This window comes from Carassius gibelio, chromosome B14, assembly GCF_023724105.1.
Source record: "Carassius gibelio isolate Cgi1373 ecotype wild population from Czech Republic chromosome B14, carGib1.2-hapl.c, whole genome shotgun sequence".
Classification (NCBI taxonomy): domain Eukaryota; kingdom Metazoa; phylum Chordata; class Actinopteri; order Cypriniformes; family Cyprinidae; genus Carassius; species Carassius gibelio.
This window is the reverse complement of record NC_068409.1, coordinates 23,807,277-23,951,455: the sequence shown is the minus strand read 5'-3', so window position 1 is coordinate 23,951,455 and position 144,179 is coordinate 23,807,277. Positions and strand designations below refer to the sequence as shown.

Genomic DNA, 144,179 nt, shown 5'->3' with positions numbered 1-144,179 from the left:
GATACGACATATTGCTGAATCAGATGAACATAAGATCAAATATAAATTGCATATAATTGCCTGTGGCGTTATCTTTTTATAGATTGTCAGTATTACAATAAATGTGTTTGTGTGACATCATACCTTAACATGTGGCTTTCTCAGTACTGTTTATCATAAACAGGAACTTCATATTCACATAAGGAAAGAACTATAAATGTGTGGAGAAAAACTGCAGACGAGGTATTTGGAAGCATTTAAAATAAATTAAAAATAATAATAACCTAAACATTCATGTATGTATGTATGTATGTATGTATGTTGACTGTATGTGTAAATCTCTGACATAATTGACTTACTTTCTCCATATACTGTACGTGTATTATGTTGCATTAGATAACAAAATATCCTCTCATTATGTTCAAACAAATGATGCTGGACCTCATTTTCTCCAAAGTAATGGCAGTGACAGTTACTATAACTTTATTTTCAGAACCTGCCTCTGTTTTGTATAGCACTGTTAAACTAGGCTGTAAAAACTTGGTCGTAACCAACGCTATCACTTGACTAATTCGTATGTATTTTATGAGGTGAAAACTCCTTAACATAAGTGTTAAACAAAATGACTAAAACTTTCAGTATAATAAGTCCAATGTAATAAGATGGCATGTAATAAGCAATTGGTGTCATGCATATCTTGGCCTGGGAGGGTACATAAGGCATCTTAATTTGTGTATATACAACATTCTATTTTGTATTGAATTATTTTTAATAAAAAGTCATTTTTACTTTTTTAATAATTTTCAGTTAAGTGTGTGTGGGTGTGTGTTGTATGTAAGTACAAGTGATAGTAATTTACCTTATTTTAATTTACATACCAACAGTAATTATCAATGATGACAGCAAATGAGAAATTCTGTTAAATTCATTAAATCATTTTGCCTACTTTGATTTGCATACATTTCAGGAACTCAGATTTGTTGAGTCATTAGTTGGACTCATTATATTGAACTCATTAGTTCAGTGATGAACTCACTGATAAGTCGGTGAGCCCATCTGTGACCTCATCAGACACTCAAAGCAGCTGTGCCCAAATTTTGAAGTGGTCTATCATGAACCAACTGTTTTAATCGTTAATTAGTTCACCCAAAAAAATGAACATTAAAAAATAACAAACACTAATTTGTCAAGTGGTAAAATTTCACAGATTTACACAAGATACTAAATTCATTTACTTAAGGGAATGACATTTGCATTCCCTATTGATAACAGTACTGGATCGCTTATATTTGTTGGGTACAGAACAAACAAAAATGTCTTTGGTAATTATTTTTTGCATGTAAACACAAACTATAAGACTGTTTTTGGACTCAAAGTTTCTACATTTAGTGACACACTGCACACTCATTTTCATGCACACTGTGAATATCTAACAAATGCTAATTCTTTTGCAAGCAAGTGGCAATATAATGAAATGTTTGTTTTATAGTCATAGGTCATAGCATAATGCACGTCTGTGTGAGATGTATGTCACATGTTCACTAAAACCACCTTCCATGCATCTTGCACATATTAATGGGAATGGAGGGAACCAGTTTGTTTAAGAGGTAATGTTTACACAATGCTAACTATGCTTAGTCATCTATGACTTGCTCTGTGAATGAGGGAATTAAGACCTTCTTTGGCAAAGGAATGATGCTTGCTGTAACTGTATTGAAATAATGCTACTTCGGCAAGTTTATATAAATGGCTGCACATGAGAATTTGTTTTAAATGTCAGAAAACGACATGCATTCCCATCACTTGTAAATTACCTCCCCATTGCCAACCATGGACAATTAAGTAATGAGAGTCTAGTTAATTAAAGGTAATAGAACTGGATGTGTAAAGTTGGTTAGAGCAAAGGTTAGAGGGAATATAGAATGCTTCCCTACATATAAACCAAATTAGCCAATAAACCTGATTCTAAATGTATTCTCAATTTTTACAAAGTGCAATCATGCAACAAAGGCTAGAATTTAATAGTTAAAAGTTTGCTTATTTGAATAATAATGACCAAATATTGCTCATAGACATTCTATAAAATGGTTATTTTCACTCTCAAATTGATTCACCACCCCTGCTGTGGAGTGCATTCTGTTATTAACAGTTAAAAATACATTTTTCACAGACACCGTATAGTCACTCAACTTGTCTGAGCCTCCCAAGCATTTAGCCTTTAATTAGACCCAGAGACCCTTTCAGAAAAATGCTTGTGTTTCAGTTGAGAGAGCCTGCCCTATGGTGGCCAAGATTTATCTGAGCAGCAGAATGTAAAGTAGCCTCCACAGAGACATTATGCCTCACCAACCACAGTTCAGTCTGGTCTCTGGATATAAGACAGCTGAGCTCTAACGGTTGACATCGAACCATATACTGTATAAATGTATATTTGTGTGGGCAAATCGATACAGTATCTGACTCATTGGGTGCCAAATAATACAGAATTTATTGCCAAATTTTAGAGAAAATTGAGATTATCATCACACTCAGTGGGAATTCTTCTCAAACTCATGTCCACAGTGATGCTGCCTTGAGATAAGTGTTACAGTGAAATGTCAAATTGTCATTTTAAAAGGTGTAATGGCCATAATTTACAGTTTTTCTCAAATAATTTTAAGTAAGGTTAATACTCTCAGAGCAAAAGTTTTCTAAACAAGTCCGTTGTTTTGATTTCAGATGCAGTCATTCTGATGTCTGCTGTGTCTGCTATAACTATCATTGTCTGCTATAACTATCATAATTTTGTTGTGCATAAAGGGGTGAGTCTGTCAGAAGCCAGGGCAAAGAAATAAAAAAGAATGAGGAATACAATAACAAATTAGATGTGGAGTGGATAGCGGAAGAGGGGCAAGAGATAAAGAGAGAAGGGGGAAAGAGTAAGAAAAGATGAAGAGGACAGATAATTGAAGCTTATAAATTAATCAATGCTGAGAAAGCAACGGACGGAGAAAGAGAATTTTGTCTGATTTTATGGATTTTCAATGAAGAATGATGTTATTAACAGTAAATATTTTTTATTTTTTTGGGTGTGGTGTATCCCTAAGGGCCATTATCTCTCCACAAATGATGAAGTCAAAAAAGAAGAAATTATTTTGTTTTAATTCAAATTTTCTAATTCTAACATTTTAAAGCAAGTATTGTTGGCTTATTGGCAGAGATATAATCACATAACATCTTTGTGCTGCCTTTGGACTTTCTGCCTTTAGTACTTTGGACTGCCTTTTCCTCTTTATACCTTAAGCACATTGTGTCTCCAGATTTTCAGGATAGGCCAAAGTTCTGCTGAATACCTCTAGATCCAAATTATTTTTGGTCCAGTACACTAATATGAGTTCCATAATGTGCATTGAGCTATTTAGCATCTCATAATAAAAAGAATGGCCTTTTGCATTCACGGGAGACTATAGGGACAGGAAAGTAAAAAAAGAGTGTGCTCAAATTTACATGCTGGGAGCTAAAAATGAGACACCATCTTATAAAAAAAAAAAACCCTTATATTCATGAAACAAGCATATTGGATTTATGTGTAAATTGTAAAACCATTCTTACATATAATGTCATGTTCAATTCAGTGCAGCAATTCACATGAAAATGGATTTATAAACTGTTTCATGAGAAAGGCCCAGAGACTTAAAAAAATTCTGCTTTAAAGACATGCACAGAGAACATTTCAGAAATGTTTCAGCACTGAGAAAATGGGGGGTTGTGGGGGGGGGGATTATGAGGTAAATTCATAATTTATAAGTAAATGAAGGCAGAACTCAGTTGCATGCTGCTGAGAGAGAATTTCAGTGTGTGTCCCCTGAGCATTAGACACGTGGAGAACTTCTTTTTCAAGCTTTTCCCATTATATGCTTGTAATTCATAATTTATGTGTCTCTACAGGTATGTGTTGATACTGTACGTGATTATGCATACAGCCCATGGAACAAAGTGTACATCTATCCCTCTCAACCTTATTTTCATCTATGAGAAATTAGATATGGCATCCACTCAGGTCCAAGCAGACACTTTTATAACTCTCTCTTGTCATTTAAAGACTCTGTATCCATGTTATGTTCATTATTCATGTCCTTCCAGAGACTTTTGGAAGCATGCAACAAGACAAGCCTCAACCACATACTCAAGATTGAGAGCAATCAAATATAAGTACTTAACATTAACTATTGAAAAGCCCATATTGGTTGACTTCTGAACTGTATATTTAGGGAGGAGAGAGGGAGGAGTAAGTTCAGAAAGTAACTCTCCCCACAGGAGATGGGAATACAGCACTCTCTGTGCTCCTAATTATGACAGACACATGTTGCATATTAATTAGCCTAGAGCAAGAGAAACCATACATACTCAAATCACTCTGTTTATAAGGGTCATGACAAGGTGAAATAAAACACATCTAGTATTCTGTCTCTTTTTGTCTGTCTGCAGCTCACACACAATTTGAGCACGGTGGCTGAGGACTTGATCTTCATGGCAGTGCTTTCCCATGCAGCTGCTATGCATGATTATGAAATGCACTTCTATTGAGAGCAGCATAAAGGTTTTCTTTCATCAAGAAATGCAAAGTATATATATATATATATATATATATATATATATATATATATATATATATATATTACTTATTTTAGTGATGTCAAACGATTAATCAAGTCCAAAATAAAGTTTTTGTTTGTATAATATATGTGTGTGTACTGTGTATATTTATTATGTGTATTTAAATATACACACATGCATGTATATATATATATATATATATATATATATATATATATATATATATATATATATATATATATATATATATATATATATATATATATAAACGTAAATACATGTAAATATTTTCTATATATATATATATATATATATATATATATATATATATATATATATATATATATATATATACTTTATGTGGGTGTATTTATATATATATATGAATATTAATATAGACGTAAATACATGTAAATATTTTCTAAATATATATATAAACACAGAACATACTCATATTATGCAAATACAAACTTTTATTATGGATGCGACTAATCACGATTAATCATTTGGAAGCACTATTTTTTTTCTTTTACATTCTGTATTTATACACTGTCGTTTACATTAGCAACTCTGAGCTGTAATTTGTCACTGTCTGCAAAACTGTAAAATAATGTTTCATAGTCTTGAGGATATTTTCTTTTCTCTTTTCCACAAGTAAATATTAGTTTTTCCCCCACTATAGTTTGCACCTGCAGTTTCTATATGTCAAATATTAAGGATAAATGATTAGAATATATATTGAAAACTTGAAAATTATGAGTTATCAATAAAGTGTATTAACACACATACACAAACAGGCACGGCGGAGGACATGGGCAGATAGCTCCTGGGTCTTCATGTTTGGCTCCCTGCTCAGTTCGCCACAGGCAATCCTTGCCCAGCAGAGCGAGTAATGGCCGCAATGATTGTATAGACCATCTAAGATCAAGAGCCCAGACAGACAGAGGGGTGTGTGGGGTTGTGCGGGGGTAAAAAAGAGAAGAGCAGGAACAAAACTCTAGAGATTTAACAGTACAGGAACTCAGCAGTGGAGGATGTTTTTGAACTGGCCCAGACAACAGTTAGCAGATAGTTCAGAATCTCCAGCTGTTCACCACTCCGGCAGTGATAACTACTTTGCTTCCTCACATTAAATTATGAACTCAGGTGAGAACAACAGAATCTTAAGTTTGTTAAATCTGTGTTAACTTTACTGTACTATTAGCATGTGTTCATATTTTTATAGGCAGCTCTTGTTCAGACATCATTCTGAATGGCCAAAATTTATGCATGCCATCTGTTGATAAGTGAAAGAAAGAAAGAAAGTATGTCTACCTTTGTGCTGTAGCAAAACAAATGCAAATTGCATATGGCACAAATACACATCTCTCTATGCCTCACTATAACACTGAAGTTGCGTGGTGACTCCGAAACAATGGAAACCTCAGCTTTTGATGGCCTGTTTTGTTTTTTTCCAGACAAAAGACTGCACAAACAAGTTTTTTGCACTTCATTATTATTACATTCTGCTCTGTTTTGGGCCCTAGGGGTCATTGTGCCTTTTTATTTCCGATCTCTGAGAAGCTTTGCAACCAGCACACACATGGATGTTGCTAACAGGCTCAGCAGTAGCTATCAATTCGACATCAGGATTAATAATGTGCCCGTCAACAAATGAGTAGCCAACTGTGAGAGGCGCCACATGTGGTGGCATGAGTGGGGCTGCAGTGAAGTTTGCCCTCCCCCTCAAAACACTCCTGCAGCTGCTCACATGACGTGCAGCAGCGACCTCTGAACGTCCTCATCTTAAGTTTCATGTGAAGGAATTGCATCAAATTTTAATGCTGGCTGAAATTCATGAGTCATTCACGGAGCATTTTGCCAATTTGAATAAATAATATGAGGCACCCCCTGTCCATACAGTTTTTGTAATGGTTGGGGGTGGGACAGCTGAAGAATAAATTAGACCTGCCATTGATCTTCCCCATGATTTGGGCTTTTTATTGTAACACTGATGAAATCTTCCTTCACACTGGCCAGAGAAAATGCCAAGCTGCTAGCAATGCCAAGCTGTACGAAACCCTCAGACTCAGTAATATCACTCTCTTGGTCTGGGTACAGTGCCTAATTCCCTGCCAGGGGACTGCCCTTCTGTTCTTCTTTGGCACCAAGTTCTCTCACCATGTCCACCATATGTCAAGTGTTACCCCGGGATGCTTTTCAGTGGCATCCTAGAGAGACTGTCAGAAAACTCAGATAGAATAGCGATCATAACCTCTTTCCTCTTTTGATTTAATTCTTGATGCTTTTAAATATACATGCATAATCTCTGGGCTGGGGCACAGGTGGATGGCACTAATGTAGTTTTTTAAAAAAATGAGCAAAGTAGAAAACCTATTGGATCAGGTGGCAATGTATGCAACCCAATGCATATAATCTGTGAACATTTAAATAATCAGGACATCTAGAAGCACAAATCAGATTTTTCCATTAGAGTGCAGAGCATTGATCTGGATGTGCCTATGAGGACATGTAAAACCCATCCTCCCATGGTCTCCTGCTGCATCTATGGTGGGTAGACCCAGAGGGTTAAGGATCATGGAAAATCTTTGAGGAGAAATTGAAAGAGGATTCCCACCTGCAGACATGATGCTCTTGTCGGTTCGCCAAGCTCATTTCCATTCAGTTGTTCAAAACCTTTCAGAATAATCTCACCTGGAATTGGTAAGGAAACATGCAATGATTGAAATATCAATGGCGTTTCCAGAAAAGGAGGTCTCGCTACTGAACTCTGATGTTTTGGTGTATACAGTAGATATAAAAAGTATCACTTAAAAAGTTCCTTGTGCAACATTACATTTTCTGCTTAAATGTTAAGCATGCCATCTGTTATCTGAGTGTAAAATAGTAATACAAAATGCCACTTTAAGTAGATTCTGTGTGGTTGAGTATTTTTGTCAGTAGCTTGTAGCCAACTACTTTATCTAAAGGGTAATTTGTAGTTTAAAGGTGATGTAAGCAATGTTGCTATAACAGCCTCCAGATTTAGCTACTAAATTAAACCCTACTTCTTCAATCATGCTGTTGTTACAAAACTCTGTCCTCCAAAGACAAATACAAAGTCAGCCAAACTGATGTTAGCAAACCATTTCTAGTATGTAAAAAAGCCTCAATTAGTTCAGTTTAAAGTGCCTATGTTGACTACAGAGATGTGATTTTTCAAGACACGTATTTAACAATAGCTAATATCTTGCAATAACTTTTTAAGTGTGATATTTCCAAACAATGCTTACATGGTCCTAATCCTTGTTTTTTAATGGACTACTGTTCAAAAGTTTGGGGTCAGTGTTTTATTATTTTTATTATTATTATTATTATTATTATTATTATTATTATTATTATTATTATTATTATTATTATTATTATTTTAATAAATAATACTTTTATTCAGCAAAGATGCATTTAAAGTGACAGGAAAACATTTTTAATGTTACAAAAGATTTCTGTTTCAAACAAATACTGTTCTATCATGAAAACCTGAGGACGATTTTAGCATGGTAGCGGATATGACAGTATTAATGTATTTGGTCTTGGCGGAATAGAACTGCTACGTTGCTGCTGCTGTTGGTTATTGCTGTTGTTGTAGATTATTGCTGCTGCAGCAAAGCAAGTTCAGGAAGAACTTGATTGTGTTCATGAGGTGCAGTGTAAAGTGGTCAAGGTTTTTTATTTATTTATTTTTTTATGCATTATTTTCACTATGGCTTCCCTCGACTAAAAAAAAATTCTGGTTGACTAGTATTTGTTTATTTGAAGCATGTCGACTAATCACACATTTATTAATAAATCATTAAAATCATAATAATGAGCCTTTAATTGCCTACAGTGCCTAATAAGCGCTCAAGTGCATGCGTAAAGCTTGCCACATTGTACTGCAGATGCAATGATTTCATAATATTACTGCTTTTACTGTATTTTTTATTTAATAAATGCAGCCTTGGTGAGTGTAAGAAACATTTAAAACAAATATTTTTTTTTTTAATCTTATTGACCCTGAATTTACAGTTATTTATATCATTTATATACTTTATTGTACAGTTGTCTGGAATACATAGTTTTAATTGATCTATGCATTCTCCAGTTAATGATACTTTGAAAGTCATATCAGTTCTGACTAAAGGCAGTACATGTTTATTCACACAGAGGGACAGAGAGAGAGACACCAGATGCAGAAAATGGGCTATGAAAAGATGTATGAAACAGAGGTCTTAGATCTCATACTGTATATCAACATCACACCTCACTCTGCCCTTGGCCTCATGTATTCTCATAATCAGAATTAAACAGAATTAGTGAGGTAATAACGACAAACAAGAGATTATGCAAGCAAAACACAATCACATGCACATGCATGCTTACTTTTTATGTTCCTAGATAAACACTCAAGAAGACCCATGAGGAAAATTACTGAATCACACTGATGCTTTCATTTACAGAATTATATATTTATTTATGTAATGTTAAGAAGCAGTGACTCATACACTCAGCCACTGCTTCAGTCATACAAGAGTCACATATCTCCCTTCTCAGAGAGACACATCATTTAACTTTACTGCTTTGGCTGTGAGGGGGTGTAAGTGAGCGTGAATAATGCGGGACATTAAAGTACTGGAGATCACCCACTCCCTTCTGCTGACTATTCAAAAGAGACTGTCTGACCATTTAATCCACTGTACTGCATTTGACTTAATAACAGTAACCCAATCACATTGACCCAGTCTGTTACATATAGATATGTTTTAGAGATCTGCAGCCATGCTTCGTTTTCAAGCACAAGCAATTAAGTAAGCATGACAAAGTGCCTTTTTCGGTCATTTTGAGAGTGCTGTATCAGTTTGTTCTTATGCTTAATTCTCTGTTATTCAAAAGAATATTTGTGGTTTCTGTCACAACATACTCAGTTATATAAAGCACATTAATACCCTTGCACAGCAGAGAATCTCTTATGGATGAGCTGAATAATCATGGCACGGAAGTGGTTGCCATAGAAACTCATGCCATGTAAGGCGGCAAAACACTAGTTGAACTTCAGCTCAAATTGGTGTGTTCCATGACGAGCTCAGCTGGTGACTCCACGGATTTAAGGTATAAAGATCACAGCAATCGGTAGTTGTAGACGTGTGTTCATGACTTGTAAAGGTAAAGAAGACACAAATCAATTACAACAGCATCTTCAGATCCCACATGCTAAACGTCATCCTGTTCCTCACACAGGAAAGAGCACAGCAGATGCTGTTTCCATGACAACTCAGCCAGGGGATAACAGGTTCTATTTTTTCCCTTCTGTGCTGAATCCCAACCCATTACCGCAAGATAAATTTTTTATTTATTTTTTGTTCATGTGTTGTCTGAAGATAGCCTTGAGAGGAGCAAAATTAAGATGAGCTTTGAGTGTCAGGTCTACAGAGAAGAGACTTCATATCACATGTCAAACGCAGATGCCGTCTGCATCTTTCAGACAATGTTCTGTGAAACCTTCTCCCAACTGAATTGTGGGTTAGGGACACATATATCACACCAACTTATCAAGTTTTATGGATGGAATCTGGTGAGATATCCAGCTCTCTTATATCTCAAATGCTGACAGTTCATCTTAAAGGAGACCTGTTATTTTTACAATAGTTTGTAATATGTCTCTGGTGTCCCTAGAAAGTGTCTGTGAAGTTTCAGCTCAAATAACCCAACAGATCGTTTACTACATCATTTTGAAAATGCCTATTTTGAGATGAAGCAGAAACACACTCCTGCTCCCCGTCCCCTTTTCAAGAATAGGACTCTGCCTTTACAGCTCGTACCTCAGATACTCTGCTAAAAACATTTGTTTGATTTTGATGACCGTGTCTATTGGACTGAAATCATGTGTTTTAAACCACATTAGTTTAAACTTTTGATATACAGCTTTCTGAGCACATGTATCTAAAGCATGCTCACAGAAAGCAGCTGTCATATGTGTGTACTAAACTAAGTTCTCTTTCATGTCTTATTGTGCATGAACTGTCAAAAACACAAGTTTATGTTAAAAACACATGAGTTACAAAAACAGTTGGTTATGTCTGTGAAAGTAAACAGCTGGTAAAGAAATTGGATGTTTCTATTAGTTGTGGGTGGTAGCAGCGATATATACAGTAAATAAATCAACAAATCCACTGCTCTGCTGTCTCCTCTGAGTCTGGGACTCAGAGTTTGTCCTGATTAATCACCTCTTTGGACTGAGGAAATGGAAATATTGTAGTGGATGAATACAAATGATTTGTAATGAGACTTTGGCCACTGACCCTAATATCAAAGTTTTCCTCCCTCGACTGGGTGACATGCAAAATTCATTGCTAGTGCAAAATTGTGAATTCAAATTAAATCCAATAGACTGTCACTCAAAACATTGCGAGAATATAGTCCTGCATTTCTCTTTTACTATTCTTGATGGAGATATTTAGGTCATGTTACATCGCCTGGTTAATGTGAAGTGATTTCTTCATAATTTTCTATTTTGGAAGGTAATATATATTCATCCTTTATGAATATGTACATTTACACGTCTTTTGACAAAGCTTGTAATATAAATTATGAAGTGAATTGGTGAATTTGGGATTATTGGGATTACCGCAGGAGATTTTCTTGCCCTAATTTTGTATCATGTAATTCCAATGATAATGTGTATGTTTTCATGAAATTGTAATTGTGTTCTTGCAGCCCACTCTCTAGTTCCTCTGCAGACCCCAGGCAATAGCTTTGGGCCTTCATTATGAGAGTGGCGAGAGGAAGGTGAGGCTGTATAAGGTATTGAGGTCTCCCCTGCACTGGCATACTCATGACAGTCTTGTTGTTCCTCCTGCTGTCATCTAGCTGTTCTGTGCTTGAGTTTATCAATGATGGCTTTGACTGAGTTGCAAAAAAGGGGTATCTGAAGCATAGATAGTCATCTTGGACATGGCAATGGATTTTGAAGTTTAGCTCACCAATCCCGTCTTATCATTGACCTAATGACTGGAGGTAACCCAAAGGTCGGTGTTTTCTGACTGACGTGGATTTAACCACAACTATATCCCTCCTTTTGTCTGTGTATCAGATGACACTGCCTTATTGTTAGCAATGCATCTTTGAAGGTCTTTTGAGGACATGTTGTAAATCTTATAGTAATTAATATAACTGGTAACCACCCTATTATTGATGGCCACTTTTAGCATCCATGCTACTAAGTGTCAAAATAAATGAAAGATGGCACAACATAAACCTTTTACATATTATCATTGGTCAAATATAAATATCAGCAGGGTGCTTTGTTTGGAAACCCAGTTGAGGAATGGAAACAGATCAGGAGGGACTCTGAGTCTCAAGCCAGATATGTGCTGTTTTTTTTTTTTTTTTTCATCAAACATCTTTTGAAATGCAGGAAATATATTTGAAGTGTCCCAAAACACAAAAGTTCAGATGATGAAATGTGGAATTAGATAAAGAGTCTGTTGCGCTTCTAAGTCAATACGCACCCTTGTGCAAAAGCCCAAAGAGCATTTAATATTTTGAGACTAGATGTTAGATGAAATGTTAAATGGACGTCTCCAGAAGTGTTAGGCACCATATGGACTGCAAATATGGAAGGGGGATTACGTAGGAAGAGCAGGGGAGGGTATCTGTCATTTCGGAATGTGTGACATTCATTAACACCAATGCAGAGACGTCACAGCATGATTATTTATCATCAAAAACACCTCTCCGTTCCTATCAGCTAGCAGACACATTTAAATCCATCCCAACCCAACAAGGAATGAGTGGAAATTACTTCATGAATTATCTATTTGGAAGAATGAAATGGATGATTGTGTGTTTGATTGAGACATTTTGTCTGTGTTTACTGAAAACACTTTTAAAAGAGTCATGCTAAAATTAATCTTTTACTTCAAAAATGATCAAAATGATAGACAAATATTTCTCAGAAGACTTGAAATGCTCTGTAAAATGGCGTTTAGATCTGCATCTGCAGAGTATATTTTGTTGCTTCCTGCTCAGAACTGAATTTGCTATAATCATATCGGTCAATGAAAACCGCAATCAAGCCATAAGACTATTAGTCAGCTTTTATTTAGAAAGGATCCCAAAAAATAAACAAGTTGGCACACATTCATTTACAAAATGGTAGAGAGAGCGGTCCTTAAAATAACATGGTCTTATTCAACTAATAGTAATTATATCAGGGAAAAAAAAACAAAAGTCTTAACTAGTCTCCCAGTCTATTATGGAAGGCTGAGAAGAGAAAGGCTGAAGTGAGAAGAGGGAAAAATCTTACAGAAATGTATATAACTGTGATAATTTTCTGAGTTTACATATGTTCTCTCACTTTTGGGGACATCTTTTTTTTTTTTAATCTCGGCTTATTGCAATATCAAGTGTTAACTCTTATAGTTGCCATTTCTTTTTTTAGGAAATAGTAATTTAACTGCGATATAATAAACTGTGGACTATTATCATTATCAAACAAACTATTCTCTTGTAGTAGGTTTCATAAATACTTAAGAATAAGCATAGATGTGTTGGCCTGTAATACAGCATTTCTTGCCTTTTATGAAAAATGTATGCATCCTGGAATCTTGAAAAAACTAATTCTAGATCCAGAGTGAAAATGTAAAAAAGCCATACTGTGGTCTAAATGCTAAATTTGCAATAAGGTAAAAACAAACCAGCAAAAATGTAAATAAAATCCTTGATAAATCACTGTGTATACCATCCAACTGTACATTTAGTAACAAAACTTACAGAATGTATTGACTACATTCACATTGAGGACAGGTTAATATATGACTATATTTATCAATAATTTTGGCACACTTAATTATTTGGCATTTTTAACAGAGCATTTTGTTGATGTGTATGCTTCTATTCATTTCACAGCAAAACATATGCAATAATAATACAATAGGTACTTTTTTTTTTTTACATTTTCCTTTTTAAGTTCATATTGTAAACACGTTTTCTTTTTTTAATATTATAACCGCTACCCTGATTTTCTTAATAAACAAAAAATACAAACAGATTCTTGAATCCAAACAAGTCGATGAAAGTAAGAGAACATAACTGCGGCACCCACTTTTCAAACAGATTTCAAATGTCAAGCATTGCTAGATATTTCATATTAACACCAAAATGTTAATGAATATATCAGAAGAGGACTAATAAATTACAAGATAAGCAACATATTTGGCATTAAAATGTGAAACTAGTAGCTAAGCTCTTAAAAGTATGTCAAGATTATGATTTACAGCTTTAATTAACTGGTATGCAAGCGGGTTTATTTAAAAGCCATTTCTGTGAAAATACATAAAAATACTTTTTCATAGAGATTTTTTTGTTCGTTTTATTAATAAAAAGACATTTCACATCCTGAAGCAGACGATGGTAAAGTGTGCTTGAGCCGAAATAGACATTGGAACGGCGTCAGCTACGAAAACAGACAGACTTTATTAACTTCTTTCTTTCCCACAAAGAGCTTCAATGAGTTTGTCGTCAAAATATCCGTTACGGGGGTAGATGTCATGAGCTCGCTATGCAAGTGTCTTTGTGTCAGTCGGCGTATTTCCAATAGAAGAGTGCATCTTTTGTTATAAAGGGCCAAGGAAGGATTATGTCTCTATGACATCAAATGAGGCCCCCGTCCTCCATTCAGGCGAGAGATAGGGGAGAGAGAGAATAGAACGCGCTCTATTGAAAACCATTGTGTAAGGCACTCGGCAGGTTCTTATCCATCAGGAGAGATCAGTCAGACTGACGTTCATTCCCACACCAGGTCTAACAAAGGGCACCGCATGTACTGCTTTGGGGAACTCAGGACTCATCACACGTCCATTCTCGCCAGTACTTCCAGTAATAGACAGTCTCGCTTTGCTCCTCATAGCGTCCGAAAAGGTCACCTGGAACACACGCACATAGATGCGAACAGAGAAACAAACATCCACGCACACACACCAAACAGAGAGATGAAGGAACGTTAGAGCGGGTTTCGCAAACTGGCTTCAAGCTTATTTTTAAAATGTTTAGTTGAAAATGCAGACATGAATTTTGATGTCGTGGAAAAACATCAAAAATGAGGAGCAAAGTCGCGAGCAATCACCATTTAAAAAATCATAACGCAAGCAGCAATGAGGGAGATGGGTATGGAGGCTTGTTTCTGTCAAATAAAATAAAAAAGGTAATTGCAAACAATTCTGACCAATTCTGAAATTAAGTATGTTTTTTATTTCATTTTCTTTCTGGTAATGTTCACAGTTTGGACTTTTTTTCTAGGTCTTAACTTCTCGAAATTCTAAGATTATATATTATTATATATTATGATTATATTATAAGTGTACATTTAACAAAAAATCTTTTTTTTTTTCTTGTAAATGCAAGTTTATGGTGGGAAGTCATGGCCTAATGGTTAGAGGGTTGGACTCCCAATCGAAGGGTCTCGGGCCGGATGGAATTGTGCGTGGGGGGTAGTGCATGTACAGTTCTCTCTCCACCTTCAATACCACGACTTAGGTGCCCTTGAGCAAGGCATCGAACCCCCAACTGCTCCCCGGGCGCCGCAGCATAAATGGCTGCCCACTGCTCCGGGTGTGTGCTCACAGTGTGTGTGTGTGTGTTCACTGCTCTGTGTGTGTGCATTTTGGATGGGTTAAATGCAGAGCACAAATTCTGAGTATGGGTCACCATACTTGGCTGAATGTCACTTCACTTTCACTTTATATTCTCGGAGTTGGGACTTTTCTTTCACTAGTTCTTATCATCTCACAATTATGACTTTTTTGGAGTTTTTATCTCATAATTCTGACATTTTGAAATTGCAGTTTCTAAACTCATAATTAGGATTTTACATGAATAATGATAGTACATCTCGCTTATATCTAATAAAATTGTATTAATATCTCAGAGTTTACATCTTGCAATTCAGGTTTTTTTTTTCAGTTAAAGCTTGATATTCTCACACTTCAGACATCTCGCAATTCAGACTTTTCACTTGCAAATCTCACAATTCTGACTACTGACATATAAAATCAGAAATGCAAGAAAAAGTCAGAATTGTGAGATAAATAGCCACAGTTACCTTTAAAAACTATATTTTATTATAACTATATTATATATATATAAAAAATTATTTGTCAAAAATAAGCTTCCATATGGATGGGTGATACAACAACAGTCATACATGACAATGGAGTTGACAGAACAAAATCACACGAGATGTACAAAAAACTTTTCTCTCCAATATGTGTGCAGTGGGCTGAGAGAAAGGAAGTTTTTTTTGTTTGTTTTTTTTCACTAGGAACACCAGTACATACGATCCAGCTTACGGTCCAAATCTCCTCATTCAATAGAACATTCAGGGAATGGAACAGATGGAAGCCAAAAGAAGCGTACACTGGGACAGACTGGAATGACGGCCGCGTATCCTACCCCCTTAAATTTTTACACTTTCGATCCCATATACGTTGTACCCTTCCTTATAAGTGGCAAAATTCTGTGAATTCTGCGAGGAAGTGGGATTAATATTCTGTGCATTCTTTGCCACCTTCATGCGCTTGGCCTCGGCTCTGGACTTGTAACAGAACTCGACCAAGGCCACCAGCATGGCCAGCCCCAGGCCGCCCACTAGGATGTAGAAGACACCAGCCACATTGCTCAGGCTGAGAGCGCTGGTCTTCTCCTGTAAATGCATACGAGACACGGGTCAGTGGTTGGGGAAAGTACAGGATCTCAGTTATAAGCATTCAAACTGTATGCATAAATAACAGTATATTTAAATGGCAGTTTTATGTCTATGTGGATACAAATGCACAGCTCAGGACAGTAATGCTAAGACAATAATTGTACTAAGTAGAATGCGCCGCGGGTTAATGTGCCCTTGAAGCGATGCAATGGGGGCATTCAACAATTCTGCTTGAATGGGATGGATTTACTAAAGCCTTTAACATTCGCTTGAAACTTACATACAAAACCAACATTGTGGTTTATAATCACAGCTCTTACATTCCTGTATGCTAATGGCTGTAGTAAACATTATTTCTTTGTTGAATTCACAGTTATAGCAGGGTTAATGTGCTATGCTTAGCTGTGATATGAATTACGCTTGTCTAAGAAAGCCTACAGGACCATTTAAAGGGATGCTCAAGAGAGAGGCATCTGGATGGAAGGCATAGCATTAGACACAGGGAAGCAGATGACAGGGATAGTAGGTTAAAGGCAGGAGTTTAACACAAATACACACCTACTAAAAAGGTCTTTGGGGAGAGGAGCTGTCATTAAGATATTATTTTCTAAATATTAGTGTTCTGTACTGTGCACAAAATGACCACACATAAAACACGACACATAGACAGATAAAGAGCTAACTTTTTTGAAAACTGACTTTTTTATGCAATGCAAAAAACCTTAAGGATATGCCAACCTGTTTTCAACCTGGAAATGTTATTTTAAAATAATGTATAAAGATATTGTATTGTTTAATTAATCATTTAACCACTTTAAAATAATAATAATGATTTAACCTTCGAAAATGTGTTTTGTTGATTTTTGTTTGTGTGACTGTATGCAGTTGGGTTGATTCAGTCATATTATTTTTTTTTTTTTTGACTTGAATAAAACCTGTTAATATAGGTTTTTAGTTCAGCAGAAGAAAATTTGTCCTATAATGGCAATACACGAAGTTAGAATTTGAAGAAATACCTAAATTGTTTAATCAATAATTTGAATATCCTGATCAATCTAAATAATCTGATCAGTCACTAATCTGAATATTGCCTATAGTGGTTGAGGTTGTGATTACTTTGATTACATGCCTATGAAAACCACCTAGACTACGTTGCAAAGAGCACTATTTTATATACCCATATTTTATTGTATTCTAAAAGTGCATACATGGCAAAGCATGATGTATCAGGTTTCACATACTGTACATATAAATATTTCTGTAAGCATCAGCACAAAGCACATCAACACATCAACACTATACGACAACTGACAAAACACAACCAAACAGCTTAACACACAATGAAACAAAGACATTTAAGAATCTTGGACACCCTTGTAGATGGTCCTACAAATGACCTGAGAGAAATCATGTTCGTACTTGAACAATTTGAAGTCTTTCTTTGTATGTGCTGGATATGAATGTCTGACAAACTGCTTTTCTAAGCTCAGGTCTGCAATTAATAGCAGGATCTGTGATTCTCAGATTGAGAAGCTGGAAGGAGACCACCGGTCGTGTTACAGATATTACAAAAAGTGCATATGTCTGAAGTGGCATGCATTACATTTGAATTATCAGTGGATGGTACCAGATATTAGTAGCTCTGCAGGCATTAGTCAAATAATCTCACCAAGGCATCTCATGCTTGTCTGTGCATTGTCTGTCTACATTTTTTTTTTTTTGTCATTATTATTTAAATATGGGTAATTCCCACTAATCAAAAGTGTGATTGATCACATAGAACCTGCAGCGACTAACCTTACTTCCAGAGTCCTTGGATCCACATTCACCTTTATCGTACCACCATTTGTTTTTCAGCTTGTCTAAGGTGCCTTGCTCACTGAGTTTCAATACTGCAAGGTTTACTGGCGTTCTTCACGTGGGAAATAACATAAATAACATTATCAATGTTATTTTATGTTATTATTACATCACACTGATTCAACTTTCTCTTAGAGTTGACCTTTTCTCTCCTCTTTTCTTTATTGCCGTAGCGATTATGACGTTGATGCGCCATTTGGCCTAAGCAAATGCAAGTTTTGCAGAGCCAAATGTGCATTAACGTATCGCCTGAAGTAAGCAGCAAGGGCAACAGCGATGTGTGCTGCACACGATGACCAATCGCAGAGTTTTGGTGGTTTTGTTTATGTGTGCGTCCTCTAGCAATGGTTTGCAATGCTTAACCTGTCAGAGTTGTGGAAAATGTCCGCCTTTGGACTTTTGGGTGCTGTGCTGTTTTGCTGCTTGCTTGAGTGTTGCATTGAGTTACCCATCACTTTGCTCTCTGGGGCTGACCTTGGAATCACCTCCCCCGCTGCCGCACTCTCCCTTGTCGTACCACCATTTGTTTTTCAATTTGTCCAACAGGCCTTGTTCATTCAGTTTTAGTACTGCGAGGTTAACCGCATTTCTTGAAACGATAAAACATAACTTGTAAGACAGGGTGAGCCAACTTAGCAATTGTCAATGGTCCTCTTTCAAACCTGAAGACTGCTTTCCTCTTTTTCAGCATTTTAACATACGTATAAGAAGAAATCATGATATCTCCTCCCTTTCAAAATATGAAGCTGTTAGAAGACTAATAGCACATATTAGGTGAGTTTAACTGACGAAAGTGGCTCAGAGTGCCGTGAATAGAGAATTTTAACGCAGTACTCACATCCATAACTAATAGCAGTGGCCTGCAAGTAACATTACCAGAAGAAGGACAGCAGAACAGCAATAAAAGTTGGTTATATCTTCATCATACATAATTCTATCTTCTCCTAAGGCCCACCCACCCACTTCATAAATCTGTTCAGATTGGTCTGATCACAGGAGGAGGAGAAATTGAATCCCACTAAATGTCTCTAATAAGGCAATATGAAATACATCTCAATCAAATATCAGTATCAATATCATTAACAGTGGTAAACCCAAGCAGTGCCACCTTTTACATGAAAATGGCTAAATTTGGTTCGATCGGCCAAATTGGAAGTTCAAAGCACATCTTTGTTAATGTTCTTTAACGAAAAATGTGTACTGCAAGGGTTTGGTAAAAACATTTCAGAAATCACATTATTACAATTAAGCAAAGACAGCAATAATTAATGAATATAGGAAAATGAGAGACATGATAGGAGAGGATATTAAGCAGAACCTTGAAACATTCAAAAGACAAAAAACAAGACACAACTTTTGAAAAAGACAAAATCTCAGATATGAATCTATATATTAGCCTTCTGTTAATCTTGAATTCAAAGCATGAATAAATGTACTAATATAATGTCAAATTTAGAGTAATGGGGAATTTGAATATAGAATGTATATAAAAATAAGCTTTTCATATATAATTATTAATGTAAGTGTAAATAAGATATAAATAATGAGTTTTTTTTTTTTTTTTTTTATGTGTAAAAAATCTGCATGATAAATATTTATTTACATTTTTGTATCCATTATTTATTTGGCTCTTATGTATCCACTATCACATTTATCTCTTTTATACAAACCAGGACACATGAGCACAGCTACATCAGGGTAGGTGGGATACTATAACAACATTGGACACATTGTTATACTATTCCACCCACCTTAATGAGGATCCTTTGGGGGTGGCGATGCCGTAGCCTTTGGAGTCCAGGTTTCCTCCGACCTTCATAGTGTCACAGGGTTTGCGCTGCTCGATGTACTCATTCATGGTGGACTCCAGCAGGTATGCATACTTCCCCTTGGACTTCCTCACCCGCATTACACCTTCTGCCGTCGTCTTAACAAATACAGAGGGCTCTGCACTTTTCATGTACGTCCACATTTTGTCAAAAAGAGCGATTTTGGATCGCTGGAAAGAAAAAAAAGATACATGGATTAATAAGAACTCTTTACAATCTCTCAAAATGGTTAAACCAAAGAGGTATTTTTTAGTTTCCTGTAACTACAATCAACAAAACTGCCTTAGATTTAGCATTTAGGTTCTCATTTTATATTAGCCTTTGAAACATTCAACAAAAGAGTGTTATTAATAGTAGTTAAAACCAAATTGCAAATGCAAAATTAAAGAAAAAAATAGGCATATGGATTATAGGGATTACCCTGAAAAACTCTTTTGTTGAACCAGAATCTAAAGTTCCATAAGCAATCTCTGTTTGCTTTGCTAAGTCTTCTGCACTTTCAATTGGAGACACCATCCTCTCCACTGTTAGGAAGGCAGCCAAGTTAGCCGTGTAGGATGAAATTATGATCAGAGTGAAAAACCACCAGACTCCTCCAACTATGCGACCAGAAAGAGACCTGATGAAAAATGCACAATGGGAAATATTAGGCATGACAGCATGATGACTGTTAAAAATCTCATTCTCAGCAAAAAGGCTTCAATAAAAGCTAAATATGTCAATTTAAATGCAACTCCACTGTATTTCTGAAACTGTTAAGTCCTGTATGATCTTGGGAAATATATTTATGAGTTGGTGACTAAGGACTTTGAAGTCAACATGAAGTCTGAACAGATGTTTCACTAATGGTATTTGTGAAAATGGCTGTTGGCAGAATTTGTTTCGCCTGCTTAGATGAGTCTTTCATGCATAATGAATAACCATCATCTAAATATGTAATGTTTTAGTGTAGTATATTTATTCATTCCAGCATGAATATAACTAATAATTAATATCTTTTGACCAAAAATTCAAGGCCAAGCAAGATCAAGAACAAACCTTGGTGAAATATCACAGCCCTGTCTCATAAAAGCTCCAAGAGAGAACCAAAGGCTGTTGAAAATCCCAAACTCATTGGTTGACTCGTTAGTCTGTATCTGGCCGTCCTCATACTCCTCTGTGTGCCACTCATATGGACTAAAGCGACTGACCAGGAAAAGCACCACGCTTACGCCGATGTAGGCAAACACGATACACATCCAGATCTCATAGGCCAGTGGGTCCAGGAATGAGAAAACACCAGGCTTGGATTTCTGAGGCTTCTTGATCATGATGGAGATGCCCAGACTCATGAATGGCTTTGAGAAGTCGATGACTTCTTCTCTGACTAAAGTGATAGTCAGTGGAGCCACTGCTATGTCAGCTTTCTAAAATCAAAGAGATTTAATATTCATTCATCATAGGAAACGCTGATTCAAACAGTTTAGAAACTTCTTACTGTATCAATTATGTCCATCTTTGAAGATTAAAAAAAATATATATATATATTTCTTACCCCATAAACCAACTCTCCAACCATTCCATTCCAGATCTTCGTCTCTGCATCTCTGGCTCCATATTTGCCATCTCCTACTATTTTCAGCTGATATTTAAATCCACAGTGTTTTGCTATTTCAGCTGCCAAGTCCACACAGTACCCCTCATATCTTTCATTATCCACAAAAAGGTCAGCATTCTTCTTTAGCATTACATAAGGTGCTTCCTGAAAAAGACAACAGGGAACACCTTGTCAAGGAGCACATATTTCAACAATACAGCTAAATAGTATGGAAAACCACAACTGAGACCTACTAGAATAGTGGTGACGATCACAGTCTTGTTTTCCAGCCCCATTGTATCATTTGGGAAGAGATCAGACTTTGTCACAACCATTTTGTCAACTTCATTCCAATAGCCAATCTGAAAAAGAGAGGCATTTGTGAGTAACTTTTTTTGACATTTATGATGTGAAATAACACATGCTGCTTTCCATTCTATATACTTTTCTTAGAACTAAGCCTTACCTTAACCGGTCCATTGCTTTTCAGTTCCATGACATTGACTGTGTAATTCACCCTTTTTCCGTATTGGTCAAACTGAATATTACCAGTGAGACCATCAACTCTCACCTGCATGAAAATTACATGACAGAAAAGGAATATCATTTTTGAGGGATTTTCTTTTCTTTTTGTAAAAAAAATGGCCTCTAAAAGTGACAATCAAGGTTCAAAATCATATTTAAGTTAAGATTTTATATTACAAATACTTTAACAACTCCATATAAACAATACAATTGTATATATTTTCTTGTGTTCATTGGGCAGATTCTGATAATGACTTGTCACCTGTTTTAGGGCACGCTCTATCTCCACCCCTTGTGCCCAAGGTACAGCAGGATTGGCCAGACAGTCTCCATTGTTAGCTCTACGCGAGATGTCAATTCGCTGTTTGTGCAGATAACGGAAGGCCTCAGTCATCACCTGAACGGCGTCATATGTCAGTGCTGAAGTGTACTGGATACAGAGAGAGAGATGTTAAGGAATTAGTTAACAGGGTTGGAGAAGAAAATCTGAAAAATACTTGTACTGTAGCAATTCTAGCATTGAATTCAATATACATTCACGAGTAGCACGCATGGTGCTGCTGACACAGGAGTAGGTGTTCTGACATAGAACCTGGATAAACTGCGGCTTGTTTAAAAGCAGAAAGATGCATGCATTGTGGTACTCTTGTGATGGTAGATAAAAATTGTTGGATAGAGTTATTTTAGTTTTCTTTGTGCTCAAAAAACTGTATTCTCAAAACTTCATAAAATTACGGTTGAACCACTGATGACACATTGACTATTTTAATGATGTCCTCACTGACATTCTGGGCCTTGAACGTGTTAGTTACTTTAGTTGCTGGTTTGCTGTTTATGCAGTGTCAGAAAGCTCTCGGATTTCATCAAAAAAATCTTGATTTGGGTTCCAACAATGAACTAAGGTCTTCGGAGTTTGGAAGGTGAGGGTGAGTTATTAATGTCAAAGTTTTAATTTTTGGGTGAACGGTTCCTTTATTGCATTTACTTGGTAAAGCTGTCTCAGGAAATAACAGGAGTTATATGAATTTCATTACATTTGAATTTGTTTGCTACCGCAATGCACAGTACATTCAATTCAGATCCATGAATGTACTGTAATTTAAAAGGCGTTCTCAATCCTACATTTTCAGAATCCATTGGTAATGTAAGAATGAAACACTTAATTTCAGTCCCAGGAAATTAAGCACCTACTTAGTCTTTGTAAATTGGTGAGAAGACAGATGAGACTACATTTTATCTAGAGTTAAAAATGACTAACAAGCTCGTCCTGCAAATTGCCTGAACTATACAGGCATTTAAATGAAGAGGTTTTATGTTCATGTAGCAATTACCTGAACATCTCTTTTCATCATATTTAGTGAAGCTGTCTGTAACATTAAAAGAGACTGTCTCACACACACACACACACACACACACACACACACAGATCTCACCCGTATCTTGTTGTCTGCTCCAGGATATTCTTTTTCCTCCAGGGCTTCCCAGCGCTGGTCAAATTTGGATACCAGAGGTTCATCGAAATCCACAATCTGAAAGCCTGAGACATTAGCTCCACCGTATTGGATTTTTGAAAGATCTCCATCCACAAAACCCTGAAAACATGACATGGTTTTCTCAGCATTTTTCACACATTTTCAATAAGACGTGTTGTTCTTTGGTAGTGTTTTATTTTATATAATTTACCAAGTTTGCTATGATGTAGTGATATCCTTTCACATGCCTGCCGATAGTTATGACCTGCAAAGAGAATAATGAAGCTCATGAAATCAATGAAATTAAACTACACTTCATAAATATATATTAAATAATTATAAGAAGTGTATACTGCTCCATGTTGAAATAAAAGCAGTCTGAGAGGTTTGTGTGCTGATGGCAAGGTACTTGTAATGTGTTTGCCCAATTGTGTGTGTAGATAAAGCTATATTATAGAGCCCAGATCAGCTGCATTGATTCTGGGGGTTGGTTAAACACACTTCTGCAGGCTTTAAATACAAATCAATAACTCTTCTCTCAGGGTGCAGAGAGTGTGAATGAAAAAACTCATCTCATGAGGACTTTTCTCCCCGCTAATGGTGTCTGTTTGTGCAGCCTAATTGAAGATTCATAGTTATGGTGCTCTTAAAATGTACTAAGTTGCTTTAATTGTTAGTTTTTATATTGTTATTTAAGTATTAAGTAGACTTGTGGTTTAAAGATGAAAACAATTCTTTTGGATTGCCTAGTTCTTTTTCTTTACATACATTACTGTTTAAAAGTCCCTTACACTCACCAATGGTACATTTATTTAATAATTTTTTTAAAGTAAATACTATAAAACTATAAATACTGTAAAAATAAAATACTATTAAATACTTGGAAATATCTAATTTAATATATTTAAAAATGTAATTTATTATGTCATTACTCCAGTCTTCAGTGTCGCATGATCCTTCAGAAATCATTCTAATATTCTGATTTAGTCCCCAAGACACAGTTATTATTATCCAGTAGTGCTGGTTTGTGTGTGTGTGAATTTCCCCCAGAAATGTTTTATGATTAGAAAGTTCAATAATTTACTAGATTGTTGGATAATAAATGTCAAAAAAAACAAAAAAAAACAACAACACTTGCTGACCCTGAACTTTTAAATGATAATGCATTTGTTTTGCTTTGATTAGATTGTTTATATGTCTGCATTATTTCATCACCCATACAAATGACAAAGACTTAAATTAAATACAGATGCAGCTAAACCAGCTCAAATTTTGAGCACATTTTTTGAGCTGAAATACTGTATGCTAAGATAACGTTGATTACATCAGAACTATTCAGTGCATCAGTTGATATGTATACCTGTTCCATGATATCTTTAACTTTGTCCTGTTCACAGTCAAGAATCACTCTGCGCTCCTTCTTGTTTTCTAGGTCCTGAAAGAGTGAGCGATATGCTTCATCCTTCCTGTCATCCTTCATGTTGCCCACATTGATGGCGGTCACCTGCCATTTCTTCTCTGCTGCTGTGTCCAGCACAACTTGGAGAGTGGTAAGTCCTGATTATGAAGATGAGGAACAGATTAGGTTTTTAGAAGATGCTAGGAAGCAATAAAAGCTACAAAGGTCAAACTAGGCTGCTTAAAAATTATTGAAATAAAGTCAACTCTGCAAAGAAATGTGCAACATTTTAGGCAACTTTTGGGCTTAGCTCTCATGATATGTTGTTTTCTTATGTAACTGTTTCAGTTTCTTTGCATGATTTACAGTACTTCAGACCATTTTGAATCATTGGTGGCCAGTTACATCCTTAATAATACTCCATGGAGGATTTGATAAAGAAAATAAGACTCTAAAATTGGCATTTTCAGTTCTTTTTTTGCTAGATATTGTATGCTAGATATGTGCATTTGATTTGCAAGAATATAAAAACAGTGTGTCAACAGAGTACATTAACCGTGGACAAAATCTAAGGGAGTGTGAGGCACAATGTGTTTAACCTTGGTTAAAGGTGTAGCTTAGAGACATGAGGATCAAGGCTTACAGCTATTCTTGGAGATAAGTGATTAAAAGCTCGTTAGTAAGGGCCATTAGTGCAAACAAATGAGATGTGAGCATTGAAATGCATTGTTACTCCAGCACACTCCAAAACCACTTCTCAATCTAGGAAATCCTGATGTGGGTCACTTAAAACCTAAGAAGCAAATGAGATGATAGCACTTCTGATCATTATTGTTCCAGCACACTCCAAAATCACTTCTGAATCTAAGAATGCCCGATGGGTGACATAGAAGCTGAAAATTGAACCATTTGCAGGCAAATCCTGACTCAATAGGAATTTGTTTAATTTGCTAGCTGATATGTAAAAAAAAATACAAAATAAATCAATAAATAAGAATTAGTCATTTGAAATGTAAAAAGATTTAGAATTGTAACACTTATTTGGGCAAAATAAAAATAACAACAGCAATAATAACGCATTTGACATTTACTCAACCATTCAAAAGTTATGGTCTGAAATATGTTTATGCTTTTTAATAGATAGATAGATGGGTGCCATATTTTAAACAATTGTTTATTTTTAGCATGTATTATATTATTTTATGTAGTGGTCTGTTACTGAACCACAACCATTATTGAACGTGATGTCGGCTGTATTCCATAATCTCATTGTCTTTCCATAAGCACTTCGCAGCTGGATCTTTTTTAGATATTCAGGGATGTTACACTGATTTAATTAGCCATCCCAATTATGCAGGGGTTATGGATGAGTCTCACATCACAGTGAGGGAAAATTAGTCTTTGTGCACAGTCAATCCTTCATTGATTATATAAGACACTATAAAACAAAGAAAATCACCAAGAGAAGATGAAGTAAAAGGAGATGGGGAGCAGTGACTGTCCTTCAAGATCAAACATTTAGCATTTTTCCATCTCAAAAATATATCTAAATTACGACCCATGCTCTCAATGTCAAATGTAGATGCATGTCTCATGTAGAGATATATTAATGGGTGCGTTCATGACCTCAAGGTTGATTATTGTAATGATTAATTGAGTGGTTGTTCTGCAAGCTTAATAAACAGACTCCAGCTAATCCAAAATCCAGCAGGTAGAGTTCTTACTAGAACCAGGAAGTATGACCATATTAGCACAGTTCTGTCAACACTGCACTGGCTCCATATCAAACATCGTATAGATTAAGCCCTGAATGGTTTAGCACCTCAGTATTTGAACAAGCTTTTGTTGCACTATTCTCCTCCACATCCAATGCATTTTCAAAACTCAGGCAATTTGATATTACCTAGAATATCAAAATCAACTGCAGGTGGCAGATCCTTTTCCCATTTACCGCCCAAACTCTGGAATAACCTACCTAACATTGTCCGGGAGGCAGACACACTCTGTCAATTTAAATCTAGATTAAAGACCCACCTCTTTAATCTGGTTTGCACATAACACACTAACACATTTTTAATATTCAAATCCGTTTTTTAGGCTGCATTAATTAGGAAAACCGGAACTGGGAACACTTCCCATAACACCCGATGTGTTTGCTACATCGTACGAAGAATGGAATCTGCGCTAATATTAGTCTGTTTCTCTCTAATTCCGAGGTTACTGTAGCAACAGATCCAGTCTGTATCCAGATCAGATGGTCTCTGCAGTCACCCGGATCTAGTACCTCTACAATTTTGAATGTCAACGGAGACCAAGACAACTACCATATTTTTCGGACTTTAAGTCGTACCAAAGTATAAGTCGCATCAGTCCAAAAATACGTCATGACGAGAAAAAAAAACATATATAAGTCGCACTGGACTATAAGTCGCATTTATTTAGAACCAAGAACCAAGAGAAAACATTACGATCTACAGCAGCGAGAAGATGGCCATTGGTACAAGACCACAGGAAACAGATGAGTCCTCTGCACAGTCTGACTTTGCTGCAGCTTGGAATTTAACTGCTGGTTTATACTGGCCAGAGGAGTACAGTCCCCCCGACTGTGCCTGGTTTCTCCCAAGGTTTTCTCTCCATTCTGTCACCGATGGAGATTTGGTTCCTTGCCGCTGTCGCCTCTGGCTTGCTTAGTAGGGGACACTTAATTACCAGCGATTTCGTGGTATCAGCGATCTGACTTGATTGCACAGATACTATTTAAACTGAACTGATCTGTATGATGACATCATTTAATTAAATGATTAACTTCCTTTTTGCTTTATTGACACACCATTTTCCTATTTAATGTTGTTCAGTTGCTTTGTTAAAATATCTATATTGTTAAAAGTGCTATATATATAAATGTGACTTGAGTTGACTTGACTAAAAAAATTACAATCCAGAAAATCTTTAAGATTTAATGACCTGCTGAAACAGGAATTCTGGTGCTCTAGCATCTTTTTCAGTTCTAAGCATATTTCTCTTTTGTCATGCACCTGTCCCTAATGACAACACCACCTAACAAGCACAAGAGAGCGTTTGTGAGGCTATATGAGTGTGTCAGCTTCACTCTGGGTCCCCTGTCTCATGTGTTCCAGGACCATGGACAGCGACACGCCAGATCCACATGAGCAGCAGTAAGAGTGACGAAATGACCCCCGGCTACCATCACTTCACTGCTCATCAGCATCCAGTGAAAAAGGATGCTGGCATCTCCACCAGGTAAGTGATGAAGAAAGTATCTAAAGCGATCAACAGTCATGCAGAAAGCACCCAGCAGGCTGAAAAAATCCATCACGTCTTCACATCTACGCCTCTGAACAGAACAATTAACTGGAACCTTCACTTAATTTATATAAGCACAACAACTACCACCCTGGCCACCAGCCACTTTCACTTCCACACTCTGTGGTTTAAAAATAAAAGCTTTTCTAGGACTATAAATTATGAATTTGTTTCCTGCTAAAGTTCTCAATATCAGGCTTGAATAAACTCTTTATCAACCCATCAGCCATTTCTTTACTAAAAACATGCACAGTTTATATAATGAGGCAACAAGTGTGTATCGCTGTATCTGTGAAGGTTATCTGGGTTAAAAAATGCAGTGGTGTGTGATTGACTTGAAAAAATGAATGAAATATATATATATATATATATATATATATATATATATATATATATATATTAGGGGTGTAACGATACGCGTATTCGTATTGAACCGTTCGGTACGACGCTTTCGGTTCGGTACGCGGTACGCATTATGTATACCGAACGGTTCGTTGGAGTAATTAATTATATTTGAAAAAAAAAAAAAAAAGAGAGAGAAAGAAATATAATGATATGCGTTCAACAAGGTAGCCCAATAACCCAAACAACGTAACAGGCAACGCCCCTGACACTCCCGAAGAAGAAAAAAACACCATCTTATATGTTTATGTTAGGCTACTCAGCAGGCGCTCGCTCACTCAGTACACGCTGAAGGCTCGTTGCAAAATAGCCAATGCGTTTAACAGACTAGAAATGAGAAGATCCTCCAATAACCAACAGGTCTGGTGTTTGGGTGCACTTTGGATTCCCTTTAAGCTATAATGGTGATGGCAAGAGAGTGGTGGATAAAAAAACAACGGTATGTCGCATCTGCAACATGACAGGGTACACCAGCGGGATTACAAAAAAAAAAAAAAAAAAAACCAGCGGGAATATCTGGGATATATGCGTCAGTACTATCTGGGAAAAGACGAAAAAAAGGAGAAACTTGCACGCAGCAAACTATCCCTGCAGCATTTAGACACTATAGCTTACAGGGAATCCAACCCAAACACCAGACCTGTTGGTTATTTTAGGATCTTATATTTCTGGTCTGTTAAATGCATTAGACATTTTGCAACGAGCCTTCAGCGCGTGCTGAGTGAGCGAGCGCCTTAGGGGCCGTTCACATATCGTGCCTAAAAACGCGTGGAAAACGCTAAGCGCGTCTTTCTCCTCCTTTCCAAAGCGCTCGGGCAGAAGCGCTCATGAGGCGTCTGTCTTTGCTAAGCAACAATGACGTGCTCTCTCCATGAGACGCGGAAATTTCAGCGAAGGATAAATGGATTTGCAGCTCTAAAAATCGCTTGCAGTAGCTCTGCTACTGAATTTATTTCAAAATTGCAATCCATATACAACTATGATCAGCTGTTCCTTCATCTTGGCTGAGCTCTCAACGTTGTTACGGGAAAGGATGAAGCTGATTGGTTGGTTCTTGTCACATGACCCGCGGTGCGCTTGCGGCATTCTGAAAAGTTGAGATGTTTTTACATTTTGCTGTATCTAAAACGTATCGAACCGAACCGAACCGAACCGTGACATCAGTGTATCGTATCGAACCGAACCGTGAATTTTGTGAACCGTTACACCCCTAATATATATACACACATATATATATATATATATATATATATATATATATATATATATATATATATATATATACTTTCTTAATCAACTTTATTAATCATAATTACCCTCTTTTAGACTACTATTCAACAAATCTTTCCACAAGTGTAATGAAGGTTGCAGACATGGATGTGTACTGTACCACTAAAAAAGGCTTACTCACAAGTCATCATTTTAATCGAGCAATTTTTAAGTAAACTCATGACATGACTGAATGTGGTGATATCTGAGAAAGTGTGTTGTTTAATAATGAGATCGCTGCTTTTTGTAGAACTGCTTAAGCTGAACTGAACTTGTTTCAAATTGATCAATTTCACACTGAACATGGTACTGAATCAACCACAGCATGTAAATCATCTGTAAATACACAGTATATTACGTACCCTATAAGATGCAGTGCACATCCTGTTACAAATCTTAAATCTTCCACATTATTTGCACAAATGGAGGACTGGAGGAATACTGAATTTGGCATTAAGTTTGCATTTTTGACCGATCTCACCAGTGAAAACTATCATGACCACAGGCGCTGTGCTGCTGCTCTCACACAGTAACACCAACACATTAATAACACACACAGCACAATGGTTACCATGGGAATGCAGCGTCGGTTGACCTAATTAGTATGACAAGTCATGTAAATGCGTGCGTCAAGGTGCATATTTCATCCCACATACACAACCACACAAGTCAAAATAAATAATGCAGATTCAGCCCGCTACAAAAGCAAACAGTCACAAAGGCATACAAGCGAATGCACACACAAAGAGGATTTTTGGGAACATTGGGTTATGTATACATAATTAATATTCATAAATGATAAATGACACATTGTGTGCATGCTGATCTTCATCACAGGAAAAGTTAAAAGTAGCAACCTCACAGTTAATAAAACATCACCATTACGGTCATTTACGACACCACGGTCCTCAGAGACTCACGTCAACCGTTCTCATTAGTGCCACACAACTCTCAACCTCCACAACCATCAAAGAAAGTGAGAATTAGAGGGTGACATAGAGGAAAATGAGTAAGACATAAGGGAGATTGATAAAAAAGGAGAGTGAGAGACATAGATGAGCTTGAGGCAAATAACAAGCTGCAAAACAAATGCCAGTAGGTCCAACAGACACAAAATGAACCTTTAATAATGCTGGATCCTGCTCACTCCAGCTCAAGGTGCAAAATAAACCTGAGGTTCATGTAGATATGCCTTCTGACAGGCTAATATCCTTAAATATGAATATCCTGAATGCAACCGCCATAATCTTATCTGTAGCATCAAATATTGTCAATTGCTTTTATATAGCATCATAATACTGTGTGAAATATAATACTGTCCCAAGCCCTGCATTTTAATGATGCCCCATGCTGAACACTTTACTGAGACACTTTACTCATATTTATTTTAAAATGCTAAAGGAATGGCTTTATCCAAAAGTGATGATTTGGGCTAAACAACAAATCAGCTGATGTGCCTGAAAGCCTTCCCACTTGCAAAACTCAAATGGAATCCTATTTAAAAGTAAGCCTGTTATTTTTCCTTAGCTCACACACGTCATGTTTATGTGGTGTTGAATAATGCAGCGCAGTGCCTTACCTCGGTCACTGTCGTACAGGTAGGCAAACTTGTCCCATTTGTAGTACTCAATGAGACTCAGGAGAGGCCCTTTGATGTCTGGTCGCATCTGAATGATAAACTGCTGATTTCCGTCCAAGGGAAAGCTTGGTGTGATGAAGGAGACGTGCAGTGTCCCGCAGAACGACGTTATTGTGTTCACTGACTTCTTGTCATAAAATCCAAAAATAGCATAAACTCCTCTTGAGAACTGAGAACAGACTGTAAAAAAGGAGAATCAATTAGAATCGGATGGAAAAGTAACACATCATGAGAGTCTTGCAAAACTGTAGGATCTCATTTGTAAAGATTCTTCCCTCCCCTAGTGTAAAAATAAATAATTAAAAATACTAAAATGTATTTGAAAGTATTCTACAAATACATGCGCATATTTATGTGGGACTGATTATTATACAAAGATCATATTTAATAGTGATATTTAAACAGATTTTAGGCATAATATTAAAATGTGTATTGTGCAATAAAGAAAAACTCCAAATGAAGTTTGATAATATTTTTAAATCAGTAATTCTTAAGTGACATGCCAATAAAAAATGTTAATGGATTTCAAGTATACTTAGTATGAAATAAAAGTTATTTTCAAATAGTTATGGCATAGCTTTTTATTTCGTCAAAATCTCTGAGAGACATGCAAAATCATTATAAAATGATGCTTATTAAGTAAAATGTTATCAAGAAGTATGTGAATATTTTTTTTTTTAATTCACTAAATATTTTGGAAAAAAATCTATATTAAATAGTAGCATAAAGTAAACATTTAATAAACGTTCAGGTACATGCTTCTATACCTCAATTGTAATTTTTAAATAAAATTATTATATTGTTGTATTATTTAAACATTATTAATTTAATGTATTTTTTATCATAAAGATTTACATACAATAAGAAAAAGAAAATGCAGAAAAATATAATCTAGTTAGGATCCACTGTTTTTTCAATGTTGTTTAATGTACTGATCAAATTAATTCTACTTTGGAAGAATGTAAACTTCTTTGTTCCTATATGATGTGAAGTCAGCAGAAGTAAAAGATGAAGGTTATTACTGAGGGTTGACATAAGCAAATGTATTGATGAAATACGCATTGCAATCAGTGTAATCAACTTAAGGCCTTTTGTAATTAGACTTGCTGACAAAATTACGACTTATGATGACAGATGATGGTACAAACACTTATTTTTATTAATTTTGTAATCACTGCCATCTTGATCCTGTTGTCTGGTCAAAGCCTCAGGATATGAGCAAGAGCAACAGTATTACTAATAAGGGCTGTTTGTTGGCCGCTAATGAGTCTTTGTGTCACTCATGCTGAGCATCCTCATAAATCACACCAAGACAAACGTAGCTGCAAAAGACTGCAAGTACAGTGCGTCCTCATGTTCCTGAGATGGTATAACATCCTGTAACTGGGCCACCTCTATATCAATGACCATCTGGCTCTGAGCCTCTGGAATATTTTCCCTTCCCCCACTTCCCCCACCCACGACAACAGCTCTATTTTCAACCCGGACTGTCGCTATTTCCCAAGACACCTTTCTGCCTGTCACCTCCATGTATCCATTTTATACAGTAGACACTTCTCCATGGCATGTGACAGATCATAAAGCAAAAGTACGCAGCTGCTCTTAGCCCTGTCCTTAATGAGTGTGCCTCTCAGAGTGTGTTGGATCAGCCTAATGAACTAGGTCAAGCAGCATAGTTGAAAGCATTTATGAGCATAAAACATTCTCATCTCTAACCAGTTTCAACATTTGCATTGATCTAACAATCAGAGGGGCAAGAAGAGGTCAGGTCATCTGATGGGTCAGAGGAGGTCATCTGGTAAATGGTTGATGAATCAACAAAATGTGGCATGCTAGTGCTGATACAAGCATATAAAGCTACATTTGATAACTATTCAATGCAAATGTCATCTACCAGACATGCTTTTAATATTCCACATGAACTCCATGAACACAATGAACACATGAATTTTTTTTTTTTTCAAATTACCAGCTGTATTACAACAAAATCGGTGAGAAAGGATGTTAAGTACAGATAAAAAATGCACTTTCGAATTGCCTTTCCTCAGGCTATTACTGTCTAAAAATAATGGGACTGTTTCTTTATTATGCTGCCAATTATTGCTTGCAGTCGACCTCAATACATTCCGAGTTATACTTCGATTAGGGGAACTGTTCCATTCCCTATATGAATTGTATATGAATTGTAGTTTTAAAGGGCATATTATAATAGCCTCAAACTGATGTCTATTTAATTATTATTTCCTATATAATAGATTTATATTCAAACTAGAGACGCACAACCTTGCATTTTTTCATTAGAATATATTTGAGAAAACTATTAAAAGTAGTTATATTACTTGAAAAAATGTAATAATATAAAATACACATTTGAAATGAGCGCACATCTCTAGCAGGGCAGTGAAGTAGAGGGCAGAAATTGTAATCAATTAAGTTTTGCATCATTATTGTAAAGTATTCTGATTGATTTATAATTTTTTTTTTTATATATTTTTATTATTATTATGACATTATATCATTATATAAGTGAATAGATTTATTTATTATTATTATTATTATTATTATTATTATTATTATTATTATTATTATTATTATTATTATTATTATTATTATTATAAGATTTTAAGGGTTTATAGTGCCTCTATAATATAAAGAATCCCCTATATAACCCATTTCTCAATATGTGTGCTACAGTGTGTAATTAACACAAACTTTGATTTAAATGTTTGTATGGCCCAGTCAGTCAAGTGTGAAAGAACAGTAGATGTAGGTCTTATTAAAGTCTTTTAATCATGAGCAAGACTGCCACCATACAGAGAGCGAATGAGACTCGAGAAGCCATTAATGACACTGTCACATATGACTGCTTTTCAATGGCATAGAGTCATTAGCATACAGAAACAACCCTAACAAGTGGAGTGTGTGGATAAATTACTTCATGCTGTTAATAGCTAATGCTTCCGAGCTCTGCATATTTATTTCATTTCTTGTCATTATTTTTACATTTCATTGAAATTTTGTGTCTCTTAAGAGTGCTATTCAAATCTCTATATTCTCTAAAAAAAATACTGTGTGGAAGAACAAAGACTACATGGTGTAGTTGGAAATTATTTGTATCTAATTCTGTCAAGGGACAAGTATTATGTCACACTTTTCTGTAACTACAACTAGTTAGGTCTTACAGGAACAGTTGGCTCACCCCAAGACATTGCAAACTCATACTCATACTTTCAAAATGGTATTTGACAGCAATATCAATAAATACATACTGACACACACACACAAACATCACATTAATTAATCATGATTGATTTTATTTGACATGTACTTGGAGGTGTGCTGTTTAGAATGGATTTTATTTTTTATTTCATTTATTCACATAATGTTCCCTTTCTTGTACATGATCATACATGCCTAAAGAATTTTACTTATGGAATTATTCAATTAATCAGCTGTTTGAATCCCTACCATTAATCATGGACAGAACTGTCTATATAGTTTATATATAATGGTTAGGTTTCATCTAAATGTTGGTGCAATAAAAAAGTAGTTATAGTGCACCTTTATGCTGCAACTAGTCTAAGTTGTAACTTATGCACAAGCCCAGAGTCTGAAGAGCTAAAAAAGGACAAAAAATACATAAAAGGGCTATTATTGTTTGCTTTTTGCATTTGATTATAAATGTATTGTTGTAATAATCATTCTAAAAGCAATTGGGGTCAGAAAAACATGAGGGTGAACAAAATAATGACAGAATTTCTGAGTTTTTGTACCCTAGCCCTGAGTTTTTGTACCCTAAAATTGATGTGTCTTCTATGAAGATTACGATGGTCTAAACCATGGATACAGCTCTATATGGGCTCACCGGGCCTGATCATAGAGCTGATATTAAATGTGTCCTGGTGTAATGAAAGCAAGGTAACCTTCAGAAAGAGCGAGAGAGACAGAGAGAGAGAGAGAGAGAGAGATGAGAGAGAGATGAGAGAGAGAGAGAGCGAGCGAACAGAATGCCTGTAGTGGTATATTTAGCTGTCCTCATTAGTTGGCCTTATTTTCTTGCATCTGACACATTCTGTTCTATAGGGCTTCTATTTCCTGGACCTGCGATCAAGTCTGCTTCCAAAATGTGTTCCTTGATGGACTTGTAGCTTGCGGAGTTCATTTTAGTATACATTATAGTATTGAATGTACTGTTTACTCTGAATTTAAAATTACATTAACTAAAGCGAAAATTGTTTCCACAATATTGTGGAATATGTTACACATAAGCACAAATCACTTGTTCACACTGATATAGGTGCCACATAAAAGCATTATACGTACTCCTCCATAAGTCCTCATTATCATTTTTAATTAGTTTTTTTTTTTTTTTTTCATTTTATTATTTGTTTCTTTGAACTAACTGAGAGTGTGCACGGTATAGTCGAATTAAATGTTGATTTGTTAGCGTGATAATTTTTTGTGTTTCTCCGCCTCTTATGTGTTGACATAATAATGAATTGCATATGCCACCTTATCGCTGCTTACCAAACCTTTTCATAGGGTCCGTACTGCTAGCCAACAGAATTGTGGTTGCTTTTTTATGGTCTGCAGTACATTACTCCGTCTCTTTTCACAGTATGATGTGCTAAGGATGTGAATGCTGAGATGGCTGGTTTTGGTCAGATTTAATAGGCTCTGGCTGTTATGGTGTGGTCCTGTGGGTGCGTTTAAGTCCGTATGGGTCTCTGCGTATAAAAGCAAGTTTATGTGAGCAGACATGTCTGAGCGGACACATTCCTGCCATTGGTTTAAGAGGAGCATTGTGGGATGGATGCGGTTCTCACAGTCTCTTCCTGCAGCTGCTCCATGGAAACACAGAGAGCCTCAGTCCCCTGCAAACCCTCTTGTTTACAGAGACCGGATAGAGGCATGCTAAAAAGATAGGGGGAGGTAAAACAGACAAAAGCCTGACCTTTAAGACCTGACCTAAAAATCTGATTTTAAACACATGGGGCAAAAGTTCAAACAAAACATGTTTCAACACATAATCATGTCATCTGAAAATGGAGAGTGATTTACCGATTAAAAACAAAGTGTTCTTTATAAAATTAATAAATGATAATACTTTGCAATTTTTGATGTGAAATTATTTTATTCTATCCGAGCTATGTTAATTAAAAACTAAGAAAAAATAAAAGATTACACCAACCTTACACTTGCAACCAATAGTGTTTGTTTGGGGTGGGTGATTCAGAAATATTAAATGTAAAATTTAAATGTATGCAATTAGCAGACGCTTTTATCCAAAGCGACTTACAGTGCATTCAGGCTATCAATTTTGACCTATCATGTGTTCCCGGGGAATCGAATCCCCAATCTTGCGCTTCATAACGCAATGCTCTACCACTTGAGCTACAAGAACATTAAATATTATATATTATTTATATATTTATATTTATATAATATTATAATATTATCAAATATTTTAGCAAAAACAAAATGTAAATATTGTATTGGCAACGATGTTTTTATTTCTATTTACTTGTACTGTACAAACCAGTATTATATAGACATTATTTGTAAAGTATTATTACGCTTTAGTACAGGGATCAATTCTCAGTATTAACTAGTTGCTTATAAGCCTGTCATTAACACATTGGCTGTTTAAAGCAAATATTCTGCAAGACCATAGTCTACATCTACATCTATATTAATAAACAGCAAATTAGGAGTTTATTGAGGCAAAAGTCATAGTTAATGGTTTGTTAATGGCGAGAATTGGACCTTAAAATAAAGTGTGACCACTGCATTTATTAATATTTTGAAATAGCTTTTCTATATACATGTATATATTTTTATATATGTATATTTTTATGTAATTTTGACGTGCTTATGGTTTTATATTAAATTATTTTGTTTCAGGTGATTGCCAATACAGCATTTCTATTATTTTATGTATATAAAATAATAGTATATATATATATATATATATATATATATATATATATATATATATATATATATATATATATATATATATATATTTTTTTTTTTTTTTTTTTTTTTTTTTTTTTTTTTTACGTTTATTTTTGATCCAATATTACATTTTTTTATTTAAACTTTATTTCAGTTAATGAAAATTATTTTTAATAGTTTCCATTTTAGGTTAACCTTAACAACGTTGATGCCAATGTTTTGTTTCGTTTTTCTTAGTAATTTAGCTGATCCGTATCAGTAAGATCAGAGAATTCAGGCACACATTGAAGGTTGAATGCAGAGCAGGTGCGTGTGACAAAAACAGGCAAAGAGGAAATTCTGCAAATGGCTGGATTAAGAGAGTGCAGAGCAATGATGTGTCTCTGCATCTAATAAGGTTCTGTAAGTAGCTCGGAGTCGGAGTCCAGTATAATAAACATATGAGACTTGATGTTTGCTCATTATTGATGTGCTGTTTCCATAGCAACAGCAACAGCCAGACACTAAATGGTGCGAGAAGAAAATCTGAATGTTTCAAAGGCTGCAAAACAAGCTTGATTAAGGGAATAGACTAATAAAACTTGAATTGATTAAAATAATTTTGTTTTAAAACATACCTTATTCATTTTAATGCGAATACTCTACTACTTATATAAAATTATCTGTGAATTATATTTTTTTTAAATAAAATTATCTTTGTTCAATAAGCAGTTACATGTATTACTAATAATTAGCATAATAAACATTTCCTCTGATAAGTAATAGTTCATTAGCCTAATTGGAGGTCGTTTGCACAGCATCCTGGCATTTCAGTACACAAGATTTAGAACATGTGATTATAGTCATTTTACAGCAGCTTTGAACATGGTGCATACGATCAGAAATTAGAATCAAACATGCACAGCCAATCAGATTTAGAATAAAAACACTGTTTTTTTTTTTTTTTTTTTTTTTTTTTTTATACTAATAGTGTTTTAAGGTCTTGTTTTTTTTTTTTAATGGCATGCTTTCTTCAAAACATGAGCTTAAAATAATGTAATTGTCTCTGTAGATTGATAAAGTGAAAGCCCTTATGGTGAAAGTTATTATAATGCAGTCAGCATGAATAGCAGCAGTTTGTGGACTTTCAAACACTGTTCTGAATTGACTTCTGAGAATTCCTGTTCAAACATGCACACTGTAACCACAAACTGAGCGCAACCACTATGATTAGTCATGCTTAATTTCAGTCATGAACACTTTATATGGATTACAGCAGGGCGACGGCGATAGATGCAATTTCCATTATGTAAATGCAACTCTTTAAAGGAACCCAGCATCTCCATGGTGACCGTCGAATAGAGCGTGCATCTTTCCTGTGTGTGTGTGTGTGTGTGTGTGTGTGTGTGTGAGAATAAGTGTGTGTTGAAGTTGATTTCACACTCTGGCAGTACAAATCATATTCCACCCACACAAACACACACACACACACACACACACACACAAACACATGTTCATTCTAAGGGAGTTATTCAGTGGCAAGTGTACAAGCTTAGGAACAGATAAACCACAGGGCGTCAGAAAAGTCTTCCTATAAGGGAAAGCTCATCACTATGGAAACAATGGCACAGTCTGGCACGCTGGCTGTGAAGGATACTAGCTGGAAGTCTCTTCATTTCCTCTGAAAAATCCATAAAATATGCACATTTAAAATTTTAGCATTATTGCCTCTGCAAAAATAGTGCTTGAATGGAAAGTATGTTTTATTTCTTTGTTTACTAGGTTCATGAATGAAATAGATTTAAAAAGTATATTTGTTTCTGTGATGCCACAGTTGAATTTTCAGCATCGTTACTTCAGGCTTCAGTGTCACATGATCCTTCAGAAATCATTTTTAATATGCTGATTTGGAGTTTAAGAAACATCAGCAGGTCAACGGATTATTCATCTGATTTTAATTTTAATTTTATTTTAAAAAGCAAAAAAAAAAAAAAAAAAAAAAAGGTTGAAGCAACCTGTAGTAAATTGCATATTATTTGCCTACTGTTCAGGTTAGGATTATGACAATTATCATGAAAAAAAAAAAGTGACTCTCTATATATCCACAATTGTGCAGTTCTAGTTCAGAGCTATAAAGTATCCATTTTTATACATGAGAGGATGACAGGTTTGAGCACAGACTAAAAGAGAGGCCATATTGAGATGTTAACCAGTACTGACTCTCACTCATTTGTCATGATGAGATGATGTACTGGACTTACACAGAAATGTGACAAAGCTATGCTGCCTCACACAGCTCAGCCTTAAAAGCTCTTACTGGATGGCACACAATTACTGCTTCCCTCTGTATGAGAAGACTAGAGAAAGTGGAAATCGAACTGTCAGATAATTTATGCAGGCCATGTCTGTTATGTAGCTGCAGCCAGGGAAAAAAAAGTGCTTTTAATAGATGGGGGTCATCCCTGTGCGGGGAGCTGCTGTATACTGCACTTCACTGAAGACTCCTTCCCAACACAGCCTCTTTCAGACATGTTCATCTTTCTTTCTTGGTTTCTATCTTTCATATTTGCTTTTTGTTATATTCATGCATTGTCCAACTTGCTGAAAATGGCATTTAATTGCATTTATAAAACCAAGTTACTTATCAGTTGCTTAGTGACTTCATTAGGAACTGTGACATAATGCATGGTTTTTTATTTATTTTTTTAATGGCATGCTTTCTTCAAAACATGAGCTCAAAATAATGTTTCAGCCGATTTTACCTTGTTGGAAAATATGAGGTCTAGCTAATATTAGACAATGCAAATGCAAAATATTAAGCCACCAAAACGGAAAATATGAGTCATACTGCGACAGATGCAGTTTTAACGACAGACATAGCCTGTCATAATGATGAAAAAAAGTGTCTACTTTTATCAGAAATAAATATTTCAATAAATGTCCACAATTCACTTGACATCGGCAGGTGTTATAAAGTTTACTTGGGACCCTGACTTCAAATCATTCATAGTTTCTAATGCCCTTTTTCTGTTCCGTGCTTTTTCCCAGCAGTGTAGCTCTAAAGCCTTTCCCAGGCTGCTGTGTGACAGCCGGATCAGAGCGAGCACTCCTGAGAACCCTACTGTGTCAGGTAGGAAAAAACAGCAGGTCTCTTTAATTGAAAAGGGATCGAATCACACAGTTAGCGGAAGATAGTCGAAGGACTGGGTATGTACTGACAAGAAGCAAGGATTGAAACACACGCAGCTAATTTATTTCCCATGGTTAATAGACTTCACACACTCCCAAACCAGATGTGCAGCGAGAAGGTAGATCAGCGTAGATAGCTTCCTCGCTGTATTTATGGATACTGATATTCCTAGGGGTTTATGTTTGTATGTTTCTTGGTTAGAGCATTTAGTGAAGCACAAATGCACTGAAGCGAGTTCCAGCACTGGAAGTGCTTCCAGAACCAGGCACAAAACCACAGTGGATATCAATCAGTGCTCCCAAATGGAAATTTGTCAGCTTATATGCAAATGAATGTCCTGAGAAACTACTCAGAAAATGATATTCAAAATAATCAATTCGAAGATATACTTTTTTAGAGATGATTACTAATACATAACACACATTTCCTGGTGTACAGTAAAGTGAGTTGCACATAACTATACTAGAAGATACACTTTTCATCTCATTAATCACACTTTTCATAATTAATCTTTAAGAAATGCCAAGGAGCGGCAGACTCTTTAACCGTATTTATCTACAACTAATCTGTGTCATATTTTGTGTAATGTCAGCAAACATGCTCCAGATATGTCTTCCAGATAGATGCAAAGCCTAAGGAAAGCTGACCAGCACATCTGCTTTCTTGATTCAAATAAATACATATAAAGAAGACTCATAAATCCACTCAATTAGATTCGTGAGGCCCTTTGCAAACATAAAGCTTCCATTTTAAAAGCTGGGGGGGTTTATCAGTCAGTCTAGCCTATTTGCTGTATTGAATTTTTTTGTTTGTTCAGAGAGGTGGACAAGAATTCATGGTAAAATCAGAGAATGTTATTTAACGTTATCATTATAAATAGTTCTTAACCTGCCCTTAATCGTGGCACCTTAACATCAAATATGTTACTTCAACACATGTTAAGAACAAATTTCTCAGTGAAAATCAGTTTGAAGCTGCCAATGACAAACAACCAAGCCGTATTTATACAATAGCACAAGTGCTTTTCAGGTTATCAGATAATGTCAGCAGGCTGATTCACATCTGAAGATAAGAGCTAGTATAAAACACAGCATCTTGCCAATAGAGTCTCATTAGCTGCATCTCATACCAAGGTGGCACATCTTGTTGTTTGTCTCATTTAACACTGAGCCATTCGCTCTATCTGTTCTGGAGTTGTCATACTTCAGTAACAAGATCATTCTGACTCATTCCTAACCAGCAAAACAGAGCAAATGTCAGGTTTAGAGAGTAAATGTTTCCCAAACCAACAAGAACCGTGAAGTCTTTCCTATACCAGAGACCAAAGACCTAGGCTGATTTGTGTCGCACATCCACTGTGTTCTTCACGTGCTTCATGTTGAATAAAACACATCATGACTGATCTAAATGGCATAGAATGTGGTCTTGGTTGAATACTGCTGATGGATACGATCTCCCCAGGTGCTTTTGGAAGGAGACATTAAACTGTATGGGAAAGATGGAGACGATAAAGCGGTGCCTGTAAATGCATAGTGCCATCTAGGGGTTTTTATGTGTGAGAAATAAAAGGAACAATGCCTGAAAGACCTACTGTTACGACAAAACACTCATCTTGAAGAATAAATATGAAAAATGGTCAATTTAGAGAGAGGTGAGATTAAAGTAAGTTTAAACAGAATTTTTTTGATTATGCAAGACTGACCCAGTTAAAAGACAAAATTTACATATATTCTCAAAGACAAAACCCTTGGGATGCATACTTTACAAACAGGGAAAACATCTGCAGGCTAACTGGCATTCAAACATTTCCTTTTTTTCAATAAATATGCATTGCAAATGAAGTAATACTGTAGATCATAAATGCTTCAATATCAAATAATAGGTTTAAAATGCATCTGTAATGAACAGGAAACTAAAACATAGTATAGAATGTTCTCATATAGTTCTCATAAAGGAAAAATGTTAACTGAAGCTTTTGAAGAGAGCTTTCTTCAACAAGAATCCTTTTTGAAATATTGCTTAGCAACAGCCCACTGAATACTAAATGAAATCCTTGAAAAATAAGTGATCCACTTAATAAAGGCTTTATTTATTCATGATCATCTCATAAAGTTCTGTGCTGATTAAATCGGATGCAGTGATGGTCAAAAAACTATAAAAGAGGTTTATCATGCATTGGAAATTTCTCCTTCTTATTCTTCTGACCGTTTCTAGCTCAACAGGCTACCCACACTAACAACAGCAAACATGTTTATGCATGTGTTATAAACTGTATGTTTTGACAACTGTATGTTATCTAGCCTTATGATGCTGATAGACCAAAAAATAAATAAAAAAAATCCTACAAAATGACATATTATGCCATAGTTTTACATGGATGTTTAATTGCATAAATTTTATCTGCATTTATGATTACTTAAAATCTAAAGATCAATTGGGGCTCTTTTAGTATTATTTATTTATTATTTACTTTCATGGACTAACTGTAAGACATTAAACACATTAAAGCATTAGACCATCAAAAACCTTTGGGACATAACTTTTTCCTGTTTATTTTAATAAAAAATGAAATAACCACTTTTGCATAACTTACAATAATAATTCAATTTATAACACTAATGTGTGCGACTGAAGCTGCCAATATAGGCCAAATTTGCACATCTGTCGTGACAAATCTATAATCTATTCCATCCCACTTATGAAAAACAATTACCTGAAGCATGACAGATGTTTTGAAAAATGCCACGGGTTTTTTAGCAGAAAATTACATCATCATCATTATCTCAGGGGGCCTTTCGCCCCATTGTACCCAAAAACAGTGTGTGAGAGAGGCTAAAAAATAAATAAAAAATAAAAAGCTACACAACATACTAAAAGGCCACAAGTGAAAGGGTCAACTTCAAATTTGACAACATAATTACAATTATATATATATATATATATATATATATATATATATATATATATATATATTTTTTTTTTTTTTTTTTTTTTTTTTTTTGATAATGTAAAAAAAACTTGCTTCCTGTGCCAAAAAGGATAGTATTTATAGCATTTTCTTTGCCGAAATCGGAGGGAAATTACCCGAAGACAATAGCATGGTTAAGCAGCTTCTGATGATGAGAGCTCATTCTCATCTCCGTTACTGTGGAAACCAGCTTCACATCCCTCTATACACAAATTCCTACCAATAGCCACAATAACTTCAGAATCTTCATTCCAATTGACAAAATCTGATTTTGTTCAACATACAAAAATAACGAAGCCCTGTATAATCTAAACTATGCAATCACGTTTATTCATATAAAAAAAAAAAATATGACATAACTTACAGCAGTTAGTTACAGCGAAACTGTTTGCTACTTCCAGATTGTCGATGTGAGGCGTCAGTCTAAATTCAGCCGTTCCGAACTGAACCATTCCGATCCGAAACGCGCTGTACTCCTGATCAGCTCCCCTCGGAAACAAGCCCCCTGCACGACACACACGAAATATATGTTAAACAGTTATACAGTTCAAATGAATTAAAACGTTAACTGTATGAAAAAATTACGCGCGCACTAAACATACCAATTTGAACACTTGGAGAGCCTCCAATTGTCAACCCATATAAGAGGGAAATGAGACAAATCGATAAATTCTTGAACTGTTGCATCTCCACGACAGTGTGTGTTCACCCACTGTATGAAGGAAATATTTGCCGTTTACAGTGTTGAATCACATCCGTAACATATTGAGGCGTTGCTGGAGAATGAGAGCGACTTCTGTCTGCAGGTGGTTCCTCTATCGCGGACTCCCGCCTCAGTCCCGCTTCTGGAGGAATAATGCAGATCTCTCTCTCTCTCTCTCTCTCTCTCTCTCTCTCTCTCTCTCTCTCTCTCTCTCTCTCTCTCTGTCTGTCTTTCTCTCTCGCGCGCGCTATCTCTCTCTCTCCTCCCTCTAGTCGCGCGCCTTCTTATGAGTTGATACCTTCACTTACACACAGGAGCTCGGCACGCAGACACGGAGATCAGGGAGGTGATTGAAATTAGAAATCATTTTTTTAAGAACTACTTCAAAACACACGTGTCCTTTTCCTAATTTTTGTGCTTGTTTTGAATGCAGACGTTTTTGAAAAGAAAAAAAAAAGTTTTCTAAACACATTTTGATTTAATGAATATCAAAAGTATCAAATGCTAAAAATAAATAGGTGGTGTATGGGGGTAACTTGTTAATCTTGACAAAAATGTTTTTATGTAAAATGTTTTTAAACATCTATTTCAAGTTAATTATTGAAGTCATTAAGTTGGTAATACCACACAGTCATGAGGGTCTAAAGGGGTGTTATCTTGTTTTGTTTTTTTCTAGTCATATGACAACAAAATGGCTTCCTACATGTTGGTTATGCCACACTGACTTTGATTTGGCTGAGACCAGTTGTTGTTTTTAATAGCAATAATATTTTCAAACAAAATTGCTTCCATGCAATTTAAATAAAAATAATAATAATATTTTATTTATTTATTTTTTTTATATAAAGCTGTGTTCAAGGCATCTTTGTATTTTCTCTCTTAATAAAGAGAGAAAAAAAGGTTTCATTTCCCCACTTCTTGAAAATGGACAAAATGTACTATAAATCTAAGATTAAAAATATAAAAGGGGTTTCGTTGTCTAATAGATATTCTGTTCATTTTCCCCTTTTGAAATGTGATGACTCACTCAGTGAGAACAGGCGATCATAAATGAATTCATATTTTATAATCGTACAAAAAGTGGTAAATTAAAAAAAAAAAAAAATTCATCCGTATGAGCTAAATATAGAGTGTATCTCCATGGTCTTACTGTGGTATATGTGAAGAGGGATGTAGCTAAGAATTCTGAGCCGATTACCTTTTTCAAAACAAAATTAGAAATTGTTGTGAGTCCCATTAGACCTGCGGGTGCTTGAGTCATTCCCACCATTTACTCCACTTGCTATGACCCTGGACTGTCATACAGGACATCCAACATGATGTTCACATCTGAAAGGTTGCATTGCCTTCAGGACCATGGACAGGTCCCTCTCACCTCCACAAAACAAATGACATGAAACCTGACATGATTTGATGAGCTGAACATACAGCCATGTGTCTTTATGTCTCTAGATTTCCATATCTTTGATAAAACAAAAGTAATTAAAATTTCATGAACATTCTGCATTCCACAGCTTTGACAGCTTTGAACAACCTTGTGAGCCCAGTCTGGACTGTTTCTTTTTCTTTTTTTTTACACTATTTCTGCACTTATTTGTATACGTTGTGTGTGTGTGTGTGTGTGTGTTTGTGAATGCGCGTGAGTGCGTGCATGTGTGTGTGGATCAGTTTGCAAGACATTTAATACACCTGTTCCTAGTTTTTACCTCTGTACCACAACACTGCAACCCATACTTTTCTGAAGTGTACATCACAGGCCATATTCTCTAAACCCCAGAGTGCAGTCTCTGATTAAAGACCTGACTGCTTTCATTGCTGAATATATAATGGCAATGAATCTACTAATAGTGCTCACAGATCTGATTGAATTTTGGAAACATTCTGTTTCCTCCTCTCCCTGCAGCACAGACCACAAGCAACACCTTAATCATCTCCCCAACTGCCATATTCCAGTTTAATTCCCCTCGGCCCATCCTCCATACTGCATGAGTTGCTATAACAAGATCCCAGGCTGGAATGTTGTTTCAGGGTTAAATTGCAAATATAAAAATTGAGCTCACTGAAGTGATAAATGGAAAATTAAATATTTCATGATGCTAAAATGACAATGTGTTTTTCTAAAGAAAGGTGAAGATAACCATTACCCACTTTCATTCATTCGACCTCAGGTAACAGTAACTTCTAATCAGTTCATAAGTATATTTTAACTTCAATCAGTGTGGCTGTAATTCACCTCACAAGCAATTATTCCATATAAAAAATTCGATTTTTCTTGGAGTGTGCTAAACCGAAAAACCTCTGAAAACACTGGGGTTAAATATGTATTTGCAGGCAATACAAACAATACATGGATTTTTGTAGAATAAAGAAAATGAGATTGATTGACAAGTAGATGAACTAATGAGAAGCAAACAATTTGTATCTAATTAACTAATAATCCCTTGAAGCTTTAGTATATGCTGTGCATGGCACACACACATGCTCTAGCTTTCTCTCTCTGTGTCTTCTAGCACTCTTCAATGTCATTTTTCATGCTCATGGCTGTTTATCAAGTGGGTCGTCCTGACATTAACATGTTACTGCTGTATCCTCTCTTCTCCTCCTAGATAAGCCCCCATGAATCTACACATATATAAGTAGAAAGGGCATGCAGTGGGCAAGGAGATTGGCTGCAGGACTAATGGCCATTTCTCACGGCATGGACCTAAGGGTGACACACTGTGAGAAATTCACATGATCTAGTATGATTTAGCCTTAAGCTATCACAGGCTAGTGTTTTTGTCTTTCTGGCTTTGCTTTTGTAGAAAACAGTACACAAGGCATTTCATATGCTTTACAGAGCAAGATATTAATTCACTGAAATGGTGTTCAGTTATTATGAATTATTGCTGGTGTTCAGTTATTATAAATGGTTCTTATCAATGTTGAAAACCGTTTTGCTGCCTAACATTTTTATGGAAACTATGACAATTTTTTTGTGGATTTTTTGATCAATAGAAAGTTCAAAATAACAACTTTTATTTATAATAGAATCTTTTGGAACATTACAAGTAAATGCTTTTCACTTTTGATTAATTGAATGCATATTTGCTGAATAAAAGTATTCATTTCTTGAAAAAAGAAATACTGTATTACAATAAAATACGACCATAAAAATATTATCCAGCAAAAACTATTAGATTGATTTTTGAAGAACTGTGTGACACTGAAGACTGGAGAAATGGCTGCTGAAAATTCAGCTTTGCCATCACAGGAATATATATATATATATATATATATATATATATATATATATATATATATATATATATATATATATATATATATATATATGTGTGTGTGTGTGTGTGTGTGTGTGTGTTAATAATAATGAGCAAAAAAGAACTTGTACGCACACACACATACATATGTATTATAATTCTTTCATTAATTTAATTATCGTTTAATATTAAAGAAATAAAGATCAAGAGTGAACACAAAGATCCAAAATATATTTCAGTATTTGGTCATATTAGAACATATGGACATTTATGTGCACTGTGGACTAGAGCTGCTCTAATCCATGGTGACATGACATTGAGGCCATAATCAGCAGTGTCACCCATGCAACATGCAGCTAAACTGGTCAGAAAAAGAGAGAGAGAGCGAGAGAGAGAGAGAGAGTTGGAAGTTAGAGGAAGAGATGAAGAATGCAAAAGACAAAGAGAGGCAGAAAAAATGACTTCTCATCATCCGTTTCCGCCACACATAATTTCACCCCCATTCCTGCCATATATTCAGTTCTGTCATGCCTCCATTTGAAAGATGCCAACCCTTTCAAACACCCAAATTTATGCACACTATCACGCACACACTCCATATCAAAAAAGTCGGTCCATCTGTCTGGGTATTTGCAAGTAACCTTAACATCAGTCTCAGCTCATGATAAAATTTCCCCTTCACACTAAGACTTCACTCATGCGAGGATGAGAGGCAGTGACACTGGAAAATTCAGCATTGGGAATGATGCTTATTTTTTATTGCCATTTCTTCTGACTTGCCTTAAATGCCTAATAAAATTTCAGCTGAAGATATGTCACTATATATTATAAATATAATAAAGGCCAGTGTTGGGACTGGAAGGTGCAAGAAAGTAGAAGCTGCCATCCAACCTTCACCTCACCTAGTGTGTGTTCAGGTTGTATTAGGCAGTAGTCTATGTGATATAGGTTAAAAGACTGAACTGACCGGTGGGGTGGGAGGACAGATAACCAGCAGGAATCAGACAAGCTGCTTGAAATAATGTGTGAGACAGCAATCACGGGGAAAACGCAGAGGCGAACGCATGTGGGTGGGCTTGGAAACACACGCTGAGTAGTGTCACGCTCAAACACACAAATACAAGCTGCTGAAAATAACTTTAAAACCGTTGAGATACATTTTTGAGGAGTGCTTTGCCTGTATTATTCGAGTCAGTCTTAAATTTTACCTGCTTCGACTATCAATATAGCACATTTCTAAAATAATTTCTTATAGTGTGCATTGTATTTGTGCTTATCAAACTGATATCTGGGAATTCAAAGGCGTACACCTCCATGTTTGCCTGTCTAGTTACACTAAAGAAGCGGCTCTACCACTGTAATTAGTCAAATGACTGTGAAGGAGGATCTTGCAGTAAAATGCTCAGAGGAAGGAAATACATATAAAGAATGAGCTAGATAACAGAACAGTTTTTCAACACTCCATCACACATTTGTGTGATTTTGATATGTATACTGTAGTCTGTTTAGTGAGTAACTTCATAAGTTGGACCCCTAGGGGGCTCTGTAATGCATCTTAACATTTTCAAGTCTGAGGGTTTAATCAACTTTAAGTAAAGCAGGCTACTTAAAATACATAACAGATAACCAAATACATATCCAGATGAAGGTTTTTATTCTAAAAACACTGATTTCCACAGCAGTCTGAATCTAATGTGACGGCCTTAAAGGTTTTCAAAGCAGACCTGGCTCCAGACACTGTGAGACAGGGGAAATATATCAGCAAAATCACGCAGTAGCTGTCTCTGTGTCTGTTGCCATAGCAACTAACTAACCATTCACATGCTCTGCAACTCTGTGTATACCACAAAGATAATATGAGGGGGAAAAAGGTGGTCAGGTTCCCGATGGTTTCTTCTTGCACTTCCCTTTTATATAAACAACTTCAGGTTTCTCTTAGATTTATTGGCATGGCCTATTTGTTGTGTGAATGCGGCAGCTAGGGAGAGGTGGGGCACTCTCCATTTAGCACGCTTCATTACATTCCAGACAGATTTCATATTCTGACTAGTGCAAAGACAGCCGTAGGTCAATCTGCCAACATATTTCACAGCATAATGAATACTGATGTTGGGTTGGGCGCAGGAACAGGTCGGACCCTGACTCCCAGACAGCTTTAGTGTCTTAGGTCTCATGCTAGGTCAGCAACACACATAACAATAAATCAGAAGGACTTTTAAATAGCCCTTATGGGAAAAAATACTCGTAGTTCTTGGGTAAATTAACTTTGATATTTAGTCAGGTACACCATTTTAAAGTAAAAATGTAGTTTCATTCCGTGCTTTAATTCAACATTAAATTATATTTCTAGTGCACAAGCTTAGATTTCTACATTTACATGCTGCACTTGAATAATACAATTTTGTTTGTTTATACAAAACATTTGGGAATTATGTGGATTATTGGGAATTATTTAATTGTCATTTAGAAGTAAATGATGAAACAATGAAAGTTTTTACATTTTAAAATGTCACCATCAGTGTGATTAGTGTTCCTTTTGGTTAGGTTTGCTCAATTTAAAAGGGTCAACACTATTAAGAAGTTTTAAGTTAAGTGGACTTCACAACCACATACAGTAGTTTTGAAAACTAGTTTCATAAAATTAGTATAGTAGTTTATTTGACCCCATTACTTTTAACTTTCATCAAATACTTAACGTACTGATAATGTAGTGATTTTATATTTAACTATATTTAATTTAGGTGAACAACTGGTCTAACTTTCAAAAATTGGCACACATGTTGATAAAACTTGCATTATTTAAGGAAATAATTAATTCACTGTAATTATATTCTAGTTTTTAATTCTAGCTTGAGTTTTTAGGACATGATGATCTTGGGAAAGATATAAATAAGAAAGAGACTGATAGGTCATGAGGTCAGCTGAGCCATTGGGCCATTTATTGATGGTTGATTAACAAGCACAGAAGATGTTTATTATTTTCTGCTTCATACACTTGTTTGTAATTTCTGGAATGCTTGTAATAGGAACATCAAAAGACAGTTCTTATGGCAGTGTTTATCAGTACAAATATCTCATTATCATCTTAACAGCTGATCTGTAGGTCAAAAATAATGTTATATATTTTAAATATAATATATCAATAATCCATATACTCCATTTCTACATGCAAGATAATAATTTATCTCAGGTTTGTGCATAAAGTAAACATAGAAGCTGAAAATCAATGTTTTATCAATGCCTTCATTCTTTCTAATCGAAATGTTTTTTTTTTTTTTTTTTTTTTTTTTTTAGCAATACTGTGTTTACTGACTGCACATCAGTGGTAAAACTGCTCCGTTTGATGTCTGAAGTACAAATTATATGGGCTGAGACTATACGAAGGAGGGAAAAGTTAGCTAAATGGAAGCAGTTTAAACTTTACACAATCACAAATACACAGACCAGTAAATTACATTAAAGAAAAGGAAGGTGAATGGGAAAATCGCACGAGCATAAAGATCTACACGCTTGGCTGCCGAGGGGATGACAGGTTTAGGAGGTGGTGGCTTCTTGTTGTTCTTGGCTTGTGATTTACCTAAAGCACTACCAACTTCAATGGGTTTGCCGTAGCAGTCAAAGTTTGAGAGTTCAAAGTCTCGTGGCAGAGAGCCTACAATGCTGAAGTCATTGGTGCGCAAATCTGACTTGGAGGTGCATACCTTTTTGCACCTTGTCTCTGTCACCTGAGAGGGATAAAGAGGGAGAGAGTGAGAAAAAAATGAATAAAGAAAAAACATGTCAGATCTCTGCAACATCTGGTGTGATTTTACTGAAACATTACAGTGATAGTTTACCCAAAAATGAAATGCCTTCATCACTTCCTCAATCTCATGTTACTCCAAACCACTATAACTTACATTCTTCAATGAAAAACTAAAAGAGTTATCCTGAAGAATGTCCAAACTGCTTTCTACCTTATAATGAGAAATAATATTGTAAAAAAAAAAAAAAAAAAAACGCTATACAAATAAACTTGAATGAAAGTAAATGGTGACCAACATGGCTGTCTCTGGTCCCCAGTACAAATTGTACAAATGGTACTTTGTTTTAGTTTTTTTTTTACCATTAAAAATGATTATAAAAATTAATTTGATTACTAAATTATAAATATAATTAAATAAATAGTTAATTTAAAAAAAAAAAATTCAAAAATGTAATATACAAAATTTCCTGGTGAGTTAACTGAAAGAATAACTGATTTTATTATTTTTTTAGTAATAAAACTGTTTACTGTGTGTGTGTGTGTGTGTGAAAAAGGGTTAGTTATTTTATTATTGCAAATATATGTAGTACATATTATGTAGCTTCATTGAAGAAAGAAAATCATACTGGTTTGGAATTATATGAACATGAGATTTTGATAACTGGATTTCATTTTTGACGTAACTATCCCTTTAATTTCACACTTAGGTATTTTCATTTGTATAATTAGGAAATGAACAAATGATAGCTGGCAGGCGGATCATTTATGCATTATGATACCCATTCCGGCAGCAGACATGGACAACACACCAAATCTGACTTTTGTCCCTCATGTAGAGACACATAATCTCTCTATAGGTTTCTTTTTGCTTTTTCCTTTCTCTTAACACTCTTGTCTGCAGGGAGAGGGAGATTTTGAGGACAGGCAATTATTTTGAGCTCTTCCTGAAGCCCTAACAGGGAAGAGGCAGTGTAGCATGGCCCTCCCACGCAGGAACAACAGGAGAAGGAAAAAAGTAGTGTGAAGAAACACCTACCTTGCATCAAAATAGAACAGGACAAGACAAGCATTACGAACTGTTGTGACATCGCGCTGTCTGTTTCTCTCTCTCTCTGACTAACGGAGCAGAGGGATGTCTGGACAACTGATGTCTGATGGTTTAATGCCAACTTCTCTGTTGTATTAGTTCTGGATGTGTGGAAAGGGGCAGAAGCCATGCAGTGCTGGACCGCTCTACTTATCACTGGGTGCACAACACTTAAATCCTCAAACAGCTTGATATCTTTTCTAGTGTGCGGGGACACATGCACAGATTTAGGAAACTGTCTGTCAAATGCAGTGGGAGCTTTCATATGCTTCTGATAAATGCTGCCTGCTCAAAAGCGTTGAGCATGTCTGAACAGCCGTGAGATGGTTAGAGAATCAGTCGCAGCAAGCAAGCCTTGGGACGCGTCCAAACAGCTCTTATTCAGAGCAATGAATGAGGCTTTCTTGGAGGTCGGTGACTTTTAGGGGTTGTGCAAAGAGCATGTGGGTTAATTTGGGGTCAGATGTTCTTCTGGTAGCTGCTGAAGGTCCAATATGGGAGTAAATGTGTGACAGTGGTTGAAAACACACCGCATCCTTAAGCCTCCCTCTGGGACTAATTTAAAGCTTATAATAGACTTGAGTAGAACACATTATTCAGCCTATTTATTCTGTCTGTCAGGCTATCCTTGCCTTCAAGCTCGGCTTCCAACTGTTGCTATAAAGCTGTCTGTTTTCTGAGGAACATGAAGTACTGTGATTATCCCACCTACACTTTTGCATGCAGACCTAACATTAGAAGTGCATGATTTTAGATTACATAACCACAGGGACAGCAATGCTACTGAGTGCAATGAAACAGAATTGAAACAATGAGCTCTTTGAAAATGTCAAATCACCCAATCAAACATTATGTGTGCATTATAACATCTGAAATGTCTTTACTGTCTGTTTTGATTGATATAATGCATCCTTGCTAAATAAAAAATAAGACAATTCTTGAAAAAAAATCCCCCAAACATTTGAACAAATATTACAGATGATAAAACTAGGGTATAACAAGATTACCATGGTAGATGTTCATGAAACGGTTTTGGCATGTCCGAATATTTGAGTACCCTCATAATATGTACCGTACATTAAATCACTACCCCACTATCCTTGGTGCTTTTTATTACGATTATGAGCTATGGTAACACTACATTATAATCATTTTGTTTGAATACAAAGTCGTCTGGTTGTTTCTGACCTGTAGAGTACTGACATGTATAGGGGTGCTTCCCATGCCATTGATGGTGTTCTTGGCAGGGGTCTTTCCTTCCGCCTTCTCCTTACTAGCAATCTTTGCTCTCTCCGCCTCCAGCCGTTTAGGGCTGTTAAGCATCACCTGAACCACTGCGTATTCAACCAGAGAGGCAAAGCCAAAGAGCAGGCAGGCAATCAGCCAGATGTCAATCGCCTTTACATAGGAGACTTTGGGCAGTTCAGAGGCCAGAGACGTGCACTCAGAAGAGAGCGAGAGCACTGACAGGATCCCTGCAGACAGAGAGAGGTCATTAGATCAGATTAGTTGATCTGAAGTTGTTTCCAAAGATAATAGTAGACCAGACTGTAAAACATATGAAGGCATCTGTAACAGTTTTAGATCAGTGGACAACAAATGCCATCCAGATTTAACAGGTTTTCATCTTTTTCTGTTACATCACTGTTCAGAAGTCCAAGATTGGTATAAGTTTGTTTTTTTTAAGATGTTTTTGAAAGAACAAGCTTATGCTCATCTACAGTATACTGCATTTATTTAAACATACATTAAAAACAGTAATATCGTGAAAAGCTTGATGCTTAATATTTTTGTGGAAACTAGACAACATTTTATTCAGGATTCTTTGATAAATTTAAAGTTCAAAAGAACATAACTTAATTGAAATATAAATAATTTCTAAATAAATTAAATGTCTTTACTGTTACTTTTGATCAATTGAGCTGAAAAAACAACAACAATGTATATACTTTCCTTACATGTTTTAAAAATTAAATTAAATTACATTTATGCATTTAGCAGACGCTTTTATCCAAAGCGACTTAAAGTGCATTCAGGCTATCAATTTTTACCTATCATGTGTTCCCAGGGAATCGAACCCCAACCTTGTGCTTGATAGCACAACACTACAGGAACACTAGTTTATTTTAAAATTTTGTTACTTATTAATCATTTCATAATAATCTTACATCTTATAATATACTTATATGTAAAATATTTTAACATTAATAACATCTGTAAATATGAATAAATATTTAAATTCAATTTGTTGATTTCTCCCCAAAAATCTAGTTTTAATCTGGGCCTATGTATGAATAATCTAAATGAATGCAAACACACAAATATAAACCAAACACTCACAAAATGCAATAAATGACTGACCTGAAATGACCATGGACAGTGGCATTTTGAGATGGCTCTTGATGTAATCACATTATACTGTGACAGTGAGAATAATGTGGACAGAATGATAGTGGTACTGGAATCACCAATGAAATCACAGAAAAAAATTGCTTGTTTTTATCAGCAATATCAGGTTATAATTGGAAAACACAAGAAATTGTCACATTTCGTGGCATCTTGCATAATCTTCATCGCATCTCAGATAATACTCTCTCACTGACCTCTGTGGTTCTCATAGAGAATTAAAGCCTGTGGGCTGCAGCTCAGGCTGATGGGAATATCCTGGACATGCGTTATATTTCCTTAGAGATGCCTTTAGGTAAGTAATTGATGAAAAGAAGCTAGAGTGCTGTAGGGGATAGAAAATATCACCCTAAACCTCCCGCAACGACGGCGCTGAAAAGATTCATTGGTGGATGTTGCACTGATGAAAACGGGAAATGAAAATGTAAAGGATGTGGTCGGTTACGGGGGTATGAGATGAGGTGCTGATGCTTGTGGCGGGACTGATGATTGGAAAAAGTACCCAGAGGCACACGGGCAGCACTGGCGTCAGGGTTGATCCAAAAAGAGAGCCAGGAGAGCACGACGATGAGCAGGGTGGGAGCATATACACCCATCATGTAGAAGCCCACCTGCCGCCTCAGAGTAAAAATCACCTCCACACACGTGTAGTATCCTATCATAAAAAAGTTCAAAAGGTTGCTTTAAATTGACATGTTTTTTTTCCTGGAATCACATCTAATGGCTACCTCCTCAACAATGCATGAGAGAGCTCATGTACACATTAGTGCCATTCATGGAAATTGGAAAGCTTTTACCTGTCCCTGCGTAGAACTTGGTGCAGTTGCCATATTCGATGTCCTCTTGTTTAATATCGAACTGAGGCAGAGCAATCTCCTCCATCTGTACAGGGTCTCCAGACTGCCACATGAACTGCAGGTCATCTGTGGTGTAGCCAACTAGACACGCATTAAATAAGGAAAAAAACTGTTAGGCTCCAAGAAAAGTCTAAAAAATAGGGCACGGCGTACTGTGTTAAAATGTAGGAATATTCCATATTGATTTTTCTGATGTTTTACCCGCATTTTGAACCATAAATTGCACTGAGTCGTGTTTTGGGGATAAAGGAAGAGTCCATAAACTCCCCAGTACCTTTTCAGTTTTTCTAATGATTTTTTTCTTGCAATGTGTACTAGCCTCACACTTCAGTGATTGACTTTTAAATGTTAGAATATTAAACATTATATTTATAGTGATCACGCTCACCAAGAGCACTTTCTAGCTAAATATATATTATATATAACATCAAATCTATAACAACATCAAACATTTTATTGTTTTCACATCAAATAATCATGAATGATTGTATTCATATTCACGTACAGCTCTCAAGCTGCATTTTGCATCTCTGGGTGTCCATGGGGAAGAGAGTCAAGTCCAGTGGACAAGAGAGGGTAACAGACAACCTGCAAAAGGAAAAAAATATGCAAATTTGAGTACCAGACAATGAATCATGTGAGTTTGAATCAGAGTAGTAATTCTGAACGGGGCAGAATTACATAGATTTTCCCTAAAATACACTACTTGATCAGCTACAGGTGGTCACCTAAACATTATATCAATTTGCACTTAATCATTTCATTTTTAAGGGATTAAATAGAAAAATAACAGATTCCACTTACTGCATTTAAAGATTCATGCAGAATATATTCAGCAACATTGCAAATATTTCTACCAAGATTATTTTATCACCAGGTTGCAATTGAAAATCAGTCCAAATTTAAAAGATTTCCAGAAAATCTAACAGAAATGCCACAGACATAAAAGGTATTTTGTGACAGTGGGATACATTCTTCATGCAGTTCCCTTTATTGTGTACAGCAAGCACACCAAGGCAAATTTATTTAAAACAGTATTAACACATGAAAGCTTTTTTTGGTTTTCTGCTGTAATCTGACAAGCACGGTCTCAGATGCAGCAAAGAGCTAATTACATTTACACCAGCGAGGCCACACAGAACTAAAGCACTGTGCTACGATATTTTTGTAAAGGCCTGGGAGAGGTTAGAGAGATCTGTTTTTGTTTTAAATGTATCTTTACGGTGCATTAAACAAATTATCTGAGAGAAAGAGAGAAAGAGAGAGACGATGGGGTTAGGCAAGAAAAGACAGGGCACACAAAGATGCAAAATAAAGATTCCTTACGATAATAAACATTGCGTCCATCACATCTTGCTCCAAGCAATGTTTAATTGTAAACTTTTTTATTATTATTATTATTTATTTATTTATATGTCTCTTACTGGACAATTTGACTTACGCATATACAATTTTAGTATCACTGGGATACTATTAGGTTTGAATATTTTTCATTTGAATTTTGTAGTTAAGTTTTAGAAATTTATTTTTATTCATTTTTATTTCAGTAGTAGTTTGTAGTATTTTTTTATGTAATGATGATGTAATTATATCTTTTGATATTTAAAGTATATTCATAACAGTGTTATTTCTGAAATCTTTTTTAAGCTGACTAAAAAATAAAAATGCAAATCTTTGCACAAATGTCATGTTCCAATAAGAAATGAGATTCTCGTTTGCATTTCCAGTACACTGGATGTTTACAGTAGAATGAAGAGGTTATGGGAGCAGAAGGATAATAAAGTGTGATAATGGGGGTGTAAGGTATGTCAGTTTCATGAAGAAAAAGAGAAAGGAAAGATATCAAATGTAAAGTCTATGCATGTACAGTATTTGAGGAAGTTGAAGGTCGAGTAAAGGGAAAATTTGTTTCAGGGAGGTATAACATGAAATAAACACTCTTGTTTCTTTTTGAAAGACTCTCATTAGGACAGTAATCCCCTGCCACACACATACCCAGAGATAGAGCAAAGCAACTTGGGCCAATGCCAAACGTGAGAAAGGGCTCACGGAAGACCACCCAGCTCATGCTGTGATCAGGGTGGCATGGAAAAACACTATGGAAATACATTTGCCTCAGACATATCAGAGCAAAATGTGATGCTCTTAAACACACTTCCCATCCAGATTGAAATGGCTCTGTGCCAGTGTTAAGATTTTATCTTGACCCCAAACTGGACTGTGTCCAATGCCCGTCTGGCACAGTGACCACAACACTACAACCCATGTTTGTGTAAAGTATAACGGCTTGTGGAATTGTTTATCTTTATAAATAACTGTTTGTTTAAATCTATCCGCGTTGATAAACTTTTGCTAAATAAAATAATATTTCCACAGCACTGCAAGGACAGACCTACAGCAGGTTCACTGGCTACTAGAAGTCTCTGAGAACTTCATTCACTCAGCAGGACCTGCAGATAAAGCAGTGGAAAGATAATGACAGAGGTGTCCACCACTGCTAAAGGACTGAACTTTCACATGGGATCAAATAGCAGGAGCTGTAATTTAGGTGTCAGTGGCGAGGTGAAATCCTAGGGTCAACAGATGTATCGAGTCTCCAACTCTCAGATCACTTTAAGTCCCCTGAGGTTTATTAAAAGCATTAAGAAGAGCTTGGAGGAGGACTAAATCACTGCTCCCTGTCATTCAAAGTTTTTTTTTGTTTTTTTTTTGGTTATATATACATCATAAGACAATTTTTTTCACTTGTTTTGGTTGTATCTATACTCAAATTAGTATGGAAGCCTGTTTCTACCTCAGACTTATTAGGTAATTAGGACTTCATTTCTGATAATTGTGAATTTATTTATTGTGATTCATCTCACAGTGTGATTTTATGTACACTACCATTCAGAAGTTTAGGGGCAGTTTAAAAAATAATAATACTTTGACATCCTCAGCAAGGATGGATTAAATTGATCAAAGGGGACATCAAAGACTTTTACACTGTTGCAGAAAAATAAAAACTTGAACTTTCTATTCATCAAAGAATCATCAAAGAAAAAAGTATTGGAGTTTTCACCAAAAAAGCATATGTGCAACATTATTTCTTGTAATTGCAACTTTAAATCTTTTAAATGTCACTTAATTTCTCACAATGTGACTTTTTATCTGGCTGCGTGACATTGTAACTTATTTTAAACTTTGTCTCACAATTTAATATTTCATTGCTCGGTAACTGGCTTCCATAAATTGATGGACATGCTGAACCATTAATTCCAACACCTTCAGATTAAGCTCCAGCACAGTCATTTGTTCCACTTTAAAAGGCCTTGACATCTAATAAACTCTTGTGTTTGCTTTGTTTTGATTGCTGCGGTAAATAATGTGAGTAGGTGTTACCAGGACTCAGAGCTCATTTGTCACCATCCCCAAAGACAGAGGTTGGATACTCTGCAGGAAGAGAGCATAAAAGTTCACCTCATGCTGATGAGGACATCTCCGTTCCTGAAGATAAAGAGCAGGATGTTCTCCTGAGTGACGTCATGAAAGTTAGCGCTCTTTTCGTTGGCAAAGAAAAGATCAGGTTTCCACAGGCATTTGAACATCTTGGGGTCAACGGTGAGCGAGTCCGACTTGAAGTCCTGAGGAAGCCGGAGTCTGGGATCGTTCCAGCGCTGTCTCAAGAAGATGTTGACACGATAGTCCTAGGAAATATAAGCCAAAATATCCATTGAAGTTTTCACAAATTCAATCAAGCCTGTAAAACCTGGTATTTTGTGTATAAACTGGCTTCTTGGATGGTAGTTAACAGGGCTGACACCTGTCTTTGTGTTACGTGACAGGAACTGTGAGAAGCTCTGATTTGGACACAAAAGCAGCACATTAGTCCTTAGGGTGACAGAGGAGCCCAGGTGTCTTAGGCATCTCCATGGCAACAAGCATTTCTCACGACCTCTGACTGATGGTTTTTTTTTTTTTTAATGCCTGTCTCTGAAGTATCCAGGCTCCAATAATGCCTGGTATTGAAGGCGCACAGCTGCTGCGCTTGGAGCTGCTCCTATTTACATTTCTAACTATCGCAAACATCAGAGGCGTGCGACGGGTGCTGCAATGAGGGCTCACGCTGTATGTGAGCACCTACACTAGGGAAAACACAGGGTTTGTTAAGTCAGATTGGCCCCAGCTTCCCTGCCAGCTTGCGTGAGCAAAAGGCTTTGAAGTGGCATTTTCTAGTGGGGCTTGTTTAGCTAGCGCTGATAGTGTGAAGACAGACGACATGCCAAATAAAATTGCCACATTCCAGCTGCACTAGGTCAAGTGAACTTGGTTCCTAAATGTTATTGGTTGTGTTGTTTCTGTGTGTATGATTCACATCTTGGTATGTCCTGTTTTTCATTCGGGGCTCCGACCAGGAACATTCGGGATGTATTACACACACCATGGATGGCACTGTGTCACCCCAACCAACAGGGAGCATTCTCAGTACATTCTGGTATTTTTCAAAATGTTGAGAAAACATCACATCATTAATTGAACTTTAACCCAGGAACCAATCCAGAAAATGTGAAAAAAATAATTGGGTAAGGATTTCTCTGCAAGCTTGTGAAAAGCAACGAGCCACTCAGATTTTGTTCCCCCAGTGCAATTTTGTCTTCTGTCGCTTTAAATGCTTGAGTTCTCTATTAAAGCAGGATGGATTCTGATTGGCTGCCAATGTTTTTATCGTTCATTAGCTGAAAAAAGTTTCTGTGTGGGGGGTTATCGTTATAGTTGTTGTGTGGACTCTTCTTTTTAAAATTAGAACAAATTTTAAATTGTAGTTATCATTTATAGTTATTGGGCCTTTAGTGTTCACATAACCATGAAAAAAAAAAAAACATAAAAAAAATATGTTTTGAACATTCAGAGAACTTTCAAAAATAACATAGTCATAACTTAATGAAAAGGTTAGTAAAATGTTCTTAGAACATAATTTTGTTAGCTTTAATGTTTACAAGTGTTGTTTTGTTGGATCTTCCTGTCCAAATGGCTATATATGCTGTGGTAGGCAAAGTGGCCTACTCTGTACTAGTAATGTCTTTGGATAGGTTATGAATAGCCTTTTTGTATTTCTGTTGTATACCACCTGTTCATTTTAAGGTTAACCACAGCAGAACGATGCAACAACAAAATGGGACCTCAATTCCAATGCTATTTAAGCCTGGTGTCACGCAACACTCCTGTAGAAGTAAATGAAAACTATATTCAACCTGTGACACCATGCAGTGCTGGGCAGAATACATGGCCTTCTGATGTGTTTCCAGGGGAAATATTTTCAGTGGAGGTGATCTGAGACACTCTGGCATGATGGGTTGTTTATGGATGTCACTGCTCATAAGGAGCCAGACATAAGATTGTGGGTTCTGGAGCTGATTTTTTTTATTTTAGTTATTTTCCTGGTGGAGTGTTAAGTAAACACAGTAAGCCTAAAATAAAGCACACAGTCATGAATCCAATCGTCTGTCTGGTAGGAGTTGTCTGACAATCTGACATTTTAAAAACGTTTTTTCCTTTTCTTTTTTTTTTCTTTTTTTTTGAGACTGATCTTTGTTCTTTGTTGATCTAATAATTGATTTCAATAAAAAAGTTAAAGTAAAAAAAGTAAGAAAAGAAAGCAGTTGAATAATCATGAGGAAAATACAGTACATGAATCAATGATCAAATGTTCTGGCAAATGTCACTTATCAGATTTGTGTTCAGCTTTTTTTGATAAACATCTACATCCAGGGAACTTTTTTGTGGTACGGTGAAATTACAAAGAAATTGAATGATTGGAAATAACTGAAAATATGTTAATTATATACACTACCATTCAAAAGGTTTGGGGATATGTTTTTTTATACTTTTATTTAGCAAGGATGCATTAAATTAATTAAAAGTAGAAAGAAAGAAAGAAAGAAAGAAAATAAATCAGCATATTAAAATGATTTCCAAAGGATCAGATGACACTGAAGACTGCTGAAAATTTATCACAGCAATACATTTTATTTTAAATATGTTAAAATAGAAAACAGTGATTTTAAATTGTAATATTTTGTACTAAATTACAATTGAATAAATAAATAAATACATGGTGAGCATTAGAGATTCAAAAACATTTTGAACGATAGTGTTTATATACAGTATTTATGGTTTTTATTTTTATGTTTATTTATTGCTATATTTTTATGTTCACTATTTATGTGTATGCAAAGACAAAAGTGATGTACAATACCATAGTAGTCTCTTGGATGGACCCAAAGCTGTTGATAAAAATGTTCACACGATCCTCAACAGGAATACCTAAAAACCAAAACACACACAAAACTTTACATCTTAGCACATCAAGCACATCCATCAAACAAGACACACCAAAAGTCTTTCTAGCATGACTTTTGAAAGTCATTCAAGTCATTTAAACAGCACGCGTTCTCACGGACTATTACGGGTAGCATTAACTATTTGGTTTATACCATGAAACATGTGTTTTCACTTTATGTATAATACGTAGAAAGCATGGCATTATAGAAAAATGCTTCAACTACTCCACTGCTATACCAATTCCCAAGATTATAATGTTGACTTTAATGACTGCCAGGAGCTTTCATCTTGCCCAGATATGAAGAGCAGCTGGCTGGCCATAGGGAGTAATAACAATGAATCATACAGTGAGCTCTTAACACTCAGACCACATCAAGGCTCACGTTTACGCCGAAAGCCAGAGAGCAGGGAGGCGACAGAGGTTCTCACTCTTTACAACCTGCTTCATTATATCAGGAAAGGCTGCCAACGGTAGCATAACCTAGAATTACGTATCTGCCACAATGTATATACATACATTAAAACATGCTTTGAAATGTTACATAATTGGACATAAATATATTCATTGACATGTTGGCATGCAAAAGCCAATGTCATAATCGTAACAACTAACAAGTGAATAAATAGCAGTACCCAGATGAAAAAAAGTGCACTTCCATAATAATCTTAAAGAGCAAAGATAGAGCACTTTAAGTACATTGTACCCCCCCGTTGAACAGTACCAGCAGAAGTATATATTTATACAAAAAGTGAAAGCTTGTTAAGAAAAACTCTTGTTGCTATTCCTGAGGGAATCTGAGGAAAGTGGTAGGGCACTGGTTGGCTGCTGGTTAAACCGTTTGAGTGGCTGCTAGGTTTGGCTTCTGGGGTGTTGGTAGATAGATGAGACAACATAATGAATCTTGTTCATAATTACATATATCATGGCGCTAGTACTGACCTTTGAAGTTGGGTCGGATTCTTGGGTCATAGCTGACCAGAAGCCTGTTGAGGATGTTGCTGGTAGAGTTCGCTGGAACTCGGGCCAGATCCTCTGATGACAGCTGCCTGAAGGGAGCAACGGTGGGGGACATTATGGTGCAACCATTTAAAACAACAAAACTATGTGAAATCATGCTCATGTTTAAAGTTTCCGTCATCTGTTTATTAAAATGTCTTTCATTTTTAATTATACTATTGCAAAGGGCAGCACTTTCAACTCAAGGGTCAAACATTATGATGATGTGAGTTACTCCATGTGTGAAATGTGAAGTACACACAACATTAGAGCAGATTAAATGGATAGTTCACCCAAAAATGAAAATTCAATATCCTTACTACCTTTCTGGGCCATAAAACATTTCATTTGCATTGCTGTCTTTACAGGGTCAGAGAGCTCTTTGGTTCCATCAAAAATATCTTAATTTGTGTTCCGAAAAAGAACGAAGGTCGTATGGATTTGGAATGATATGAGGGTGAGTAATTAATGACAGAATTTTCATTTTTAGGTGAACTGTCCCTTTAATGGTTAGTTAACTGTTAGCCTATAGTTCCCATAGTCAACATTTTATGTATATAGCGCAATAGCAGTGTTTTATGAAAAATGGGTCATAAAATGATGCACACAAATGTACTTACGAAGGACAGTAAACCTGTTTTCCCTTCTTCTTTCCCTTCTTAGCAGATTTTTCTTTGGTAAATCCTCCTTCCATCCAGAGACAGATGATAAGCAACAAGAAAATCACCTTTAGAGCCTTCATATTACAGCAGTTTAACTTAGCCTGAAAGAGAAACAGAGCAGGTATATATATATATATATATATATATATATATATATATATATATATATATATATATATATATATATATATATATATATATATATTATATAAGATTCATACTGACATTATTTTTATTATGGTTATTAGGTAATTAAGGGCTTTTTTGTTAATAGTGTTATTTAATTCCCTTTACTTAATTCCAAATAAAAAATAAAAAAAAGCAGAATCAATATTTTAAGATCTCTACTTTTTTGAGAAAACAAAATCTGATGTTATTTCCTTTGTTCAAAGTCTTACGTAAACATAGCCCTGCAATGGATAACAATGGATAACAAATGGATAACAATTGCCTCTCTCAGAGGAGATACAGTATATGGCAAGAATGCGCTGGGCTGTCTTGGAGACTGATGGTCCGTTGGCTCAGGAAATGTGGTTCTGTTGTATCCGTGACCACTTTAAAAATGGTCATGGGTGTCTGTCACTGTGGGTGGTCTGACAGTGTGCTTGTACAGTATAAAAGCACATTGTTTCCACAAATTATATAGGACAAATTATTGAATTTATCACCCAATCTACAAATCTTTGCCCCTAAACAGTGCCTTACTGATATTTATGTCACGGTGTTTATTGGTATCTTTGCATGTGCATTATAAGAATATTAGCAGGAATCATTAATTTAATAAGTTCTATAGACGGTTTTATTGGGCGCACGCGCCTGGACCTAAGTTAACTTCCGGTCTGTGTTGTGTATATCAGTCTGGCTGCGGTGCCATCTACAAACGCAGTTAAAGTCAAGGTGATGAGTAGACTGAAGTTGGACTCAGGTGGTTGTGCTGCGGGGTGTGTTTCCCATACATTTATTTTTGGAGACTCGCCACAATTTTAAAACTGATTGATTTTCAAAAAGGCTTCGTTAAATAAACATGAGTAACGTAAGGTTACGTAACGTACTGCACGTTTAATAATAATAATTCCTTACATTTGTTTAAATATCTAAACGAGGCACGGGTGTTTTTATTTGCTGTATTTCTGAAAGAAGACTTGCATGTTATATGCGTGATAAAGCAGCGTGTGAGCATACCAGCTCTGCTTTGTTTACAGCTGTTACTGGGGAAACCTCTATTTCTCGCGCTTTATGTCTATGCTTTAAAACATCTCCTGCTGGCAAATAATGAATTAGCATTTTCATTAAGTCCGCCTGATCCACGCAGAAAACACATTTTGTTTGTTATCAAAAAATATCTACTCTAGAGGGACTTGGCTGTTGTTATTGATTCTATTTGGAGTCTACCGGAAGTTAAGTTAGGTCCACAAAAGCGCTCACGTGCATTAACGTTTGTTTATGTTGATGCCGTTGAAACCATCTATAGGAAATAACTTAGTTATGCTTTAAGTAAGACCTACATGTCAGCAGTTTGAACTATGCCAAACGTCGATCTTATTGACTCATGTACAGTCCTCTGTACAACACAATCATCCATGAGTGTCCCAAATGTAGAGAGGAAACAATTGGAAAGACCAGCATGAGGAATTCCCCTCTAAAGAACACTGCCAGAAAACTCCCGTCTAGACTCTTCCACCCTCCACCTCTTGAGGCCTGATTCTGCGCCAGTGCATTGATCATCATCTTAACTGAAACAGGCCAGTGTTCATGCACACTCCTCCAATCTCTCACTCATTCCATCATTATGATTATCACCAGATGCTTGTGTTTCTCTTTCCGATCTCTCCATATCTCTCAATCTCTTTCTCTCTCTCATTCCCTGATTCAGTGGTCATGGCAATTTGAGTTTAATGTTCTTCTTTGGAAAGGCACAGAAAAATACTGACTGCAGGTCTACATATGAAGTATAGAAATACAAAAAATGGATTATAATGTTTTACCATGGAAGATAATTTAAGTTAAAGAGAGACATGGTTTTGCTTTATTTTCACAAAAGACTACGTCTAAATAAAGTTGACCCTTATTCAATTGAAACACTTCTCTTTCTTTTCTTTTTTTTATCGTCTGCCCTTACTAAGTCTGACTGCTTCATTCGCAGCAAAAAAAAAGGCACACTCTGTTCCACTTATACAGAAGTGATGTTAATTATATATATATATATATATATATATATATATATATATATATATATATATATATATATATATATATATATATGCAAAATATAATTACGACGGCGATTATCGTCTTTTTGTCTTATCCACTTATACAGAAGTGATGTTAATTATATATATATATATATATATATATATATATATATATATATATATATATATATATATATATATATATACGCAAAATATAATTACGACGGCGATTATCGTCTTTTTGTCTTATCTTTTTCAATTTCAGTAATCTGAACAGAATCTATATTCCCGCTATCCTTTTGCAATTTATACAATATATATATATATATATATATATATATATATATATATATATATATATATATATATATTTATATTATGTTCATTATATTAATTATGTCTACTGTTGCTAACACAATATGCTGCAGCAATCACAAAAGGTTTAAACAAATTGCTGATCATACACTATTATGAAGGCTCCATATGACTGTGATCATGATCTATGATCTCCATATGGAAAAAAAGTGTATAAAATTATGAATGTTTGTGTTTATGTATTTTAACTTCTAAATTAAATAATAATAATTTCATAATTAAATAATAATAACATAGAAAAAATACCAAATATACATATTAATAAAGAATATATATTCAATATTATATATCATTTATTACACACACTTATTATATTATTGTTATTTTTTGATTCAGTAATAAAATAGTATACTAATTAGGCCCAAATTACATAATTTTAGCCTGACAGATGACGCTCATATTGGCAAACCTCATCACTCTAATCTCCTACTGGCATGCTTATATTTTATGCAAATGCTTAAAGGTATAGCAACGACCTGTGGATGAATCTGAGCATCAAGTTGAAGAAGTTGCATTAAGGCATGATAAAAAAAATAAAACAGGTTACGGCAGCAGATGGAGGAGAGGGAAAACATAGCAACAGCATCCTCCATGACGATGAGGGGGTTGGGATGATGATGATGAGGGGAAATACAACACAGAATGACAACATTTACACGCGTCGCACCTCCCCCCATCCATCACACACACCTAAAACACTCGATCGTTCTTTTATTTAAATATTACCCGCGGTTTCACTTACCATATCGGTAACGGATGTTGTTCGAGTAGCGCTGACAGAGCAATCGGTCGTTAAAAAGCCTTCAAGACCAGTCAGCGTCTATATCGCATTCTGCTCGTCGTTCCTTCAGTCAGCGCGAATCAACGCGAAATATCATCACGACGGCGATTCCCGTCTGTTTTTCTTATCTTTTTCAATTTCAGTAGTCTGAACAGAATCTATATTCCCGCTGTCCTTTTGCAATGGTAAAGGGTTGCCAAGATGGAGCCTTGTGTGTGCACCTGTCATGCAACATGCGCAGTAGAACGCTGTACAAGCACAGAATTAATCACACAGCTTCCACATCAGCACTGGAATATAATGCAAGGCCATCACACTTGCTCTGCCGTTTCAGCACCAGTATGTTCCTGAAAATGATTATCACATGCACAGTACTCTCTGTTGTGTCCATGTGATGCTTGAAATTGTGCTTCTGTAACAGAAAGATGAAAAAAGAGAGAAATAAAGAGCTCATACAGTGTGCAAAAAAGAAAGAAAGGAAAAGAATGAATGAATGCAAGAAACAGAAAGCATGCAAGGACAACTGCAATAAGAAACAGAGGCAAGAGAGAGAAAGATGAATCTGTACAAGAAAAAATTACGAAAGAAACAATATGTTAGAATGAATTTATATATATATATATATATATATATAAAGAAGAAGAATAAAACCTCTGTATTTTTGTGCATGTGTAAATAATTAAACGCTTAAACTTCATGTTAGGTTTTGGCAATTTTGACCTAGAAAAAGATAGTTCATGTTTTTGCATTGTACTAACACTTACTGTCTTTGTCACACAAGGTATTATAACTTTTTGCACTTTTTGAGGAATTGTTGTTTTTTTACTCAAAATCTGAGGTGCAACAGCTCAGATCCATGAACAGTCACTTCCAAAAAAGAAATACAAAACCTGTGTTAACTGGGGGAAAAAAAACAACAACAACAAAAAAAACAAAGTTGACAAAAAGATTGAATCCAAGATTTGGAGATAATAGGTCAATGAGATTCACAAGCAATTTTTAAAAGGTCAATTTCAACTGAGAACACAAGATTAAAGAAAATGATTTACAGCATAGAACAAGGGTTAATGTTATTTACTTTATCATTTTTGAATATATGTATCTATACTTGTTCCTAGCTGAATGACCGGTCCCATTTTAAGCTTAAACAAGAGTACTCCAGCAACAAGCAAAGTGAAACACAAGTGTGCCAGCCAACAGACACAAGGTGCGAATATCTGTATTTTTAAGAACATTGGGAAATAGAACCAGTTGTTAGTGGAATGAAGCCATCAGGTATAGTCTCAAACCAAGGCCAAATACATTTTTGTTCTCTCTGAGCGACGTCAAGCACTCTATCACTTCACTCAACAGACAATATAAACATTAAGATGTGAACCAAGAGCAAAGCTCAGACACATTTTTCTCCCATGCAGATATTCTTCAAGGGTCCTGGGCAAATGGTGTTTGGATTAAGTGAGAATGAAAACAGACATTCACAAATTTCCGCAGGGCACTCTGGCATTCAGCAGAGGTCCAAAGACCTCAAGCATTGTACACATGAATTATATGCAATACTATACCTCCTTCATCAGCTTTTACAGAACAATAGACGCCTTAGTGTCTGTTTTTCATTGTACCAGAGCAGAACGCATTAATAAACCGTGCACATTAACTAAATTACTTATTAATACCAGTTGAATTAAAACCCAGACAATAAATGACCAGGAACAAAGAGAGGCTTGTTTTCAGAAAGTGTTCAATGTTTGGCCAAAAGCCACATAGCTGATGGACAATACAACACCGGTCCAAAAATATGTCAGTATGTTCTAGCAAATCGAATGTGGTATTATATCTGGCATGCAGACTCCACTCTGCTATCAGTGTCCACACACCCCTGTGCTGAAACATTCCTCAATAAAAAATTAAATAAAAGCAGTCAGAGGGTGAAGGTACTTTACTTTCCCAAAGACACTTCTTTTTGCAGTATGATAGTGTTTAGCTCTCAAACGGTGACTGACAAGCATGCCAGAGGACTCAAGGAATATCAGGAAGTCCCTAATGGAGAATAACTGCTGGGACTCTGAATTAGTCGTCATACAGTATATACAGTAGTCACTAGATGTGATACATTACATGTAAGAAAGGGACTGTCACAAGATGTGTATGGAGAAGTCTAAATAATGAATTTAAAATAGTTAGTCTAGACAGACATGATAGGAAGTTTATAAATAAATCTGTATATTTTAGATTTATATTCTCACATTTCACTGACAATGTCTATTTGAGGGATTCACACTTGTTTCTCTAGCCAAAAAACTGTGCAAGGAGCATGACTCATCCTATAGACTCTCACGCTTTACAACATATTTATCTGATAAAATCTTACAAGTTCATCCGTCTTGTGAAGTACGGAGTGGGATAATTCCTTAGGTCGTAATTGCAGCTTAGCAAGAAATTGTTTTAACTTTTACTTTCCCTTTTTATGTCTCTTGGAACAGACCCAAATAAATCAAAGTGAGCAGGTCAATGGCCTTTTTCTCACATTGGAACAGGACCAAATCACAGACTAGAAGCTATGTACAAGGAGAGAATTTACTCACCTGACAAATTACATGGAACTTTAACAGCTACAAATGTGCAGTACAGTACAAACAGAGATCAGGTGTTAAACACAAGAGGATTTTTAAAATCCATATGGTTTTACAACAACCGTGTCTTTATACTCTATGTTACTTAATATCATTTCTACAAGCAAAAATACCTTAAACGAGACAAATATCATAGTGACTTTTTTCATTTTTGGGTGAACTATCCCTTTAATGTTAGCCAAAACTAAAACTATTACAAATTTTAAATGTAAAAAATAAAATAAAATAATATAATATAAATATTGCCCTGGTAACTAACTGAAATGAAATTAAAGCTGAAATTGAAGGGCTAAAATTACTAAAACTAAAACTCAAAAATAAATACAAATTGATTGAAGCTAAATATATATATATATATATATATGTATATATGTATATATGTATATATATATATATATATATATATATATATATATATATATATATATATATATATATGTATATATATATGTGTATATATGTATATGTATATATGTATATGTGTGTGTATATATATATACTAGTGAAAAAGGTTAAAGCAAATGACAAAATTACTAAAAGTTAAACTATCAAAACTAAACCAAATTTATTTCACTATTAAAACAAAAACGTATATATTAAAAATAAAAGCACAATATAAAAAATACTATAATCGTATGTAAATAATGCAAAAATAACTCTGGATTTGACTGTAAATCTTTAGCACGTCATTGTAATGTCCCTTGCCAATGATGCATTTCCTGGTCTGGACAATCTAACATGTCATATCCAGCATGATGGATACTGCACTGGATAAAAGGTGACACAAAGTTTGTTTAGTTTAGTTTCCTCTATGACCTCATTGCAATCATACAATGATTATTTTCTCACTAATGCTACAGCCGGATGCTAACTTGCTGGCCAGACAGGCAGTGACCACAGTGACCTTTTCCTCCAGTCCTCAAATAGCCTTGTTTGTAATTTCATTGTTTATCTAGATTCAATATCAAAGTGACTCACAGGACCACCATGAAAGCATAAGACACTGTATTGTCTCAAACAAGGCAAAATAGCAATCTACTGAAACCCCTCCCCCATATACAGAGAGAGGGAGAGATTCTTTCTGGCAGAGGTGCTGACATCTGCTGTAGGTTTTGGGTTGGAATATGATACTCTCCCATAGTCTGCACATGACCTCCAGTCTGGCGGCACCACATACTACACCTTTCCACTTTATGCTACTGAGGGATCCATGAGCAATATTATCTGCATACCTAGAGGCTAAAACTTCTACAAACCAAATAATAGCCAAAATAAAGTATTAGGTATGTTTTCTTTAAAAACCTACTCTTGCTCCGACTGTCAAAATCATTGGTCAAAAAAGACCAAATATATCCTCCACACTCCCAAAATTACACATATATATGTACTGTAAATATGCTGTATATTTCTGTCCATGTTGCACACAATGCAACAATAAAACAACACACTTCAAAATTGGATCATATCAGAATGAGATCGTAAGCATCCACATGCTTTTGATCTCAGATTTTTCCCCCTTCTGTAGTGGTCTGGGGCTGAAAGTGAATTGCTTTGCCATTGCATCATTTGTCTGGGAGAATCACTTCAATGTGTGCCCTTCTCTGATTGTTTAGTCTGCCATAGAAATCTACACCTAACAGGCACGTAAGGAACACGTTGACAACTAAGAGATGAGATTAACCACATGAAAAGACTTTCATGGGTTGATGCTTTGAGCAAGGACAAGGAAATAACTTACACAAGGGGAGTAAGTGCACTGTCTGCAGCTTTGATTTGACAAATTAAGAGGTCTTTAGCAGTTCCCTTAAGATCCTTTAGGCATTGTTCTGACTTCACAATGATGAAATGCCAAACAAAACGATGAAAAGATTTAGACGTAAGAACCGACACAGGCCACAACTTGTGATAATAATAGTGTTAGGCCTTATTCCAAATGGTCACACCCGTTCAGGAAGCCTTTCCACCAACATAAGAAGCAGTCATGAACTAATGATTAATGCATCTTCAGACCATTTGCAGAGGCAGTGTTAAAATTACAATAATGACAAAAGATGGCAAGCTGACCATGTTATCTAAAACTTCAAGTCCCTAAAAATGATATATTTTCTCTGAATTCTCACATGTATTCTTACCACTAAAAACAACAAGAAAAGGGAGATTCCAAAAGATTAATTCTATAACTGTAGCAATGTCTAACTATGGTACTTGCCAGAAACTATTATCAGAATTTATTTTCAGAAGAATATATAAGAATAAAGTGCAAATCTATTTTGATCTGCAATGCAAATCTGTGGAGTTTTTCCCTTTTTATTTTCTTTTTTTCCCCATCTCCAGCACCAGTGGTCTCCCAGTTATTCAAACATAGGGAAGTAGGCTGCAGATGATGCTACCAATGTACAGATTATCCATACTCATTTGTACAGTATGTGAGATTAGTTCAAAAGCATAGCATGTTGAAAAGTGTACAGGTGCATCTCAATAAATTAGAATCTCTTGGAAAAGTTAATTTATTTCAGTAATTCAACTCAAATTGTAAAACTTGTGTATTAAATAAATTCATTGCACACATGCTGAAGTAGTTGAAGTCTTTGGTTCTTTTCATTGTGATGATTTTGGTTCACATTTAACAAAAACCCACCAATTCAATATCTCAACAAATTAGAATATGGTGACATGCCAATCAGATAATCAACCCAAAACCCTGCAAAGGTTTCCTGAGCCCACAAAATAATCCCTCAGTTTGGTCCACTAGGCTACGCAATCATGGGGGAAGACTACTGATCTGACAGTTGTCCACAAGACAATCAATGACACCCTTCTCAAGGAGGGTAAGCCACAAACATTCATTGCCAAATAAGCTGGATGTTCACAGAGTGCTGTATCCAAGCATGTTAACAGAAAGTTGAGTGGAAGGAAAAAGCGTGGAAGAAAAGATGCACAACCAACTGAACCGTATGAGGATTGTCAAGCAAAATCGATTCAAGAATTTGGGTGAACTTCATAAGGAATGGACTGAGGCTGGGGTCAAGGCAAACAGACGTGTCAAGGACTTTGGTTACAGCTGTCGTATTCCACTTGTTAAGCCACTCCTGAAACACAGACAACATCAGAGGCATCTTACCTGGGCTAAGGAGAAGAAAAACTGGACTGTTGCCCAGTGGTCCAAAGTCTCCTCTTTTCATCATCTTTTCAGATGAGAGCAAGTTTTGTATTTCATTTGGAAATCAAGGTCCTACAGTCTGGAGGAAGGGTGGAGAAGCTCAAAGCACAAGTTGCTTGAATTACAGTGTTAAATTTCCACACTCTATGATGATTTGGGGTGCAATGTCATCTGCTGGTGTTTGTCCATTGTGTTTTTTTGAAAACCAAAGTCACTGCACCCTTTTACCAATAACTTTTGGAGCACGTCATGCTACCTTCTGCTGACCAGCTTTTTGAAGATGCTGATTTCATTTTCCAGCAGGATTTTGCACCTGCCCACACTGCCAAAAGTACCAAAAGTTGGTTAAATGACCATGGTGTTGGTGTGCTTGGCTGGCCAGCAAACACCTGAACCACAGAGAGAATTTATGGGGTATTGTCTAGAGGAAAATGAGAAACAAAAGACCAGAAAATGCAGATGAGCTGAAGGACACTGTCAAAGAAACCTGTGCTTCCATACCACCTCAGCAGTGCCACAAACTGATCAACTCCAGTGCACTCCGAATTGAGGAAATAATTAAAGCAAAATAAGCCCCTACCAAATATTGAGTTCATGTACAGTAAATGAACATACTTTCCAGAAGGCCAACAATTCACTATTATTTTTTTTTTTTACTATTGGTCTTATGAGTTATTTTAATTTGTTGAGATAGTGAATTGGTGGGTTTTTGCTAAATGTGAGCCAAAATCATCACAATTAAAAGAACCAAAGACTTCAGCTTCTTCAGTCTGTGTGAATTTAATTTATTTAATACACGAGTTCCACAATTTGAGTTGAATTAATGAAACAAAATAACTTTTCCACGACTTTCTAATTTATTGAGATGCACCTGTATGCCAAAAGTTCCCTAATATATACTATTTCCAATACATTTCCAAAGTGTGGACCCATGCGCACTCTAATTGCTGATTGATATATAAGAGGAGGATTTGGTTCGGAACTACAAACACGGTGGATGTAAATGAGACTGACGAAGTACAGATGCCTTGAAAGGCAGTTTGAGTTATTCATATATATATATATATATATATATATATATATATATATATATATATATATATATATATATATATATATATATATATATATATATATATATATATATATTCCCCAAGGTCTTATAGCCAGCACAATGCTGTACTGCAGAAAATGTTGACTACAAGCACCATAAACATTCTACAAGTTAATTTAAATTAAGAAAAAAATCATAGAAGTATTTTTTATTTTTTTTTACTAATTGCATCGTTAATGTTATTTTAAATAACTTTATCGATTAACGGACAAAACCAGCGTCACGTTATTGACCCATAAACATATGCTCACTCTCATTTCTCTCTCACACACACACTCACACACGCACACACATATATACTTGTGTGGCAGTGGAAATGTGAGAAATATAGTCTCTCACTCCAAGCGACTGTAGCGGCAGCACCAGCAGCAGCTTGTGAATGGTCCCCGCCTCTCCGGGGAGTTTCCTCCAAGGGGAACTTTTACTTTATGTGCAGCACCTGTTGTGTCGCCAGTCGGCCGTCTGCGCTCGCCAAACACTCGGAGCCACCTCAAGACACTAATTTCCTTCAGAAAGTTGGACAAGCAACGCTGCAAAGTGCCATTTTACCCCGAGTCGATCGCTATGTGTTGCGTTACTCGAATGGACTATCTGTGTTTGCAAGGGCAAACTGTCCTCTTAAACACTCGTTTTTAGGTGAACAGGTGTGCGCTCACTAAGTTAAGAGCAATTATTAACTTTGTGCAGATGCTCAACGGGAAACTTTCCACACAGAAGTTTTCGCAGTAGAAACTCTGGCCGATCAGGATTATGTGGACTTTACTTTACGCGTGCCTGTGTCCAAAGTTGGATACGCGTCTCAAGAACAATATTCCTGCATGGTGATTGAAACAACATACAAGTGCCTATAAGCACCGACAGCCACCATTTATCCAAATGATTCCTTTGCTTCTCTTGATTCTTATATCGTCTCTTCATCAGCATGAGTCGGTGGCGGAATCGAGTCACATCAGTAAGATTCACCACGCCAGCACGAAAGAGCAGAATGGTAAGTTCAAAGAGTCATATGATTTTTCTTTTTCTTTTCTTGGCTTGTGTGGGACTTCTGATAGTGCTTTACAACTAAATGCATTGAGTTTACCTGTGCAGTGGCAAGCCTTTTTAACATTTTTTCTTTAAAGCATACTAAAAAAAATCACTTCATATTTATCTCTCCTATTTATTATATGAGTTTCTATGATGTAAGTAGTAAAGCTGGAATATATACTAGCAAATATTGTGATTGTTGCAAGTACTAAAGATTGAATAGTTAAACTAATCCAGTGTCAATTAGAATACATGTGAGTGATAAATGATGTCTAACCCACATGTCCCCGTAGAAAAATTCCATTTGTTATCATAGATACTAATAGCAAAGGAAAAAATAGTAAAATCTGACAAGATTTTAAATAGTCTATTACCATTCAATTGACTACTTGATTGAATGCTAGTCTCTGTTGAAAAAACTAACAGCACTAATATATAATACATAATTGGTGATATAACAAATATTCCAATGGTTATTGTTGTACATATGAATTTAAGGAATAGTAATTAATAGAATAAATTACAGAAACTGAATTAAAAAGAGTAAATGTTTGAACAGCTTGCCATAAATGGCTACAATTTAAAGGTTCACACAGCATTATGCTTAATAGAACTTGAAGTTACCTTTGGCTTTCATGTGCATGAAACGCACATCACTATGTGTATTTAAGAGGGAAAAAAAATTCTGGTTAACGTGGTCCCCTGGGGAGGGATTTCTCTCTGATCGCAGAAAGACTCCATTCATGCAGCATGGGGTGCCCTGGGGCAATGTAATTTTCTTTCCTCTGAATCCCACCAAAATTCACAGGGTGAACATGAAAAAATGAAAATCATATTGATATAAAAAGCAAGCATTTGCATTTAATTTTATTCTGAAACTATAAGCTCAGTGTTGTAAAGCAGGCGTTGGTGGGGACATGCAAACTGTCGCCCATTGCGCACCATTAACAAAATGTAAACTACTACTTGTGTTGACTTAGGCGAGGGAGGGCCCCTTACTGTGTCAGGGGTGAAGCAGAGTGGAAACATCTTGCTTCTCTGGGCCCACTATCAGAGCTTTCATTGTATTATCATTCTTAAACTGTGGAACATGCAGAACATTTCTACTGGAAAGCAATGTTTATATGGAAAAATAAATATATATATATATATATATATATATATATATATATATATATATATATATATATATATATATATATATATATATTGTTTTTTTGTTGTTCTTTTAGGAAACATATAAACATGAAATCCTTCTAGTTCCATGTGTATATATTTGAAAAGTAACTTCTGTATAACTTGGGACTGTAAAATTCTAACTTTTTTTGTCTAATTAAGGCAGGCTTAATTGAATTGGCAGGTCTAATACAGCACATACTGTATCTAGTCCTCTCAGGTCAGAGTTGTGAGCCAAGGAAGACCTTTATGATTGCTATTTGAGGTTTTTGGCTGTAACGCCACCTTTAATCCCCAATGACTTAAGAATGGAGGTGAATTGGTAGTATGCTCTGCCAAGGGTCTCTAAACAGAGAGTCTTGTTCTCTGGCTCTCTCTGTCGCAGCCATCTCTGGTTGGTGTTGATTGAGGCAGTTCTTCACCGCCGATCTGAGGCTGGTTTTATTTCGCAGCTTCAGTGTGAAGTTAAGGTCAAGTTAAAAAGCTACTCAACCAACTTTCTCAAGTTAACCCCAGTAGAGAGTTTGCCAGCCCACAGTTCATGGAGCTGTTCAGTCTCATAAATGCTTTTTAAAAAAAAAATTGTTTGGTTCAGTGGTTTTCATACAAATTTTTGATGTGAGGAGGATTTAGTTGATGAAAGATGTTAAAAGATGTTTCCAGTTCCATCCTTACTAGTGACTCAAATGTTTATGCTGGTGTCTGCACTGACCTGACCTTTAAATCCTGTTTCATGAAGTCATAAGTGACCATGCTGAAGGTTAGTTTGTTTACAGTAGATGCATGTTTAGGGTGTTACAACAGGAATTGTCAGTTGATTAAACTGCAAATTAGTATCATATCAATGTTTCCCATAAACCATATGCAAAGACAGTACATTGCAATGGTAAATGAGTGGATTGTTAAATAGAAATGACAATAATTTGCTTTCGAAACCTATATAGATTGTAGGCTTATGTTATGTTATGTTTTCTTTTTTTTTTTTTTTTTGATGGAATGCTAAGTTAAAAAATGTATCAAGGCTCCTTCAATATGAACAACCCCTTGCTCATTCTATGCTGCCTGATCTTTGTAAATATGGTTTGTCAGGTCAGAGAACATGATTAAATATGTACATTTTTTGTGTGTTATGTTTGAATGATCAGCTGTACGTAACAATTAAGTTAACAGCCATATAGTTATGACCATACAAGTATGAGGAGCTTTGAGTAAGAGAACAGAACCTGAATGGTTGTCTGCTCCACTTAAAATCCCCATTTATTTTCATATTCTAACCTCTGTATGGGCTTATGCACAATTTCCGCCATTATTTTACACTTCAGTGTGAAATTATTAACATCTATCAGAGATCTTAAATTTATAGCCATGTTATTGAAGCCAATTTTAGGTGAATGTTATCAGCAATTACTAGGTGACATTGGTGAGTAGTTGTTTATTCCTTGTTGCAACAGTGTCCTACCCTAATGACAAAACTACAAATACTTGCACCATGATCAGTTAACCATTCCCATCTTTAGCTGTATCCATATGCCAGTTCTATAGCTGTGGAAAGGGTTCAGAAAGCAGCTGCAATTTTTCTAATGGTGCCAGATTATCCACCATTAATCTGCTGTAACCCCTTTGACATCTCAGACAGAGACGTGTGAGAGTCAGCCTCAATAATGACTGAATGCTTCGCGAGGCTCTGCATTACTGGATTACTCAGTTAGGAATGGGGTTAATGTGGTGCACCAGCTAACTGGGAAATGCAGTGCGCCTCACGTATCAGACAGTTAAGTGGTGGGTGTGTAATGATTAAAGCACATTGCTTGAATGCTCACAAGCAACACTTCACTCTGCAGTTAGGAGTTTAAATCTAGTTATTAACATGTACATGTATCATGGCCTTTCATGCACATCATGCAGGATAAAGGGATAGATAACCAAAAAATGAAATACACACACGTGTGTGTGTGCGTGTGTGTGCGTGTGTGTGTGTGTGTGTGTGTGTGTGTGTGTGTGTGTGTGTGTGTGTGTGTGTGTGTGTGTGTGTGTGTGTATTTTTTTTTTTTAATATAATTATCTGAGTGAAAATTGTTTATACATTTTGGTAATGCTTTTTTGCAATGTCCTTGTTATGCATATGTAATTACTAATAGTAATAACAATAAATTATGCATAATTACATGCAACAAACCCTAATTGTAACCCTAATTATATAGCAAGTGCATTTAGTGAATTGGTATTACCAGATACTTCAATGTATAATCATACTGTAAAGTGTAACCTTTTTTTTTTTTTTTTCAGCATGGGTTTAGTTAACTATAATAACCCTGCCCCAATGTTATCCCAAACCTGTAAGATTATATGTATGTTGTGTTGGTGGTAATAGAACATTTCTCTCTCTCTCTTTTTAAACATGAAATGAAATGTTTTGACTTGCATTGTATGAACATACACAGTTAAATAGATACTGTTGGACTTGTGGAGAAATTAATGAATTTGAAATTTGAAGCCACTTGCTCAATCCATTTCTCAAAAGAGAACAACATATTGTAGGTATTACCTTTGCTGTAAAGACTTCAGAAGAAAGTGGTTCCCAGAACTCTGAGACTATGTGGCAGCTGGCTGTGCTCTTGCTTGGCAAAGCTCTACATTACCAGCCTGTTGTATTAAGTAGTTTCCATAGCATTTCAAGTTTATATTGCATTTGTGAATTGTGAATACGCTGTGGGTAGCGAATGGCAAACCTAACCCAAAAGGATTTTCAATACCCGGTAGTCCAATAAAATAGAAAACAAGCTTTCTAGTAACTCAAGCACCAGCACACACACACACACCTGAAACAAATGACTCCCTGTTAATGTAAAAGTTTACCCCGGTCCTTTTGCACCAAGCTCTTCTGGCTGTAATACTGTAGGCATTGAAGTTTGTTGTCAATCGACAAGCAGTACCCTGCCAATTCCCGACTTTCAAAAGCTCAATGGGAGCTGTTTTTTTTTTTTTTTTTTTTTCTGAGAACTTTAAGACTACAGGAGGAAAAAAGCATTGGGAAGTTAAAGATATTTTTATGCAATACTATGCAGTTTGTTTAAAGGGAAGTCTCTTTTGTAAACTTTCTGGGATAGAAGATTGCATGGTTGGGGTGTCCATGTTTTTGCTGTCACCACTTTTTAAAGGCAGTGCGACTGATTTGGCAAGTAAGCAAGTCAATGCCTGTCTGATGTTTGTCGTGACGGACAGTGAGTGTACATTCCTAACCCAAACAGAGCTCCAATTTAAAGGGATCAGCAGCAGGGCCATGGAGTTCCTCTGTAGAACTGGGTCAGAGCCTTTGATTTGTTTTTCTTTTTTTTCCTCCTGTAATTTCATGGCCTTTCTTCTTCTGTCCTGGCACCACCCGTGTCATCTACCTAATACCCATAATCCTGTGAAAGATATGTCCTCTTGTTTCAGTTAAATATGAGGTCAAGAAATCCATAGCTTCTGCTCTGAAATGTTCATTGAAGATCATTTTATGAGGACATCAGTAGTGGTGTCCATCATCTACACTGATGAGAAATGGGTCTGCTAATCCTCCATTGACCATTGAACCAGGCCTAGCTTGACAGATGCTAAATTGCCATGATCTAACAGATAATAGTAAATATTTATCTAATCACACAAAAAAGTAGAAGAGATTTAGCCCAGTACTTATACTGCGAGACCCAAAAATAGGAATCAGACTTAAAAGATGTAATTGTGCTACATAGCTGCTTCCTCCTGTCTACTTACCTCTCATTTTTGATGATTTATGTAGTGATAGGAAATAACTATAGCCTCAAGCAATTCTAGTTGTAATGCTGAGCCCAGATTTGACTTTCTAAAGCAGTAAATCTCAAATTGCACTGACAACAAATATGATATGAATATGAGTTTGGCTGTAGTGAAATGTGTATAAACGCAAATAGGTTTTCTCTTTTTCATCTGAATCTAGTTGTTTTTCTCCAAACAAAGTTTACACATTTAGACAAAAAATATATTACATTTATGGTGCTCCGTCAATGTTTTCCTGCATATGTGTATGAAAGTGCACTAACATACAAAATATTGGGGCTAGTAACATTTTATTTTAATATAAAGTGATCATAAAATAATCCTAAAGAAATAAATAAAAATTCACAACTGTTTTCAACATTGATTAAAAAAGAAATAAATGTTTTTTGAGCAGCACCAAGTAGGCAGATTAGAATGATTTCATGTGACATGCTTTTGCCATCACAGGGATAAATAAAATTAAAATAGAAAATGGATATTTAAAACTGTATTACATGTAGATAAATTTAACCGAATTATAAAATTATGTTCGTTTTTTATTGTATTATTCATCAAATAAATGCAGCCTTTTCTTTCTCATGGGGGGGTGCTTGTATGAAGTTTAAAATCATTGGTTCCCCGTAAGCCAATCACATAACGTTTGGTTATGACTTGTGTTATTCGCCTGCTCAGCGGCCTCGGACTTCCAATGTAAACACAGGAATGCTGCGAAAACAAAGCCAGCAAGCAAAATACTAGAGTGTACATGGCAGTTCACAATCACAATTATCGCCTTGCTGGACTTTGGCCTCCCCAGTTTCTCGCTAACGATCGGTAACAGTTAATAAATGTATCTTTTCCCAAAACCTGTCGGCTTCAGTTGGCCAATGCTGGGAATATTCTCCACAACAGAGTGAATAGTATCCCGTGTGTCTGTGTCCGTTTTCAATTTCCCTAACCTAAACTACAATCCTAAATTCGGCGCTTAGCGTCTACGTCACTGCTGTCAACCCGTCATCTGTTTGTTGATTGGCTGGGTGTTTTGGAGCCAGATGAAAACTGGGAGATCTATCTCACTATCTCGGACTGAGTACAGAAGCGAACTGAAATTGAGCGGATGTACAAAGTCTGACGTAGTCAGGCTAGAGAAAACCTTACCTAACCAAAACTTTTGAACAGTTGTCTGTGTAAAAACAACACTTTTAAAGAACCAAGTTCCAGCATGGCCACTGACCATAACTATTGGTTATCTCCACTTCTCTAGACTGGAGGAGCTGAACATTGCAGCCTTCGATTCAGCTTAACTTGAATCATTAATGCCTGTCAATCACTCCCTGACAACAACACTTCCTCAAGCTTTTGCTCACCCCTCACTTTGACTCTTCGGCTCCCTTTCTTTATTCATCCTACCTGTCACCCACAGACAGTTTGAAGACAGATGTATCTGCGCTTTTTAATAAACAGAGTCATGCACTCAGACAACACTTAACAACATCTGCTAGAGACTTAATTCAGGGACTGCCACATGAATTAGTGCAAAAAAGAAGAAAAAAAACTTTATCTTCTAATGTTGTACAGTGTATATAGTGAAAGTGATTTGTGGGCAATGCTGGTTAAGTTAGACTTGGTTGAGCCACCCCTACCAAAACTTGGCCCGCTGGTTATTTAATCCTGTCTGCTGACACAAGAGGATAACCTGTAACTGTTTGTGAGGCCTAGTGCTCTGCCGGAACAGATAATTCTACACTCTTAGCCGTAAGCTGTCTGTGGATATTGCCTGTTTTCAGAGAAAACTGAATTCCAAAGGCCTTAGACTTTTGGCAGCAGGTAAATGTGATGACTTGACCTTGGTTCCTATCTCTTCAAGGCATGTCTACATACCTTGGCAGATGTCAGCACTCGCTGTCAGAGAGGTATTTTGGACCTTCCCCCTCCTTTTTAATCCTCACTTATCTTGCTTGGTCTCTATCAACCCATGTAGATATGTGTGTTTAAGTAGAATGTGTATTATAAAATAAAATAAATATATATAAAATATGCAAAACATTTATAAATCAATTAAACAATAATAAAACCAAATACAATAAAAAAAGTAAATAAGCAAAAATAAATGTAAGCTTATAATAAATGAATCGTGAGAATTGTATACCATGAGTGTCATATTATTGTATTAAGTACCACTGTAAAAAATGACCGTGAATTTAATCATAAAAGACTGTAAAAATGCTACAGTGCAAACCTGTTAAAAGGTTAACGGTAAATTCCCCTACTACAGTATATGATGAAAAACTGTACTGGATATTACATGTAATTTTACGGTAGTATACTGTTCTACAAAGGTTTTTTTGGACTATTAATCTCACACCTGGATTTAGATTTGATTAATATCCTGGCATTCTTTTATACTACATAACTCACATCTGAAAGATTCATTGTCCTGGGTGTTTTCTTGGCTTTGGCGTGGTAATTATTACTGAAGTGGCAAGTCTATAGTCTTTTGTAGAGTTTTAGCAATATTCAGTCATGTTAGCTTGGCTAACTTGCCTGTTTGAGACATGAGTCTGAAATTGACTCATTACAGCATGTTTATGACTTGAGAAGGAGATCACTGGATGATCACCAGCCCACACACCAAGACACACTCTATTAGCCAAACGACATGCCATTATGACTGGCCTGTTTGTGTCGTGGCTTTGAATTGAGGAAATATTTTGCTGTCAACACCGCACCGCTGTGGTGACATGACCTCAGTCAGCATTTCTCAGAAGGTCTCTGCTGACCCACGGCTACTGTTTTTACACAAGAGAGGTTGAGAATGCTCAGTCCTCCACTTTGCATGGTGTGATAAATATCCCGTGGCCACTGAGGATTCACTGAAGCCAGACTTTAAATTTTCTTTTCCGTGTTAACATTTGACCTGTTTTAGAGAAATGGTATGACTGACAGAAACATTTGGATTATGCAAGGCTATCAGAAATGTGACCTGGTGGGTAGTGTATTTTGTCCAATATGTTGCACAGCTGTGCAGGCGACCAAAGTTCAAGTCTACAGTAATTTTCGATACCACCCACCTCACCCATCTTCTTTCTATTATTCGTAAGAATTCATACAAGATTGTAAGAATTCGTAAACCTCATCATAAAGCCTTACCCTAAACAGACCCCTAAACCTAATGATTGTAATAATAATTTTAAAAAAGTTGAATGTTTTCATTGCATTGTTTTTTTTTTTTTTTGTTTTTTTGTTTTTTTTTTTGTACACAAACACTAACACTTTCCACATGATTAACTGAATAATGATTAAAGTTTTAACTGATCATTTCTGATTTAATATTTTTGGAAACTTTTCCAGGCCTATAAATCACACTTAAAAATAGGTTACTTCACATTTTAAAGTTTTCAAAAATGTGAAACGCTTACTAAAAAAAAAAAAAAAAACTTTATCTTCTTCTTTTTAGTTTTCAGTCTTGTTTAAATGTTTGTCTTGTCTTGTTTTAAATAATTTAAAGTTTATTCTAAGTTTGCTGATGCCCCCTAGTGGGCCCTGTCCTTTTCCCAAAGCAGCCAAGCCATATTCACCTGAATAACTCCTTTTGTCTACCATTGACAAGAAAAATGTTGAATAATATGAAGTAAAGTGAAAGGCAAAACCTTTTCATTTTTCGCCAGCTATGCCTTAAGTTGTTTTGTTTTGTTTTTTATTGTTTTGTTTTTATGAAACATCATCTATGATTAATACAGTGTATTTGGTTAGTAATTGCTCATGCAGAACTCCGATTTCTCTGAAACTGTAATCAGATGTGTTAGAATGTGGCTTCCAACAGCTTCATCGTTATTCTGTCAGCGGTACGATGCTGACTGGTGAAATATGGTAGATATGTTATTTGAAATCAAGGGGAAAAAAGTAGCAGCACACCTGTCGTGGTACTCGCTGGCTGAGCGCCAGTGTCCCCATGCCAGAACAGATTGCTTTATGTTTACTTGCACATGCTGAGATTTGATATACGACAGTGTGCCAGTCGCACACCCTAGTGTGTGTAACTCAATCGCACATAGTATTTGGAGAATGTCTGGCTTTTTGCCGGTGCACAAATAGGTTCTCCGGACACACTCTTACACAGATGCTGGTGTCAGGCGTGGCACGTTGGTTCTCCCTGGAGACTGGAGATCTATTTCACAGCCTACAGACTGAGCAGCAGCAGCTAAGATGGACTCCAGGTGTGATTTATAGCTGTGTGAATGCAAGGCCAGATTCAGGAAGATTCTCTTGGACTGCCACTGAATCTTTTATCGTATCGGCTTTATAGTGCCGTAAGTCTTATTCTTTCACGCATGCAGGAGTCTACGCTGACTTTTTAGTGGTTTTGAATGACTCGCTGAACTTTCTCTGCTTGCTGTCTTTTCTCATCTGATAGTGCTACATAATCAGTCCCACCGGATGAAGGATGCTGATTACGTATTTAGAAGCCCATTAATTTAGTGTGCAATCCCTAATGGGCTGTTAAATTCCCATTGGCTTATGACACAGTATTACCGCAGCACTGATAAGTGAAATGCATGCTGATACTAACAAAAAAAAAAAAGTTTATCAACTGAATCAAAGACTAAGGGTTATTCAATGTGTATTTATAATAGACTATACTTGTAATATGTTCCTTCTGTTATAACAGACTTGCTTTTTATTTCTTCCCTCTATCTCTTTATCTTAGTGTGTGCATATATTTCATGGCTAATGGGGAGGTGGGTGATCAAAATGGTGTCTGAATGACTGAGGTGAAATAAGGTGGGATACATCAAGTTTAAAGCACCAAAGGTGAAATTGTCTCACCCGCCTCGCATCGGACATCTGTTCAGAAGCCTCTCATTAACTCCATGGAATGACAGCACTAATTCAAGTCGGAAGCCCCACCGGCTAATGAGATGCCTGGCACAGCTCTCATTCATCTCTGTGCCACGCTGAGTGCATGTTTCCCATCACATCAGTCACCAATTCTAGGGACCATATCTGTTCCCACACATGTGGCAGGTATGTTAAAGTGACTTTTTTCTGATATTTTGGCAAAGTTGTGTGAATCCATTCTCCTGTAATGCATCTGTGCTCACCTCATAACTAAAACACCTGGTTTATGTGCCCATACTTGCAGAAACCAGGTGCAGCTTTGTGCTGAAATCTTCTTTAAGGTATTTTTTAATATTTCATCATGGATGATTTGGTGTGATTTTCATGTTTCGATCCAGACATGCAGGTTGCTTTTGAGAAATAAGGGCATTATGAAGAAAAAAACTTGTACACAGTTATTTAAAAAGTGCACATCATCTGCCTTCAATTCATGGCCCCTTTCACTTGATTGAGATGGATAACCACCATCAAGATGGGATTACATGGAGATTTAAAGCAATCATTGGATGATCTGGATTGCTGCTTTGTTATGCAAACAATTAAAACACACCTGGGCTTGTATGTATAAAATGAAGATTTGAATAAAAGCCAATTTCTTGGCAAAAATGCATAGTTTTATATAAAGCTAAAAGTAACTTTTGCAAAGGTCTGCGTTTTATTTTAGCAATTATTGACTAAAGTGACACTTAAGTGTTGTGAGGTATGGACTGATGTCAATCAAAAATGCTTACCCGATCTGCAAGAGTAATGCATCACACCAGTCATTCTTGATTTAATAGTAACCATTATATGCCAAAACATAGGGCTGGGCGATATGGCCTAAAAAAATGTTTTTTGTTTTGTTTTTTCACAAAAGATACGATTTTTGATTTAAAAATATATTATTTTTCCCCCACCCTACTTAAAATCAACATTCAACTGACAAATAAATTGTTCAATTTTTTTTAAAGATAGTTCTTTATCATTTACTAGTCAAATTTATAACTGAGACGAGGTGATAAAAAAAAAAAAAAAAAAAAAAAAAAAAAAAAAACCGTAACGTTATTACCCTAATGCTGGAAAGACCTTTATTTTATTTATTTATTGTTTTGTTAATAGTAGCCCATCATGCATCTAACCATCCACTCGGCCTTAAGAGCTGTTAAGATTAAAACTTGCAACTCCGCAGTGAGTCAGTGTCATGGACGTAGGAAAGAGCAAGTGTAAATATATTTTCTAATATATATTTCCATCTCGTTATGCCGCTGGTTTAGGTTATTTAAAAAAAAAAAAATAATAGAAATTATTTGTAAATAGAGCAGACTGTCTAACTAGACACAAGAGTTGTCGTCCGCGCCCCGCTGTGCTAAAAGTCTATCTAAACTTGATGACATCACACTACAGTGTCAAATAATCTGAACGTATTGTCAGTACATTTCGTCATAAATAGAACGAGGCATAAGTTCACTGATGGGGATCGTCACTTGTGGATCGCGCCGCTCGTATCCGGTGTAGACCTGGCATGAGTTTATTAATGGGTTATGTTATAGCCCTGGTTGTTTTTAATGTTTTTATTAAATATCTGTATTGACTGCATGATCATATCATCATATTATTTACTGCCATGCGAGCCACAACAGTAAAGCTTGGCGAGCCGCGCAACGAGCATTGCTGCTTTCTGCTGTGCAAATTTTGTTTGTGATGGAAAATAACAGTACATTTTCATCAGTTATTTTATCTACAGATCGATGCATTTCTTACAGATTTCAAAATCATTTCAAAATCAGATACTGATGAAGTAGCACTGTAAGATTACATTTGTTGTAATTAGGGCTGGGACAATGCGTCGAGGTCATCGATGACGTCGACGCAAAAAATACATCGACGCAAAATATGCGAATCGATTCGTCGACCTGTTTTTATTTCTCTAAAAAACGTTTGCAAAATGTTTACCTTATGTGCGCTGAATATACGCGATGGCCGGATCAACATTCTGTCCAACGTTATATAACCAATCCAGGGGTTTTTCTGCATTGATCTTTTTTTTTGGCGGCTGTCAAAGCCTTATTTGATCGGTGAGTGATGTAGAATAGAATAACGGCTGCACCTGACAGGCGCGTACAAGAGAAAGCCGGGTCTCGCACGCACTCACTGTCTTCAAACAACACGAACGCTGTCTTGCTCTCTCTCTCTCTCCCTCTCTCCCTCGTGCATATTAACCAAAATCATTAGACATGATAGAAAAAGGGCGGAACGCCAAAGTTTCACGTGGAGCATTCTGAGATTTTTTTTTCTCCATGACAGGCTGCTGGCTCCCACTGTTAATTTATTTTTATTTTTTTGGAAAAGCACTTTCTGTATTAGCTTAAAGCCCTCAAGTTTACATTGGTTACTGTATTGTTTCAATTGCTCTAAACAAGTATTTTGGGTGACCTTTTTTATTGAATGCTAGACATCAAGTTGTTATTTTCATCTGTAAGAAGAACTTTTTTTCAGTAAACTAGGCCCTATGTGTTCAGTAAGCTTGTTTCAGTAAGCTATGCGTTTTTAAGGCTTCAAGGTTTTATTGAATGCTATCTCTATACAAGTGCAAAGTAATGCATTCTTAGTCAGTCTTTTATTTTGTAATTTTAAGAACAATAAACATATATTGCAATGTTAAGGAATTCATGTTTTTTTCATTCAGATATGTAAATCAACATGTATAAATTGTTAGTAGTCAATTAATGGGGAGATAATCAAAATCTAATCGGTCTGAAAAAATGTATCGTTAGATTAATCGATGCATCGAAAAAATAATCGCTAGATGAATCGTTTAAAAAATAATAGTTTATCCCAGCACTAGTTGTAATGCATTATTGCGAAAGCGAATGCGTATGAATGTGCTGTATCTGTCATTATAATCTTCTGATCTGAGAGATTCATCTGTATCAAGCTATAGCTAAATATGTTTAACGTGAATTCTTGCCGAATATGCAGTTTTATTACGGACTGTTGGCATGAATTGTACTCGTGATGGAGCGTTCTTGGACCGAGTGAAAACCACGACGCTCTGACTTAAAAAATAAATAAATAAATAAATAAAATACACTCCTTGTTCCAGTCAGAATCACTCCACTCCACTCACATACTCTGCTCAGCAGCATGTCTCTACTGCAAATGCGCATGGAGGGTTGGGCCCACTCGGAACTACGGGAGCCTTGAGTTAATCGATAAAATCGATTTATTGCCCAGCCCTACCAAAACATTTAAAGCAACACATGTTCTGCTTAGTTAATGAGTTGACAATTTAAATATTAATTTAATTTCTAAAAACATTTCTAGTTTTATATTTTAGGATCATATAAACAAAACTAAACATCTATAAAAAAGTCAAGTCACCTTTATATATATATATATATATATATGTATATATATGTGTATATATATATATATATATATATATATATATATATATAGCACGTTAAACAAAATACATTGCATCGATGCAACTGAATAGCATTTATTAGGAAAACAGTGTGTCAATAATGCAAAATGACAGTTAAAGGCAGTTCATCATTGAATTCAGTGATATCATCTCTGTTCAGTTTAAATAGTGTCTGTGCATTCATTTGCAATCAAGTCAACGAAATCGCTGTAAATGACCCCAACTAAGCAAGCCAAAGGCGACAGCGGCAAGGAACCGAAACTCCATCAGTGACAGAATGGAGAAAAAAACCTTGGGAGAAACCAGGCTCAGTTGGGGGGCAAGTTCTCCTCTGACCAGACTAAACCAGCAGTTCAATTCCAGGCTGCAGCAAAGTCAGATTGTGCAGAAGAATCATCTGTTTCCTGTGGTCTTGTCCCGGTGGTCCTCTGAGACAAGGTCTTTACATGGGATCTGTATCTTGGGCTCTAGTTGTCCTGGTCTCCTCCGTCTTTCAGGGCTGTAAAGGTCCTTTCTAGGTGCTAATCCACAATCTGCTCTGGATACGTACTGGATCCGGGTGACTGCAGTGACCCTCTGATCTGGATATAGAGTGGATCTGGTGGCTACGGTGACCTCGGAACAAGAGAGAAACAGACTAATATTAGCGTGATGATGAAAAATAAAAAATGAACTATATCATGAGTTGACCAACACAACAAGTATTTTAGGTCAAAGGAGTTTGGCTGATAAGTTATTTAGGTAAATTTTTATTTATCTAATTTTATTTTTTATTTTGACAAAAAAAAAAAAAAAAACTCAAAGCAACTTATAAATAAAGCAGATTATAAATAAAATGATTGGTTTATACGATTGGTGTTCTATCATTATATAAATAACCAATAAAAGGCATAGCTTTTTAATCACAAAGAAGAGTGAATAAATAGAAAAAAAATACATACTTATGACCACAACCTAATTTTTTTTTTCTTAAGTGTTGTAAACCAAATTGATGAATTAGCATTTTTCCTTATGTCTTGTCTTTTGCTATCCTGATGTTTCTACAGTTTAATTGGCTGTTTTGGGAATCTATCAGTAGGGATGCTCCGATCACGATCGGCCGATCGTTAATGCGCATCTCGTCAGTAAAGCCGGTTTTCTAATCAGCGGTTGATTCCCTCAGGTGCGTGATTAGAAAACCGGCTTTACTGACGAGATGCACATAACGATCGGCTATGAGGCGCCGTGTAGGATTTAAATCAAACTTCGCTTATCAATACATACATAAAACACGTGCATATACACCTATAAATTACTCGCATATACATGCATACTACTGAATGTTCAAAAATACATATATAAAATACACGTGAACACTAATATGAAATCGATACCAATACATATAATGTTAGCAATGTATGCATACACACTTGTGAATAACTTGCGTATACATATAAACTTGACACGTGCATACACCTACAGACACTCACATATACATATTAACTTGAACCATGCATATACACCTATTAAACACTCGCACATACATATAAACTCGCTGCATACAAACACAACTGCACATACTCGCACATACATATAAACTTGATCAGTGCATATACACCTATTAAACACTCGCACATACATATAAACTCGATGAGCGCATACACATCCATAAAACACTCGTGCATACAAAAACAATAACATTTACTAACGTATACAGTTCAGATGAGAAAAACGTGTACATGTATATATGCGAGTGATTTCATATGTGGATGTGCGTGAATTTTCAGTATAAACGGAAGGCATTTCAGTGTAAACGGAAGGCGTTTAAGTGTGAACGGAAGTAACCAAATTTGCAATTATGGACCGGGATCTGTGTCATTCCTAATCGTTTGCTCAGTCATTCAAAAAAAAAAAAGTTTTTAATAACAAAATGAAATCGGAATGTTATATATATATATATATATATATACACACACACATGAACTGGAAGATTCTTGATCAATTTTTTTTTTCCAAAACTGATACATTTAGTAGATAAAATGTACTCTATAGTTAAAAAAAGGTTGTAAAATGTCTTTATACACTTTTTTTTTTTTTTTGTCTTTAATCATATACTGCATTGTGGTGCACTTTGAGATTAATTGTCCTCAGACCATGCTCTTTTTTTTTCTTTTTTTTTTACAATACCCTTTATTCAAGAAACGTGTTTTATTAGGTTGTGCTTGATTTGATTACCTTTGATTATCTTGATTTCAAAATTGTGGATTTCAGGAACAGAATGTAGTAAAACTTTAAAACTGGTTAATAATACAAAATTTTTATCAAACAAGGTTTTTTTTTTTTTTTTTTTGCATATGATGTTTAACTATTACACTGATAAAGTACACATCCACCATCCCCTGCATCAGATAATAAAAAACTTAAGTTAATTCTGAGGTTTACCCATGTCTTCATGTATGTGTGCAGTAGTGGCTCATATATAATTTGAGAATGAGTCTCCCCCATTAGAAGAGCTTCTGCAAACTAGGAACAAAATAACAGGCAAAAGTGCAAGTATCAAACTCTGCTGATTTGTAACATATACATTAATTACAAACAAACATTCTCCACATGAACTGTAGGCTCTCATGTACTTCCATGTGAAACCTTTTTTAAGGAGAAAAAAAAAGTTAAATAGTTGTTACTGCATACGAGTCTTTATATATAGTTCTTTATTCTCAATGACACCAAATATCTCAGACACTGAACATTTCATAACACCGGCGAGTTCAAGGACCATAATATCACACTCGTCAGCAGTAAGTTAATTGGCAGTTTCGATCTAGAAAAAGGTGAGAATTTCACAATTTCACTTCTATGCAATCTTCACGAAATAGTCCCAGTCCCTCTTGAGCTTAGCCATTTTCAGAAATAAAACCCTTTCGCACATGAGTTTAAAATATTCTAGCTGAGCCCCAACGTGAGTTTCTTTAGGCGACCGTTATTTTAGAATGTACCGCCTTAATGTTTCCATGGCGACGCGTCATGCTTGTCATGTGACACAACACAGCCACAATAGATTTGTATGACACATGGATCGCTTTTATTTTATTTGTTTTGTTCAAAATATTTGCAAACATACTCACTATATTATGAAGTTATGATATTCCGATTCTGTGCAAATAGCTTAAACACTTAATTCTGAAAATGGCTAAGTTCACTAGTGGGACTTAGTTGGGAACACATTTTATATTTTTTAACTAGAGGCAAAACTATCTCTTCTTTCTCCCTCTGTGTATGTGTGTGTGTAACGTTAACTTGCATAGCTTCTGGAAGTTATTTCGTGAAGATTGCATAGAAGAGAAATTCTCACCTTTTTCTAGATCGAAACTGCCAGTTACTTTACCACTGACAAGTGTGATATCACAGTCCGTGAACTTCGCCGGCGGATGATCGCATCGTTTGCGCTGTTATTGATGCTTTGTATGCCACCAGGGCTCGAAGGCCGAAACAAAGTGCGCGATTCAGATTGTGTTTCTGACTGCAGGCAGAGACTGCAGGAGAGCAGGCAACACAAACTGATGGTAACTGATCTTATAATAGTGGGCGAAAAAAGAACATTCCGCAAAATGCTTCAGGTGTAGCACAATCCCGGTCCATGATTGCAAATGCGGTATTTAGACAGGTTACTTCCGTACACGCTTAAACGACTTCCTTTTAAACTGAAACGCCTTCCGTTTACACTGAAATGCCTTCCGTTTATACTGAAAATTCACGCACATCCACATATGAAATCACTCGCATATATACATGTACACGTTTTTCTCATCTGAACTGTATACGTTAGTAAATGTTATTGTTTTTGTATGCACGAGTGTTTTATGGATGTGTATGCGCTCATCGAGTTTATATGTATGTGCGAGTGTTTAATAGGTGTATATGCACTGATCAAGTTTATATGTATGTGCGAGTATGTGCAGTTGTGTTTGTATGCAGCGAGTTTATATGTATGTGCGAGTGTTTAATAGGTGTATATGCATGGTTCAAGTTAATATGTATATGTGAGTGTCTGTAGGTGTATGCACGTGTCAAGTTTATATGTATATGCAAGTTATTCACAAGTGTGTATGCATACATTGCTAACATTATATGTATTGGTATCGATTTCATATTAGTGTTCACGTGTATTTTATATATGTATTTTTGAACATTCAGTAGTATGCATGTATATGCGAGTAATTTATAGGTGTATATGCACGTGTTTTATGTATGTATTGATAAGCGAAGTTTGATTTAAATCCTACACGGCGCCTCATAATCGGCCGATCGTGATCGGAGCATCCCTATCTATCAGTCACACATGACTGAGCATTTGTTTTGTTATCCGTCACCACTAACAGCAAGCGTCTCACACATCAAGGCACTCTTATGCTTAATGGTGTGAGTAGGCTGTTAAAATGCAATCAGACACAAAGTGTTTAACTTATTTATTTATTTAAACCCTTTTATCTGTTATTCTGAAACAGCAGATTCAGGAAACCATTACAGTAAAAAGCAAATCCAAGCTTTTATTATTCTGTCCTTAGCGATGTAATCAGTCTTAAATAATTTTCCTGGTGTCCATTGTACACATTAAGGAATGTTTTATGGGCTTTTACATTACAATTTACATAAGTTTGCTGTATAGCAGTAGTGCAGACATATTTCAAATATATTGTTGCAGTTTGTATCTATGCAGAGGAAATATCAGCTGCAGTTTAAAGAAAATCACTCCTCAAATGTGCTTTGTACCTTCCATCCATCAAGTTAAGTTCAGCTGGTTCATTGTAAATGTCTGGACCATCTTCCCATGGTATGCATGCATGCTTGAGCAGGCAGGAGTCAGTGAATGTGAACACTATATGTGTCTACATGTGTGTCTTAGTGTATGTTTAGCCATTAGTAGAGTTGGATTGTGAAATGCTATTAGCAGAGTGACTGATCCTTACTCATGAAATGGGATGCTTATTTTGATGGCTGTTTTTAGTAATAGTTTGGGTATAGTTTGGTTAAGAGCAAAGGTGCATTTCCACCATTGGGGATGTAAACCGTTTATTTGTTTATCTGCCTAGGAATGCATATATTTTCTTTGGCTCCATATCTGATATGTTAAACAAGTCAGTAGCTTGTACACCAACAGCTGGGCATTACATGACTTAATGTGTGCTGTTACTAAACAGTAAGTGAGGCATCAAAAGCACATCTGTATCTTGGCTGTTTACCTGATAAATACTTATGTTTTGTCATATTATAGCTCAGACTCCCGCTGTACTACTGTTATTATGCTCATTTCTATTTCTAAAAAAGCACGCAAACACTGCAAAATTTCTGTCATTCCCTTATGCCATCTGTTTTCTTTTTTTCAAATCCGGTTAAACATTTTTATTTGGTTGAAAACTTATTCTCACTGTAGATTGGAGATTATATCAGTTACTGTATATATTATGAGAATGTCTAGCCTAGCCATAATTTCTATTATGTTATTTGTGTTTCTTTAGCATTATGGGTGAGCACATTTAAAGGGATGACAATTATTTCATTTACTCACCCTAATATCATTCCAAACCTGTATAACTTTCTTCTGAAGGGACACAAAATAAGGTATTCTGAAGAATGGAGTTGAGGTTAACATTTACTTGCATTGTATGAACAAAAATCAGACAGTTCTCAAAATATCTTTGTTCCACAAGAGAAAAAGTCGCAAATTACATGAGGGTGAGGAAATGATGACAGCGTTTTTGTTTTTCCTGTGAACTGTTCTTTTAAGGAAGCCCTGTGTAATTATGGTCCACCAGGCAGAATCGGGCACATTTAGAGGCTGCTCACATGAAACATTCTTGTTTTCAAAGACGGCTAGATGGAGTACAACAAGAAATGGATTATAGGGCCCTATACAGTAGCTCTTCCAATATCAAAGTGAATTTAAAATGTGTTTTGAGATGAACTGTGTGGAGAGCTGCATTACTGCAGTAAAGCTTGTGAGAGCTCTGTCTCTCTCTGACACACACACACACACACACACGCATACATGCAGCACCCAAAATCACAGATGGGATTACAAAGAGCCCTCCACAAAAGAACCAGCACAGCTGTAGCAGAAAAGAAGCCTTTTAAGAGAAGATGTCTTGTGTTGGGTCAGATACAGATGTGCCTATCCGTGTGTTTAAGAGAGGGTGAGGTAAAGATTCAGTGGAAAGGTGAGCATTTGCTCTTAGTACCGGCAGACTTGGAATTTGTCTGTTGTAGCAGCTGGTGTCGTCTCTTGCCAGCAATTTCTGCTATTATATGAAAGTTTATCCTCAAACATTTTTACTCCGGCAGGTCAGTGTGAGATTAGAGGGGTTTCGAGATGTTAATGTGGCCACCCACCCTGATGAGAATGGGTTTCCGACTTAGCATGAGCTGGTTTGTGTGGTGAGAAGTCAGAAGCTGACACACAGCCCTTAATTAGCTCGATCGTTTATGGAATAGTACTAACTACTGGGTACTAAAGCTATTTTCAGAATTTTGTTTTTGTTGTTCCAAAATGGGGACTAAATTGCACAATGTTGAACTTCTTGGTCGGGTTCACATTCACTAAGCAACATTTCAAAACAGACCAAAATTTGTTTATTTATCATTTCTTTTTTTCTTTTTTAATTAGTTATATTTTTAGATTTAGTTTTTTCTTTGCAGTTTCACAAAATGTAGGTTGACATCTAATACCAGCCAGTATTAGATGCAGCAAGTTCACAGAATGGCAGAGCTGCCTTTAAATGTACATATGCACCTAAATGATTTATCTATCATCAACTATCATTTCTCCATATCATGTATGTAACCCACAAATTTGACTATCATTTCCTAATCACTCATTGTGTATGTCTTTTGAATGACTATTGAGAAACATAGCAACACCCTGAGCTAAGACAATGTCTAATTGGTCAATACAACTTTTGGGATGTGTCCAACAGCATAGTTTAAAAACTTAGGACACCAAATTAGATTTTGCCTTAGGGCTTTTTTATCTTTCTTTGTTTTTTTTGCCATCCTTTTTTGCGTTCTTTGAGCGCTCTTCCTGCATTCTTTGGCCTGCACGCCCGCTGCTACATAATCACGATGAGAAGAAAAACCATCTAGACCCATTACATTCTTTTATTTCTTTAGTTCTTTTTCTTTCCATTGAGAGTTTTATGTTCTGAGTTAAGTTGAAACCTCTTTCTGCAATAACAGCAACAAGGGAATCCCCTAAATAAGCAACTTGCGTAGCTCCAGATTCTAGAACTGGTGCATTTAATATAAATTTTAAACACGTTGAGGAACTCAGTGCGAGGGTTAATAAAATTATTCATGGTTGTTCAGGTCTATGCTATTGCACATAATGCTATAAACTTGGGATTTCACATTTTTGCTCTTAAACTCATTAATCACTTTCTCTTTTCCTGCAACTTGTGTGAATGTATGAGTGCATAAGCTTATGTAATATGTTTTAGATTAGTTTATATTGTTTTAGATGTATCCAATAAAATCTTATTTATATTGAGAAGAGAAGTATCTTGTGTTTTCTTCTTACATGTTAATGTCTTAAACTGCCGATCTTGTAACTGTGCTAATTAATGTTTTCACTATATTTTTTGGATTTTAATATCCATTACAGAGTTGATGTTATATAGCTTGTTCAATGAATCACTTGCTGACTCAGTTATCAGCCGTAAAAACAGTGATTCGGTCTAAATTCCTTATAAAATCAAAAATAATTCCCTTTGAGGTAAATTTAACCTGTTTCCCTTTCATACATTAGCCTTACAGTGTTCCAAGAAGCTCTTTCAGAAAGGCTTTGGAAAACAAAATATGAAGGTTTTTATCAGGAGCTGACATTTGCACATGAGCGTTGGTTATTGATCAGTCTTTCAGAATAAATAGGATTTTTATAAAATGAAATCCTTTTGTGAAAATCCAGCATTGAAATTATCCTCGTTTGTGAGGCAGTCCAATGTAAAATGATTAGCAAAATCATATGGACCTCACCGATTTTTTTTTTTGTTTTTTTTTTTGGGGGGGGGGGGGGGGAGTATTTCTTTCAAAAATTTAACTTAACCACAGTTTCCTCAGCAGCTCAGATGGAGGGAGTCTATGGAGACTCCTATGATCATCTGTGCATCCCAAAGCACGACACTCCTAATGCCCCTTTAGTGTAGTAGTAGCAACAGCAAGAAAACAGTAATGGTGGACTGCTGCTTCTCTCTCGGGGAGGATCACAAATGGGAAGGGATTTCTTCCTACGATGACGTGTATGTAGGGAGAATCTGGAACCGCTCATTCTGAAAGACTGTTTATGAAAAAAAAAAAAGAGTGGGTGGATTTTACCAATTTGTTTTTACACACTGCGTCAACACAACTGTGTTCAAATGCTTATAAAGGTGATTTTTGCATAGTGGCTCCCCTTTAAGGTCTCGATTGTTTTGAGGTGGATCAGATTATTTTAAGATTATTCAGATATAACCGTGGTATAGCAATGTCAAGTTAAAACAAAACTGAGGTATTTCAAAGGTAGTGTTTTGTGAGCATATGTTCTTCACAGAAATCTTTAGTACGTGTTTGGCATAACAAAGATCTTGATATGTTATTACAATTTCCTCTCCCAGTTTCTAAAGTTGAAATCATCCAAAATGTTAATGGGCTGTAAAACAAAAATGTTCAAAAGCACCAATAACAGGAACATTTTCCGTTATAAGGAAGGCAGCGGTTAAACTGAGCCTACATTTTATGAGAAAACTCAATGGCTACCTGTCATAATTACCCTATTAGTGTGATTGCTGACTGTCTTCTGCTATTTCGCAGATGATGTCATGTCTAATTCAAGGCCCTTCTGGTCAGAGGTAAGTTACAGAAAACCAAAGCCATGTCTAACTATGTAAACAGAGCGCTGTGGTGAAAGTAAGTATGAGGCAGGCAGTACACCAGACCTCCATTAGAGAATAACACGCACACGTGTTTTGCTTAATTGAAGACCTCACCAAATTGTTAAAGGATGTGGTCTGTATACAACATGAGCAAGCTTTGTGTGTGTGGCCAGGACCGCAAACACAAGTATGCAAGCAGCTGACGTGTCGGAAGAGTTTAATTTAGTTTCTTACACACAAACAGACGCACTTTGTTTGAGAAAAGCCACAAAGATATTTTAGCCTTGTTTGGGCCTAGTATGGTTGGATTTAATAAGGACGTTTGTATTCTTCCATCTTCCTCTCATACAAAATCATTAAACCCAGGCAACGTTGTTTTTAGATTAGCAGGTAATGTTAAATAGCAATGGTCTCTCTCCCTTCAACTTGGCATGTGTAATGTAAAAATGTCCTTTCTACATTAATATGCATAGACAACTGTAACTAAGTTTGTTTGGACTTCATTGACCGTCACAATGTCTTTTATGTGCATAGTAGAAAGTCAAAGAGGTTTGGAATGACTTAAGGGAGATTTTAACAAATAACAATGTATATACGTGTATATACATATATTATATAATATTATTATTAAAACCCACCAGAGATGATAGCTATTTACTTTGCCTTAAAAAAAAAGCAAATTTATAAAGAACAGTGGTGAACAGTTGATCACCATAGTAGTTGTGGGAATCTTCATGACTTACAGTGTCTCAGCTCCACATGCTTTTATTTTCCCAGTTGTTGCTGTTAATTTTAGACCTGGCATAAAGCGTGAGCAAAGTGGAGTTGAAGAAATAACGTACCGCCCTGATGATACTTGATCTGATAATCATTTTAACAGTGACGAGCTTAAGCTCACAGTCAGGCATTCAGCAGTATAAACCACATGAAGTGAGACATTAGAAAAAGCTTGTGGAGAGAGACAGAGGAAACAGTCATGCTAACTTCAGAATCAAATTTCCTGTCAGGCAAGTGCATCCCAAAGACATTCGTACACACATTATATTCACCCACCCACCAAGTGGGTTAGTTCAATGTCGGTATTTGGCCATACGATAGCATCTGCGGATGTTACGGAGCTCTCTGAGAGGACGTGTTAATGGATGAGCCTCATTCTGTGAGCTGTGGAAAGGGAAGGTTTTGGTGGCCTGTTAGGATCTTAATCGGGTCTTGGTGAAGTGCCTGTAGGATTCTGTTACTCCATGACACAACAGCAACCTAATGCTCATACAGCATTTGAAGAGACTTAGTTTAGCCAAGCTTTACTTAAACATGCTCTTTACCACAATATAATTGTAAAAAGAATTACACAAATGTACAGGATTAGTCAGGATTGTGGGGGTGACCAATCCAATTCACATTTAAAGGAACTGTTTACTCAACCCAAAACTGAATGATTTACTTGGAACACAGAGAGAGTTTAGCTGAAAGTTCACTGCTCTGTTCCTTACAATGAAAATAAATGGTGACAGGTGGCTGGCAGATTAAAAAAAGCAACATAAAAGTAGTTAATGTGGCATGCCTGCTAAATTGAAAATCTGTTACACACACACCTAAAATGATGTGCATCAGCTGTATGGAATTCCTTGATTTATGCATTTTCTTTTTTTATTTTTATAATACTTCTGAATTTGACTAAGAAAATAATAGTGGAAAAAGAAAATAAGATTGTGAATGTAAATTGTGAATGTTGTGAAACAAATATATTGGAAAAAAGGTTTGCCATTTAAGTGATGTTAAATGGCCAACAGGAACTGAGCAATTCAGTGAGTTAAAGCATCAGACTCCTGTGGTGAGTCTCCATAAGGAGCATCTGCACGGCAGATTGTACCATTCCAAATAAGTCGAGGCTTTTGAAGCCAAATTATTTTTTAATGGTATGATAAATTCCCATGCTGCGTTCCCCTCACTTGTCTCTCCCCACTCCTTTTCTATTCTTCTCCCTCCTTCTCTTTGCTGCCCAACTGGAAACCTTAAAGCAATAAATATGAAAAAGCCAGAACTGGAATTTACAGCACCTGTAGTTACTGCCGCAAACCCTTTAATCATGAGCAGATGTAGGAGCAACTTAAAAGTAGGGGGTGAAATCAGCATGCACGGGTGGGTGGGGGTTAGCGTGGGGTACAGTTTCACCAGCCGGCTGCAGTCAGCTCCCAACATATGGGGGATTAAAACACAGACAACTCCTGAACAAGTCCCTTGGAATCAGAAACATTAGCACTTTTTGTTGTTAAATGCTGTTACGGGCACTAGCATTAACGTTCTAGAGTGAAATAAATACGGACATCAAGGCCTTCTGCCAGACAACTGGGAAATATGAATTGAGTGAAATGTAGTGCTATTACGCCAAATTTCCAACAAGAGGTTTCAAAATAGTTTTTATGAGCTCGGTTGATTGTAATACACATTTCTTTGAGAAGAAACACTGCAGTTTCTGAACCCCGAATATATTTGAACCTGATCAGAGTGGACTGCGAAAAGCTGGAGTAGGCGCTAGCTTTGGTTTCAGTGCACCAAACCATCAAAATTTAATAATGCAAACTGCATTTCTCTTTGATTGAAACCTAAATTTGCGTTGTTAGATTAGAGGGATCGTTTACCCAAAATTATTAATTCTGTCATCATTTACCTGCATGTCATGCCAAGCCCGTATTACTTTATTCTGTGGAGCGTAAGAATTTGGTTAAGGTTGGTGTCACTTTGTGGTAAAGAGTTATATATTCTTGTTTCTCTGTTTTTGTTTGTATTTAGACACTTGCCCACGTCCAGACAAACATGCTCGCATACATGTCTGTACTGTCTTTGTTTCTACCGCTTCCAGGTTAATATTTAAACTCCAGACTCAGTCGGAGGTCTAACATGTGAACAAGGCACAATGGTAGCACTGTGAGCCCTTATTTATTCATGCTCCGCTTCCTACCTTAATCAACGTAGTGCTCTCCTCAAGAGAGAGAGAAGAAGGGAAAAAAAGAGAAATGGGTCAAGGAAAAGTCATGTTTGAGGTAATGCACCCAAGGGGCCAGCCTCTGATCATTATATGACATTATTTAACCCAGAGATGAGGTCATCTTAAAGCACAGACATGTAACTCTTCCAATCCTTACCAAGCCTAAAATGCAAAAGTCAAATAAGGAAGTTTTAGTGTCAAGGCTGAGGTTCAGTTTCTAATGACAAACCTTCATTTCGTCAGTAACCGTCAACCATTATTGTGTTTGTGTGCTTTGGCGTTTTAAGCAGGACAACATTTACTCCTTCCTATCTCTTCCTCTTTTTTTTAAGCTTGCATACCTATAGGAAAGCATGCAGCAGTGTGTAATGACCCTTTTCTGTTTTAAGAGTTTGTCCGTTACACTGCATGTAAAACTCACTGTTCCTTGTTTAAGTATCAGTCATAATATGCTGTTGTCTTTTTTTATTGGAAAATCTTAAATGAACAACAGGAGTTTATAACTCTTTGAACAGTAGTCTTATCAGGACCATTTAAAGTGGTTTGTTGGGGTCCTAGATATAAAATGTTACTAAATCCAAGGTTGCACAAAATGTATTGGTTCTTTTTAATAATGAGTGTGAATACAAATTGAATTTGCCCTGCATATCGTTAAAATTTGAAATGAATTGACAGGAAGATTAATTTTAATGAGCTGGAATTAAGTGCAGTCACACATGGAGAGTTTTGCAACATGATAAACAATTAGATCATGTAGTCTGATAAATTGTACCTATATACACTATCAAAAATAAAGCTTCTTAAATGGGTTTCGCTACCAAAGAAGAAGGTTTTTGGGTTACCAAAGAACCTTTCAGTGAAGAGTTCTTAATATATAACTACTTTACAATGTATAGAACCTTTTATGCCATTGAAAGGTTCTATATAAAGGGATAGTTCACCCAAAAATGAAAATTGTCATTAATTATTCACCCTTACGTCGTTCCAAACCTGTAAGACCTTTGTTCATCTTCAACACAAATTAAGATATTTTTTTTATGCATTTCAAGAGCTCTCTGACCCTCCCATAGACAGCAAGGATCGTAACATGATCAAAGCTCAGAAACGTAGCATCGAGATCGTTAAAATAATCCATGTGACATGAGTGGTTCAACCAAAAATTTTACGAAGCTATGAGAATACTTTTTGTGTGCAAAGAAAACTAAAATAACAACTTCATTCAACATCATCTGTTCTGTGTCACCCACGCCATTTTGGAGAGTATTACATACCAATGATGTAACCTGGATTGTTTTAACAATCTTCATGCTAGTTTTCTAAGCATTGATAATGTAAGGATCCTTGCTGTCTATGGGAGAATCAGAGATTTCTTGGAATGCATCAAAAATATCTTAATTTTTTATTCGAAGATGAACGAAGGTCTTGTGGGCTTTGGAACGACATGAGGGGTGAGTAAATGAATGAAAGAATTTTGATTTTTTTGGTGAACTTTCCCTTTAATGGCATTATAGATGCCAATAAAGAACCTTTATTTTTAAGACTGTGTCACCCACATGATGAATTTAATTTAAATTAATTTGGTGGTATTCATTTTATTTTAAATAATGAAGAGCACGGACTCATGCTCCACTTAATTTCCAGTAAGACACCAACTACATCTGCTCTTGTTACATTAGCATTTTAATAACAAGGTATGTTTATACCGTATACCTCCTTCCAAGATCTTGTAACCGCTAACAATCATAGGCTTCAATAAGAGAAGGCCTGTTTTAATGCCAGAAACCTAAGAGAATTATAAACATTAATACAGGGCTTGACAAGAAGCTGTCAGTCTGCTGGGCAAATGCTGTAACATGCTGAGGAAAAATGCCCTTTCTTTCTCATTTCAACTAACTTCAAAGACCTTGGCAGCTGTTGCCGTCTCCTGATCTGTTTATATAACTGAGTCCATAAAGGGTTTAGGCTTGTGCTGCAAACAGATCTGAGGTGTTCAACAATGTTCCACGGGCCTTGGGCTCTTTTGTTTGGATATGTTTCACACAAAATACTCCTCAACTCTGAAGAGCATGAGTGATCTTGCTTTACATCCCTAACATTGACAATGTGTCTATTCTATGTGGGCAATAGCTTGCAGGGCATGCCAGGTTTCTGCGTGCCGAGTGCAATTTTTTGGAAGGTACTTTTCGGATGTGCACAAAGTTTCTGTTCAAAAGTGACTTGTGTATTGTCTTACACATCTCCTCCCCGGAGTGCAATTAATCACAGCATGAGAAAAAGACATCAAAGCAGTCGCTGTCATGTTTACAGAGAGAAATTATATGAGTTGTCTTTTCTTTTTTCCACTCTAGATTTTTCCTCCTGCCTACAAGTGACACAGTCAAACATATTGAATTTTGATGGTCTTAACAGATTGTTTTTTTTCTCTCTCTCTTTCTCTCTGCTCTTTACGGATGTCAGAGTGATCATATTTCTATCTCTTGTGGTTGTGGACACACCTCAGGGGTTAAAGCTGTTCCCCAGAACTTTCCGCAACCCCAGTGGTTCAGTCATTTCTCTTCCAGTGACTCCTGAAACATCATTCGGCCTTTACTGCTGCTTGTGATGGGATCTGTCATCCAGACCACGGAGGGAATGAGTCACTCGTCAATCCTAATACAAAAAAAGGAAACTCAGAAATTAATATTGTCATTTACTGATCCTAATTTTGCTCCAAGGATTTCTTTCTTTTGTGAAAATAAAGACATTTGATGAGAATTTTTGTCCATATAGTGAAAGTGAAACCTGTTTTGGACCCCCTTTGTGCTTACAAGATAATTAGCACTTGCTGGAAAGGAAGCAATGACTCATTTTTGAAAGATTATCATCTGTTATGTACTATATTGATGTCTGCAAATACAGCACAGGAAAATGCTGGGTGGTTTGTTACATTTGAAGGTGAATAGTTCCAGTGTTATGTAATTCAGATAAACCAGAAAGAGCATTACAGATCTTGTACCATTACTGTAACTGATCAAGATACCTATTGACACCCTGAAATTGTCACACAACTTGAGGGAGCCGTGTGTGTGTGTGTGTGTGTGTGTGTTCAGGGAGTGGAGCGTGAAAGAAAATCTGTGTGCATTTCCCTTGGGTGGGCTGTGAATGTGACAGGCCTGTAAAAATCAGCACTGGTGTTGCATTTCAACAGCTGTCTGTTTGCATCAAACATCTTTTCTGAACCTAGTACACAACATGATAAGATAGATTTCAATCCTCGTTGCAGAATTCAAGTCCAGTTCATTTTATTGGACAGGCAACAAGCATCCCTTTCTAGGAATTGTTTCGATCTAGTTTGGAACAGTACTTTAGGTTGGTTCTTTATTAGTTCTCTTTGCTGTGATTTAAACGTTGTGAAATGTTGGCTAGAGTGCATCAGCACTTGTGAGCTTTTCTTACCCCATTTAACCCTGGCTTAATGTCCTTTTAAACCCCAGGTGAAGGCTGGTTTTTACCAGGTTAGCCAGTGATTCACACTTCTATTGACTTGACAGTGGTTTATGAAACCTGAATGCAATTATGCACTGTGAAACACTGTGATGTTAAACGAACAGGCAACCGATCAAAACCCCTCATTGGTTACCTTATTAAATATTCATGCATTTTGTATATTCACACAAACAGTTTCTGTGTCTGAAGGGACAGTCTGAACCAGTGCTGATATGCATGGTAACATTTCTACTGCTAGATAATGTTGTACTTGTCCAATCTATGTTTTTAATATCATAAATATGCAAAGAAGCATATTAACTTCATCAATCTTGAATCCTGACTTTCAAAGATTAATTACTAACCCAGAATAACATTGTGAAACATGGATTAAGTGTTAAGAATAAATTACCTTTGAAAGTCAGTAATGTATTCTTTGAGCTCATTTTCCCATCCTGGCAAAGTTTCTGGTAAAAGGTGCTTTTACTGTGCTTTATTGAGGAAGCCATTATAGATTCTTCCTCTTGGGAGGAACAACTCTGGGAATCTTGTCATAACAGAGTAGCAAGTAAATCAGTATGTAATCATTTCTGAACTTTTAAATGACTAAACTCTTGGCATACCTCACCTCAGTCATGCTGCTAAACCCAGCTCAAAATGACTTTCTCGGCCTTGGATTCTCTGAACTGTTAAACTATCAGAGCTCTTAAAGATACAATTGATTGTAGCAGAACAATCTGTCCTAGTAGCCTTCACAAGTTCCCTCCACCCAAACAATGTTTTTCGACATAGCTTTAATTCTTATCTTACTGCTACAACTAGGACTGTCATTGCCAGCTGAAGTGTCACTATAAATAAAACTTTATAGCTGCTGATTGATTGTTTTAATCTAGATCTATAATGTAACACTATTACGGTGAAGCAACATCAAAGTGACATTCGTGACATTCTGTCACAAAAACAAATTCCTCGTATGTGTAAACATACCTGGCAATAAAGCTCATTCTGATTCTGATTCTGATTCTGAAGCACATTATTGCTTTGATAGACAGGGGTTCGTTAAGTGTATGCTGTGTTAGCAAATGGAAGAACATCATTCTGCTGGTTTTATGGTATTGACAAGGCAAAATAATTTCCGAGGTTTCCTTGTATTGCTTCCTTAATGTGATTATCATGTTTACAGTCAATCAATGCTCAAAAAAAAAAAGAGTTTGGTTCATCTTTCTTTGTGTGATAATTTATTTAGTATTCACACAATGCACTGCACAATCCATATTATTTGGGTTGTAGTAGAAGCTAAATCTAGTTTGATGTTAATTTGCATTAAGAAAAAAGAGCTATTCACAAATGACTACAATGTGTTCTTTCTTCACTCTGATGAGTTATACAGGTTCAAAGATGTTTTAATGAACCTCTTTTTTTCTGTTCTGTAGGAGTGCATGATTCTCAACACGAAAAGGTCCTCAGTGTCACTGGGGATGGAAATATTCAAAGTCCTGACTTCCCCAACACTTATCCCCGGAGTACAGTTATAGTGTGGCGGCTGGTGGCAGTCACAGAAAGTTCCAGGATCCAGCTGACCTTTGATCCTCGCTTTGGTCTGGAGGACGCCGAGGACGGCATTTGCAAGTAAGAGACACTGACCTTTTGGTCACTGGCAAGACCTCACATGCACATTAGAGAAAGACAATATCTTAACATTTATAATGTAGAAGACAGACAATTAAAAGGGTGAATAAAGACAGTTAAAGACATTTACATTACATTTACTCAGCTTGTGGCCTTAGATATCAAAATGTTGTTGTTGTTTTCATGTATTTTAAACATAATTGCCTACAGTCCACATTATTATTATTAATTATTATAGCATTTTTGGCAGTTGCATTGCATCTTGCTATTACATTTTTTGGGGAGGAGGATTGTCACTTCATGACATGGCATGTTTCTGTAACTTTTATTTTATTGTATTTTATTTTTTCTATCTCATGGCTGTGACTTTCTAGTACAAGTCAAAGCTGCCGGTTGATTTGAACTGGCGGGTTGCAATATAGAATCAAGGCTGGACCAAAACTGTATATTGAGGAGGAGATTTAGAAAATTTGAGAGCTTGAAAAATTCCTGAGTGTTTCCTTTCAGACACTCAAATATCTGCTTAGTGTTATGCGACAAATCAGCCCTACTAAACAAGCAGCATCAGGCATCCATTGCACTCTCTTGACAGGGTCAGACGTAAGATAAATCACCCTTATACAATGCAGCGGTATAAGTGTATGTGGAGAAGCAGGGGGAATTACAGTGGCGATGTATGTGCTTGTTGTGACCGAGTCCATTTTTATAAGATTTAGAGTCGAAAGGAGGCCATTTGGGAGATTGGCTGTGCTGTAAAAAGGCTGATGAATAATGAAAAGCCCACCCCTAGAGTGATTATGTTCAGTTATATATTTATTTTTTCAATGGCTGATACAATGACATAAAGAACAGCCCTTCTTTGTGCATAGTTAGTTCCTAGTCTCCTACGTAACTCCATAGCATCTGTTTGAGATTCTGGAGACCCGTACGATCAGAGATGTACACTCACACACAGTGCAGGTCACACAAAGCCCAGCCAGCCAATCCACATTAAAGACCCTTTCAATTACAGGCTAGCTTTCCTTCCATCCTTCCAGGCCTCTGTCCATGCCTATGTTGTGCTGTATAGTGCAATCGATTGCAGACGTGCACATCTGTGAATTTCTGCTTCCCAGAATCTAGATGATGACCTTCCCATAGCTGGTGGTTTCATGTGGAAAAAATGTTCGTAGACCTCTTCTAATTATTGATAAATAATACTATTTTTGTATTAATGCCCTACTGACTTGTACACATTATCTGTGAAAGGTTCTTCATTGTCTGCAAACCTAATGTGTGAAATAGTGTTACAGTAAATCAGTGTAGTTTTATTTCTTGTCAATAATCAATTACATAATGTGCTTTCATACACGTTTGTTAGCAAGCCTATGGAGTCTTGCCAGCTATGTGTGTAACGCCTCCTAGTGGCTTCATGTTAACTGGATATGAACACTTTTTTTTTTTTTTTTTTTTTTTGTGGTTAAAGTAGTAGTTCATCAAAAAAATGAAAATTTGCTGAAAATGTACTCATCATCTTGGCCTGAGGGTGTTTCTTTATTGCAACAGATTCTGAGCATTTGCAATAAATCATTTGCTTATCAATGGATCCTCTAATGTGAATGGGTGCCGTGAGTTCAAACAGCTGATAAAAACATATTGTTTTGATATAATGTAGTAAATGTTGTTCGATTTAATGCTATTCTGTTATGTCTATACTTTTTGCTTTTTGTTAGCATTATCCACTAGCATATTAAGTGATTTCAGCAGGAAAACACTAGTTTTTACACCAATTTAATATTCTCAGAATTTTTGATTGTGGCTTACAATTAGTAATATGCTTTGTTCTCTGCCTATAAACATATCAGACAGATGAGTGAACATAATAAAACAGGACCCTTTGGCAACAACAATGATGCTATACATCTATGCTTGTCCACTTTGTTTAAATCACAGGCTGTGGCCTTGAGGAGCAAGTGTAGGGTTGGGGTTTTTGCAGTGAGTGTATTTGACCTGGAAAGAGTTTGTGTGGGTTTGTGTTGTGTGTTTTATACTTGGCAGCCATGCAGTGATGGGGGTCTGTATGATTGCACCAGCAATAAATCATTAAAGTCATTATTATACAAGTGATACAAGCACTCACTCTGAACGTGTGTGTGTATATAATATACATAAGCCAAATCCACATACTGTACAGTACAGACCATGCAACTTTCCCTTCACAACTTCCATGCCGTCCAACTTTTTTAAATGGAGCAACCACATATTGAAAAGCAGTAAAATAATTATTAGACAGTTGATGAAGAAAAAAGCCCCTTCTGTTTAGATCGAATCAAAGGAACTGGGCTGGAATAAACTGTAATAAAGCTGCATGCTGAATCCTATCACACTGCCTCCAGCAAAGCCCAGCCCAGAGCCGACAGGCCACTATAGACAACTCTCATCTTCCTGTGTGTGTGTTTGTTCCGACCGATAAGAAAACTAGGCCAGATTTTCTGTGCTTGTTAGAATTCTTTTTTGTTGGTTCTGTCTTTGATGGAAGGACGAAGGTTGTTGAAAAGGAACATATAAGATATAAGATAGTTATCTATCTATTGACAACTATTAGGAATTTTGATCAGCATGTGATATACTGAACAAAATTATAAACGCAACACTTTTGTTTATGCCACCATTTTTCATGAGCTGAACTTTTTCTAAGTACACAAAAGGCCTATTTCTCTCAAATATTGTTCACAGATCTGTCTAAATTTGTGTTAGTGAGCACTTCTCCTTTGGCGAGATAATCCATCCACCTCACAGGTGTGGCATATCAAGATGCTGATTAGACAGCATGATTATTGCACAGTTGAACCTTGCCACAATAAAAGGCCACTCTAAAATGTGCAGTTTTAACACACAGCACAATGCTACAGATGCTGCAAATTTTGAAGGAGCGTCCAGTTGGCATGCTTACTGCAGGATAGTCCAACAGAGCTGTTGGTCTCAACCTGACTGCAGTTCGTCATTGTAACCGACTTGACTTCATATTCGATGGCGGCTGGCACTTTGGAGAGGTGTTCCCTCACGGATGAATCTCGGTTTTCAAGTCCAGTTCAAGTCAAGTTTGCTGATGTCAACGTTGTGGATCAAGTGGCCCATGATGGCAGTGGAGTTATGGTATGGGCAGGCATATATTATGAACAACGAACACAGGTCCATTTCATTAATGGCATTTTGAATGCACAGAAATACCGTGATGAGATCCCAAGGCCCATTTTTATTCCATTCAATCACAACCATCATGATACACGGCCCCATCAAGGAATCTGTGCACAATTCCTGTAAGCTGAAAACAACCCAGTTCTCACATGGCCAGGATACTCACTAGACATGTCACCCATTGAGTATTTTTTGGGATGCTCTGGATCAGTGTATACAACAGCATATTCCAGTTCCGGACCCTCCAATACAGTAAAACTGCACATTTTAGAGTGGCCTTTTAATGTGGCCATCCTAAGGGCGCACCTGTGCAATAATCATGCTATCTAATCATCGTTATGCCACACCTGTGAGGTGGATTATCTCTAGAAAGGAGAAGTGCTCACTAACACAGATTTAGACAGATTTGTGAACAATATTTGAGAGAAATAGGCCTTTTGTGTACATATATTTAATATATTTAATTATATTGTATTCATATATTTTGACAATCTATAGCACTATTTTTAAGATTATTTGACACATTTTGCAATCATCTAATAGAGAGAATGATTAAGCTTATGAAGTGGTGTTGGTTTGTAACGCTATTAGCTGGAATCTCGTAATGTGGCTTGTTTTTAAAGCATTATGTTTACATAGATTCAAGACAATCCAGTGTTTGTGTTCTGATGCTGTGCCATATTTTCTAAAAGATATCAGTGGTACTTTCTTCTGTCCTACTTTAGCTTCTGTGGAGTGAATGTATGCATGTAAACCTGGTAATAGTGAAATCAAATTAAATTATTGATGAGCCATCTGCCTCAAGTGTCACTGGGATGAGACGAACCCCTCTGCTTTATGGTCTTCTGAGGTAGAACAGAGAAACAGACAGAGTGAAACATGTATTCATTAGCTAATGGGTGATGTTACCTTAACATTTAATTTTGGCTAATTGCAGTTTTTATGTCGTTTACTTTGTGAGCACAAAATATTTATATTGACCTTTATTGCAAAGCAGTTGCTGTTTAATGGTTTTCTCATACACCTACGGGGGTATCGGTCTACACTGATTTATAAGAGATCTTTCAGCCCTCAGGCCTTTTTTTCCTGTGTATTGGCTTTGTGGAAATCAAACCTGTATGTGTCGAAAATCAGGGGGTTTAATGTCTTTTTTTATTATTATTTTTTTTTTTTTTCATTAAGTGCTTGATGACCTATTGTTTTAATTGAATGTGGTTTGAAACTTTAGTGTCAGGCTGGACAGAGAGTAAACAATACAAATTCCAAAAAGCCAAACGGCTGTGCTGGCACATAAACGTATTCTTGTCCAATCAAATGATTAGTACCAGGCTTTGGCAGCGGCCGCTGAAACCACCATTTATTGAACACTGCAGGAGCATTGAGGCCATGCAGGCAGAAATAACACAACCTCAACAATGCTCTCTCTTCTTTTCTTTATTAAAAACAAAATTATAAATAAATAAATGCTCAGTCCACTTTGTTCAGTCCAAGTTGCATCAAAGACTGTAATTTAGGGCCTGCAAAGGCAATGAGACACATAAGGGGTGAGTTGACTTAAATTGCACCAATAAATGCAAAAATCTGCATTTATTTTTCCGTTTTAAAATCATTTTAAATACAAGTCTAATAGAAAATTCAGCCATTGCACCAGTCCCCTCCATCAACAGATATAAATATATATATATATATATATATATATATATATATATATATATATATATATATATAATTTTTTATTTTTTTATTTTTTTTGCTACAGTACCCAAAACCACTCTGATGTTTTTGAGGACCTTTGCATTATTGCATAAATTCCTTTAGTAAACAGTGCGCTTAAACAATTAGTTTATAATTAGTTATAAATTATGCTATTTCAGAAGGTGCTGTTCATTCTTCTCCATAATTTTGCTGTATGGGTATATAACCACCCCCTGCCCCCAAATAACCAAAACTAGCAAGTACCCAAAATATTTTATTTGTTCATGAGTGGTGTGCCATCAAATATGTGATCTATCTGAATTATTTAGAGAATCCGCTATTTTAAAATGCTATGGAGAAAGTAGACTATCTAAGAAAGGCAAATAAACTAAAAAGATTGAGAGGAGAAAACTGGTCTTGAACCAGCTCTAACATATATTAAAATCTTTTTAAACTACCCTTGAGCACCTTTGATAGAATATATCATGATTTATTGTAGGCTTATTTATTGTGTAAAATTTTGTCTAACTTGGAGAATTTATAAGAAATATTCTGTATAATAAAATACTGTAAGGGAATAGATTTCCCCTACATTTATATTACAACTGTGGCATGTTGTAGCTATTGGTTCTTAACGTGCCAGTGGTTGTTTGTTCGTAACAAATGCTATATTGAGATATAGATATATATATGCGCATTTAAAAAAATAGCATTATTGGCCTGGTAATGATTAATAGATATTCCAAAAGATGGCTTAGATTAAATCATTAAGAGCCTGATGAACTCTTAAGCAATGTCAAAATAAGAAAATGTTAAGTTAGATTGACTTCTCATGGCATGTTTATTTAGAAGATTGTCAAACTATAGCCAATAAGTGTCTAAATAATATAAAATACATTCCATATATATCCTATGTAAACAAGTACTTGTTTACGATGATGTTACTTTATTGCAAATAAAATTTGCACAGATGGCACAAAATGCCATTTCATAAAAATAAGCAAAAAAAACTAGTAAATAACCCTTGAGTGAGCATGACACCCCCACCCTCCCCAAGTAAACTTAATTTAAAGGGTGTTACAGTGGTGTTTTATGTATTCAGAGTTGTTCACAGTGTTAAAGAGATGGATTATCATGCTAAACGTCCAAAGTTAACAAAAAATAATAATCTAGAAGAATGACTGAGAATTTCTGTGCCCAAAATCTTACTTCCAGGTTGGTAAAAGTTTCGGCTGGGTTTTTTTTTTTTAGATCGTGCATCTAATGATGTAGATGAGAACGGAAGTCCTAATATGAGCATTTCTTTCGGAAAAGCGTGCCCGCACAAACACATTGACCAGAGGAGAGTGAGACGCGCACATCAGCATGCTCCAAAATCGTCGGCAGCACTGCATAGGATTTGTTCGAGAATGCCTCCAAATAAGTGCATTTTTGGATGTGAGAGAAAGTTTACCGTGTTCAGCTTCCCCAAGAATCCAGCGTTACATGAACAGTGGATAAAGTATGCGGTACCACTCTATAGGTACTCAAGATTAACATGAGATTAGGTGAAACTGTGTATCTTACATACCCTTTAATATCATTTAAGTGTGATTTTCCTGAAGCATGTGTAGTACAAAACAGTTCTTCAGTTGCTGAGTGCCAATTTGGGATACCTGCGTAGTCCCAGAATCTAATATGTTTTTAGCCATCATAATAAAAGATAATTTAGCTCTCATGTTCTCTGTGGACAGCAATGCCATAAAGGTGATTGAGATCCATTTAGCGGTGCTCCGGCTCTTAGCTTATTCAGTTCATTAAATGCTTGTGAGAATGGATTTCTAGGTCACGGCTATTGTAGCTTATGAAAAGCCTAATACGTTAGCATATTAGCTTGAGATCAAATACAGATAAATATAATTTATGAGCTTAGATGTCTGTAGCCCTCCTTTTAATCTTATTCACTCTTCACTTTCTCCCAAGCATTTAGCTCAGTTTTTCTCTGTGTACTTCTGCTTTCATTTTTCCTCTCTCTACTTTTCCTGTCTTTCCTCACTGCCTTTATTTGAATGGCTGTGTTTAGCTTTAAAGCCATAGTTCCCTGTTTTCAGCCTACCCTTGCATCTATTTCTTCCAAAAACGTAGCAAAAAATGTATCTATTTTTAAATATTTTTTATCTACTTTTAGCAATTTTTGATAAGTGTCTCAAACAATAAAAATGCACACATTTTCTGTCTAAATTTCACAAAAAGAGGAAGCCAACGTTGCAGTACACACATCACATTAATTAAATTATTGCTATTTGCAATTGTTCAATTTGATAATTAAAATAAGTTTAATAATCATTCATACATGATACCCCTTGTTAGTAGCTTATACCTGTGATTGTTGATCAGTTAGAAAAATATCTAGAAAAATTGAAAATGTACTAGTAATTTTCCAGGACATTATCTGTTTTAACCCTGTAAACCGAAAACACTAAACAATGCGTAATTTAAAATACAGGTAAAAAAATACCCTGTGAATTAACATGGAGTGTGCCCTATTCTTACAGACTTTTCTTAGAGTGTAGCATGTGTTCAGAATATGCAGATATACTAGTTTACTAGCGTATAAAAACTTAAATTGTAAGTGTTCAATAATTCAATGTTGTGTTTAAAGGGGGGGTGAAATGCTATTTCATGCATACTGAGTTTTTTACACTGTTAAAGAGTTGGATTCCCATGCTAAACATGGACAAAGTTTCAAAAATGAAGTTGTACATTTGAAGGAGTATTTCTGTTCCAAAAATACTCCTTCCGGTTTGTCACAAGTTTCGGAAAGTTTTTTTTGAGTATGGCTCTGTGTGACGTTAGATGGAGCGGAATTTCACGAGCATTTCACCCCCCCTCCCCCCCCCCCTTTAAAAAGTTTTCTATTTTAATATTATCTTATGAATTTAGATTATTTTACAAACAAATCTAAATTAACATGTAAAAAAATATTTTTTGCTGAGATTTGATGTAGTGACACAATTTTGCATCGTGATTACTTTGACTTCATCGCGCAATGACATCACAGTGTCATTTAGCAACTTTTAGCAACAAATCGACCTTCCTTTAGCAACTTTTCCTGAAAATTTGTTGTTAAGATAACAAACATGCAGCAAAAATGACACGAATACTAAGGAAATTATGGCAGATGAAGGATTTGGTTTTCAAGATAAAGTAAAGTAAAAGACTTCTCAATAAACCAGAGAAGGTAAACATGTTAGTATTGTTGTGGGGGGAAAGGCATGCAAGTCCTCTCACCGACAGCCAGTTTAGTTGTACCTTTATTTTGTTTTCGTGTAATGCACGTTTTAATATGGATGGATGTACTTTATTTGGCTACTTTTGGAGTGTTGAATAAAAACACCTGCCTACTCCCATTTTAATTCTTGGAAGAGCCAGGGCAAACTTTCTATATAAATCCGATTGGATTCTTTTGAAAGAAGAAAGTTATATACACCTAGGATGCCTTGAGTGCGAGTAAAACATGGACCAAGTTTTGGTTGAACTAACCCTTTAATTACTAGAATACTATTTTCTCGCTAGAAATGGCATCAAATGTGGAAAAGGTCCAAAATATACATGTATGTACAAAATGTTAACCATCCTTCTAGACGACAATGTCAACTTTATTTTTAGCTCAACTTTCGCGGAATTGAACGGATAGGATTGTGCAATATTTTAGGTAGCGAGGTAGGAGTCAAAAATGACCCTTAAACTTTAAGCTGCTCATGCTAATTTGACAAACTGCAGAGATATTCTGAATATGTCTATGAACTGTTTAAAAGTTTGAGGTTGGGGACTTTTTTGTTTTTGAAATAATTCCCTTATACTCAACAAGGCTGTATTCGCTTTAATTTCAAATACAGTAAAAATAGTAATATTTTAAAATGTTTTTTTTTTTCAGCAACCATTACTTCAGTCTTCAGTGTCATATGGTCCTTGAAATCATTGGTGCTGTAGAAACCATTTTTATGTTATCATCAATGTTCAAAACAGTTGTGCTGCTTTAAATTTTTTCAGGATTCTTTTATTAATGTAGTGAAAACATAGCTGCATTTTATTTGAAAAATAAATCTTTTAAATGTCACTGTTGATCATTTTAATGTATACTTTCTGCATAAGTGTTGAAATCTCACTGACCCTGAACTTTTGAATGATAGTGTAGATGATTTTGCCTAATCCAATCCCAACTAGAGAGTGCGAAATGCAGATGTAAACAGCATTAAATGTGTTTTGACATCCAATCAGTTAAACCAAAATCGTAAAAGGTTCTCTGGATTGTTTCACATCAACAACTAATGACATGTATCCAAATGCCTGTTGATATGGAATCCTGACTAAAACAATTTGCTTTTTGGTTTACTGTTCATAAATGTTCATCACAAAATCTGAGATCCTTTCTTTTGAAATTCGCTCTTAAAAGGCCACAAGTGCCGATCTGTCTTGCCCAACTGCTTATGATGACATCATTGAAGATGAATGTAAACAGGAGCTGAATGCTAGTGATTAATGAGTCCCTTGTAAAAAACGGTGTTCTTTGCTGTTGTAGGTATGATTATGTGGAGGTGGAGGAGCCTGTCGGAGGCGTGGTGTTGGGGCGTTGGTGTGGCTCAGAGATGGTTCCAGGACCCCAGGTGTCCAAGGGAAACCAGATCCTGATCCGCTTCGTCTCTGATGAATACTTTCCCTCGGACCCAGGATTCTGCATCCACTACTCTTTGCTTCAGCAGGTATGAAATTACTCATTCACCACGTCTTTGCTTATGCAATGCTTATGCAACATTTACTGATAGGGCTGGCTGTGTTTTTGCTGAAAATGTTTTGTTAATCCCTAACGGCCCTGTACTATATTATTCCTCCACCTGATGAACTTAAATACACACTGTGCAAAATAAAATTAAATGTTTATGAGAAATGCAGTGAGCTTTGCTGAATATCAACACATGAAAAGTCATACTGTATGTACTTGGGATCGAAAAAGAGATCCTGAGAACTTAAACATACTCCTATTTTATTACAATGCATCTGTTGCTGTAATCACCATCCCTTCCTCTGAAATGACCTGGCAACCTTAAATGGCACTTACTAAGTTGGAAATTTCAAGCTATAATCATAGTCCTACCTCAGAGACCTTCTCCTCAATGTCTCACTTCTTGTGGTGGTGAAAACCACAGCAGGGCGAGCTACGGTGTTTTCCACTTTGGCCATGGTTCAGTTTCCTCCCTTTAATTTACACTCTGACAGGCGTCACACGGCACATTTGAAAAGGATTATTCCCCTGAAATGATTTAATAGACATGCTTGGCTTTGATGTGTGATGCCTGTCAAAGTTTATGACTCCACTTTCCCTTGCATTTGTTTACTGAGGCTTCAGAGCGTGTCTGAACGCTTTGCTACGTAGCCTGAAAATGACTCTCGTTGTTTTTCAGTGAACAAAGGTGTGCTTTATCTTCAGGTAGATAATGGCTGTATCTATTCTGCTGAAACTTAATTATCTTAGTGTTGATTGTGGTGAGAGATGCCACCAAAACTAGACAGGACAAATGTGGCTGAGGATTATTAAACATATGGGGTTTCCATATGTCCTCTGCTTCTGATCTCATATTTTCTATTAAAAGTGCTGATGCTGTCAATCTTTTTCTGCATTTCCGTTGATGTGAGAGCCAAACGATGGTAACTGTGCTATTACATTACTTGCCAACAAAAATATTGTCTTTTAGAGTCTTAATTAATCCAGTCATAACGTAATACACTACTGTTCAAAGATATTTGAGTCAGTAAGTTACAATATTGTTATTTAACTGTATTTAGACTTTTTTTTTAATTAGACATTTTTCAGTACTTTTTCTGCAGTGGAAATGCATGAAATCATTTTAGTTTATCTCTGGCTCCAAAACTGACAACAATAAAGGGACATCGATTTGCCTTTAAGGAGATCTTTTGATTGTTCTTTTTAGGGATTTTCCCCTAGATTACTTCATTTTTGGCTTTCAGGTATAAAATGAAGCATGTTTATATGTAGAATTATGTGTAGATGAGTACATTCTCCACTCTTTATACTAGGGGTGCTCTATCGTTGCAGAGGAGGTGGTGTGTTATGGCTGGTTTCTGGACAGCGAGCTAGCGTCAGAGAAGATGTGGCTGAATCAAGCTCTATTTATAGGGTTTGTGGAGGAGGATGTTGAGCTGGAACTTACAATTTCAACATGGCCTCCTCCGGCCCTGACTCACAGTGCACAGTTTGTTTTATTGCTCACCAAAGCATTTGTATTCAGGAGGCTTGTGGATGGGAGTTGCATCTCGGTTGTTGTGTGCCTGTGTGCGTCAAATTGTTTGAATTGGTGTGTTCTAAAATGTCACGGAGTGTGTGGCAGAAGGTCTTCAACAACCTAAAAATAAGTCATTTGCTCTTTTATGAAACATTGCTTGACTATCCTGCAAATATTGTTGTTGTGTGCTCTTTCGACATAAAGTGAGCATATGGATGATACATCTTTGCCAGGTGAATACAAAAATACAATTTCATAGTATGGCAAACAAAAAAAAAAGCACATAGAATCTAACATATAGTGAAGAAATGCCTTTTCTAGCTTCTAAATGTTTAAAGTCTTTAGTTAGCTTATGTTTTAATCTCCTTTGCCGTTAAATTCAGCTTCTCTCTGGCGGCATGTCTTAATTCCCAGTTTAATTTGCACATCCTGCACCACCTACTGTCAACTGAATTGTTTAAAGACAGCAGTGGTGTTAATGACACTAAACTGCAATTTAGCAGGAAATGTCCTTGGATGCCCTGCAGAAAAGAAAAAAAAGCTAAGTGTGTCACACTTCTTTCTTTGATGGAAGAATTTAAAAATTGTGACCTTTTTTGCTACTTTACCTACATAGTATAGTAGTAGTAGTAGATGGGAGCTATATTTCTTAATGTTTTAATCTCATCTTTTTGTGTTGCAGTTGTCACTGAAGAAAAAGCTTTATCACAGGTTCTATGGTGAATTTTCTTTTTTTATGAAAAGCATTTTACACAAAAGTGGGAATTCATTAAACAGGTTTCATTTATCAAAATAGTGTTGGGTGGAGGGACATTTTTATTAGTTAATACTAGTAAATAAGCCCATTTTTTTCAGTTTTGGCTTAACAGAAATATGAACAACATGTCTGTAATATCATGCTTAGTGTTTAATGTATTACACAAAATATAAAGTATATAACTACTTATTTATGTTACAGGAGGAGTCATATTTGGTCCTTGACATGTAAGAGATCCAGTATAAGGAAATTTCAGTGTGAGGAAAAGACCAGAACATTTCATAAACTATAAACCTGGATGAAATATCAATAACAACCAAACTACACAAACAGATGAAGTGGAAAGTTGCGGAGATCAACATTTCTAGCATGCAGCCACACATTAATAGATGGTATAACATTATTGGGTAAAAATGTTAATTTTGGAACTGTTAATTCACCTGACAGTTCACAAATCCAGTGTACTTCTCATAAAATTCTTAACTGTGTTCTTAGTCTATACTGCATCCAGGTTTATATCTCAGTTTATTTTACCCCACTGTCCACTGATGCTAATCTAAATGATGAGTGCTTCAGATCTTTTACTTCAAAGTTCCCTATTATGATGCAACTTGGGGAAATGAGTGGCCTGTTTGGCTGGCTGTTGGGTTTGTATGCGGTAGCAATGGGCTGCCATGTTGGAACAGCCGAATTCTGTTTCTCTGTGGTCAACCTCAGCTACTGGAAACCCGGGATCATGGGGGCGCCCCTGCACTTTCTGTTTAAACAAGCAATCACTCCCCTTCACCACTACCACAGAGAGAAGAGGGAAAATGAGCCCCAGCTGCGATTCTCAGGAAGAGACTTTGGGAGTTGGTAAGGTTTTGAGGGAAGAGGTCATTTAAATCGGCACCTTTCTCTGGAAATAAGAAAAAAATTGGGATTCTCAAGAAAGTCTGCTTTTAACTCCCAACTGGATTTCATAGATGTTTTCCTCCTCAGATCAACCTTAAAAATGCCTTTTGCATGTGCTTACTGATTTCCACTTGCTTTGCATAAACTTTATTGCCATTAAATAGACCAAAATAGTCTAGAACAAAGGCGAGATGTTTCTTTCCAAGCAGAGTAACCAGTTTCATAGGCACCAAAAGTGGGACATGGTTGGGTTGCTGAGGCCAAACTAAGTTCAGAACAGGATTTTTATAAACATTTTAAATTGGAAACAGCTTCTCTTTAAAAGAATGAGGTTAATGTGCAGTGTGAACACGGTATACACTTGTGTGTAAGAAACCTTTGTATTTGCCACTTGTTTTTAAAAGTAATTGTAGATGGCGGTTTTGTTGGCCGGACCTTTCTTCTCAGTAACATTAGTTCAGGACAACCACAAGGATTACTGAATTACATAAGGCATATAATTTCAAGCACAATGTCTATTCAAAATTCAGAGTTGGATGTGTGAAAATGACTCACTTCATTTCTCTTCTCCTCTTCCTTCAACCACTGTGTATGACTGGCATGCCACCAAGCTTGGCCTCACCAAAATACATCCACAGTGAATCACCCGCATTTTTGAGTGAGACCTCTGCACTGTTATTTGGTTTTCTACAGAGCTGAATGCTCTCATGTGTGTTCTGACGGCTACTGGCAGACATCTGAGTCTGCGCTCATGTCCATCTGTTAAGCCATTTTCCCTGTACAACCTGCAAACAATTTGAAACATCATGTTGTCTGGCTTCAGAACATAAATGAGGCCATTATTTTGTGGATAATATTTTACCTTTAATCAAAGCATCTGTTAGGAAATATGATGACATGAGCAAGATGTTTGAGGAAAAGCACCTTAAGTGTTACTGTGATATGTGATACTTTATTGGCAGATTATAAATGCAGTGACATGATGCTTAAGAATAATCATTTCTGGTAACACTTTGCTCTAAGCCTTTATGTATGATGCATTCTAAAAGTCATTTTAATGCATTAATTATGCCTTGTAATGCACCTTATGATACATTGTATATGAACGATTGTCTCATAAAAAAATTTAACCGTAGTTAATACATTATAACACTTATCAACTCTATGCATTTAAAATTTGGTTGTAATTTTATATTTATCCATATTATATTGAATAATACCCTTCATAATGCATTATACATAAAGGCTTTAAGTAAAGTTTTACCTAATTTCTTCACACAAAGTATCAAGATATCTTCGTATGCATTTAGTGGTTTTTTTTTTTTTTTTTTTTTTTTTGATGATTTTATTTTTTATAAATGCACTCTTTTCAACCAGACATGATTTAAGTGATTTAAATCGTAATTGTGATAGAAATATAGTGTTAGCAAGCTTACGCATGTTAATTTTGATAAAGTTTAATAGTAAATAAGACACAGTGAGACAATATTTAAATAAAATAATAATAATAATGAGAAGAAATATTTATTTGCAACAACTGATGGAATGCTAAATGCTGTACGCACAGCATTGTCAGGGTAACCTAAGGTCAGTCGTTCCCTTCAACAAGGGAGTCCCAAATGCAAATTAGACAGTAATGCCCTTAAAAGAACACACTTCTGACTCTGCCCTTTGAAGGGAGTAGTTTTTTTTCTTTTCTTTTTTTTCGATTGTTTAGATCTATGGTCTATTTATTAAATTATATGTTGCCTGCATGTTTTTTAAATAAATGTCTGAATGTGAATATTGTGTTTCTATAATGAGCAAACCAGTTACTGAGTGCACCCTTAAATGCATTTTAAACTCCCTTAATACCTGCATAGTAGAGATCTAAAATATAGAGAAAGTATTCAGTTGTCATTTGTTTCTTTTAATATGTTGAATTTAAATACATTGATTCCATGTTTTATATCTGAAATTCTCCTAAATTTCCTATGTCTTGTAAGCAAAGTTGCTCAAGTGCTGTTATCCGCTTCGGTTGGGATGCTTGGCTCTGGGTTTATAGTCCAGGGCTCAGAGAATCTTTAATTGACAGATTGAAAGAGTGCCTCACATTCACAAGCTGTTAATGGTTTCCATTCCCCGATGCTGACCAGTGCCAAAAACTGGAAGCCAGCTTTGTGTATTGAAGGATAGCTGAATGTACAGGTTTTTATGAGGTAATTGCAACTGCTCTTGAGAGCTTACGAATATATATATATATATATATATATATATATATATATATATATATATATATATATATATATATATATATATATATATATATATATATATATATATATATATATATATATATATATAGATGTGTGCAGCAGATTTACATCTCTGAGTGAAAGTTATGGTGACTTGCTGTTCAGTGAGTCAGGTGATAATTCACTGAAGCATTCATTAGAATGATTCAAACGGGTCACTTGGGAGTTATTGAGTCCTTTTGAACAATTGAAATAACAATAAAATAAGTGGCTTATAAGAGTCATGCATTTGTAAATCTGACTTAGCTGGTCATAGTCTTTCAAAGGCAGAGGAACACTTGTTGTCTTTGATTTATATTGAGATTGACCTGATCCTTGTACTTATCACATTAACTTTGAAATGTACTGTATATATATCCTATAAAATATTTGAATGTCTTTAAAGAAATGTTTTCATTGCTTAAAGTCCACATACAGTATTATTGTACTGACACACATGTTGGCACTGTGTTATTTCTAGTGCTTGACTCAGATGCCCTCAATCAGTCTGTCTTGGTGACCTCATTTACCGCTTTGTTCACGGTAGCAATGCTTTTTTTATCATTGTGGAAATCACAGACCTTCCATTGACACCTTGTCCTTTACACAATAGTAACCATGCCAACTCACTCCTCACTTGTTACCCGGTTTAGAGTGCAGCATTGGACGTGTCATTCATAGGGGGATTATGTTAGTATGCCTGAATTAAGCTGCTGGAAAAAGGACATGTTGACAGATCCCACAGCACCTGAGGCAGCGGAGAGGAGTTGAACTGAGTGCAGATATGTGGCTTCTTACAGATTGCCCAACACCATAGGTATCAGTGTTGCTGCCCTGGCATACATTTTTAATTGTATGTTTGAGTTCAAACAAGGTAAAACTGCTTGGGGGCTGGTTAACTGACTCTGTGGATAAGCCAGTGTCAAACTTGAACCTGTCTAGCAAAATGATTCCCTTATAAATTGGTAATTTAGTAACACAAAAGCTCTTTTGTTGTTCTCTGATGCTTTGTTGGGAAAAACTGCATTTTGCGTAGATTTAGATTGTATTTAATTTGATAATTATTCATATATTGTGTGTGTGTGTGTGTGTATATACACACACATACATATATATATATATATATATATATATATATATATATATATATATATATATATATATATATATATATATATATATATATGCATATGTGTGTGTGTGTGTGTGTGTGTGTGTGTATATATATATATATATATATATATATATGTATATGTGTGAGTTTAAAAAGTGAATTTTATTCTATGATTATATATTATTTTTGGGGGGGAAATATTTTTACTTTTCACATCTAGCATTTTCTGCATTTTAATGATTTATACTTCATTAATATAACAGCTACTACTTAATTATGCAGTCTTAAATTATATTAAGATCTGCTTAAATTATATTTACATTTTAATTTAATTTAATTAGCCACAATTTGAGAAGAAAGCAAAGCATTAAACAATAAATGTTAAAATATGTCAGGCTTCTGCAGAATACTTTATAATCATCTTTTAAAACCGAAATGGCCCGGAGTGGCTGCAGTACCACTGATTTCTTGTTTTTTTGTGTTATTTGTGTGTTCAGAGGCAGTCGGAGCCCGAGACCCCTGCAGTGATGCCTGCGTGGATGCAGAGTGTGGATGTTCTGAGTGAAGCTGTCGCTGGATTCAGCACAATGGAGGAAGTAATGAAATACCTGGAGCCGGAACGCTGGCAGGTGGACATAGAGGACCTCTACAAGCCTTCCTGGCAGGTGGTGGGCAAATCATTCTTCCACCAAAAGAAATCCAGAGGTGAAGATCCTGTATTTAAAAATACTTAGTCAATGCTGGAACTACTAAGTTTTTTAAAAAACAGCTGTATATTTTTGTTTGAATAGGAGCGGTGGACCTGAACCTGCTTCGTGAGGAGGTTCGGCTTTACAGTTGCACTCCACGGAACTTTTCCGTCTCGTTGCGTGAGGAGCTGAAAAGGACGGACGCCATCTTCTGGCCCAGCTGCCTGCTGGTGAAGCGCTGTGGAGGGAACTGTGCATGCTGCTCTCACAACTGCTACGATTGCCAGTGCTCGCCCACCAAAGTGGCCAAAAAATACCATGAGGTATATAGCAAAGAACAGAAGGCCTTCTATTATACTCTGTATTTCACATATTAGGTTTATTTCACTGATAACTGTGTGCAAGTGTTTATGTGTGCATCAGTGTGTCATCTATTAATGCTTTACTATGCTGTTTTTGAGTTGGTTCTAAAATGTATCCTGAATTTAGAAATGATGTAGTGCAAATTTAATGTTCAATTATGATGAGGCACATTAGATTTACATGACGTGATGGGGTGTTTAATTGCTTGAATAATTTCTGTGTGTTTCTCTGTCTGTCTCTATATTTGTCTCTTCGTGTGCAGGTTCTGATGCTGAAACACCGAGCAGGGGGTCGGGGGCTGCAAAAGACTCTAACAGATGTCCCCCTGGAGCACCATGAGGAGTGTAGCTGTGTGTGTAAAAATGACTCCGACTAAAACAGTCCCAGGGAGAGAGCAACACTGGCCCTCTACAGACTCAACCAGGGAAATAATTCTTGCATCATGCATAAATGTGCGGAAGAGATTTTACCCTGACATTGCAAACTAATGAAATGAAAGAGAATCTTGATTTATCTAAACCTGCGGTTCCATTCGTTTTGGGCTCACAAATCTATAGAGAACTGACCTATGCAGAAGTTTCCATTGGCCCTGTGATAACATGGAATGTCAGGAGGAAAATTGAACACGGTCTTGCTTCTCTGTGTGTATGGGGAGGTTTGCAAACAGTGTGTGTGTGTGTATGTACATTCATGAATCTCTTTCTGTGTGTGAGTGAATGTATAGAGCTGTTCAGGAAATTAGGTATTCCAGGATAACTAGAGAGCCTGAAGTGAGTGTGCTATTACTTGTGGAACAAGTGGATTTGACGCATTCTTTTATATCATTTTTCTCTTTGCTGTTTTCACAACTTAAAAGGACATTGACTGTGCATCAACTTTCAGCAATTCAAGGACAATTTTGAGGTGGCATGGACTTTCTCCTCAATAACATCCCAAAGAAATGAATTACTTTGTCATAAACCAGCACTCAGTCACCTATTCATTTCTGAATCGGCATATTTTCATGAATAATTCAAAAAGAATATTCCAGGAAAGATAAAGATGTCTTTTTTTTTTTTTTTTTTACCAGAGCTGAGTGATCACGCATCTTCTGCTCTTTTGTGTTGTACTATAGACTCTTAAAAATGGCTCCATTTGAGAAAGAACACTAAAATACAATAGTGAAACTTGTGTAAATATATTTCAAATTGTGATTTGTTGACTTTTCCTATGTCATGACAGTTTTTGGTACCAACATTTTGGGCATGTAAGAATTGTTTTTCCCCTTTCATAATCACTGTAGTATTTTCAGTATTAGTCACTCTTTTTGTAGAGACATTTATACTTTTGTGTTGTTTGAATAACTGTTTTAATTGTGTAATAAGATTGTTGTTTGACTGGAGACAAAATTAAAACCATTAGATGTTCATGTAAATAGACTTTTTAGAAGTTAAAGGGACATAGAACTGCCAGTACCATATTCCTCTACCATTAAACGATTAACTAAATTGTTGTGGTTTTTCCAAATGGCGCTTAAAGCATTGGTTTGCCCAAGTAATCTGCAGTTGTCACAAAAATGCAAAGTACTGCCAGGGAACCCTATGACAATGAACAATTTACTGCAATCTGACTTCAGTCTTTGAGATCGTAATTGGATGTTAATGATGTATCTCTGCATTAAGCTTTTCAAGAGTAAAATCATGTGACTGACAGTGTTTCTCTCAGCATTCCTTGAATAGTGGACGCAATTTCCTTTTCACTTGATTTTGGCAAAAAAGTTGATCTCATCTGCTTTCAGTAGATGGCATGCGAACACTAAAACAATATAACAAAACATGACATTGGTGGAAAATGAAGCCAATGTGATTTGTTCACAAATTCAGTTTTGATTGACTGGAAAAGGGAGCTGAGTAAACAAGACATGCAGCGTTATTTCCATCTTTTTTAATCAGCCTTAGATGACCTTTTCCTCTGTCATTTTGTCAGGCTATTATTCTTTGATGTAATATTTTTGTGACTTGTTTTTCATACTTCGATCACAGATTCCTCACACTTGGCAAACCAATTTAACAAGCCACCTACTGTAAGCAGGCTTCGAGATCATCTTTAAAGGAAGAAAGGCTCATTTTTTGCGCAGAGGGAATGAGAATTTGGATTTTGTTGATGTGTCGTGAAAGTGAGAGAAGTGCCTTGATGTTAAAAGCATGACGTTTCTCTCCATGAGACTCATTTATGATTCAGAGAGAAATTTGAAAATGTGTGTGTCATTTTGGATCATCATCCGATTCTATTGTAACAGAATCTTAAAGGTGATGCATGCTTTTTTTTGGTAAAAATACTGTCTTCTATTCTTAATTTGGAGAGAAAGCCTTCATCTGTCTCTGTTATGTCATCAAAACTCTTATTCACGGGATGAAGTTTTGGGCAGGGCTTCCTGATCGTTTGACCAATGGCAGATGGGAAAGTGTTTCAAGAACGTTGAAAACAACCAGTTCAGTAATGCTAATGATGCAGCAATCATACACTTAATGATATGCTGTCCAAGGTCATTTTATGATCATCAAGTATAGTGTAAGTAGTTGAGCATAATAACATGAATACTCTTAATATTCATTAGCACATGTCCGTTTGCATTCTAAAGAGACTTGGGCATTTCACTGTCACCGTAAATAGTACAAAATTATGAGTCCAAATTTATGAGATTGTCTGGGAGCAAAGCATTTATGTATTTAACCAGATGTGCATATATTAGCTTTGGACTGTGGGCTTGGTCTTATTTAGATAATTACAAGGTAGTTTCTCTGTGGTTTTCCAGAAACTGGCTGTGGTTCCCGAGGAAAGTAATGACCTGACATCTGAGTGGCATTAATCAATGATGAGGACAGTTCACTTTTCCACTGCTTGTGTCATTATGTGATGCAGTCACAATCTTAAATTACTGTTCAGATCCTTCAAAGATCATTCTAATATGCTAATTTGGTGCTCAAGATAGATTTATTAATATCAATGTTGAATACAGCAGTGCTTAAAAAAAAATTGTTCAAGGGTTTTTTTTTTTTTTTTTTATGAAGATAAACATCTGGACTTAAAAAAGTTAACCGTTTATATTGCGTTTTTTACAATTGTCTTACTAAGAAAAAGATAATAAATGGCACATTTCTCTTATAATGCCTGATCTTGCCTGTTGCATACACATCTGGGAAGCTGTTCACTCAATTCCAGATTTATACAAACATACAAGTAGCAGCATGCCCACTGAAAAACATTTGTTCCACAAGTCCATGTTGTAACTTCAATAAAATATCAGCTAAATGTGGTTTGATTCCCTTTAGCGCTGAATAAATCTTAAAGGCAGGGACTGTAATCTCTTTCTAGAACATCCAGTACTTGTACCACACAAAACGTACAGTTATATTGTCTCACACTGTGTGTGTGTGTGTGTGTGTGTGTGTGTGTGTGTGTTAGGGTTGATGATAAGCTTATTCCAAAGAGGCAGGGAAAAGGCCACTTATCTTTGAAAACCTTATTCTGTCATGTCCAATTAGAAAAGATAGAGGGCCAAATGTAGACTGTACTGTATTTGCCTCTAGACTTTGAATAATGCATGTACTTCATAGGCACATATATGCATTCAGTGTCCTAAAAGGTTAATACGACCGATGCCGTTTTCATAATCTAAGCTAATATAAGTGAGCCATGACATTCTAAAGTGTTGCCGTAGAGAAGATGGCAGAGCGGTATAATCCACAATGCATTGCACATGCTTGAAAATCACACTTTCCTCAGGTGGTGGATAAGGGATCGGTTAAATCTCCAGAAGCTGATGTGACGCAACAAATTAAAATGTGTAAGCGTAGTTAAAGTCCTATTATATTATCATTAAACTAGATGTGTAGTTCCAGATGCTTAAATCAAAATCTAGAGATTAAATCAGTAAAGCAGGTTTTTTTGTTTTGTTTTTTTTACACCAAGAAATACCTTGGTGTAATATACTAGAATAATATTCTATAATCTTAGGTTTGGTAGAAACTTTGGGGTAAGAATTAATGCTTTTATTCAGCAAGAATGCATTAAATTGATCAAAATTGAAAGAAAAGACATTTATAAATTAATTATATAAAAGATTTCCATTTCAAATAAATGTTTATTTTAACTGATAATAAATGTTTCTTGAGCAGCAAAGCAGCATATTAGAGTGATTCATGGGTTGTACTAAAGACTGGAGTAATGGCTGCTGAAAATTCAGCTTTGCCTTCTATACGTTGCATATTAAAATGTTAAAATGTTTTTTTAAATTGTTATAATATTTCAATAATCAATCACAATTTAGTATGAAAATATTATAATGATACCATCAGTACCTACATTTTCAATGTCGGATTCATTCTGTCATTATTCACAGCATGAAATAATCTACATGAAAACTAAATGGAACTTTCCATGTATTTTAAAACTGTTTTGGGCTGGATTACAGTAATTGCACCAGCTCAATGTTTAATGCTTAAGAGTTCTGAACAAAGCTGTAATCAGAATGTTTGAGGAATATCAATGCTGTTCAAGCACTGTAAAGATCATAGAGCAATTGCTCTGCTAAAAGCTGTAGATCAATCAAGTGAGCTTGGGGTGATTATAGCCTGGGATTTATAGATCTGGGCTGTTAATTAGGTGGTCTTAAGTCTTTTGAAAAAAAAAAAAGAGCTTTGCTTCAAAATCTAGACAAAAAAATAATTACAATACATGTAATTATCAATAAAACCAGAAAAAAAAAACAATTTGCTATTGCTTTAACTTAACAGAACTGTTCAGTGCTTTCCAGGAGAGTTACATGTTGCAACATAGTTACAGAGGTACTATGAAAGTCTTAATTACTCTTGCCACTACTGTGACTTACATCAATATGCATATGATACATTAAAGTTTAATTAATCTACCATGTGTGTTGCACCTTAATGCAAAAAAGAGCATCATTTATGGGTCTTCAGTGCATGTTTGCTTTCTTCATATGTGACCGTGCATTGTCTGCACAGAGTTTCAGCATTGCTTTGCAATGTGCTGATGCAGGTTCAATCTCATGCACACATTCTCATAATAAACACTGACCTGTGTAGTCTGTGAAGAGCTGAGCGGGACCCACAGGGAATATCAACAGCCAAGTTGTGAACATTCAGCACATAATGTCCTTCAATTGAGGGGGTCGTTCTCAGGAAACATTGCCACTTGTGCCCTATTTATACCCCCTGGCTTAATACTGCTCCATATGTTTTGAAAAATAAATAAATTAAATTATATATAGCTAAATATGTTTTCACTATGAAATGTTCTTAAAGTATGTTGCAAAATTCTCTCTTGAACAGTGGTTTGTCAGAACAGTGTGATGTGGCATCAAGTCTTTTCAATCACATTGTTTCAAAGTATGTATCAGTCCTACTTCATGGTTACACTTATATTGGCCCATCGAATTCAAATTTTTAGCTCTGATTTTACAGTTTTGTGTAGATTTTTTATTTTTCTTAGCACAAAATACGGAAATGGTGACTGAATAATGTGGTATGACATGCATGTAACGTTTTTTTTTTTTTTTTAGTTATTTTTTACATTTAATGATTTTGAATTATTCATGCACAAATTATTCTTAATATGCACAAGTGTTTTGTGCTGAAAATTATTGTTGATCTTTAAAAATATCATAGCGCTCTGTTTATCAGTAGAAATGCCAACCCTGTTATGTCTGGCAAGGTAATGCATTGAAAAAAACTGGATGTGAAGGTGCCTGGTGCCTGTATGTCACACATTCACACATTCTCTTCTCCATATGGCCCTCGGGCTCAGCGAGGTCAGCCTCACGCAATCCCCAAAGATTCATGGGTAATCAGTCTAGAGGAAGTCCCTGTTGAGCTGAACCTACTGGACGCTTACAACCCTCTGACACTGACAGATGCTGTTTCACAATATGCATGGTGCTGACCAGAAAGTACATACTCCGCTTACCCTACTGCTTTTTAATAAAACAGACTTTCAGAAATACAGCGAAGGACCTCAAAAGCTGAAGGAAATTTAAAGTTAGGGAACTTGATCAATCTTGAAGAGTTTTGTCTTGAGGCTTGATTTAAATTTGAAGTCAGCAGATTCTGACAGTTATTGATACTCAGCAAAACCCTACAGCTAAATATACTTTCTTTAACTTTCCTATTTGTTCTTTACCTGTGATATATATCCTGTCTGATATATGCCCCCGGTCTATACAGGAACATTTTCCATGAGTATTCATGGTCTAAAATTTACACTCAAATAAATGTTATGCTTTTTTGTTTTTTTTAAATCTAACACTATGAATAAGTAGCCTTCAAAAAATATCACAAAAACACACACATAAATGAAAGGAGACCCTATGTGAACGTGTTAGACTAAGATGAATGAGATTTAATCATATTTATTATTCTTTCCAAAGAGGAACCTCCACTCAACCACAACTTCATCATCATTTAGCATTTAGCTGGGATTGCCTCCGTCGCCTGTCCCACTGAAAAGACTGGTAAGGATTTTATATTTACATGTGGTTTTAACTGTGATGTGAAAACATGAGGTAGACAAAATGAACTTTTTTTTTTCGTTATTGAGTTCAACTGCACACTTTTGGACATCGCTGTCAAATGAGTCAGTTTTGCAGTTACTCATTCTTGTAAGAACAATGTTTTTATCAGACCACCCAAATCCACAGAGGTCATTTGAGAAGCAGCCCAAATGATGAGAACATAGTCCCAGCAGCCCTTCATTTTTCCTTCCTCTGAAAACTAATCAGAGAACACCTAAGAGAGAAAAGACAGCAAGTGACCTTGGATCTTAACATTCTGCAGTCTGACCCGAGCCGTCTTGCTTTCATGTTTTAAACTGCCCGGCACCCAGCATTACAAACAGACCATCTCTTTGTTAGTCATACAGACCTAATGGCGCTGGAGAATGGTGCAGGCTTCCTCCATTTTCCCCTCATTCCACTTTGACCTTACTGAAAAGAGGGTCACAAACCACATGTAAAGACTTCCATATTACAAGTCAGCAGTCCACAAAATGTGCCATTCACATCTAAACACCACTTTCCAGGCCCTCTAAACCACATCAGTGATGAGGTTGTTCAGAGAAGCGAGAAAAAAAAGGGGAAGAGAGGAGAAGAAAAAACAACAGCTGGGGTCAGTTTACTCCTTAATGGTTGAAGGTTTACAAATTTAGGAAACCACTGATGCCTAACACAGTGGAAGGATCTCATTTTGAAAAGGAGTAGTTTCCGCCCTTCTCCAAGCCAGCTCCTGGAAAGTTTTAACTAGACGTCCCTCTTCATTAGGAGACTTCCCTATGAATACACCATGTGCATTCAGCACCCATTGCCCAAGCTGGAGACTACTGTGAGGTAAATGTCTGTTTGTCTTGGCATGGGGACGTAGCGCATGGCATACATAGGGTATGGCCTGCTTTTATAACTCCCGTTGCTCTTTGTAAACTGACGAAAAGGAAGGCTAGTAAATCCTTTAAATCATCCAGTGTTACGTAACACTATCAAAAATCCATTTAATGTATTTAAAGACGATATGTGAATATACCATCTAAATTAATGAAATTAGTTTGGGGGTAAAAGGTACATGTTTTGGCAGAATCAATCAGTTCTTCATGTGTATAATGGTCAGGCTCAGACAGAACCTGCTGACACTGACACATTTTCTGTGCTGATTTTTGGTTAAATATAGCTACTGAGGGTAGCTACTGTACTTTGTAGTAATTAAAAGCAGAAGTATCTTATTACAAAAATATTTAACAAGCTAACACAGTGAGGTGGATGTATAGAACTTTGAGTCACAGTCCTGGTAATCGTACATTACTTGTTTTATGAAAAAGACTCTTTAGGAAACTATTCAGTCATTAATAAATAAATTCACAGGAACAAATGACTAATGCATTATTAACATTCTATTAACTACCATTAATTAGCAAGGAACTCAGATTAAAGAATTAGCTGTTTTCAGTAAAAAAGTAATTAGCTAATCAATTACTACTAATCTCCCAGAGAACTAAAAATCACAAGTTCATAATTAATTTAAATAATGCAAAAAGTATAATCAATTGAAGTGAGGGAAGATCATGGTAACCCACTAGTAATGACCAAATAAGGGATTACTGATTATTTGGTTCAGTATTATAAAGTGGAAACCATGATAATATCTTAATATTGACTGAAGTAACTTTAAGCTCTAGAGATTTTAGTTCGTTTTTGGATTATATTGACTATTACTACAGTCTTATTAAGGAATTACCAATTATTTGGATGAGTTTTCTAAAGTGAAGATAATGGTAACCCAGTAGTAATGACTTAAGTGTTACCAAATCCATCGGAAAGTACCTTACAAAAACCTCAAAAGTTTACAATTACTTCTGTCATTAGGGAGTTATTATTATCTTTCACTTTCAAATACTGATCCAATTAGTAATTTCATTAGAATGATTTAATAACACTTGAGTCATTACTATCCAATACTTTACAAAACCTTTAAAAGATTATCATGATTTCAGTCATTACGAGAAAGTTACTATGTCAAACATAGTAACTTTCTAGTAACAGTATAAACTACATGAATTCACGGGCATTTAAGAGGCACAAAAGGTAGTGTAAAAGAAAACAAGTAACACAAGTTAAAATGTCTCCTCTTTATTTAATATACAGGCGCATATTAAATGCTCAATAAATTTTAATGTTGTTGAAAAGTTCATTTATTTCAGTAATTAAACTCAAATTGTGAAACTCGTGTATTAAATAAATTCAATGCAAACAGACTGAAATAGTTTGAGTCTTTGATTCTTTTAATTGTGATGAATTTGGCTCACATTTAACAAAAACCCACTAATTCAATATCTTAATAAATTATAATATGGCGACATGCTAATCAGCTAATCATCTCAAAACAACTGAGCCTTCAAAATAGTCTCTCAGTTTTGTTCACTAAGTTATGCATTCATGGGGAAGATTGCTTATCTGATAGCTGTCCAGAAGACAATCATTGACACCCTTCACAAGGAGGGTAAGCCAAAAACATTAATTGACAAAGAAGCTGGCTGGTCACAGAGTGCTGTATCCAAGCATGTCAACAGTAAGTTGAGTGGGAGGAAAAAGTGTGGAAGAAAAAGATGCACAACAAACTGAGAGAACTGCAGCCCTATCAGGATTGTCAAGAAAAATCGATTCAAGAATTTGAGTGAACTTCACAAGGAATAGACTGAGGCTGGGGTCAAGGCAAACAGAATTGATCACCTCCATGCCATGCTGAATTGAGGCAGTAATTAAAGCAAAAGGAGCCTCTACCGAGTATCGAGTACGTGTACAGTAAATTAACATTTTATTTTTTTTATTGTTCTTATGAAGTATTCTTATTTTTTAAGATGATGGGTGGTGGGTTTTTGTTAAATGTGAGCCAAAATCATCACAATTTAAAGAACCAAAGACTTAAACTACTTACACAGTACATATATTTTGCCGTAAAATTCTGAGTAAAATATGATACTTAAAAAACACACATACAGATACTTTCTTTGTCAAAATTTTCAATAAACTGTTCCATTTAAAAATATATATTTATATAGATTTTTCTAACATGATGTCCACACACAACACCGTGAACACACACCCGGAGCAGTGCTTGGCAGCCATTTTTTGAAGATTTATCCCTTTATTAAAACTTTATTTTACCAGGTTATCCCTGAGCAGAATTAACCACGCATTGTGATCTCAGTCATGGCTTTAGGTCAATGTACACCCAAAGCCCTCTCCCATCCCTCTCTCCCTCTTTCTCTGTGGGAGTCTGAACAGGGTGGAACTTGCTTGACTTCACTCGGATGGCCTCTGTCCAAGGCAAACGGTCTAGATTCTCTAAGGCAGGGTGCTGCTCTGGGATGCCGTTGACCTAAATCACTGGTCCGCTCCATGGTAAGAGGTTACAAAGCCTCACAATGCCTCTTTGAATTAGTCTGAACACTAGCGGAGTCTTTAGCTGATGTATACCTTCAAGCATTTGACAGCCTCGCCTTCTTATAGTCTATATCAGGGTTGTGTCCAGTTTCACCACGAAAAGTATCTACAGCACATATAAACACAATATCTCAGAATTTCAAAGCATCTGTTAAGAGTATGTCTGAGCTCTTTGATGATAAATTGTAAGGCTTTGTAGTGAAAACTTTGATGGTTTCTACAGATTGGATATTTGGAATAGTTTTTAAAAGTACAGGTGCCCCTTTCTGTGTGCTGTCTCACATAATACTTCTCAGCACACTTGATTCCATGGTCTTTTATTGCAAATCAAACTTCTTAGTCTACTCTCAACGGGCCTTTGAAGTCTGTCTTCCATTTGTAAGATCAAACAGCTCGATATAAAAGCATCACTGAATTACCATGTGGTAATGTTAAAAAAGTTATCTATGTTGCATTACCCAACTTCCAGCAACACACACTGGGGTTATGGTATAATGGTCACAGACATTCAAACACTGTTTGTGTTGTAGATTTGATCAATGTTCAGCATTTCTGTCACTTATTAAAGCTGTATGCATATGAGCTGCACCTTTGTTGGCTTTGAAACACTTGGTCCAGCAGTATCTGGAGATCTGAAAAGAAAAGAAATAGATTGCGAGCTGTACTCCACAGTAGACCGACTCTCCACACTGATGTTTCTGGAGACACAGAGAGTCATGTGGAAGTTAAAAAAGTCCCCCAGGTCATGAAAAAGGTAATATCTCATGTCAGCTGCAGCCAGTCGGACAGCCTAATGGCAGACATTTATTCTGGGTGGGAAAACAGCCTAATTTCTGCTGGATTTATGTTGACTGCTGGGAGCAAGGCAAACTGTGCTGTTTTAATGCAGATTCATATTGCATGAGTCTCAAGAATAAATAAGACAAATGGACTTGAGTCCACAGTACACAATTGCAGGTCATTATGCTCCAAATTACATCATTTTATATGACAGAGTCATGATGAAAACAAAAAATATGGATGTAGCAGCAGTGCAACACCATCAGCATTAGAACGATGACCGTGTGGGTTGTGTTTTCCTTTTATGGTTTCCATTTGGGAACCATGGGGGAATCAAAACATTTCCTCCTTTGTTCAAAAGAGTTTTTGAAATGAATAGATTGCAAAGATGTCAAATTCCCCCTGAATTCCCCTGACAAGAAAATGGCACAAAATGGATGGTTTCTTTTTATCCTAGAATAATCAGGCACCTTAGTTGTGCTCTGACACTTCCCCACCACCCAGCCTAAGATTTCCCCTAAGGAGAAGATGGAAAACAGGGATATGCCAGGGATTTTGTGAGATCAGACTGTGTCAGGCTGTCAGTGTGAGACAAATGTGTCATTCCAGTGCTTATTCATGTTGATGTGAAATGGTGGTGTGATAGAGCTGATGGGAAACTCTCAGAGGAGAGGTAGTAGTGTGCTGTGAAGACCCCGGTTTCCACTTAAAAAACAAGATGAAAGCCAGGTCAGATCCACACATCACTTTGATTCAATTCTTATCACAATCAAAGCAGTATATCATGTACAGGTCAGCCTGGTGTCTGTTGGCTCTGACATTTAGCCGAAGCAGTAAAGCAGTGCTAAAGAAATGTTATGGTGTTGTAAACTGTCACTTAAATAAAATAATATGCATTCTTTTTCTGAAAAAAAAAAAAGAATATATATATATATATATATATATATATATATATATATATATATATATATATATATATATATATATATATATAATGTTTTTTGTAAGAAGTCTTTTATGCTCACCAAGGGTGCATATTTAATCAAAAATATTACGTAAACGTATTTTAAATAAAAAATATTCAAATAAATGTTGTCTATTTTAATGCATTTGAATCATTATAATATTATGATAAGCTTAATTTATTTGAAAAAGAGCATATTTTTATTTATTGTAATTTTTGATTGATTTAATGCTTCCTTGATGAATAAGAAAAATAATCTTACCTCATTTCTTTTAATGGTGTAGTGTAAATAAAAGTATTATTTAAACTTTTTGCAGGATTGAAACCACTGTTGAAAAATGTTTTTTTTTTTTATTTTTTTTTTTTATTATTTTTTTTTTTTTTCTTTTTTTCTTTTTTTTTTTTTTTTTTTTTTTTTTTTTTTTTTTTTTTTTTTTTTAAGGGGGAAGTCATGGCCTAATGGTTAGAGGGTTGGACTCCCAATCGAAGGGTTGTGGGTTCTAGTCTCGGGCCGGATGGAATTGTGCGTGGGGGGGAGTGCATGTACAGTTCTCTCTCCACCTTCAATACCACGACTTAGGTGCCCTTGAGCAAGGCATCGAACCCCCAACTGCTCCCCGGGCGCCGCAGCATAAATGGCTGCCCACTGCTCCGGGTGTGTGCTCACAGTGTGTGTGTGTGTGTTCACTGCTCTGTGTGTGTGCATTTCGGATGGGTTAAATGCAGAGCACAAATTCTGAGTATGGGTCACCATACTTGGCTGAATGTCACTTCACTTTTTTTTTTTTTTCACTCACTTTTTCACTTTTTTTTTTCACTTTTTTTTTCAACATTAACAACAGTATTTGGAGTTATCACAACATACTTGCTTGCAGCAATTAATAAAAAAAAATCATACTCGTTATCACTTTTTGATGGAATATGTTAATGTTTCACTTTGCATTAAAATTATTCTGATGGCATTACTCAATGGAAAAACACTGTGGTTTAACACTTTCTTTTATTTCTTTTTTTTTTCTTCTTTTTTTGGGGTCTGTTTTAAGAGGGAAAATGAGTACTAATTGTGTGGCCACATACTAATGCTATTCTTTTCTGACTGTAAAATGAAATTACCACAAACGCACAATAGCCACTATAACAAATGCAGGCCAAACCACAGGGAAAAAATAAAGTGAAAGGCAAATATAAATTAGAGGATAGAGTTAAAGAGCATGCAATGGGCTAAAAGAACATCCGCATCTCTGGCTATAGCCGCAGCATGCAATGGACTCAAATGAGCTTAATTATCATTTGTTTGTTGCCCAACTGCTGAACTTGCTCTTAGGAAAGGCTAACAGCTTTTCTGAAGTTCCTGAATAATTTTCTTTTCCAGATGTTCAAATGTACAAAACCTGTGATCATTTTCTGATTATCATTCGTTTCATCTCTCCTATAACAGAACCCACTTTTTTAAGACGCCCACAGCTGGCACGGATGGCCTATTTCCATTAGAGGTGCCAACCAGTCACAAACAATGCCCGTGCCAGGAAGATCAAAGTGGTGGCACTCCTAGGGCACGGGTCACCAGAGGAACAGACTGCTCACACTACAATGAGATGTGTGGGAATACACTTGTGTGTGAGTGTGAGAGTGTGTGCGTTCATTCTCTTTGATTTTGATACAAGCACTTAACACTGTTCCCTGGTGATTTTCATTTAGATCAAAAGAGTCTAGTCCAAACAAAACATCTGCTACAAAATACCAAAATAATTTTCCTTTCCCTCCTCTCAAGCTGGACATCCTAGCAGATCCATACACCCAGTTAGTCACAGCTGCACTCTTTGTGTTTCTGCTGATTATAATGTTTAAATAGCATACTATGATTATTGTTTGGCTTTTCTACAGATACAGTCAAAGAGAAACAATTGGACACATGGATAATAGTTGACAACACTGGTCTTTGTCCATTGCATCTTGTGCAAGAATGCCATGATTTTAAGGTAACGAGTCAAACAAAATGTTGTTCGGAATTTAAAAACTCTCTCAAGACACATTGTTGTCCATTCATCTGCTCTACACCTCACATTTTTGAGGTGAACAGTGCATTTGAGTACGATGGTATTGGTTTGTTGTTTTGGGCCTTTTATTATTTTTCCACAGTGTGTTTCTTTTGACAAACAAGATCCAATGCCATGGCTTGTAGCGTTCCTGTATGTTTTTATGCTTTACGTTTCGGTCTACTGATAGCTGTAATGCTCCAGACTATGCATTCCCTGGAAATCAAACACATGACTTTGGCCATGCTTTGCCAATGGATTCACAGCGCTGCCCTTGTGATATGATTAGTAAACCATTTACACCCTTTCCAAAGAAAGACAGATGAGTTGCGTGTTGTGTATAGCAGCAGGAAAATCTGACCACCCACTCATCACATTGTCTAGACAGAAGATTTGATCAAAGCTGTCATAACACTTGAGCTATGAGGGTGTGGCTGCCAAAACAGAACGAACGAGAGAAATTAAACTATGGGATATAAAAAGGAAAGACAAAAAAGAGGAGAGTCGAAAAAAATGCGACCATGCACAAACTAATTTTGAGCTAGGAGATGAAGATATTGTTGCACTACCATATGTTAAGCATTCGGTATAATGAGTTGTGGTTACAAATGCTTATGTAGAGTGTCTTGTTCTATTTCAGTGCTCTTTCAAATGTTAAATGATTAAATCTGTGCTGCTCAGTATATATAAGCATATGAAAATGTTGTCTGTTCTGTTGATCTAACAATGCTGTTTTCTCAGAGTAACCTAGAAAGGCACACCCACCCTCTTTTCTTCTCATGCCAACCTTCTACATAAGTCTGCTCCAAGATAGTGTTGCTATGGAAATAGGCATCCCTTGCAACATAGAGCCAAGGGCTTGCATAACTTCATGAAAGAAGTTAGTTATGCAAACCTAACCCTTCTAGTCATGCAATAACATTGCAACATAAGATGCAGCCAATATTGCAAGCTCTGAGTGTTTGATTATGTAATATTAGGCTTATGCAGTGTTTACGATCAAGCTGACTGAATGATGTAGCCTGGGGTAAGATAATGAAATCGGTAAATGTAAGGTCTGGTTTAAGGTCAAATAAACTGCATAGCAATCTGAACATACAATGCTTACTCTAATTATGTTATGTTTTAATAAGGATGCTATGAGACAGCAATTATTTTGCTTTTCTCTTCAGTTTACGATGTCAATGAGGGAAAAATAACTTGGCTGTTAAATTTAGATTACCTGTATTTACTGACCCTGTATCATTAAATCCTCCTAATTATTTATTTTCTTTTTTTAAAGGAACGTCCAAGGTATGATTAGAGCTTTGAGAAGAGAATCAGTCGCCTGTGGCTCTTGGCTCCTTTCCCTCTCTTCAGCACGAGATGAATGATTCTGCTTCAAAGGCAGCAGGGAACCCAGTTTAAGCAAGGAGATTATTTCTGTTCAGCATTTTACAGTTTGATCTTCCGTGGCTGAGTTATTTTGATTGGCATTCTTGTCTTGTCTTTTAATACATACATTAGTGTTATTAACTCAATACTAAAAGCTCACAGTCTATGCATCTGAACATGAGATATCAGAAAAATAGATGTTTTATTTTGAAATACATTCTTTTCACAGTGGCTTATGTTTTTATGGATTTATGGGACTTGATGTTGCCATCTGTTTCACTGTATTATGTATATATTAATTCTGATAGATTTTGTTTGTGGTACCGATAGAAAGTATAAACGTTTCCATAAAATGACTCGCTATGAGTACATTAACTTTACAAATACAATTAGTTTACAATTAGCATTTAATGAGACTTGATGATGGAAGCTTACTTCTTAATTTTTCAGCTTTATAATTCTCTCTAGTCTTCATGACCCCTCATTGGATCAACATTAGTAACCTCATCTGTCACAGCTTAATCTAGTCCGGGCGGTTTGTCAAGTATGCACAGCCAAATTAATCTCTGTGAGAGAATAATCTGTCATCTTTTTTTTATAGTGCTGGTCAGTTTGTGTGTGTATTTGGTACTGTGGCTGCACCCATTAGTTCCTGCTGAATTTGTTGCATATTTGAAATTAATTGCATAATTGAGATAACTACAACTGTATATTATGTTACTGTTTCCACGAAGCAAAAAATAATAATTACAATGAACAAACAAGACGAGCCCAACAACAATGGGTAATTTAACCTAGGGGCTTTGTGATGGCAATTATGGTGCACATTAATGAACCCTGAAATGGCAGACACAGAGGAAGTCAGATAAGGTCTTCTGTCTCAGTTCGAGGCCAGTAATGAAAGCTGCTCTTGACATTATTTTTGTCTTATTTCTTGAATGAGTGTCAGATATCACAAGAGACCATGCTCTGAAATTGGTTCAGTATAGCACATTTTTATACTGGCATGATCCAGGTTTTTACCTTGTTGTTAGGCTTGGTGAGTATGGAGCCTCTTGAAGGGAAATATTTTGAGACAGTGGAAATAAAATATTTGAATGCATACGCATTTGCTGCCATAGGACTAGTTATCATAGTTTTAAACGCTGCTTTTAACTAGGGTTGAAAGTAAGGTTGACACTTGAAATTTGGAAGCAGGGTTAGCACCACTTTTGCATTGTTAACCCTGCATTGCATTGCCAAACTTGTGCAATGTGAAACAATGCAGTGATAAAATGTTACAACTAGATACTGAGCAACCAATGGCCAGTCACTTGCTTTATACTCACATGAAACACCATGCTTTGTATGTGCAATAATTGTGTAATTGTTTTCCCCTGAACCAGTTCAGCTCTAACTCCATCCCTTAGCCAGTTAGCACACATGTTGGTTTTGTTTACAATTTCTGGTTCACTTGCAAAAAGGGCAGTGTGAGAGCAAAACAAAAATCAACATTGTTTTTGGTCTGGACCAAGGCAAGTGAACTAGCAAACTTTCCTGGAGGTAATACCCTTACTCATGCAAATAAATTTGATTTGTTGTGCACACACCATTAAGCTTTCATTGATCATGTAGATAGTGGTGATTACAGTGATGATTTCCTACACAAACCACTTAACCAACAAAACTGGCTGCAGGGTGGATTTGTGCTGAAAAGGTTTTGAAAAAATACAACGTTTCAATGTTTGAGTGGAAAAATGTCAAAAGGTGATGGAAAGCAGTTGAACAGGAGTTAAATAGAGACAGTTTTATTGTTCCCTTTACAGTATAGTTTACAGAAAGCTACAGTGGTGAAAATATATCCAAGTCCAATGACCTACCAGTTGCCTACTTGTATATGAATCAAAATAGTCAGTTTATGGACTTTGTATAGAAGTACAATATTATGACCATGTTAGCTGCGATCCTTTCTTCTCCAAAACCCTTTTTAAATGCAAGTGCTTCCCTCGCACATTAATCAATCCATGTTTAGTAACTGGAAAAAGGATTTCAAAAGGGATTGAATATATCTTTTGTTTGCCTATGCCACTTCTGAATGGGTTGACACTCCTGTCTATATTCCCCAGCCCAGGAGAGATTGATCAGGCAGTCTGGATAATAGAGTTCTAAAATGAAAGGCTTTATTTCACTCTTCCTGCCAAAGGCACTTCTCAGTCTGGCAGGGCATCAGCTGTGCTTTACAGCCACTGGCTATTTCAGTGACAGTATTGTTACACAAACTTAACCAGAGATATGCCTGCCCCCTTTATATCAGGGGATATGGAGCCTAAGTAAGGCACCAGACACAGCACCATTTCTAGAAGCTACATTACATCAGATTTTGTCATTCATATCTGCAATATGCCTCAACAAATCTCTATGGACATTTTGATCCAGCGACATCGAAAGGGCTGGTCTCTGCATCTGCTAAATTTAGATTCTAAATGTTTTAATTTCACAGGCACTATTTTTGGCAATGGATGGCAGTTGGCTGGACCTAAAGGACGGTTAAGTGCAAAGTTATTTACTAGGCCTCTTGGGACATTGTCAGATCTTACATTAACTCTGCTAAAATACAATCAACTCCTGGCAAGAACAACTTTTGATGAAGCTAGAAATGTCTCTTCTGACTTTTAATGGCTTGAAATTAAATTCAGTTACAACAGGAAGCAATGAGTAATTTCATCAACACCATATATGATGTCTTGCATTCTAAAGAACATTACAAAAAACCTGTATATCAATGTTTGTATCCTGAATAGTGTATGCTCCATGTTGAACTATATATATATATATATATATTAAGATCATGTATATAATATATCAGAGAAATCATTTTGCAGTCATTGTGTCTGTGAGATCAATGTGCAGCCTTTAACAGGGGATGTAGGTAATAGTGGTAATAGTGGTTATTGGGGGGTAAATGTATTCTCTGTGCAGAGGCATGACAGTGATGAAGTATTCCTCTCCTCCCAGCTGGCTTGGCAGCGTAGCTAACACCTGGATGATCAAACTCTTAACTGGGTCATCTCCACGGGGAGCAGCACAAGTGGCCACTTACCTCATTACAGCTCCCGCTCATTTGTAAACCTTCATGTTCATCTCTCTTTTCACCCTCCACAACACTCGCAAATAAGGGTTATGTTTTGGTATGGCACTTTATTTCCCTTGAAAATAAAGACAAATATATCTGACAGACAAGACAGTAAGTTGCAAGAATGCTGAAATCAGCCTCAAAACAAACCACTTGTTAGGTAACATATTGGTAATAATTATAATAACAAATATATGTATGTATTTATTTTTCTTTTTTTTTCTTTTCTAAGTTTACCATAAACAATTTACCATTTACAATAAAAAGATTTAGATGAAATATAAGATGTGATGTGTAAAGAAAAATTTTATTATTTTTTATGGTGTGTCATTTTCAGTAACATTAATATTTAAAATATATTAACAATGATGAATATTATGCTAAATGTGTAGGTTTTAGGGAAAAGGCCTTATTTTAAACTTAAAATACATGAAAAACAGACAAAATTAAAACCATATTCAATATATTATATAAAAAAATCTCAATGATACTAAAATAAGACATTTGTTGGTTCAGAAAACCACTGAGGAATGCAAAGAAATGGTCTGTATTTGAAGGCACGTTCATAAAATCTAATTCTGAAATTTTGGATTATGCTGTTTCCAGCAGTCACAAAACATCTTTGGGTTTGTAATTTTCAGTTCTGAATCTAAAGCCTATCACAACCATCAAAACTTAACGTTTCTTTTTAAATATGTTTGTGATTGTATAAAATTAATCAAATGCTCACTGAAATGCTGGTGTGTTTATCTGTTTATTGTTTTATGTGGTGGCCAAAAATATGAAATCTTCTTACTCTTCATACTATAATACTGAGTTACTGTACCTCAAGCCAGAGTTAGTATGGGACATGCAAACAGAATCCCTTCCTTCTTTTAAAACTTGAGTTCTGGAGGTGGATCAAAGGCTCACAGAGATGAGGAGTGATGTGGAGCTTTTCTTTGTCCTCTCTTTTTCTCTCTCTGCCTCTCCTTCTCTCAGGGGCTTTTGACTGTGGATGATAAATAATGGAAATCATATGTAGCCTAGGGCTACAGAGAACACAGCATCTGTGAAATCAAAACTCCCAGATCAAAAGATTAAAAAGTGGAAACTAGTCATGGAAAACATACAAACAATAACGACAGAGTGAGCATATGTAGGTTTATGCCTCTTCACATGCGATTATTGCAAGCAGCCTGTGTATGCTCTGACTGTATTGTTGATTTACACTGTGCATTTTAATGCTCTATCCACAAGAGTTTAAAACTTTGATTGGCTAAGTCAATCTTATGCTTCAACAGACAATTCCATTATCTTTGGATGTCATGAAAAACCTTTCCTCCCTGCTTTCAACGGGTTATGACTCTTTAATGCAAAGCCAGTCTCCAGTTTTTCTTGACCCTTGTGGTCATTTTGTGTACGGCAACAGGAAGCAATCTTCAATATCTTTATCAACACTATTTGTAAGTAACAATAAAACGATACAAAAGCTGTAACTGGTATGGGACCCAAACCCTATCTCTCTCCCACTTCACTTCCTGTCAGTTCTAATATGTCGTATTGTCATAAAAGATGAAAATGTTAAATATATATATTTAAAGAACACATTAGTACCAAAAGTGTACATATAAATAGAGAAGTGGTACATTGTACTACCCTAGTCACAGATTTTGTACCTTTCTTTTTGAGAGTGCATTAAAAGCTTCTGACTTTATTAAGAAAAAAAAGAATATATAGCAGAATGTATTTAATACACAAATGTCAGTTGGCACTCTCAGTATATCCCCCAGTTAGATGTATTAGTAAGATATTTAATTATATTTATATTATATTTAAATTATATAACTGCTTAGTTTTATGATCAAAGCTCTGCAGCGTTCTCTGGTGTAAAACATGCAGTATAATGCAGTGCAATGCCATAATGACTGAGACACATACAAATAAAAAAGCTAAAAGCTTGATGTGTCATATTACACATTTACTTTTTTATTACAAAAATGTATGAATAATCAAGTAAACTCCATATTTTTGAAAACACCTTTCTTTTGTCCTGCATACTAAATATTATTTGTAACAGCTTTCTCTTCTAAAAAAAAAAAAAAAAACTGTTATAGTGTGTTGAAAAATCACTGCAAACATAATAAAAAAAGAAACCCTTATACAGGTGGTCAAACTCAAAGATGCTCTGTGAGACACACTGCCACTCAGAGGACATTGGGAAAACTGTGCTTTGTTCATTTATTGATCGCAGGGCGTTGCTGGAATGTTCACAAGATGTAGTTGAATGGAGTCTTTTAAAGGTTTTTATTGATCATTGAACACCTCAAGATTCAATATCCACGTTCTTGCAATAAGGCTTTATATTTTATTGTGTGCACTGTTTGTGTATTTTTGTATATGCATACCAAGGAGTGAATATGCAGAAGTTAATCTCCAATTTTTAAAACATCATATTTTGAGGCGTAAGGAGAATATAAACCAGATTTTTCCTGAAGTGACCCTGTGTTTTCTGAGTGTATGTCTGTGCTCTGACATTTCAAACAGAGCTGAGGTGTGTGTGTGGTGATGTGGGAGGCTGTCACTTTTTTTTTCTTTTTCTCACCCACACCATCATCTACACAGTCAAACCATGTCTGGGTAACCATTGTGGAATCCCTGTTGCATAGCAACACATCTCCAACACATTCCAGACAAGTGTTACTTCTGTTTTGCAGCCAGCCTCATTCACGTCTCTCTTCTGTATCGCTCTTTCCTTTACCGTGAGCACGATAAAATGCGAAGTGCTTTAACTACAAAAAAGAACTATGGTTCATTATGTTAATAATATATAAAGAATGGTATTTAACATTTAAGGCACACCGTTTTCACTTGTTTTCTCACAAGTGTTGTGAATGACCTTGTTGTGAGTAATAGCTCGTTCTTCCTAGTTATACTGACTGAAGTTGATTTCTATCTAGATAAGCATTTGTTATCATATGGAGAATGTCAATCAGTGTAAGAGAGCCACGAGAGGGCTCATCTGATGCAGTGATGATGAAGAAGAAAGGTGATAAAGATGAGTTTTGAAATGTTTGAAATAATCAGGGGAAGTGTAGCTGTCACACATGACCTCTGGTGTTCAGATTAACATTTGTCTTCAAACCAGTTTGAGTGTTTGACAGTAAATTAGCACATTTACTGTTTTAAACAAAAAAGAATGTTGATACAAGTTTTTATTAATTATTATTATTATTATTATTATTTTATTATAATTTTTTTTTTGTGAATGTACTGTCTTTGGTGCTTCAAGTTAGATATTCCTGCATGTGGACAGTCAAATCATTTCATTAACAATCTCTATGAATGTATGAAAAGGAAATTGTTAAAAGGGAGGGGGGGAAATGATATAGAGTAGTGTAAGGTCATGATTTGCACACCTTCGCTTCCCTGCCCAAATGTAAGGTTTCTAATGGTCTAATGGGTAAAGTGCACAATGTTATTAGACTGTAGCTC

The 144,179-nt window shown here is 36.0% G+C and overlaps 3 protein-coding genes across 12 annotated transcripts; 1 reads left to right on the top strand and 2 right to left on the bottom strand.

The window, feature by feature from the left end:
- Window positions 1–12,671: 12,671 nt before the first annotated feature.
- gria2b (glutamate receptor, ionotropic, AMPA 2b) lies at window positions 12,672–44,554 on the bottom strand. Of its 8 annotated transcripts, none has more exons than XM_052575080.1 (16): window positions 44,284–44,554; window positions 44,046–44,186; window positions 31,527–31,766; window positions 24,914–25,110; window positions 23,765–23,818; window positions 23,515–23,673; window positions 22,344–22,511; window positions 22,023–22,127; window positions 21,811–21,918; window positions 21,515–21,721; window positions 21,019–21,386; window positions 20,401–20,599; window positions 19,903–20,150; window positions 18,626–18,740; window positions 16,073–16,288; window positions 12,672–14,513 (listed from the first exon to the last, which is right to left on the bottom strand). In XM_052575080.1, exons 1-16 carry the CDS (start codon window positions 44,366–44,368, stop codon window positions 14,349–14,351), a joined length of 2,775 nt encoding a protein of 924 aa, XP_052431040.1. In that variant the 5' UTR covers window positions 44,369–44,554; the 3' UTR covers window positions 12,672–14,348. The 8 variants fall into 8 exon arrangements, 6 of the variants coding, with proteins under 6 accessions (XP_052431040.1, XP_052431035.1, XP_052431034.1 ...); XM_052575075.1 differs by having other exon boundaries at window positions 16,154–16,288; window positions 44,284–44,553; XM_052575074.1 differs by lacking the exon at window positions 18,626–18,740 and adding an exon at window positions 18,089–18,203 and having other exon boundaries at window positions 16,154–16,288; window positions 44,284–44,552.
- Window positions 44,555–50,556: 6,002 nt separating this feature from the next.
- On the bottom strand, window positions 50,557–67,409 carry glrbb (glycine receptor, beta b). Of its 2 annotated transcripts, none has more exons than XM_052574982.1 (10): window positions 67,029–67,409; window positions 63,678–63,820; window positions 63,001–63,107; window positions 61,975–62,042; window positions 59,199–59,425; window positions 56,245–56,327; window positions 55,680–55,820; window positions 55,385–55,537; window positions 53,680–53,951; window positions 50,557–51,369 (listed from the first exon to the last, which is right to left on the bottom strand). In XM_052574982.1, exons 1-10 carry the CDS (start codon window positions 67,029–67,031, stop codon window positions 51,073–51,075), a joined length of 1,494 nt encoding a protein of 497 aa, XP_052430942.1. In that variant the 5' UTR covers window positions 67,032–67,409; the 3' UTR covers window positions 50,557–51,072. The 2 variants fall into 2 exon arrangements, with proteins under 2 accessions (XP_052430942.1, XP_052430941.1); XM_052574981.1 differs by having other exon boundaries at window positions 53,665–53,951; window positions 67,029–67,405.
- A 6,911-nt stretch (window positions 67,410–74,320) lies between these two features.
- pdgfc (platelet derived growth factor c) lies at window positions 74,321–124,148 on the top strand. 2 transcript variants are annotated; one of them, XM_052574984.1, is made up of 7 exons: window positions 74,321–74,792; window positions 74,893–74,959; window positions 105,016–105,211; window positions 114,645–114,825; window positions 121,900–122,107; window positions 122,194–122,414; window positions 122,717–124,148. In XM_052574984.1, exons 1-7 carry the CDS (start codon window positions 74,790–74,792, stop codon window positions 122,828–122,830), a joined length of 990 nt encoding a protein of 329 aa, XP_052430944.1. In that variant the 5' UTR covers window positions 74,321–74,789; the 3' UTR covers window positions 122,831–124,148. The 2 variants fall into 2 exon arrangements, with proteins under 2 accessions (XP_052430944.1, XP_052430943.1); XM_052574983.1 differs by having other exon boundaries at window positions 74,322–74,959.
- Window positions 124,149–144,179: the final 20,031 nt, after the last annotated feature.

Bases quoted from the DNA above. Each gene is read 5' to 3' on its own strand.
- gria2b (XM_052575080.1), bottom strand. From the start codon at position 44,368: ATGCAACAGTTCAAGAATTTATCGATTTGTCTCATTTCCCTCTTATAT. The intron at 20,600-21,018 runs GTTTGTTCTTGA...ATTTTTCATCAG, and splicing joins GGCTGTGATATTTCACCAAG to GTCTCTTTCTGGTCGCATAG. The intron at 20,151-20,400 runs GTAATCCCTATA...TTTTCTTTCCAG, and splicing joins CAACAAAAGAGTTTTTCAGG to CGATCCAAAATCGCTCTTTT.
- glrbb (XM_052574981.1), bottom strand. The intron at 59,426-61,974 runs GTATTGTACATC...TATATTTCCTAG, and splicing joins CCATCCAAGAGACTACTATG to GACTATCGTGTCAACATCTT. The intron at 55,538-55,679 runs GTAAAAGCTTTC...TTTTTATGATAG, and splicing joins CAAGTTCTACGCAGGGACAG to GATACTACACGTGTGTGGAG.
- pdgfc (XM_052574983.1), top strand. From the start codon at position 74,848: ATGATTCCTTTGCTTCTCTTGATTCTTATATCGTCTCTTCATCAGCAT. The intron at 74,960-105,015 runs GTAAGTTCAAAG...TCTGTTCTGTAG, and splicing joins CAGCACGAAAGAGCAGAATG to GAGTGCATGATTCTCAACAC. The intron at 114,826-121,899 runs GTATGAAATTAC...TTGTGTGTTCAG, and splicing joins ACTACTCTTTGCTTCAGCAG to AGGCAGTCGGAGCCCGAGAC.